Source organism: Micromys minutus (genome assembly GCF_963924665.1).
Source record: "Micromys minutus genome assembly, chromosome: 20".
In the NCBI taxonomy this organism is placed as follows: Eukaryota; Metazoa; Chordata; class Mammalia; order Rodentia; family Muridae; genus Micromys; species Micromys minutus.
Genome location: NC_137955.1, coordinates 19,724,894 through 19,869,072, shown reverse-complemented (window position 1 = coordinate 19,869,072; position 144,179 = coordinate 19,724,894). Strand labels below are relative to the sequence as shown.

At 37.2% G+C, this 144,179-nt stretch overlaps 1 protein-coding gene across 1 annotated transcript; it reads right to left on the bottom strand.

The window, feature by feature from the left end:
* Positions 1-53,444: 53,444 nt before the first annotated feature.
* FGF10 (fibroblast growth factor 10) lies at positions 53,445-122,835 on the bottom strand (the record flags this gene model as incomplete). The annotated part of the gene is made up of 3 exons (XM_080933809.1): positions 53,445-53,642; positions 57,682-57,785; positions 122,484-122,835. 3 exons carry the CDS (start codon positions 122,833-122,835, stop codon positions 53,445-53,447), a joined length of 654 nt encoding a protein of 217 aa, XP_080789935.1.
* Positions 122,836-144,179: the final 21,344 nt, after the last annotated feature.

Here is a 144,179-nt window from a genome sequence, read left to right as displayed (position 1 = left end):
GCATCTTTGTGATGTTTCACTTACAGAAGGAATTCAAGACTCATCAAGCTTTGAAGTTCATCATAGTGGACCATCATACTTTTAGAGACATATTAATACATCTTGACAGTGTTTTCTACAAATGGCACTCTTCCAATTTTGAAGTCTAAGTTCGATCACTTTAATTTTTTTGATATTATAATATAGCCACATATTTTTCCTTTTCTCCCTTCAAACACTCACATATTCACTCCTTGTTCTTTCAACATAATGTCCCTTTTCACACTAATTATTATCATATGTATACATATACACAATATTGTGCCTGGTATATACATAATCTTTCTAAATATTTCCTGTGTGATTTGCATAATGCAACCTTGGAGCCAAGTCTCGATAGATACATTTATAAAACTCCTGCACCTAAGGTTTAGAAAACATTGTTGAAGAAGTGGTAGAAATTTAATAAATACAGGAGAATAGAAAAGTTTGCTGTGAAATTGTGTTTCCTAGTAACATTAGAAGCTCTGCCCATAAGGCCTCACCAATAATGGCTTAGTATGCGATCAAGAAGGACAATAGGCATGCCAAGTACAGGGGGAAAGCCATGAGGACTCAACTATTCTCAAGGAGCTACAGACAACTAAGGTTGTGGAGAGGGGAAAATGGAGTCTTCCCTGAGGAAGAACATACCACTTTGCAACTTTTACTTTTAAAATAAAGAAATCAAATATCACAATAATAAAGAGACCTGTCTCAATGGTAAGTAGCTACAGTTTTCATTAGCAGGGTCGAGAAATTTGAGTATTGGACTTCAAGTTTTGGAGTTAGAATCATGGTACACAAATTGGCACAAAGGACCAATATATTTTGTCCAAAAAGCATGCTACTTTTCACTGAATCTCATTACGTATTTATTTATTTATTCATTCATTCATTCATCCCAGGTGCTGGGAATTGAACCAAGGCCCTCAGTCAAGCTAGCTGAGTCTCTCACCACTGAGCTGCGTCCTAAAGCCCCATCACAACATATACCCATGGAAGATGGTTTCATGGTAAAAACAGAAGTATTTAGGTATTTGTCTCATCCATTCATAATTTAGAATATTATTGTGCTCAACAGGCAGTAAACTGTGATGCTTTAAGTCATGCAAGTAATTGGAAATAGTCACTTAATGAGTGAGATTGTGGGTTCAGGAAGTATTCTGAAAAAAGATACTGTGACTCTAAGAACATCATAAAGAAGAAAACAATACAAATCTCTGTTGTGACGATATTGTGTTTTTATACTAAAGGCATTAACATGAGAAAAACAGACTTGAATTAAGCTAGTAGAGAGAAAGAACTCCTAACCCCTTAGAATTCTCCACCTTCTAGCCACCATCTTTGCTTTTATTTGAAGAGTGCATCCAGGCAATATTAGAGAGGGAACAATATCTAGTTTAGCAGTGTGGAAGTCTGGTTCTTTCTTGTTAAAGCAAAATAGACAAGAAGAATCTTGTTGAGTGTGGTTCAGAGTATGCCCAAGTTAGTTTACTTGCTGTAATGTTGATAATAACCATCTTATAATTTTCAGTTATTAAAAGTATAGCTGGTGCTAATACTCTCGGGAAAGGAAAAAGAAAAGAAGGGGCTTCATTACTGCTCTTAACCTACTCCTCAGGTCAGGAAGGGGAAAATTCAGGAGATAATTTACTGCATTATCAAACTCCTGCAGACCCACTGCAAGATAAGCATAGCCCGGCGTCCCTAACACCTTCTGTCAATGTGTTATCTTAGCCCTCTCGAAGTACTCACTGAGAAGCTTAACTCTTGCATGATGTGGCCATCTCCTTAACCGTCATTCTGGTGTTTGAGTTTTTTACTTCTTTAAAAGTCTAATTCTTAAAACAATTTTTATATCATGAACACTTACCCTTATCTCTGTGTAGACATTCAAAAGGTGTCTGTTAAAGAAAGCTACACCTGACAATAAATTCTTTAAGAAACGTGGATATCAAGAAAGATCAAAGACAATAGAGACTGAAATTTGTAAGTGATGTTATTTTAAACAAATATGGGTGCAACTGATATCCTGTGACATTATGGAGTGCTATGATATTTTATACCTTAGGAACAAGAGAGGAAAAAGTCTGAAGATCAAAAGATGAAGAACAGAAATTTGAAAAAAAAAATCAATGTTGTTTAAACTGTTCTCTTATTATACGTTAGAGTGGAAATAAAGCCAATCTAAATTCAATTAAAAAAAACTCACATTAACTTTTTAAAAAACCTGCAGTATAGGTGCTATGGCCCCTCTGTCCATTAATTTATTTATCCACTTTACATCACAATCATTATTCTGAATGGCTGGTGCTCAAGTGTCCAGTGCACTGATCTAGGAGAGACTGATGTCTATCTGAGATACAAGCTATTTCTGTGATAACTTTCTGTTACTCCCACAAGTCTTGGGTCTTCCTTGAGTCTCTTTCTCTAGAGAAATATATCTATCTAACTTATTCTAGGAAAACTGCTTTAAAAGTTGGAGATGGATCTGGGGAAATATGTGGAAGTATTTTGAAAGATTAAAAATGCCCTGTTTATGTAAGCTGCTCTTCTATTGTGGTCAACATGGCCACAGATGGGGAGAGCTTCTTGGCTCTAAGCATATTCCACCTCTAAATTTTGAACCACATCCTTGATTGTTGTCTATTAACCCCTTTACACATTCACAATCATTTACCTTCTGCCCAGAGGTAGCACCAAACTGCTTTTTATCTTGTAACCTTTAAATTGCAGGCCAGCAAGAAATACAAGAAGGCAACTTAGAATCCACAAAGGATTCAGCAATATACTACACATGCAAACTTAACTTCATATTTGGATCTTTTGGAGTTGCAATAAACATGACCTTGTGACTCCCATATACTCTCATCTTGGCTCATTAATATGTACTTCATGTTCTATCAATTAGCCAATGATCTGATAATGAGCTGATATGTGCTACTTGGTAACAAAGCTTTGCCATTGTTATATGAAAAGCAGGCAAAATTTCAAGGGTATGATCTTCATAGCTCTTCTGCATTGTCTTCTTCCACTGTCTTAACTATATTGCTAACACTTGATGTGATTTGCTTCTTCCTTGTTTGTGTTATGTTTTGCCCCAGCTCCCTGTATACTTATGTTAAAGCGATATATGATTAGACAGGAGAGAGATAGGTGGAGAAACGTCTAGGAGCAGAAGAGAAGGCAGGAGGCAGAGATTGAGAGAGGAGAATTCCTGGAGGAACAAAGATGGAGGCAGGTGTGTATGTTTCTCTTGGCACATCTCTAGCTTGATGATGGTGTTATTATTATTTCTAAGGGTTTCTGTGGGTCTATTTATCTCATATAGAAAGGCAGTTTATATTCTTGTTCATGGGTTGTAAGCTTATTGCATAGAGAGTTTGTGGATTTCGACTTTAATATATAACCTGTTTGATAAGTTACCGGGCTGTAGAGCCAGCTGGTGGAGGAAAGGGATATGCCAGGGGGTGGGGGAGTCATCATATCCATCCAGGACAGAAGCAGCAGGGGTAGTAGAGTGAAACGTGTCAGAGTTCATAGAGGTGGCCTGGAGCACCAAGTGGTGTGGGGACCACATAGTGTGTGCTCTGCTCCACACTAGAGTGGTGTCTGCAGAGTGAGACCACAGGGGCCAATAAAAGCTTAAGCCATCCATTTGATATTTACTGCAACATCTTCCTTTGCACCTTCTACCTATACCCACCCCAATGCCTACAAAATACCCTCTGAAAAGGCTCATCATGTCTGATAAAATACTAGACTCACTTCCAGCTCTATTCACCATTTCTGACTCCTAGGCCAACTATAAAAGCACAAGGGTCTGTTCCTTCTGTGATGTCCCTCCAGTAAAGAATGTGTCTGCATGCACTGAGTACTCTGTCATGTGCTTCTCAGCATCCTGCTACCTGAGGAAAATGTCCTTGTAACTCTTTTGCTTGTTTTGTTTCTTTTTCTGTACTTGAATCTTCTTCTCATCCATCACAAAGTAGTACACTGAGTGCTTGTGACATTCCTGCTGTGTTCTTTCACACAGTAAGCCCATTCTCCTCTCTGTGTTCTGGACTTATTTTCCATTTTGAAAATGTATGTATGCATGTGGAGGCCTACAGTTGCTGTCAGGTATATTTATTGGCTTATTGAGTCAGAGTCTCTCATCAAACGTGGAGTTGATCAATTCTAGCTAGTTCAGATAGCCAGCTTCCCCTGGCCATTGATCCTTTTTTTCCTGCTACTGTGTGCTAGGATTATAGGTTGCCTGAGATGCCTGCCAGTTCTCTGTGTTTGCTCTGGGGATCTGAATTCAGATCTTCACACGTGTGTGGTGAGCCCTTTATTCGCTAAGCCATGTCCTCTACCCTGATTTATCTCTTTTTCAGTTTTTAAATGATTTCCACTGTGTAAAATGATTTAGTGTGTGTGTGTGTGTGTGTGTGTGTGTGTGTGTGTGTGTGTGTGTGTGTGCTGGCCAACAACTATGAGGGCTTTTTCTCAGGTGCTGTCCAACTTTCTCTTGAGAAATGGTGCTTCACTGCTTTGGAGTTCACTGCTTGATCTAGACTAACTGACCTGAGAGCTAACCAGAGAAATCTCTTCACCCCCACCCTCCAGTGCTGGGATGATAAGCATGTGTAATTACACTCAACTCCTAAATCTGAACACTAAGGCTCAGACTCGAGTCCTCCTGTTTGTGCAACAGGCACTTTTTACACTTTGATGACTACACCACAATCCCAGGGCCCACTTTAATTTAATTTCTGTTAAAAATTTCACAATACTCATTTTACATAATGCTACATTTGTCATGTTTACAGGGAAACTTAATAATTAATGATGATGAAGGATCTGTTATTGAAAGAACTCTAAGAGAAATTAAGTGTAATAAAATACATGCAGACAAGTTGATGTCTTTGGATCACACATGAGAATCATCATTTGCCTTTGGGCTTCTTATTAAAGTAAGGGGAGTGGATTCCTTTCATAGACTGTGATTTGAGTGAGAAAGTATGTGTTCTGGCTCAACTTTACAAGTGTCAGTCCACTGGGGAGCAGCGACAGGACAGACAACAGTTCAAGCTGTGACAGTTAGGAGGCCTGGACAAAGCAAGCTACAAGAGTGAGACAGTATGTATTCCTCAAAGACTTTCTCGAAGTGACCTAATTCTTCCAACTGGGTCCTACTTCTTCATGATCCTCTCATTTTCTCAAGTACCAACTCATTCACTAGTTGGAATTCTTATGCTCTGGTCACAGATACACTAGAGGTGTATTTCCTTCAACCTCCTTGGCATTCTTAAATACAACCAGTTGATAAACTGCTTGGCTACTCCGTAAACATTTCTCAGCAGTTGTTCAATGCTGACAGTGGTGCTGACTATTTCTACTCTAAAATTCTGGTTGACACTGACCTTGGCCTTACTGTCACAGAATTATTTCTGCTTCTATGGGTCTTCCTCTTCATCCTCAGACTAGAAAATTGTAGATGATCCCAGTGATCTCTGTGTTGGTATATACTTATATTGGCATAGTTACCACTCATTCAGAAGAGTGGTAACTAGTGTAACCTGCAGAGTATTGCAAAAATAATGGAATGTGGTTTCAGAAAATGCAGCTTCCCTTTTCTTTGTTAAATCACTGGACTTGGGGAAATCCAGCTGTCACATTGTGTAGACAATCAAAAGGCTGTGTGGAGAGGTTTGTGTGGCAAGGGCTTCCTGACCAAGTAGGGACTGAAGCCTTGAAATAATGAATGAGAGTGAACAATGCCTCATACATACACACACACACACACACACACACACACACACACACACACACACACACACACACCAACAAAACAAAACAACAACAAAATCAAGAACCAGACCAAAAAACCTGCATCATTGGTTAGCTTTTGATGTCTGCCTTGTGAGGACTTGAGGTAGAACCATTTAACGAAGCTGTCCATGAACTCTTGCCCCAAAGAATCTGAGACAATAACTCTGTTCTCTTCAACAGGTATGTTAGGTTATTTATGTATAGCTAAAGCACTGCTCCTCTGCCATCCATGGGCACATCTCAGATAGGAGTCATATTAAGCAAATAGAAGTCCTAAGTTGACCGACTAAAAATGTTAGGGTTACCCATGTTTATGTGACTTTGTACATGTCCATGATAGAATAATTTTTCTTTTATTTTGCATTTGAAAACAACTTAAGTTAAATACTTTAAAGATAAATCTATAAATGGAAGAGAGAATTTCCATTATAGTACACGAGTTATCATTTGAACATATTTAATAGACATAGAAATAGCTATTTTTATCCCCCAATAACAATGCTTATTAGTAATCTCTAATAAGGTTATCGATTTTTGAGTTACAGAAAGGAAACTAAGATAACACCGTTTTAAATGCCACTTGTTGATATTTTCAAGTTTTGTGTAAACTTAACTAAATGCATAAAACATATTTTCTCCTGCTGTTGATTTTTTATTGTTCTGAGACTGTAGTAAACACGAGGCTGCTGCGCTCAAGGCTATAATTTTGTGCAGGAAACCACAGTTTGGTCTGGGAGTAATTGCCACAAGGGCCATGATTGAAAGATAAAGCTAGTGAAACTCTTGTGACATTCCTGTTAAAGTCTATCCTCTGTAAGAAATGTCTAATTATTTCTTCAACAATGAACTTAATATTGGAGGAAACACGATAGATTTCATTTTGTAGCACAACCACACAGTATTCTTACCTTCATATATGTGCTTACTTCATGCAAGAAAAAAAAAATAGTTGTAGATCTTTTCTTTGAGTCAGACTATTTTGACTTAAGAACAAAGTAGTTCTCTCTCCAATAGAGGAACTTTTAAAAGTTCTTCTTTGCTTTGGCTTCACCTATCTCTAGTACGCTCCTCATCCCCACCCACAATGTCAATCATTTTATGAACCATCACTTCAATTTTATTTATGAAATTATAAAAAGTAAAATAAAATTGGAACAAATTATGTATGCTTTATTATTGTGGAAGTAGTCTAGTGGTTCCCTCGGGCACCAAACAGAGTCTCTGAAAGTCATTTGGGTATGGTTTATCTCACCCTTGGTATTGTAGGTTGGAATTCTCACATTAGCTTTTTTTGTGATTTAGAAATTTGATATGAGTGCCTTTTGTTCCTTCTGCACCTTTGTCCCAGAGATACTCCTAAGTTAGATGGAGGGGTGTGCATTGTCGTCGCTGTTTCTGAGAGCTTGCTTCTCATCATGTCTCAAATCTGGAATTTCAGTTATTCACAATCCCATATGTGTTTTTACCTGGAGATATTAGTGAGGTGAACTCAGATGGCTCAAGTGACAGCTAATTTTCTGTCAGGAATGTCTCCTGAATATAGCAAAACTCACTGAAAGAAAGAAAGAAAGAAAGAAAGAAAGAAAGAAAGAAAGAAAGAAAGAAAGAAAAGGAAATCCATGTAAACCTTGATTTCTCCCAAATGTCACTGGCATCATAGACGTACTCATCCACATGCCATGAAGATGCTTTCAAGATTTATTTTACCTTTTACTTTATACTGCTTTTGAAATGGTGCCTCGTGTAAATCAGGATCATTATCTTCAACCCTCTGTGAAGCTGAGAATGACTTTGGACTTCTGGTCCTCCTAATGTGCCTTCTGAGTGTTGGGGGGTCATAAGTAAACACATCCATAACCATTTTTATGGGGTGCAGTGGCTCAGATTCAGGGCTCTGTGAATACTAAGCAAGTACTCTAACAACCTAACCACACCCATAGCCATAGATGTATTTTAAACAGAAGCTTTAATTATCTGAATTTGCACACACACACACACACACACACACACATATATATATATATATGGAAAATATGAAAGCATAATGTTAAGGGATATTTTATTTTTCTAAATAAAACTTTATATTCTATTGTTAAAATATTTCCGGAAGGATATTATGCTCAAATTCAATGACAAGCCTCAAAACTGATAGAAAGAATTAATTCATGCTGACTTCAACATATGAGTCCTTAGCTGTTTCAATGGGACTGCAAGTAAAGGCTGATTTGTCCATCCATTTGAAAATGTTCTTTCTTTTTGGCATTTGTGTATAAGAACATTAGTATTAAACAGAAAACTAGTGAATAGTAACCTCAGCTGGTTCAAGTCCAAAGCTCTGTTTTCCACAGACACATAAAATTAGCTGCAAGTAGCCAATATTCTAGGCTGCAGTGAGGTCTGGGTGTGCTTCCTCAGGCTCCATTACTGCGTCCTGTCTGCAAACCAGGTGCACACAAAGTTGCAAGGAAGTAAAGTCTGGTCACCAATAATTAATGGGGTTGTTTAGTGAATGAAAGTCAAAGCAGTGGCAATATATTCTCCTGGAGAGTGTTAGAAAATTTTCCTGAAGCTAAAACAAGGACTTGCAAAGGAAAGCTTATAATTCCAGTAAACAAGAATAGTTTTTCACTCATTAAACCTCAAGTTTAACCATCAACCCCTACTTAAAGAATGGAGTGGGGAATTCTTTTTTTTTTAACGGAGTGGATAAAATGTTCCTTATAAAGAAGGCAAGGCCAAGCTAGTCATGCTGATGAGCTGTGAAAATAATGGCCCACTAAACATCTTCCTGTGTTTAACTGCTGAAAGTAAGACTATGTTACAGCCTTACACACTGGATACGTGTCCTATGAATAAATCCAGCTTACCATTGGTGGTAGAATCTATACTTTCTGCTCTGAGGTATTTTAAATAATTTTATCCAAGAACAACGATGTTTGAGTTACATTTAATGATGATGTGAGGAATTATTTGGCAAAAGAAAGAAAGAAAGAAAGGAAGAGAGAAAGAAGAAAGAAAAAAAGAAAATGGAAAAAAGTTCTTCAGTCACTTGCTTATAGATTACCTGATACATATGCTGACTGTATCCTTTGTTATTGTGTATAACCTTCTGTTACAATGAATGCCGTGAATTTCATTAATTCAACCAATTTATTTTAGTTAGTTCCCAACTCAAATAGCTTTATAACTGAGAATGGATTTTATTTTTTCATACAGAATATTCTTTCTCATAACCAACTCAAATTATTAAATAAGAAATTAGGGCAAAAGTAAAATATCAGCCTTTTTCAGATTTAGACTTTGTAAGCTACAATATTGACTTACCATACGAGATGTGTCTTTAGGTAACAGTGGTACAGATGTTATGGGTTATGATTGGATGTGAGTTCATACCCAGTTCATGTGCTTTGAACATGGATCGGTGAGTGGGAAGGTCACAGACAACAGAAGTCAACCTATTACTTTGCTGCTGAATGAACATATTATCAGCCCGTCTTCTAAATATTTCTGTTTAATGCCGATAAACTAGTGTTGCTCTTAGCACTGATCAAAGAAGTTTCTCTCTGCAGAAAATGATAATTAAGCAGAGACTTGTGACTGGTAAATGTGATTCAAAAAAGTGAATGCTGAAGGTTCTGCCTTAAACTGGACTCATATCTCATGCTTTCTAAGGTTTAGAGAACATTGTAGAAGAGGAGGCAGAAATAATATGGAAATTAGATGACAGACTAAATATTCTCAATAGATTCTCTTATGAGCATGTCAAGGGCATGACATTCATGAATTCATAGAGGCTGCAATTCTTTACATGGTTTCTGTCCAGAACCAAGTCTCTGAACATTAATTCATAGATCTGTGAAAAATTCAAGGGGCCATGACCCACCCGAGGGAGTTAATGGCAACTGAATATTACTACCGAGTTGCCCGTTTCCTAGTGGATAGCCTCATATCCATACCCTGGTTAAGCCTAATAGTTTACAAAGGAAAGACAATCACAGGACAAAAATACATGAAAATATACTGGGGTTGAGAGAGAGGGAGTTAATGAAGATGGAAAGAAGATTTATAGAAGGATAAGGAGTGGGTATGACCACAATGTATGTTATAGATGAATGAAACTCTTAAGCTCTAAAATTTCCTTTCCAGAGTGATTGTACCAGTTTGTAATCCTACAAGCAATGGTGGAGAGTTCCACTTTCTCCACATCCTCACTAGCATGTATTGTCACTTGAGTTTTTGATCTTAGCCATTCTGATTGGTGTAAGGCAGAATCTCGGAGTCATTTTGATTTTCATTTTTCTGATTATTCAGGATGTTGAACAATTTTGACCCAGAATTGTTCCTGACTAAAAGAAATTCAGGGACAAAAATGAGCAGAGATGGAAGGAATGGCTATCCAGTAACCAGACTAACTTGTGATCCATCCCTTGGGCAGACACTAAACCCTGACAGTATTACTGATGCCATGTTGTGCTTGAATACCAGAGCCTAGAATAGCTGTCCTCTGAGAGGCTCTATGAGCATCTGACTGACACAGATACACATACTCACAGTCAACCACTAGATGAAGGTCAGGGACTCCTATGAAAGAGTTAGGGGAAGAATTGAAGGAGACAAAGGGGATGATAATCTCACTCGAAGAACAACAGTATCAACCAACCTAACCTGGACTTCTCAGAGCTCACAGGGACTAAGCCATCAATCAAAGAGCATATTTGTGTTTATCTATGGCTTCCAGAACATTGTGTGACCTCAGTGGGAGAGGAGGAAGAGTCTAATTCTGTAGAGATTTGATGCCCTGGGGAAGGTGGGTGCTGAGAGTGTAGGGTGTGGTGGGAATGAGTAGACCAGCACCTCTCAGAGGCGAAGGGGAGGGGCTGAAGAACTCTGGATGGGAGGAAGGGGGATGGGGCCAAACTATGAAATGTATATAAATAAATAATTTAAAAAGAAAAACGAGAGATGTTAGAAAAGAATTTTGTCACCTTTTGAAATTTGTCACCTTTTCATGTGAACTCATTATGAAGTGAAATTTCTAGGTAGTTTAGATGAGAAAGCTTAACCAATTCACAAGTGGCTATCAATGCCTGTGGGACATTTTACATCGAGTTTTCCCCCCAACATATTGGTTTCATTAATAAGTTGAGTTTTGCTCCAATTTATCTTATTTTTAAATATTTTTAATAAAAATAGAATGGCATTACTTTATCCCTTCCCTTTCCTCCCTCCAGCTCTTCCAAGGAACGTTTTATTTAATCACTCCCATATTTCCTTACTATCAAATTTATAACCTCTTTTATTATTATTATATGTATATATATATACACACACACACATTTGTAGAGAATCATCTGGGCCACTTGCAAATGCAGGTGTCTGTACTAAGTTATCACAATTCAATGTAAAACAGCTTCAGGTTTATTGCTCTGGAGAGATTGATCATGAAGAGGTAAAACTTCAAATTAAATATCTGAGAGTTAGTGAAAAAAATGAAACTGATAGCAATTTTAAAGAATTTACAAAATTACAAAGATAAAATTGTAACAATTAATGACATCTTTTCTTCTGACTATAAATGTTACTTCCTGTTTTTTTCACATTAGAAGAGAAAATTGTCTATTAACATTCCGTTGAACACTGCCCCATCCAGGGATCCATTACGTCTACAGAAACCAAACCCAACACTATTGCAGGGGTCAAGATGTGCTTGCTGACAGGAACCTAGTGTGGTGGGTCTTGCGGAAGTCCACCCAGCAACTGACCAAGGCAGATGTGGATGCTTGGAGCCAACCATCAGATGAAGCTAAGGAAACCTGGTAGGGAGCTGGCAGAGAGACTGGAGAAGAGGAGGGGGATTGCAACCTCATTGGAAGAACAACATAGGCTGGCCTGATCACCCAGTTCTCCCAGAGTCTACACCACCAACCAAGGAGTGCACCTGGAGGGAATCCATGGCTCCAGATACATATGTAGCCTGGGAGGCTTGATACCCCAGAGTAGGGAGATGCTGGAGCACGGGGAAGGAGAGTGTGTGTCGGTGGTGAAGCACTCTCATACAAGCAAAGGGAATGGGAGAGGGCAGATGTGGGATGGGAGTAACTAGGAAGTAGGATATCATTTGAGATGTAAATGAATGAAATGATTAATTTTAAAAAATGAACAAAAATAAAAGCATTCATTCAAACAACAAGACATGTTGCATGGCTTGCTTTTGCCGGTTTATGCTTAATATTTTCTTGCTGGTAGTATCCTATCTTCATTTGGGTTTTACTGCTGTGAAGAGACATCATGACAACTCTTAAAAGGGACAAAATTTACTTGGAACTGGTTAACAGATTTAGAAGTTCAGTCCATTAACATCTTGCAGGAAGCATGGCAGCATCTAGACAGTGTTAAAGAAGGTGCTGAGAATTCTGCATCATGATCTGAAGGTAGCCAGGAAGAAGAGTGTCTTCAGGCAGCTAGGAGGAGGGTCTCAAAATCCACCACCACTTCCTCTAATAAGGCCACACCTACTCCAGGTAGACCACACACTCCCTGGTACAAGCATATTTAAACCACCACACTCTCTAGTGAATGCTATCAAATCTCTTCTCAAAATGCATATAAAATAATTGTAATGTACATTTAAAACATAGCAACCAAACCACACTAAATCATGTCACAGCTATAATGTATAGTACGGATTGTAGAAGACTGTTCTGAATTATCCTTTGATAAAAATGAAGGTTGGGGAAGAAAAGAAAAAGAAAGTTGAGAGAATATTTTCAGTCTGATGTCTGGAGGATGACTCAGATAAGAATTGATGATGATGAGAAGTGGTCAAAGCAGAAAGACTCATGGAGAACTCAGGATCTGATAGGTGAGATTGTCTCTGATGGTTTTATTTTACTAGAGATAGTGGAGCTGTGCACAGGTGGCAGAGTTAGAGAAAGGCTGGGTGGGTGGAGCGTTCATCAAGAGTGTGGCACAATGATAGATTGAAAAAAACACAAATTTGGTTGCTTTTTTTCATTTCTTCTTACAAAAAATTAAGTCATGCATTATAATATCAACTGGACATTACAAAGAACACATGCATGCATAAGCCATAAACATCATAAAGTCACATCACCAAACTAAAGGATTTATTTAAAGAAAGGCATAATTAGGTGAGCTTATCATTGTGGGGATATCATAGACCATACATACACATTAAACTTCAAAGGATCAATCACTTGTTGTGACAACATCATGTTATAACATGAGATATTTAATGATATGTCATAGCACTGTAATGTTAACCATTGCTATAAGTAGAAAGAATACAACATAAAATAAAAAATTAAAGTGTATTATCATGGACTGAGTGATAATTTAGTGATTAACAGCAATTGATTTACTATAAAGACCAGAGTTTAAATTCTAGTGGCCAGATTAGCAACTCTAGCTCTAAGGGATCCAATATTCTCATTTGACCTCCTTAGGCATTCACACACATGTGCACATACACTCATGGAGACATTGTATACCTAGATAATGAACATATATCTTTAACATTTATATTGTGTATGTATGTTTTCAGTGTTGGCATTGGATAACAAATGGTATGGTCTTCTATTTCTCCCACTCTCCGAATTCCTTAGTAACTTGTACTTCTTTGTGTAGGATTAGAGCCTTGTGAGCCTTCTATCATCCATGCTAGCTGTCTGCTGGTATCATCCTGGTTCAGGTCATGTTTAGGCACAGCACCAATAATCGAACAAAAACCAGCTATCATTTAAAAGTAATGATCGGGTCCCCAGTGGAAGAGTTAGAAAAAGGACTGAAGGAGCTGAAGGGGTTTTCAACCCCATAGGACAAACAACAATATCAACCAACCAGACCCTCCCCCCAGAGCTCCCAGGGACTAAACCACCAACCAAGGAGTACCACGACTCCAGCTGCATATGTGTTAAAGAAAGGCCTAATTGGGCATCAGTGGGAGTAAAGGCCTTTGGCCCTGTGAAGGCTCAATGTCCCAGTGTAGGGGAATTCCAGGGCAGGGAGGAGATAGTGGGTGTGTGGGGGGACACTCATAGAGGCAGGGGGAAGAAGGATGGAATAGAGGCATTCCAGAGGGGAAACTGGGAAATGGGATAACATTTGAAATATAAGTTATATATATATATATATATATATATATATATTCAATAAAACATTTATTTTCAGTTTAAAAAAAACTGGGTAGGTTTACCCCAAACAAGGTCTGAGCACTGAGTTTGAGTTTGAGAAGGGTGAACACAGGGCCCCACCCTAAAGATCTTCAGTTGATATACACTGGTCACAGGGGAAACATTTCAGTTTTCTTCAAAGAAGTTTCACTGGCTATGGAAATCACACTACAGGGCTCGTCCCATGCCCAGAAGTTGGTTGGTCATCATCAAACAAGCCCAGTAGTATTTAGAGCTTTTAATTTCATTTGTGCTTTGTTTAGCCTTTTTATCTTGTTGAGCTTTTGCTAGTTTGTTTTTCATTTTGTAAGTTTTTTTGTTTGTTGGTTTTGTTGTTGTTGTTTTTGTTTCTTGAGGGTAGTTTTTCTTTGGTTTTTGAAAGATAAAAACACATAAAATTGAGTGGGTAAAAAGTGAAAACCATATGGGAGAATTGTGGGAGGGGAGCTATTTTTACAATAAAACTTTTCAATGAAAAAGATAAAAAAGGTAATTAGCATAATATATAATCACAAAACATTTGAATTGAGCCCTTCTAAGTGTGAGAAGGAAGAAGATTCACTCTTAGCAACTCCCTTAACATCAATCTCAGGGTCTTATTACAGTGCAATAAATCAGATAATTAAAAAAAGATAGTTTTATTTATTCTCACAAATCAGAGAGAAAGCGAGTAGATGCTCTCTACAGATGAGTATAATCCTAACTGATTTTGAGGAGTCTAGAACTTGGAAATGAATTCAGCAGAATACCAGAAATAAAATAAAATATCAAAGCAGTTATAGTAGTGACTCCAAGAAACCTAGAATTAATTGTAGACTGTCTACTCATTAATTCAAATAAATTACTTTTCTTTGTATTGGGGTATGATTTAAAAAGTTGTTCAGCACTGCACTTGAATTTTCAACGATCGCTAAAGAAAATAGTGTGTCAACAGAGTAAGGGCATTATCAGATTAGTTCATCTTTGCTTCAATCTCATTCAAAGCTCACAATGCAATGAAAGTCCTTCAGCTACTGTACGCTACACAAATTGATAAGAACTCTCACCTTCTACAGTGGCTTCAAATAGCTTTGTTGGACTTAACAAAATTTATGGACAAAGACTATATCTGATCTACATCATAGCATCTCATCACTCAATAACACATAGCTAATGAGTTATATGGAAGCAAAGAAAATTAAAGATGTTCCTAATAGAGTTTTTAGCGTGACAGTTAAAAAGACCTTCAGATCTTTTAGCACCTAACATGTCAACCTACATTTGACAAAAGTCCTTATCAATTTTTGATGAGGTAACTTACAACTAGGTAACAATTTATAAACAAAGTAAGTATTTATGTAGTCTGGGTGTAATTTGGCTTTTTAAAAAATTTAACCTAAATGTAATTTTTAAACTACCAACTTGAAACATTTTATATGTAAGTCCTTAAGAGATCAGTATATATTTCACAAGGTTCACTGTACTATTTGTTATGGCCACAATCATAAGCTGTTAAGGTATTTTTCACAACCTGCTTTCATGATAACCTCCCCTCTTCTCTCTCTCCTCTCTTCTCTCACCACCATCTATGCCTATGTTCTATCTTTATCTATCATTTATTTATGCATCAGTTTAATCTTTGTTAGAGCTATGAGACATTGAAATCATTTCTAGGCTCACACAAGTCCTTAAGACCCTTAAAAAGGAAGTAATTATTTTCAAATCACCACAATGAGCTAAGTGAAAACACATGCTACTCCTATTCCCACTATTAGAGTAGAAATAAAGACTATCTGACTGCTGTTAAAATGGTCATTCTATAGGACCAGTATTGTACAATGATATTATCTTGTTTATTTCTTTTAAGTTTCCCAGTATATATTATATTATTGATTTTTCTCAAGTACATAAAGATTTTATATATTTCAAAGAATAAACCAAGATGTGTACATAATTAGGAAGGAAATGGTTTGAAAATTTCATTAAAATATTTTCTGAGTAGAAAACACAGAGGAAATACAAGATTCAAAGCCACTGGCGATGAAGAACTTAGCAGTCTCAGATTCATTTCCTGAATCGACATTGACGGTTTCCTTGTTCTGCTCTCTGATGGAGTACAGTGGAAAACCAGGTGCTTCATGGCTCAAAACTTCTTTGTGGTTTCAGAGAAAAATTACAATTCAAATTAAAGAAAAAATGAATATAAATTGATCCTAAGCAGGTAAAAGGAACTGCAGCTTTCTGTTGCGTCTATCAATAAAGTTTGAAACTATAGCTGAGATGGAGGAAACTGGCTTTGTAGAGGATATGAGATTATTGGTTTCTCTCCCAGAGAAGTTTTAGCTCAGCAACAGGGAGAAAGGGGGTTCCATAGGCCAAGCCTATCAACTGTCAGAAATAGTTGATATTCATGTCTTGCAATTCTGTTTACACCCCCTCCCTCAAAATACAAGGTCAAGTAGCCCAGAAACATTTCTTGAGCAGCTTGTCTAGTTCAAAACCAGTTTATTTGTTCTGATGGCTAACTCTTTTTTAAGCAGAATCTTCTGTTTTTTCAGCCACAGTAGCCACAGCATTGTTCGGAGTACTATGCTTTCAGTTTTATAATATTAATAAATAAGAGTGAATAATTACCACACATGTGGGAAAGAGAAGCAAAAGAAAGAAAACAAGCACATTTCTTTTGTATGAATGATGCCATTGGAAAAAGAATTTCATAAAACTAGGGGCTGGACAGTACACAAAAACTGCATCTATTAGGCTTTACAAGGTTGTTTTAAACTTACAGTTGAAGTTTTGGGATCTAGTTAGCAGAAATCATTGTGAAAGGCCTTCTATCCAGTGATCTCTATTCAGATAAATCCAACTGAAACACAAATGAATCACTGAGAGGATTTGAGGGTTGAATTTAGAGATTTAAACAATCATAGTAGATGTGAAGAATAAAACATCTCTTTGATACTGTTAACAGTGAAGCCTCTTATGTAGCCAACAGAGATGAATTTAAACTGCAAGAAGTTTTTCATATTCAGTAAAAACACTATTTAAATTAGCTTGAGTTGTGACCTATACCTCTCACAGTACAGTAGGAATTCTATATTTGTTAAACACGTGAGTTCATGATATCAAATTATAGATTTGGTTGGCTGTAAGAAAGATTGGAGATGTTAGAAAAATAAAAGCATCCATATTGAAATTTGGGGAATTAGACATTTCTGATTCTCAGGAGTTGGAGGTAGAGGGAAGAGAAAAACTGCTGACTGATAGACAAGAGAGCACCTTGTGCCACAGTAAGTCTAATGGAGTCTGAGTTACAGAAATACATGTAATATCAGGTAATCAGATTTTGAACTATGGAATGCTTCAGTACAAGTTCTTGCTTTGAGGAGACCCAGTGCCTCTGTAAATACAGAATACATAGGTTTAAAGTTAGTAATTATACAATCCATTTTGTAACATATGGAGAACATCACCATGATGCTTAATTCTCAGCCTGGACTGCAATAGGCCATAGATGTGAACTGTTTAATGAAGTGTGGTCTTCTAAGATTAATGCATTAATAGGTTGATTGGATAATTGCTTAGCTTTGTTGGAGAAAGGTAAGTAGCAGGGGAGGGATGAAAGCTAGTCTGTGCTTGGAAATAGTTTCATTGTCCTATTGCCACTTGCTCTCTCTGTCTCTGTGTCTCTGTCTGTGCCTCTGTCCCTTCTCTGTGTTTCTCTCTGTTTTTCTTTTTAACAACTTTATTTTAAAAAACAGAGATTAATGTACAGATCTTAAAAGCACTTTTACATAAAACTATATGAATATATTTTTTCAGCACTTGATATTTTTTTCAAGGTTTGATAGTATTAATTGAAAACTTGATAGTTACAATGAGCTTAAAGTACACATAAAACAAAAAGTAACATGGAAATAGTCAAAGTTCTCTTGGTGTGTAAAGATTAAACATAATTATTTATAATACCAAGGATTGTCACAAGACTGCATTCTTAGCTTTTGTATTATTAATGAATTAAACTCTGGTTGTACCATGCACTGAGAAGGCGCTATACACTTATTTTTTATTCTAAGAAGGACTGAGGTTTCCAGACTTTGGCCTTCCTTCCTTTTGTACTTCATATGGTCTGTGAGAAGTTTCTTGGGTATTCAGAGCTTTCTGGGGCTAGTATCCAATTATCAGTGATGCATATCATGTGTGTTCTTTTGTGACTGGGTTACCTCACTCAGGATGATGTTCTCTATATGCATTCATTTTCTTAGGAATTTCATAAAGTCATTGTTGTTAGTAGCTGAGTAGTACTCCGTTGTGTAAATGTGCCACACTTTCTGCTTCCATTCATGTACTAAAAGACATCTAGGTTCTTTCCAGCTTCTGGCTAAATAAATAGGGTTGCTGTGAAGATGGAGTTTGTTTATATGGGTTACACTGATGGATTTCCGTATATTGAACCATCCCTGTATTTCAGGGTTGAAGCCTACTTGATCATGGTGAATAATCGTATTGATGTGTTCTTGGATTCGGTTTGAAAAAATTTTATTGAGTATTTTTTCGTTAATGTTCATGAGAGAGATTGGTCTAAAGTTTTATTTCTTTGTAGGGTCTTTGTGTGGTTTAGGAATGAGAGCAATTGTGGCTTCATAGAATGAGTTGAGTAGTGTTCCCTCTGTGTCTATTCTGTGGAATAATTTGGAGAATATTGGTATTTGGTCTTCTGTGAAGATCTGATAGAATTCTCCACTGAACCCATCTGGTCCTGGACTTTTTTTGTTTGGGAGGCTTTGGATGACTGCTTTTATGCCCTTAGGTGTTATGGGATTGTTTTATATGATCCTGATTTAACTTTGATACCTGGTATCTGTCTAGAAATCTTTCTACTTCTTCCAGATTTTCCAGTTTTGTTGAGTATAGGCTTTTTTAGTAGTATCTGATGATTTCTTGAATTTCCTCAGTTTCTGTTGTCATATCTCTCTTTTATTTTTCATTTTGTTAATTTGGATCCTCTCTCTGTGCCCTCTATTTAGTCTGGGTAAGGGTTTATTGATATTGTTGATTTTCTCAAAGAATCAGCTCTTGGTTTTGTTGATCCTTTGTATAGTTTTTTTTTTTTCTATTTGGTTGATTTCTTCTCTGAGTTTGATTATTTCCTGCTGTCTACTCTTCTTGAGTATATCTACTTTTGTTGTTGTTGTTGTTGTTCTAGAACTTTCAGCTGGGCTGTATATACTTCTAGTATATGCTCTCTCCTGTTTCTTTTTGGAGGCATTCAGAGCTATGAGTTTTCTTATGAGTACTGCTTTCATTGAGTCCCTTAGGTTTGGGTATGTAGTACTTTCATTTTCATTAAATTCTAAAATATCCTTAATTTCTTTTTTATTTCTTTCTTGACTATGTTATCACTGAGTAGCGCATTGTTCACCTTCCAAGTGGGCTTTTTGTTGTCTTTGTTGTTATTAAAGACTAGCCTTAGTCCATGGTGATCTGATAGGATGCATGGGAATGTTTCAATCTTATATTTGTTGAGGCTTGATTTGAGATTGACTATATGGTCAATTTTGAAATAGGTACCATGAAGTCCTGAGAAGAAGGTATATTCTTGTGTTTTAGGATGAAATGTTCTGTAGATATCTGTTAATTCCAATTGGTTCATAACTTTTGCTAGTTTCACTGTGTCTCTGTTCAGTTTCTCCTTCCATGATCTATCCATTGATGAGAGGAGGGTTTCAAAGTCTTCCACCATTATTGTGTGTGTGGTGTAATATATGCTTTGAGCTTTAGTGGGATTTCTTTTATGAATGTGGCTGCACTTGTATAGATGTTCAGGATTGAGAATTCATCTTAATAGATCTTTCGGTTATTGTGTAAAAAGTGTCTTTCCTTATCTTTTTGGATAACATTTGGTTGAAAAAATATTTTATTTGATATTAGATTAGCTACTCCAGCTTTTTTCTTGGGACCATTCGCTTGGAGAGCTCCCCCCACCCCCAGCCTTTTACTCTGAGGTAGTGTCTGTCTTTGTCTCTGAGATGAGTTTCCTGTATGCAGAAAAATGCTGGGTCTTGTTTACACATCCAGTCTGATAATCTATGTCTCCTCATTGGGGATTTGAGTCCATTTATGTTAACAGATATTAAGGAACAGTAATTGTTGTTTCCTGTTATTTTTGTTGTTGAGGTAGAATTATGTTTATGTATCTTTCTTCTTTTGGTTTTCTGGCATATTTATTTTCTTGCTTTTTCTAGGGTGTAGTTTTTTTTCTTGTGTTGGTTTTCCATCTATTATCCTTTGTAGGGCTGGATTTGTGGTCAGATACTGTGTAAATTTGGTTTAGTCCTGGAATATCTTGGTCTCTCCATCTATGGTAATTGAGAGGTTTTGCTGGATATAGTAACCTGGGCTGGCCTATGTGTTCTCTTAGAGCCTGTATGATGTCTGTCCAGGATCTTCTAGCTTTAGTAGTCTCTATTGAGAAGTCAGGTGTAATTCTGATTGGTCTGCATTTATATGTTACAGGTCCTTTTTCCCTTACTGCTTTTAGTATTCTTTCTTTGTTTTGAACATTTGGTGTTCTTACTAATATGTGTCATGAAAAATTTCTTTTCTGGTCCAATTATTTGGAGTTATGTAGGCTTCTTGTATGTTTATGGTCATCTCGTTCTTAAGGGTAGGGAAGTTCTCTTCTATGATTTTGTTGAAGATATTTGCTGTGCCTTTTAGTTGATATTCTTTGCCCTCTTCTATACCTATTATCCTTAGGTTTGGTCTTCTCATTGTGTCCTGGCTATTTTGGACATTTTGTGTTAGGAGCTTTTTGAGTTTTGCATCTTTTCTGACTGTTTTGTCTGTTTTCTATGTTGTCTTCGACCCCTGAGATCCTCTCCTCCATCTCTAGGAGTTTATTGGTGATGCTTGCATCTGTGACTCCTAATTTCTTTTTTAGGTTTTGTATCTCCAAGGTTCTTTTTTGTGTTTTCTTTATTCTTTCTACTTTTGCTTTCAATTAATTTATCTGTGTGATTGTGTTTTCCTGTAGTACTTTGAGTGATTTCTCCTGGTTCTCCTATAATTGTTTAAGGGAGTTATTTACATGCTTCTTGAAAATCTTCATCATCCTCATAAACTATGATTTCAATTCTATGTTTTGCCTTTATGGAGTGTTTGGCAATCCATTACTTGCTGTGGTGGGAGAGCTGGGCTCTATGCTGCCAGGTTGTCTTGGTTTCCATTGCTTTAAGTTGTTTCAGTTTCCTCTTGCCATCTTGTTATCTGTGATTATAGGTGATCTTGTTGTCTCTGATTGGCACCAGTCTCTCCTGTGGATCTGAGGGCCTGTGGGCTCAGGAAAAAAATTGCTTCTGGGTGTTCAGCTCTTTGTGGGAAAGCAGTGAGTGTCTCAGTTCTCTCTTCATGGGCTCAGGTGCGGGTGTTCGAGAGCTCAGTCCTCTGCCCCCAGGTCCTGAGTCCTAATGGCAGAGACCATCCTCTTTCTTTAGACCAATAAGGACCTTTTTCCAGAGAGCACCACACTCCCTGCATTCCCAGAACTCTTTATGTTCCCTCAGTGGACACTCGGGGGGGCCTATGTGTCAGGCTCACTCTTTGTCCAGGTGTAAAAGTGCCTGTTCCTGTGTGATCCTAAGGGAAGATCCCGAGTCCTGATGACAAATATCAGGCCATGAGTAGAATTTTTGTTGTCATGGCCTCTGTCTTAGTTTGGGTTTTATTTCTGTGAACAGATACCATGACTAATGCAAGTCTTTTAAAGACAACATTTTATTGGGGCTGGCTTGCAGATCAGAGGTTCAGTCTATTATCATCATGCAGAAGCATGGCAGCATATAGGCAGGCATGGTACAGGCAGAGCTGAGAGATTTACAGCTACATCTGAAGACTAGCTTCTAGGAAGCTAAAATGTGGGTCTTAAAGCCCACACCCACAGGGACACACCTACTTTAACAAGGACACACCTCTTAATAGTGCTACTCCCTGGGCCAAGCATATAGAAAGCATCTTATTCCACTCCCTGGCCCTTCATAAACTTGATGAATCAAATGAGTCTATGGGGACTGTAGTGGCTATTCCTAGTTGTCAACTTGACTATATCTGGAATGTACCACATCCAGAAGTGGAAGGCTCACCTGTGGTCCTGATCTTGAGGCATAGTGGCTATAAATCTTAGGACACTAAGGCAAGGGGATTTCTGAGCTCAAGGTCATCTGGGACAAAGCAATTCCCAGATCCAGATGTGGTGGTACACATCTTTAATCTGGGACACACCTTCTGCTGGAGACCTACATAAGGACATCAGAAAAAGGAAGGCTCTCTGGCTTAGCCTGCTTGCCTTGTGGGACTGAGCATTTGCTAGATCCTTGGACTTCCACTCACAGCTGCTGCTGAACATTGTTTGGGAGTTGGACTACAGACTGTAAGTCACCAACAAATTCCCTTACTATGTAGAGACTACCCATAAATTCTTTGACTCTAGAGAATCATAACTAATACAGAAGCCATATCAAACCATGGCATAATAAAAAAAAGTACATTTAGTCCAGTTTCCAAGGTCCCCATAGTCTATAGCAGCATCAAAAATGTTAAAAGTTCAAAGTCTCTTCTGAGATCCATCTAATCTCTTAACTGTAATCCCTTAATCAAGACAAGAAACTGGCAAACTCCAAACTCTGCATCTCCATGTCTAAAGTTAAAGCAGTTTTCTAATCTCAACTCCTTTTTCATCCTTGTAGACTACAACAAATTTCTTTCCCTGGTCTAGTTCCACTCCCTGTTAGCAACATTCCTCAGGAGATATCCTATGACTCTGACATCTTGAAAATCTTGGGGTCTTCAAGGCAATTTCAGTGTTACAATTTCCTCTTTCAATGTCTGAGATTGACACATGATCTTCTGAGATCCTCCAATGGGCTGGCATCATTTTTCCAGTTCTGCCCTCTGTAGTTCAGGTTGATCCACTCCACTGCTGCTGCTGTTCTTGGTGATCATCCCATGGTACTGACATCTCCAATACACTGAGGTCTTCTGCTGCAACCAGGCTTCACCAATAACCTCTCATAGGCTCTTTTCATGATTGCAAGACTCAAATACTTTTCATGACACCTTCTGTCTTGGGTAGTCAACTACAGCTGCATCATCACCAATGGTTTTCCATGGCTTCTCACAGTGTCAAGCACAACTGCTCCTCCTAACCCCTTCATACTTTCAAAACAAGTAAACTTATGAGGTGCAAAGTCTTAAAGGAAGACTTCTAATGTGTTCAAGAACTGTACACAGACACACAGATACATACATGTACACACACACACACACATACACACACTGACACATACACACTGATACACACACACACATACATACATGCACACACACACACACATAGACATACAAACACAGATACACACAGAAAGACACAGACAGATACACACATATATGTACACACCAAGAGAGACAGAAAGAGAAAAAGAGAGAGAGAGACAGTAAGACAGAGAGATAGAGACAAAGAGACAGACAGACAGGGAGAGAAATATCACATACTTATTCCTTGAAATTATTTCTTGCTAATAGTTAAACAAACAAACAAAAAGTTCAGTGCCCTGGATGGATTTCAGTTTGTGATTTCAGCCTTACCACATAGTGTTAGCCCAAAGAACGCTGATTTTAGGAAGTTCAAGTAAGTTAGATAGACATAAGCCCCAATAGGAGTGGCTGGAGACATGCTCAAGGGAGAAGGTGGCTAGTAAGAATAAGAATATCATACAGTTCCATGTGCCCATAGCTTACATCACTTTTGTACCCATCCAAATGATGTGCTTGCCACATTTTTGGCCATACATATTTTTACATATCACAATGTGAGAAAATGACACCCTGGAGAGTAACGAGCCAATGAAACGGGTTTAGTAAAGTTCAAATGGCACAAGAATCCCTCATTCTTCCTCTAGCTAGTGAGATGCAGCTGAATGCCTCACCCTCAGACACATGGCTTAATATTATGGTGGGTTGATTTATTTTAGAGAGATCTCAGATCCACTCACTAGGCTTTTGCTTCATGATAAATGACCCAAAATGTGTTTGCTAACTGGACACAGTTGTTGGTTGCTTAACAAAATAAAATTGATAAAATTCCTTAATAGAATACAAAACTGAAAATAAAATATGAGAAGGTAATAAAACTCTGAGAAATAATTAGGGCCATTTATAAATAAAACTTATTTAAAGGAAATCATGTGATTTAACATGGTTAACATGAAGATTATGTTTTTTCTCTGAATAGTAGTATTTATGAGCAGTGATTTACATATTTAAGGATCAAATGATGAAATAACAAAACTCAATTTCTAGTATCTTGTACTAATATAATAAAAATAAAATGATACGACTACTTTACCTATGCACTATCTCTATTCTATGTCCCCTTCTGAGGAAGATTCATGCATCCTGCCTTGAGTGATTCTTGTTAACTAGATTATTTGGGTCTGTAGATTACAGTATGGTTATCCTTTACTTTACAGCTAATATCCAATTATAAGTGAGTACATACCACGCTTGTCTTTCTGGGTCTGAGTTACGTCAATCAGGAAGACCTTTTCCTTTTGTTCCTGATAACATACTTGTGTTGATTTTAATTGTCTATGTTTCTAGTGCTCAAAACAAAGTTTTGACATGGAAATACATAGTAAAATTATTACATGCAACAAAATTTACATATTAATAACATACTATATTTGTTGTATTACAAAAAAAAACTTTGATATTTTTACATTTTTTAAATTTTATTTTTACACTCAAGATTTTATTCCCCTCTTGGTCTACCCTCCTACTGTTCCACATCTCATAACTCCTCCCAGCCTCTTGAGGGTTAGGTGCATCTTCTCTGATTGAACCCTAACCCTAACCCTAACCCAAGACTCCTCTGCTGTATATGTGTTGGGGACCTTATATCAGCGGGTGTATGCTGCCTGATTGGTAGTCTACTGTCCAAGAGATCTCAGGAGTTCAGGTTAATTGAGACTGCTGGTCTTCTTACAAGGTCACCCTCCTCCTCAGCTTCCTCCAGCTTTCCTCTAATTCAACCACAGGCATGAGCAGCTGCTATTGGTTGGATGTAAATATCTGCATCTGACTCTTTCTGCTTGTTGGGTCTTTCAGAGGACGTCATGATAGGTCACTTTTGGTGAGTGCTCCATAGCCTCAGTAATGGTGTCAGGCCTTAGGGCATTCTCTTTAGCTGGATATGTTTTAGGGTATTTCCATGGACTTCACAAAGACTGAAACAGCAAATATGGGACATTTAAGGATTTGGACCAGGTCTTATGTGTATATACTATGACTATTAGCTTATTGTTTTTGTAGTTTCCTAACTGGGAGCAGGTGTATCTCTGACTCTTTGGCCTGCTTATGGGATTTTTTCCCCCCTGTTAGGTTAATTGTCCAGCTTCAGAGTGAGAGCTCTTGCCTAGCCTTATTGTATTATATTTTGTTTTGTTAGATTTGGTTGTTGTCTCTTAAAAGCCTGCTGTTTTCCAATGGGAGACAAGGTGGAGTGGATCTGAGGGAGGGGGATGTAGAGGGCAGGGCTTGGGGGAGTGGAGGGTGATAAAACTGTGGTCAGGACTTGTATTAGAGGAGTTAATTTTTAAAAGTATCTTTTACTAAAGAATGCTAGAATTAGATCAAAACTGTTGCTTAACTTAAACAAACCTGAAGACAATTTGAATATTTTCACAGAGAGGAGCATGATTGTCTTACAAAACCTGTCATTGTACCTCACATTTGAGAGCTGTGTTTCTACTGAGTTTTATGAAGAAAAGGAGCTCATTTGCCAAGAAAATTCCTTTGGCCTTAGAAGGGAAGAATAGTTTGTTTGTAAAGTATGATGTGATCATACTTGGACTAATAAAAATACTGAAGTTGGTGTTGTATAATTGTACTGACTTGATTTTTGAATTATTTTCTGAAAGTTACTGTGTGTCACCTGCATTGAAACAATGTAACAAAACCCATTCTTCTCTTTGATATAAAATATATATTTAGTAATATATAAATTTTTATAAAACAGGCTTTTTATTCAATTATAAAGCTGCACTGGCAAGAATATTTCTTTCCACATGTTAAAGGTGTCAAGAACAAACAAAAGAACTGGATGAACCCACTAATGAGATGATTATAATCTTCCATGAATAACAGAAATATTCACAAGTGTATCAGCCTTTGGGAAAATGTTAAAATGTGAATGATGGTCATGTTTAAATCTTAGTTTCAAGTTTTATCAGGACTGACTGCCTAAGCACAGGGGTGAGTCCATATTCTTTCCTCCCCACTGTCTATCTCTGGAGAGGCCCCCTGGAACTCTCAGGGTGCAGGAGGCAGTACTGCCTGGAAGTACACATTTCCCATCCAAGGTCAAACCCAGCACAGCTGCATCAGGACTCGGCACTGCCAGCAGAACTCACAGCCTCCCCGAAGAGCCAAACACCCAGAAACAATCTTGCTCTGCAGACCAAGAGCCCACAGACCCACAGGAGAGACAAGCTCAAATAAGAGACAACAAGATCACTTACCATCACCAATAACAAGATGGCAAGAGGCAAGCAGAAGAATCTAAGAAATGGACACCAAGACAACCTGGCAATGTCAGAACCCAGTTCTCCCAAAATGGTAAACAGTGGGTATCCTAACTCACCAGAAAAGCAAGATTTAGACTTAAAAATCATACTTCATGATGATGATAGAGATCCCCAAGAAGCACATAAATAACACACATAAAGATATACAGGAAAGCCAGGAGAACACACGCAAATATGTTGAAGCCCTTAAAGAGGAAATGCAAAAATCACTTAAAGAGCTAAAGGAAAGCACAAATTAACAAGTGGAGGAACTGAGAACAGAAATAGAAACAATGAGGAAATCACAAAAGGAGACAACCCTGAAGTTGGAAAACCTAGGAAAGACATCCAGAGTCATAGATACAAGCATCACCAACAGAATACAAGAGATAGTAGAGAGTCTCAGAAGCAGAAGATACCATAGAAATCATTAAGACAACAGTCAGAGAAAATGCAAAAAATCAAAAAGATTCTAAACCAAAGCATCCAGGAAATCCAGAACAATGAGAAGACCAAACCTAAGAATTGTAGGTGTAGAAGAGAGTGAAGTCTCCCAACTAAAAGGTCCAGTAAATATTTTCAACAAAATTACAGAAGAAAATTTCCCTAACCTAAAGAAAGAGATGACCACGAACATAAATGAAGCCTAAAGAACCCCAAATAGATTGGACCAGAAGAGAAATTCATCCCGACACTTAATAGTCAAAACAACAAATATTCCAAACAAAAGAAGAATACAAAAAACAGTAAGGGGAAAAGGACAGGTAGCAAATAAAGGCAGACTGATCAGAATTACACCAAACATTTAAACAGAGACTATGAAAGCTAGAAAAACCAGGACTGACATCATAGAGGTCCTAAGAGAACACAAATGCCTGCCGAGGTTACTCTATCCAGCAAAAACTCTCAATTACCATAGATGGAGAAACCGAGATATTCTCAGAAAAAAAATTTACACAGTATATGTTCACAAATACAGCCCTACAAAGAATAATAGATGGAAAACTCTATCACAAAAAGGAAAACTTCCTCCTAGGTAAAGCAAAAAATAAAATAAAATAAATAATATTATTCTTGCTACAAACCCAAAAGAAGAAAAGCACACAAACATAATCCTACAGCTAACAACAAAAATAGCAAGAAACAATAATCAATATTCCTTAATATCACTTAACATCAATGGAATCAACAATATAAAGACATAGACTATCAGACTGGATATGTAAACAGGATCCAACATTTTGTTGCATACAGGAAATTCATCTCAGCAACAAAGACAGGCACAGCCTCAGAGTAAAAGGTTGGGAAAAAGACTTTACAACCTAATGTTCAACCAAAAGTCAACAAAAAGGACAAGTCATGACACTTTATTCATAAAAGAAATCTATCAAGATCAACTCTCAATTATGAATATCTATGCTCCAAATACAGGGTACCCACATTCATAAAAGAAACCCCAATAAAGTTCAAGGCATATTGTACCACACAGTAATAGTAAAAGACTTCAACACCCCACTCTCATCAATGGACAGATCTTGGAAGCAGAAACTGAACAGACATACAATGAAACTAACACAAGTTATAAACCAAACAGTTTTAACAGACATCTATAGAATATTTCATTCTAAAACAAAAGAATATACTTTCTTCTCAGCACCTCATGGCAACTTCTCCAAAATTGACCATATAGTCAGTCACAAAACAAGCCTCAAGAGATACTGAATAATCAAAATAGTTCCATGCATCCTATCAGATCACCATGGACTAAGACTGGTTTTCAATAACAACAAAAACAACAAAAAAACAACATACACATGGAAGTTAAACAATGCTCTACTCAATGAGAGCTTGGTCAAGGAAGAAATAAATAAAGAAATGAAAGACGTTTTAGAATTTAATGAAAGTGAAAGCACACCATACCCAAACATGGGATACAACCAAAGCAGTGCTAAGTGGAAGACTCATAGCTCTCAGTGACTCCAAAAAGAAACTGGAGGGAGCATCCACTAACAATATGACAACATACCTGAAAGCTCAAGAACAAAAGGAAGCAGATACACCAAAGAGGAGTAAATGGCAGGAAATAATCAAACTCAGAGCAGAAATCAACCAAGTAGAAACAAGAAGAACCATACAAAGAATCAACAAATCCACGAGCTGGTTTTTGGAGAAATTCAACAAGAACAATAAGCCCTTAGCCAGACTAACTAGAGGGCAAAAAGAGAGTATCCAAATTAACAAAATCAGAAATGAAAGTGGAGACAAAACAACAGAAACTGAGGAAATTCAAGAAATCACCAGATCCTATTACAAAAGCCTATACTGAACAAAACTGGAAAATCTGGAGAAAATGGATAAATATGTAGACAGACACTAGATACCAAAGTTAAACGAGAATCAGATAAAGCATCTAAACAGCCCCATAACACTTAAAGAAATAGAAGCAGTCATCAAAAGCCTCTCAACCAAAAAAAAAAAAAAAAAAAAAAAAAAAAAAAAAAAAAAAAATCCCAGGATCAGATGGGTTTAGTGGAGAGGTCTATCAGACTTTTATAGAAGACCTAATACCTATACTCTCCAAAAATAGAAATTCATTTTTTGAAGCAACATTTAGGCTTATTCCTAAACCACACCAAATCCCTACAAGGAAAGAACACGTTAGAGCAATTTCCCTCATGAACACTGATGCTAAAATACTCAAAAAAATTCTTGCAAGCAGAATCCAAGAACACATCAAAACAATCATTCACCATGTTCATGTAGGCTTCATCCCAGGAATGCAAGGATTGTTCAATATATGGAAATTCACCAATGTAATCCACTATATAAACAAACTTAAAGAAAAAAAAAACACTTGATTATCTCTCTAGATGCTGAGAAAACATTTGACAAAATTCAACACCTCTTTATGTTAAAAGTCTTGGAAAAATCAGGAATTCAAGGCTCAGACTTATACATAGTAAAAGAAATATACAGCAAACCAGTAGCCAACATCAAACTAAATGGTGAGAAACTTGAAACAATCTACTAAAATCAGGGAATAGACAGGCTGCCCACTCTCTTTTTACTTATTCAATATAGTACTGAAAGTGCTAGCCAGATCAACCAGACAGCAAAAAGAGGCCAAAGTGATACAAACTGGAAAGGAAGTAGTCAAAATATCATGATTTTCAGATGATATGATAGTATACATGAGTGACCCCAAAAAGTCCACTAGAGAACTTTCACAGCTGAAAAACATGTTCAGCAAAGTGGCTGGATACAAAATTAACACAAACAAATCAGCAGCACCATTACTCTACTTGAATGACAAACAGGCTGAGAAAGAAATTAGAGAATCAACACCCTTCACAATAGTCACAAAGAATATAAAATACCTTGGTATGACCCTTACCAAGTAAGCGAAGTATTGGTATGACAAGAATTTTAAGTCTCTGAAGAAGGAAATTGAAGAAAACCTCAGAAGAGTGAATCAACCATGCTCATGGATTGGAAGGATCAACATAGTAAAAATGACCATCTTGCCTAAGGCAATCTACAGATTTAAAGCAATCCCCATCAAAATTTCAACTAAATTTCTCAGAGAGTTAGAAAGAGCAATTTTCAAATTCATTTAGAATAATAAAACAACCCAGGATAGCAAAAACCATTCTTAAAAATAAAAAAGCTTCCAGGAGAAATCACTATTTCAAACATCAAACTGTATTACACATCAATTTGTATAAAAACTGCATGGTGTTGATACAGAAACAGGCAGGTAGATCAATGGAATAGAATCAAAGACCCAGAAATGACCTCACATAACAAAGGTAGGTTGATCTATGGCAAACGAGCTAGAAACATTCAATGAAAAAAAGGACAGGCTTTTCAGCACATGGTACTGGTTTAACTGGCAGTCAGCATGCAGAAGAATGCAGATCAGTCCTTTATTATCTCCTTGTACAAAGCTCAAGTGGGTCAAAGATCTCCACATAAAACCGGGTACACTGAAACTAGTAGAACAGAAAATGGGGAAGAGCTTAGAACACATAGGTACAGGGGAAAGTTTCCTGTCCAGAAAACCAATGGCTTATGTTCTAAGATCAAGAATCTACAAAAGGGAGCTCATGAAATTGCAAAGCTTCTGTAAAGCAAAGGACACTGTCAAAAGGACAAAACAGCAACTAACTGACTGGGAAAACATCTTTACCAATTCTACATCTGATAGAGGGTTAGAGAAGTTAGACTCTAGAGAATCAAATAATCCTATTAAAAATGGTGTACAGAGATAAAGAATTCTCAACTGAGGAATATCGAATGTCTGAGAAGCACCTAAAGAAATGCTCACTGTCCCTAGTCATTAGGGAAATGAAAATCTAAACAATCATAAGATTCTACCTCACACCACTCAGAATGGCTAAGATAAAAAGTCAGGTAACAGAAGATGCTGGCATGGATATAGAAAAAGAGAAACGTTCCTCCACTGTTGGGGGGATTGTAAACTGGTACAACCACTGTGGAAATCAGCCTCAGAAAATTGGACATTGTACTACTCATGGAGCTACCCAAAAGTAGCTCCGACATCTAACAAGAACGCATGCTGAACCATGTTCATAACAGCCTTATTTACAATAGCCAGAAGCTGGAAAGAACCCATATGTCCTTCAACAGAGGAATGGATACAGAAATTGTGGTCCATATACACAATGGATTACTACTCAGCTATCAAAAACAATGATTTCATGAAATTTCTAGGCAAATGGATGGAACTTGAAGCTATCATCCTCAGTGAAGTAACCCAGTTTCAAAAGAACATTAATGAAATGTACTCACTTATAAGTGAATACTAGCCCAAAAAGCTCAGAATACTCAATGAATCATCCACAGAATTTATGAACCTCAAAGGGAAGGAAGGTCAGAAAGTGTGTGCTTCAGGCTTTCTTGGAAGGAAGAACAAAACGTTCATGGAAGAAAATAAAGGAACAAATAGAGGAGCAGGGATTGGAGAAAAGATAATTCAGAGACTGCTTCACCTGGGGACGCACTCCATATGTGCAATAAACCCAAGCACTATTTCTGATGCCAAGTAGTGCTGATTGGCAAGAACCTGATATAGATACCTCCTCAGAGGCTCTGCCAGAACCATACTGATACAGAGGAAGATAATTGCAGTTATGGAACTGAAGACAGGGACCTCAATGAAGGAGGTAGAGAAAGGAGCGAAGGAGCTGAAAGAGTCTGCAACCTTATGGGAAGAACAAAATTAACTAACCAAACCCACCTCCTGTGTTTGAACATTTAGTTTTGAATTGGTGCTATTTTGAGAGATTATGCACTCCTGGGGGCAGGTTTTGAGATTTTATAAATTAGACCCTCTTCATATTCTCTGTCTCTGCTTTCAGTATAATAATGAAATGTGATCAGCTATTTCTATGCCTACCCACTATAATGTACTCTATCCTACAAGTACATAAGATAAGTGAATGCTTTCTTCTCTTAGCTGCTTTTTGTCAAAGTGTTTTATCACAATAACAAGTAAACTAGAAGATAAATTGGAACCAGGAGTGAGGTTTCTTAGGTAAAGTGAACATGTGCCTTTTTTGTGTTTGGAGTACTTTGTGGAAGAACTTGGAAGTGTAAGTGCAAAAGCCATTAAATGTTGAAACAGGTTAATGGGCCTCTCTATGAAAACTTGGAAGATAAGAATGTTGAGAGAAAGAAAAACTGTAGAAGCCCAGCTCACAAAACATCAGAGGGGAGTAAAACTCTGTCTGCAACCAGGCTAGACATGATTTATAAAATATTTTGGTAAGAAATGGCATTATTCTTCCATTGTCCTTGGAATTTAAATGAGGCAGAATTAAAAGTAATGAACTAATTTCTTTGGTGGAGAAAATTTCAAGACAATAATACACTGAGTTTATAAAATGATTACTCTTAGGAAAGTCTACATAGAAAAATAGCAGCAAATGTGACAAATTGAAAATATCTTAAGATTAAAGTTAAAGAGTCTATATTGAAAGGAGGGTATAGTTGCTTAAAGATAATAGGGATATTAAATAGAAATATCTATTGGCACTGGAATAATAGGAAAGGTGTACTGGGGGCAAATCTTTGTACTCCTGAGTCTTGAATTCAGGAAAGGTCAAAGTGGTTTATATATAAATTACAAATGTCAATGTACAGAAGATACTGTAACTACAGCTAATGAAGACAAGCTTTCTCCTAAATTGGCAATTAAACTATGTAGTGCTATTCATATAATAATGGATTTAGAGACAGAAAGATGTAAGGTTGAGGAGTCATGATTTTGTCCTCTGTATTTTTGGAGAACCACCAAGATCAGAAAATATGTGAAAAGGTTGGAGTCCTTGCAAGGAGGCTCTGAGAGGCCTTGTGGGAAGCTATGATGGTAAAGCCTAGGATGTTCTTAGACCTCAAGACGTGGGATCCCAGAACTGGTGACATATGCCAATGAACTCTTCATAAAGTGAGTAGAATCCCCATAAAAGATAAATTGAGGTTTAGGCAACAAAGATGGAGGGATAGAGCAAATTTAGTCCTTCAAAACTGAATTCGCAGGCAACGGATAGCAACCTTCAGAATTTGGTGGTTGCCTACTGGGCTTCAGTCTAATACTTCCTCACTGTGCCTTCAAGCCTTCCTTCTTGAATAAGATAATATATAATTTTAGAATCATCAATCAAAATAAACTCTTTTAATCTTATCTGCTACTTTTTATTTTTAAAAGATGAATTATATAGTGTGACTATTTCAACCACTGAAATGATAGCTCTTAAACTTTTGCAACCTCACAAAATTATCAATACATTTAGAATATAAAAACTGTACCATGTTTTAAAACTTACATTTTAACTAAGCGACGGTTCTCTTAATGTGCTTTTACTGTAGATAAATACTTTATATTTTCAAATAGTGACCCAAATATAAAGTAAGGAAATCGATAGAGATCAATCAGTGACAATTTAATAAAGCATTCAGCATATACATACACATGTATACACAGGCCTTTGACACTTGCAAATGTCACATCAAGTAATTATTTTGATTGTATTTTCCTTGACCACCAATGATTTAATATGCTAATAATAAATTCATGTTAGTGGCCATGGGAAATGGCTTGGTGCTTGTTGCAGAAGCATAAAGACTGGTTTTGGATCACCAGCAATCAAGTAAAAACCTAGATGTAATAACGCACATCTGAAGTCCCAGGACTGGGGCAGCAAATGTGTGTGGATCCCTAATGTTAGCCTAGCCTGGTCTATGAGCTCCAGATTCAATGGCACACCCTCCTTAAGAAGGATTACTTTTGAGATCATTCTAATTTTTTACTGGGAAAAGACAGTTTATCATTTTCAAGGATGTGTTTCCCTTGTTATGGACCCTATTGTGTAGTTCTCTGTTCTTGCTTCATTAACTAACAGCTTCATTTCTGAATATTTACAAAAATAAACTTGCTTACCAATTAGGGTTAGTCTATCTGTAATTAGATAGTATAAACCTGTGAGTCTACTAAATTGGTTCTGCTAACTCCATTGTACACTAATATGAAATCAGCAAATGTAGAAGGCTATGTACCTCATTTTCCCCTTGCCACAAAGCACCTCACCACATGATTCCTTATGACCATCAGACATAGCTAATTTTCCCTGTCTGAGTGATGTCAGGTCAGGCTGACTTCTGATAGATTTGGTGGATGTCTGTTTTGTTGTTAATATGCGTGAGAAATTTTTGATCCAGCATGTTATCTGGTACTTCTGTAGAACCTCCTTTCAATTAGCTATGAAGCGGATCTAGTTATTGTCAAAGAACAATCAGAACATAAAGAATTACAAAGAAATGTCTGTGTTGTTGTAAATGTATTATCCCCCATTGGCTACCCTGGTTAAGTAAAGGATCACTTACCTTAGGCAATAAGTGATATTTTATGCTGATGTAAAGAAAGATAAAATTCATAAACATGGGCTTCAATGAAAAAAAACTTGAGGGTCCACAACTTTAGACTATCAAACAACAGGATTTTATAAATAGGATCTCCCCATTTTTCTCACTTCCTTTAATTCTATTTCTTCTCCCTTTACTCTATGAGGCATAATAAGGTGCACAGAGATGAAAGCTACATGATCAGAGCAGCAAGAGCAGAACATCACAGAATTAGAAATCTGGAACTTTTTGAGACCATCAGCAGACTTAATGTGTCTGACTAGCTTCTCATTTATATCAGCTCGTCTGTTGTATTGCTCCTAAAGTGAGTCACTTGATCCAGTTGAATTCTTGGACCTCTTATAACCTGAACATCATATAATTGACATATACTGTCGTAAATTTTGGAGGGGGAGAGGCTAATTTTTCAGTTGAAAATAGAATTTTTTGAATAATTGTTTTATTCTATTTATTCTCCCTATGTCCTGCTTTGCATTCGTTGTGAATTCTATGTCCCTCGAATTGTGATGGAAACATTACATATGTTTTAAATATTTACAGAACCCTTTAAGAGCAAATAATAATTACAGTCATAGAATTATATTGTGTCAACTGAAGTTCACTTTAGTTACAAAATGGCTAAAGAACCTGACTGAATGTAGAAACATGACTCCGGCATCTGTATTTTCTTCTAGTAAGGACTGTGAAGTAAATTATGGGAGTGTCCCCTAACCAGGGCAAAGGTTAATAATTTTAGGAGGTAAAAGACGTTTGTGATTTTCATTATTTTCTCAGACTCCTGGCCCTGGCTGTGTGACAAATTAACATGTGAAACATTTCCTATAGGTCTTCATGTTTTGGTTACCTGGGTGTTTAAGACCCCTCTGTATGTGTGTAAACCATCATGTATATTTATTCCAAAATCTGCCATTCTATCTAGGTGGCAATAAATCTGTTACCTATTTTATGCTCAATTAAAAAGAAATCTTACAAGATTCCCATGTATTATGGAAAGATCACCATCTGTCCCCTCCTTAATTAGGACCATCCTGATTATGTTAAATGTGTCCTGGCTCCCGTTAAAATTCTCTAAATACACACGAAGGAGAAATTGCTAAGAATGAATTGTCAGCAAGAAACAGGAGAGATTTAAACAAAGAAAGCTAAACAAAGAGAAATATCTCAAACCTCAAGGCTTATATTGAATTGAATAATAACCCTTCCCCTTCGCTTCTCATGACTAATCCATACCAAGATGCAAATGCAATTTGAAACGAATCATTCTGGAAGCTTCAGGAGTTTGGTTAATTTTTTCTTCCTGTTCTTTTTTTTTTTTTTTTTTTTTTTTTTTTTTTTTTTTTGCCTGAAACACCTTTAGGCCTTGTGATCTGATTGGAGCCAGGAGGGGGAAATGCCGAAATCCTATAAGGAAAGTTAGCTCTTGGGGTAATTTAGAGCTGATTTCTCTATGCTTTATGTTGCAACATTTCTGCTTGTGAAATTCAGGCCGGCTTGAAAGCATAGGAGAATGTCAGATAACAACGGAAAATCTAGATAAGAGGAGAAGAAAGTGATGTTTGGTAAAGGGATGCGGTCAGCCTGGGTCCTTACCTTGTTTTGCTCTCAGCTATGTGGTTATTTTCACATGTTTTTCCTGGCCATTTCCGTGTTAAAATGTAGCACAGTGAGGTCTAACTGTGCACTAGGGAAATGCAAGCACTCTACCAAAGTGTAAAACACACCCCCATCGACTTGACTAAACAAATACTTATTCTGCAACATGTGTTCCAGGATAAGTCCTGACCACAAAACAATCAACAAAACGTACCTGCCTTTATGGACCTTACATGTCGCGTGTAAATGCAGACTGTGTTAGATCGTGTTAAGGGATGTATGGGAAAACAAATCCATGTGAGAATTTTTTTCAAACAGTAAATTTAGGACTGGCTTGCCTAAAGTGAATGTGTAGGCTATCCAGGGGGAAAGTCCCACAAGGCAGGAGCAGTTAGTGGCTCCTGATGGCCTATCTGTTAGGAGGGGAGAAAAGTAAAGGAAACTCTGACTGGAAGGGAATCAACCCAAAGACGACCTAAAAGTCATGAGCAGGAGATGATCCCAGCGCACATACAATTACCAGCCTCTGATTCATGCTCACATGTGAATACACAAGTAAATGCATGTTCCCTGAAAAGAAACTGCTATTCCACCATGACTGAAGAATACAACTGAGAAGATGTTGCCAACTGTGTTACAAATTTGCCCTTCACCTAATTCACCAAGGTGATCAGTAGACATAACCTTAGAAAAAGGAAATCCAGGCACAGAAGAAGAGATTCAAAAGCTTATTTAAATGAAAGGCAATAATTTGAAAACATAAACTTTTTTAATGCAGGCTTATGTGTTCAGTTCTCAATCCACAAACCCTCTACACCACAAGATTACATCAAATAGACAAAGATACAAATTGCCCTTCTATATGAGATACTAGACCTATAAAATCCTTAATGTTCATAGCTATTTAATGCCAATTAAGCCCACCTTATTCTAGTTTGTCTTTCTCTTCCATCCGTCTCCCTCCTCTGACCTCTCTTCTTTGAACATTGATTTTCTATTGACCAATGCATTTCAAATAAATCTATTAAAATGCTGAATGAGGAGGTGTATGCCTCATTCCCGTATTCTGCTTCCTGCCTTGACTCACCCTCCCTCTTTTTTCTTTTCTTTCTTTAAAACCTTTCCCTTCCTCTGCCTCTGTTCTCCAATCCTTCCTACAGGTTATATGCAGTGTGAATTCATTTGTATAATATTCTTTAAGTGACATGATTTTAGAAATGAATAAGTAATTTGGTTTTCAGCTGTAAAAAGTAAATTGGTCAGGGCCTGAGTTCAGTTGTGGTAGCAACAGAAGGGATTATTGTAACTATGAGACACTTTATAGCATGGTGGTGTTCTTCTGTTCTAGGATACTATACCATAGCTTTTAAAGATATCAGCACTGGACTATATCAGTTTGGGGTTACATGATGCCTCTTTACATCCATCCTTCCTTCCTTCCTTCCTTCCTTCCTTCCTTCCTTCCTTCCTTCCTTCCTTCCTTCATTCTTTCCTTCCTTCCCTTCCCTTCCCTTACTTTTACCCTTACCCTTATCCTTACCCTTATCCTTATTCTTATACTAATACTTTAATCTTTCTTTATAGTCTAGCTGCCACCCTTTCTGCTCCCCTTCCCATACATCTTCCCCATCTCCAGGAGGATGTGCCCACTCCCCTCATGCCCACCCCTCTAGACATCTCCACTCCCTGGGGCCTCCAGTTTCTTGAGAGTTAGGTGCATCACTGAGGCCAGTCCAGGAAGTCCTCTGCTATACATGTTCCAGGGGTCCCATATCAGTTGGTATATGCTTCCTGGTTGGTGGCTTAATTTTTGTGAAACCTCGAGGTCCAGGTTAGTGGAGACTGCTGGTCTTTCTATAGAGTCAGTCTCCTACTCAGCTTCTTCCAGCTTTCTCCTAATTCAACTTCAGGGGTCCCTGGCTTCTGTCTGCTGGTTGGGTGTAAGTATCTGCACCTGACTTTTTCAGCTGCTTATTGGGCCTCTCAGAGGAAGCCCTGCTAGGCTCCTGTCTGTAAGCACACCATATAATGAGTAACAGTGTTAGGACCTGCAACCTTTCCTTGAGCTGGATCTCAATTAGGGCCTACCACTGGACCTCCTCTCCCTCACGCTCTTATCCATTTTTGTCCTTACAGTTCTCCTAGATAGGAACAATTCTGGCCAGACTTCTTGACCGCGGGATGAAAACCCTTTCCCTTCACTTGAGGTCCTGTCTTTCCAGTGGAGAGGAACTCTACATGTTCTGTCTCCTCACTGTTGGGCATTTCATCTAAGGTCTCTCCCTTTGAGTCCTGAATGTCTCTTACCTCCCAGGTCTCTGGTACATTCTGGAGGGTCCCCCTACCTCCTACCTCCAGAGGTTGCCTGTTCCATTATTTCTGCTGGCCCTCAGGACTTCAGTCCTGTCCCCCCCCCCCCCCATTCCTGAACATGTTCTCTTTTAGCCTCCCTGTCCCCTTTCCCACCCAGGTCCCTCCCTCCCTCTGAACGCAGTGATTGCTTTCTTTTCCCTCCCAAGTGCCACTGAGGCTTCTTCACTTGGACAGAGGTCATACAGACTCTATATTATTTCTTAAACCAGCATTTGAGTTACACAGTACCTTAGAATAATGGTTTATTTGAAAATATTAAGCATATGACACCTTCCCTTGCAAAATAACTTTTTATCAGTATTGAGTTCTTTTTTATTGGATATTCTTTGTATTTATATTTCAAATGTTATCCCCTTTCCCCCCACTCCCATCCTTCCTCCCCTTTACTCACTTTCATGAAGGTGTTCACTTTCCCAACCACCCTCTCCACCTCAGTGCTTTGGCATTCTTTTACACTTGGAAAATGTACCTTCACTGGACCAAAGGCCTCTTCTCTCAAGGATGCCAGACAATGCTATTCTTTGATACATATGCAATGGGAGCCATGAGTCTCTCCATGTGTGCTCAATGGTTATTGTTTTAGTCCATGGGAGTTCTGGAGGGTTTGGTTTGTTGATAATATTGTTCTTCCAATGAAGTTGCAAACCCTTTCAGCTCTTTCAGACCTTTCTCTAGCTCCTTCATTAGGGTCCCCATGTTCAGTCTGATGGTTAGCTGCAAGCATCCTTCTTTGTATCTGTATGACTCTGGCAGAGCCTCTGAGGAGGCATCCATATCTGGCTCTTGCCAGTAAGCTTTTCTTGACATCAGCAATTGTACTTGGATTGGTGTCTGCATATGGGGTGGATCCCCAGGTGAGGCAGTTTCTGAATGATTTTTTTTTTCAGTTTCTGTGCCTCTATTTGTCCCTGTATTTCCTCGAGTGAGTGTTTTGTTCTCCCTTCTGAAAAGGATTGAGGCATCCACCCTCACAAAATACTTTACTTGTTTTATTTCATGGATGAGGTGATTTTTGATACCAAAGTGTATCTGGTATTCCTTGTATAATAAAGCATTATCACCAATAATGTAAACTCATGAGTTTCTTCTTAAACATTAAAATGCAATACTGTGATGTATTGAAGTTGGTGGCTTTAGCCACTTGAAAGCGAAGACCCTGGAGAACAGAAATCGTTTTCAGAGAGAATGCTGAGTTTACCTCAAAACTGGTACAAGAGAATGTCTAGAAGGAGGAGACAGAAGGGGGCAGTTATATAATTTTATTTTAAGTAAAATGCTTTAAAGATAAACAACTTATATTAAGAGGGATCATTTAGAATGATTTTGTAAGAAGGAAATGAAGTGAGGTTGGCAGTGATTATTAGTACTGATTGTCAGCATGATCGGAATTCGGTATTAACAAAGAGACATGCCCCTGAACGGGACAGATTGGGTATTTTTTGGAAGGATTAACTGAAGCATATATGTCCTTCCTTAAAATGCAGGGATTGCTATCTTCTGTTCAGCCATGAGGGAATCGAAACAGAAATAAACAATGCTTGCTATCTGCCTGCCTTACTCTTGCTTTCAAATGTATTTACTCTGGTGTTGCTGCTGCTGTTGCTGCCATAGTGACATCACCTTCTGCCTGGACCTGTGGCCCTCTCGGGATCCTGCTGCTCTTTCATTTCTAGGCGGGGACTGCTGAGATACTCAACCTCATGGTTCACATGGCTGCCATAGTCTCTGCCCCTCAGCTGTAAGACAGATGTTGTGGAATTATCATCACTCAAAATTTGCAAGCCAAACTGATAAAAAAAAAACTTAGGATCTCTTGTGTACTGTGTGGATGTGTGGAAGCATCACCTGTCCAAAAAATAAAAACAGAAGCTGATGGCCAGTAAGCTAAGGCAGGATTAGGATGTGGGGTGCTTGGCAGAAAGATTTGAACTGTGGGAGAAAATCAGTGCAGGAGATTCACCACAGAGACCCTGGGAAATCCTAAGTATGAAGCTGAAGAGAGGTAACCAGCCATATGGTAGAACTTAGATTAGTTTAAATGGGATAACTGAGTCAGAAGCTAGTGGGAACAAACTTAAGGCCTAGGCATTTTTATCAAATAATAAGCCTCCAAGTCTTGATTCAAGAACTGGGAAATAGGTGGAAAAGTCCCAGGGCTACAAAACAAAAACCAAAGACCAACTAAACAAAAGATCCTTCTTTGTTAAATGTATTTATTTTGTTGTTGTTTCCCCTCTGACTAATATTCTTTTGGATCTTTATGCCCAAAAACCTGAGAATTTACATTTTTACAAATTTTACAAATAGTAGTTGCTATTATAATTTCTAAATTTTCTCACCTGATAGGCATGCAGTAATTTGGCATCACTTTTCTTATTTTATGAGAATTTATAGGCCTTAGATTATTCTGTGAAGCCTTTATATTCCTGGAAATATACTTAAAATATAATTTCTTATTATAATAAGTGAGTTTCTATCACATACGGTTTATTTTAATTAAAATAAGTAAATATCTGGCATTTTCAGCAATAATATTGTGCTCACAGAAGTAGAAGCACCAGGAAGATTCAATGAAAGAGACAAAAACATTAAAACATAACATTGTGTGCATATATATCATACTTTAAAAAATGGTCTTCATTTTGTGGGGCAGGTCCTGTTTTCAAGCACAATTATTAGCAATATACACATTCAACATCAAAGGGTTTGTGTTAAGATGGAAAAACTCTGTATGTATTTATGTATTATACCTTATGTATTAGGAAATACACATTTCATTCATGTACTTATTAATAGAATTGAATGTAGAAACATAATATTTATAACCAAAGGAATAAAATCAGTCCCATAATCTGCACCATGTAAAAGTAAGTACATTTCTTATGAGTAGAAAGTCAGAACCTGAATATCATTTATTAAAGCCCAGAAGTAATTTCTAAAGAAAGATCTTACAACAATAAGACAAGAAGGTTTTATAATGATATAAAATCAGAAGGCATGTTAATGATTAACATTTCAAATTTGAGAGTACTTAGCAAATAAGTTTGATAGCATATAGAAGATATTTTAAAAGTGGAGATTTTGGCTTTTGACAGCTTAAACCCAGCCTGTGTTCTGGTTCTGTTCTTAGCCTCCTGGTGGCTGTCACCTTGTGGCAACTGCCTCATACTCTCACCTCTATGCCTTTCTTGACTGAAATCATTTAAAACTATCATCTCAAATACGTTGCTTCAATATAAGTTGTGTCTACCAGTCATGACCAGAAACATGCCTAATGCATCCCATCTACATACTGTATACTCTTAAGTCCTGAGCACGCTGAATGAGTGTGATTCGAGAAGAAATCCCCAGACACATTTTAGCTCTTAAAATACTTTAAACTGTTCTTTGATACTAATAAACCTGGGCATGTTACTTCAAAAGATTGTGAGTTTCCAGGAGCCGTAGACTCTCAGAAAAGAAAGCTTACACCTGTAAAGGGAAATAAGGCATATTATTTTTACTTTCTTCATAGCAAGCTACTACGTATTTCTTATAACCATCTATCTTCGACACTTTAATCTGAATTCTATTTCAACAGGATTTTTACTTATTTACTTCTTTGGGGGTTCTGGCTGCTAAAATGTGGGTTTTTTTTCCTTGTTTAACTAATATCTCACTCTGTCTCAATAAAGCTGAGGCATAATCATTGAGTGTGAAGAATATTTCTGCTTTTTAACTTTTTATTTCTTGCATGGCTTTACCGTTGTGTTTACATGGACATTAAATGTGAGGGGTAGATGCCTACTTACTAATACATCTTTGGCTCTCCCAAATTTCTATAGTGATTTTGATACTAAACAATCCATTCATGGACTAAAACCTGTGCTTTAAATGGATTCAGTGGGTTCTAAGTACATGTATGTATATGTTGTAACACGGATATATATGTTACAATGATAATTTTAAAAGAGATCACAGATTGGTTGGCAAAATATTTTGACTGGGGAGAAGCTGTTGGGAAAAGTATAGATGCAGTGTTCATAGATGCAGTTTTCAAAATTAAATTTAAATTTTAAATTATACAAACATAAAACAAAACATAGTGTCCAGAGTTCTGAGGGCAGATGGCACACTAGGTCTTTACTCTGTTTTGCATTTGGCTTTGTATTTTAGTTGATCCTCTCTCATGGTTCTGATTTCTCCTCTTGGGTGTTCATTTGTAAATTCAACAGTTGGAAGAGAGACTAGGTCGGTGAAAGCAGGTAGGACAGGGGGTGATGAAAGTGGATTAGACTAAACAGTCCTCGCTCCTTCTAGTCCATGTTTTAATGAAGAGCTGGAGTTGAGAGTTGATGATATGATATGGATTACTTTAGTCACCTCCTTTGATGATTCATTTATTTTATATTTTGTTGTATCTATCTATATTTTAGTGATAGGGCACTTGTCTAGTTTTCCAAAGATTTTAGGTTCAATCCCCAAACTGCAAAAACTATTATCTTTCATAGAAGCAACCATATTTAACAATTTCTTCTTGGTTTCTCCAGAGGCATCCAGGCTGTATTCATTAGAACAGAAACTGGCAAACATTAGCATACAAAATAACAGCACGGAGTGTCATTTGAGTTGTGAGAAGTGTGGCACTTCATTTGTTTGACTGGGTTTTGCTCCATAGAGAGGGTTAGGGAGCCATCTGGTTAATGTCACATACTTTAGTATCCGATCTCATTGCATGACATTTTGTTCTGTGACATTTAGTTCCCACTTGGGACTTGGAGTTGGAAACCTAAAACTAAGTTCCATTCCTAGCTTAATAATAGGGAATTGTCTTCAGTAATGATGTTTGGGGTTCTTGGTAAGACATTTCAACACTGCACATTGGAAAACAATAATGGGAAACTGTTATCAGCGACTTTCTTTACAAAAATGTGAGTACATGAACAAGACTCAGCAACTATTCTCAGGGATAAGAGGAGGCTTTTTCTCAGTTTGGATAATGTTACTCTTTCTGTTCGGTTCTCTCATTCTGAAGTTTATGTATCTCCTCCACATCTCTCCTTTTCCTTTTATAGCACGTACATGTTTTGCAAGGCTATGCTGGAGAATGTGGTTTTTGGAATGTCCAAGCATACAAATGGAAACTGGAGGTTTCTGCAACTCAACCGAGCTTATGACAGATCCTCTCTGACAGTTCCTCAATAAAATAAAGAAAGGAACTTGGAGGGACCTTAGTTTTCCTTTTCCAAACATTAACACATAAGCTTAGACATCCATGTGTCTTTTCTAGTTCATTGGGCAAATCATTTTATTCTTTATCTTTATGTTAATACCTATTTCCAATTTAACACTCACAACTATCTACCTCCCATTAATTATGGCTCCGAGGAAGCTTTGAGTGTCTTCAGTGTGCATATTAAACTCACAGGCTATGTAAGTCAAAGTGGACACTAGCATTCCAATGAGAGGGCAACTAGTTCTTTGATATGGTTTTCTCTAATAGTCCTTGGTGCAGTTTGAAATTGTCCATCCAAAGTTCATATGTCAGAAGTGTAGCACCCACTGTAACCATGCCATAAGTTTAGGCTGAATGGAAAGTGTTTGTGTCAGGAAAGGTCTGCCTTCATGAAAAACTTAAGTCAAATTATAATCAAGTCTGTCTTGACATTGTGGGTCGAAACTCAAGCTTCTGATATTCTCCCTTCTGCCTTCCCTCAGGGAATGGCTTAATAAGAAGGCGCTCACCTGGTACACACCCTTGACCTTGGCATTCCTACTCTTCTGGACAACACAAATTATTATTTATTTTATAAATTATCTAGCTTTAGTTATGTTCTTGTAACAACTCAAAACAGGCTCATTTCCCACTTTAAAAACAAACAATCTTTCCTATAGGATGTCTTAGAGCTGTTCTTATAGGGTACCAGTCTTCATGGAGAGACGCGTGTAAGAGGTTTGCAGGGAATACCTGTAAGGATGTGTGTGGCCAGGGGAAAGAAGCAATGTTGACATGTAGGGAAAGTTGACACGCTATCAAGAATCAGTCACTGTTTCTAATAACCCTGTCAAGTTATACTCAGTGGTGTGTATTTCACAGGGAGCCTTCACTGGATGTGGTTACCAGAGTGAACTTGTGAGGGGTCTCCAGCAGTTTTGCACAAATGGCCAGCATTCTGGCAAGAGTACAAGTGTGACTTTTGTAGAACCCTTCACACTTGCTCTGTATACCTTCTCTTAAGGAAATACTTAGGGCAGAATTCATCATAATTTTACCACACCAGGAAAATGTTCATAAATATTCTTCCTTCAGATAAGGTGGTATCATAGTCACAAAGAGATTTGGCTTAAAAACCAAAACTGTAGGGCACTACATGTACATTGAATGTCCACTGTTGGGCAACATCATACAAAACTCTTAACAAATATAATATTTTATGTTTTCTTTTTATTAAATATTTTATGTGTTTACATTTCCAATGTTATTCTCATTCCCGATTTCCCTCTGGTACCCTCCTATCTCATACCCCCTTTTTCTGCTTATATTAGGGTGCTACCCCACCTACCCACTCATCCCTACTTCACCACTCTGGCATTCCTCTACACTGGGATATCAAGTCTTCACAGGACAAAGGGTCTCTTCTCCTGTTGATACCTGACAATGCCATCCTCTGCTACATATGCTGCTGGAGCCATGGATCTCTCCATCTGTGCTCTTTGACTGTTAGTTTAGTCACACATAGGCGAGGAATTATTTATGCTTATCTTTAGGAAGTAGATGGCAGAATACTATTGCTGAATATGTTACATTCTTGAAGCAAAGGACATTGAAAAATTAAGCTGGTGCTTAACCCGTAAACTTTATTTCTACCACTTAGCATTCAGGGTGCTGGAAGATGCTATGTACATTGCTGAAGGAGAAAGCTTATTTTCAGTCTTAGTTTCCTGTAAACCCTGCAACAACTATCCTTAACAAACAGGCTGTAATTGTGGCCCAAATGTTATACGAGTAATCAACCACTTTCTGATTGTAGCTAAGGCTCACTTCATGAGATGGAACCCGTGGTTAGCACTGTTAAAAGGGATAAAAACTTATGACTAGATAGGTTACAGGCCCTAATTTATGTCCCAATACGATTATTTTGATAAATGGGCATACTGTTTTTTTTTTTAAATCTTCTAATGATGTACTACTACATTCATAGAACAGAACCTCTCTCAATTCTCACCAAGAAGCTTCTTTTTTTGCAGGAGATGACAACTAAGTCTCCCAACTGGCTAATGTGCATAGAATTAAAAACTGTGGAGTTCTCAGTTCTTAATGGAATATCCATGTCCTCCTCCTTCCTACAGGGCTCGGGAATCTTCAAGGAAGAAGGAAGAACGATTATAAGAGACAAAGGTGGTTGATGATGTCATTGAAACAATATTTTCCAGACACAGCAGGGCATTTGCACATAAGAACTCATATTAATTGTGATAACATGCATATGACCTGTACAAGACCTGGTCAGACAAAAATGCCAGCATAGAGGGAGGAGCGTAGACTCGAGATTCCACTACTGACTGAGGAACTAGCTAGCAGTGGTTTGATATCTTCTAGTGGAGAGAGAATTAGATGTATTTTTGTGAATGATCGCATATATAACCACATATGGTAGGCTTCACTCTAAAGACTAATTGGGAAACTCAAAAGAGGATCAATGAAAAAAAAAAAAAAGGTAAAACAGAAGAAATCTCAAAGTTTGACAGAAAGGAATCAAGGAATATAAAGTTGTCCTCCCACCCCCTCACCATGGGAGTAGTTTGAAGATGGGATGGATATGTTCAAATATATTGTAAAAAATTCCAAAATAATTAACAAATATATTGTTAAGAATAAATTAGGAAAGATGCTAGGCAGAGATGATTATTTACAAAAGGTTATCGTATTTGGGGGATACAAACACAGATAATTGTTTCATACACTGTTGTCTCGGGACATATTCAAAAAGATTTAGAAAAAAGGCATTATTATTACTAAGAAAGCAAGGAATTGTAATTATCAAATTATTTAAATTGAATTATGTAAAGCCATAGTATCTATCCATAGTTCAAAAAGCTGTAAATAAGATGTGAAATCACTTTTGAGGAGAGAAAATTTGAAGACATGTGTTGTGTAGCTGCTTCATTTAGACGGAAACATTTTCTTCCACAGGAAGTAGTAGGGTTCATGGTATTCAGGAAATTGATATGTACAAAGTTTAGGAAGTACTTGAAATTTACAGAATTCACAAGTCCAGACCCTAAGATCATATACGCAGTAAGTGGTTGCTGAGAGACAGGAGACTTTCTGGTGAAATTGTCTTCAGGTTGAACATGGTGCTCTTGGGTTTGCCAGTGACACTGCAGTCTCTGAAACATCATATCTTTTATAGAAAATTGTACACAAAAAAACCCTTGGTGGTTCATCAAGATGTACTTGGGTACAATGGTTGCTTTGGTTTGTCATTAGTTCCCTAGCTGGGATGAAAGGATGTTTCTTTACATCGCTCCAAGCAGTCATTCAACATCATCCAATTCCTATGATGTAGTCTATTAATGTAAAACCAATCTTCTGATGTATTTTACAAATGGTCAATACTCACTAGAGTACATAAGTTATATTAGAGAACTTAATTGTTTTTACAGTCATGTCTTTTCGAATGTCAACTTTCAAATATTTGTATGCAAAAAATGGTTATTAGAACATATATCCAATTCATTTCTCTTTAGACTCCACCACAGTAGGTTGTGGTGTTTTGTCAGAATAGCCTGAACAGACTAAGGTGCTGTTGTAAGTCTATGTCTAAATTGCTTTTATTCATTGTCCCTGAAATGACCTTGATTCTAACTCGGAACATATTTGAGGGACTTACTGCATATTAAGAAATTCATCGAGTAGTAGTCCCTGTGCTTAACAAATTTGTTTTGTTTTCTTATTAGGACTGAGTTAGAACTGAATTGTGTAAATGATTGAAAAGTATTACTTTAATAAGGTAAATAATTTAACAAACAAGAAATGTAATCATTGTGCTAAATTGCCACCAACAATCTCTATTAGCAGCCTTATTACTCATTGGAAGGAAGTGGAGTAGATTATTGGTTCCAATAAAAGTCATCATTTTTTTAGTGAGTCTAAAAGGGAAATGCATGGTGGAAAGCTACTTAAGATCATCTTGAATTAAAGCAGAGAAGTAGACAGGTGGATGCACTGTCCCTGTGCAAATCGGCTGGTTTGATTTTCTAGGGATATAAAGACAGAAATGTAGAGATATCCCAGGTGAGTGGAGAGAAATGACTGCAGACCTCCGTTTAAGACTTCAGTTTAGTTTCTCTTTATTTCTACATAAGTATAAACTCGATATGCATTTTGATTTCAGAACTCAATTTATCAGGAAATGTCCATAAGGTAGCATCTTTACTCACATCCAATGGCATCATCCTTCAGTGCTTCCCACTGGAAAAAGAACCGTTGATAACAATTATGTTTCTCACACAAATTTTATACATATTGGCTTAAATGCCATGGGTCTTTGAACATATTGATTTTTGTCACAGAAAAACAAATGTCTGTTAAGGATTCTGGTTTAAATACCATACATTAAAATATTTTAATGTTGAATTGAATTAATAATTGACCCCTAACCCTAATGCTTCCCATAACCATAAAACACAGTCCTTTCTAAATCTATAATACCTCATGGAAAACTGGTTTTAATTTACTTCTCCTTGAAAGACCCCTTTGAGAGTATTTGCATTGTCAGCAGCTTAAATTGACCACAGAAATGATAACTAAATAATTTAGAAAATTGTAAGATGATTTAGGCTTTTAAGATGTATATAAGGTAATTAAAACCAAACTCTGGGAGGGCTAAGGCCACACTGCAGTTGGTAATACTGCAGCTGGGGTCACTGCCTACATTGTACTATGGCATATGTTCAATTTACAGTTGTAATGAGGAACATGGGATGTTTTGATTCTTCATTTGCTGTGCTCATCTCTAGAGGATGCAATTGCCTACATGAAAAATATATGAATATAGGCTCTTTTGTGAAGGGTAATAAAATGTGTAAAATAATACATGTCACATGCATATGGCTTATTTCAGAGTTTGGGATTGTTGCCTTTAGCTGCTATCATTATGGACACTCATGGAAATGTCTGTTATTACCCACTTAGAAATAAGACCGGCTCCTTTGATCCTGCTAGTTGGGTCGTGACCATCCCATTTTAATTAATGCATGGTGTTTATAAATATGTTTCAGTAGACTGTTTACTAAGAAGGGACTTTTCTGATGTTTCCTCTAATCTACATAAGAAAAGAGGAATGCAGGTTGTAAAGTATTTTTTGTCTCCTATTAAAAATATGCAAAACATGTTCAAAGATGTAACACATTTCTTTTCATTTTTATTCTACAATTAAAAGAATAAGTCATACCTGTTTCCAATCTTTTGTATGTTGATTACTCAGAACATTATCACAGATTCGTGTGAGAAGTTTAAGTATTTGCGACATCTTTATGATACTAGTTGATATATACTCGAAAGGCCAGCCTCTTCTCACTGAAAACTTATGATTTGTTCAGCAATCTTTCTACAAGGTGTGCAAAGCCACAGAGAAACTGACTATATTCAGGGTCCCATTCTTGGCTTAAAACAAGACAAACATTATTTTCATTTAAAAACTGAAAAAAGATCTTTGCATCTTTCTCATTTGGAAAAAAATGACAGATGATTGGAGTTGATTAAGAATATACAGGAATAAGATAGTTTATTTTAAGCATATGCAACTAACAGCTATTCGGTTTTTATACCAGCATACCATTGTCACTTTTTATTATTGTATTTGTCACTTACTTTTTATTATTCCCTTTCTTTCTCCCCTCTTCCTCTTTCAAGTGTCTGATTCTCCACTTTTTTGTGAGAACTTCCAAAAGAAACTGTTTCTTGCCTCTTTGTGCTCACACAAATGAAGACGGGCCCTTCCCAATGCCTAGATCCCTTGCTAGCAGATTGCTCCTAACACTGACTGCTAAATTAGTCAACACAGGGGGAGGAGTCCATGAAATACCTATGGTGTTTCAGTTTTTCTCCCTGAGAAAAGCAAGTTCAGAGTTTCATAGTTAATGACTTGGAAGGAAGCAATGTGTAACCATCTTCAGTCATTGTGTCTTTAGAGGAAACGGAGGAGAAGAACAAGGGCTTCTTACTTGATTTTCCAACTCTGGAAGAATTTAGAGAGTCTACCAACTACCTCAGCATTCTTCCTAGGTAAATGCAGCTTAGTTTCAATAGCAAAGGTCCCATTTCTCAAAGTAGGCAAAGCTCCCATGTCCACATCTCTTAGAACCCATGTGTGCTGTTCTAAAGTACAGCTCATTGTCTCTTACATATTTTTAACTCCAGTATGTATGTATGTATGTATGTATGTATGTATATACATATATATATAAACAAACTTAGGGCTAGCTACTCATTGATATAAAATTATTAAGTTTACTTTATTGAATAATAAAACCAAGAATTCATACTTTAACTATTAGAACTTCGCCATAGAACACAGATGCACTCAACTATGTCCACAGACTTGCCTGGACCCTGGAATCAACTTGCATTACTACAGGTTTTTTTTTTTTTTTTTTTTTTCTTTTTTCCCCTGCCTACTTTTCAAATCAAATTCATTGGTCTTTTCCATCCCCTGGAAGTCAGATTTTGCAGCTCCTGGCTTTCCTCCAAAAGCCTTTCATTGTTGCACAAGCCATCCTTGTTTTCAATTCATTCTTCTTTATCCACTGTGTAAACTAGGTGGACCTGAATGGTTAGGAAAACCCGAGAGCATTTGGTTGTTATTAGAGTAAGGATAGCCGGCTCACACATGTAAAACATTAAAGAAACCTTACAAATGTTTGAGTAATTTTTTTTTCTGTTGTTGTTGTTTGGGGCTGTGGGGCATTTAACCACATCCTGCCCTGCACACAGACCTGGAGCTGCTCTCATTACCAGGGAGAGTTTTAGTCTAATAAAAAATAAAAACCCAAAAAACCAAAACAAAACAAAAAACAAGGACAGTACGATACTTTTCTTTTCCCAGCATTTTTATTGCCTTTATTTAAATGTAACATAATATACACTGTTCAGCTTTTGGGGGTTAGGAGGAGGGAAGCGATTCTGTATCTTTAAGGCGTCTCATGTTAACACTCACATGCTCTGCATCCGTTGCTAACACACTTCAGTATGGTGGACCAGTGCCCACACTTCCCACGGAGGCAGAACTCCCAAAATCTTGATGATTTTTTTTAAACACACAAAATTTAGGACTGAACTTCTTTCAGTAGTTGTAAGAAGGACCAGAATTTTCTATTAATATCAAACAAATATGCATTTATTAAATGCAGAAGAATCTCCTCTCTCCTTATCGAATTCTTTTTGTATTTATCTCTATTGGGATGTATACAGGGGGGAATGTAGGGTGGGAGAGAGGAAAGATGTTTTCTATTTTTGGACTCTGCAAGCTTTGATACATTTTGCTAGAAGCTGTTTAATGTCTTGAGTACTATAGTGAGGGCTGTTTACACATAGTCTCTTTAGTAATCTAAATGGCGATGTGAAATCAGAATCCAACGTCTGCCCTATTTGCTGTTACTCTGGTCACTGAATACTATAGTTTGTCTCCTCAACGATTTAATTTGGTTGTGGGTGGTCCATGTTCATGTGACAGGTATAATTATTATTTTAAAATAAAAGCAAAAAAGATACCTAGTTTTTCTAGAGATGCATTACATTAGACCTTTCAGACTCGGTTACCAATTAAACTCTCACATACAGAATCCAACCACAAGAAGTATACATTTTTAAAATCCCATTTGTCACAAAGCAAGTTGAAAGAAGAACACCACAAAATTGTAACCTATACCCATAAACCAAAGTATTGTGCCTCTGTGCAGTTCTCTTGAAATACCAGCTTTGCAAAGAAATTATAACCTGTGTTGAATTACTCTGTGGGAACATTCTGAAGAAAAAAGTTGATTTCTAAATAACTGATTAACCTTTAATAATAATATTTTAGAGAACTGATTTGCACTGGCCAAATATGAGCACAAAGAAGCTAGAAGAGGATCAGAAATCACCAACCTTTCTAGAGGTTCAATTTTAGTAAAAAGCCACATTTGGTGAGTCTTTCTGTTGGTATCAAAATATTGTATCCAAACAATAAAAATAAACAGACTTTTCCAAACAAAAAATAAGACTTCAGCATCAATATAATTTTAGAATTATCCTTTAAAAATTAATTAGACAAATAGTCTTTTCTACATTTTTTAGAATCACTACAGACACGGCAAATAAGGCTTACAAGTTTATTTAGTGAACTATACAATGAGGGTGCATGGTACACTCACGTACTGCTTTCTATTCCTTCTCTAAGAAAACGAATTTCAGTGTGGTTATATTATGGGACCTTTTAGAACACATTGAATTTACAGAAAACAAGGTTTATTTGGTTCTGTAAAGACTAGACCGTACAGCTTGGACAGGTGTGAGGGTAGAGGGTATGGTTGCACACACTAGGATATGTTTGCTTAGATTAAGCCCCAGGGAGAGTTGCACTTCATACCAAATTTCCTGTTTGGTTTCCTTGAGGGAGAAGGAGTCTGTGGGACTTACAAAGGGCTTGTGTATATGCAGATAACCTTTTCATCACTAGCCATTGTGACCTGTGGCAAGCCATTATCAGTAGAAAAGAACAAAACAAAACCAAAAAAATATATATATATCAAGGTTAGTCTAAAATCTAACAATTCATTTTTCTTCTTTTAGTATATTCTTGGAGATGAAATAAGACAATGAAAGAGAACTTGGCCTTCTACATTTTAAGGTAAGGGCCCCTCAGGACTGATACACATTGAAAAACAGATATCTCTTACGTAAGCTATAGCAGAACTCTGCCACAGTCATCACTGATGGTTTTTATTGCAGAAGTGCAAATTAAGTCAACTGAGAGCACATGGGGCATTCATACCGCTTCCTTGATCTCATCTCCTATTTCTGAAGTGTTTGCCAAGGTCTTAAAACACTTTGTCATGAACGTGAGTATGGTGCGAGAGAGAGAGAGAGAGAGAGAGAGAGAGAGAGAGAGAGAGAGAGAGAGAGAGAGAGAGAGAGAGAGAGAGAAGGTAAATTAGAGGGCAGCACTGAGGATACTCTTTTAAACCCCAAAAGATATTTAACATCCTATTAAATAAATAACTTAGAAGGAAATAGAAAAGGATGGAGGCAGAATGCACAAGCATACCATACTATTTATATTGTTAGGACAGTTTCACACTACTATGTTTATATTTGTAAATCTGATCCAATTCTTCCATGGTGCCACACCCAAAGCTCCTTTGGTTGTGCATATGATATGACCCAAGTGCTTTCCAGTAAATGCTTGCGTGTCTTACTGCTCATTGAATCATCAGGCTTGAATGAGCAATGAAAGTCTTTGATATGTGTTCATATTCCATAAATAACTTTCCCAAAGATCATTCAACAGAGTGTTTCATGTTCTTTAAGTCCTATCCCAGAAGTTCAAAAACAAAACAAAACAAAACAAAAAAAACCTTAAAATCAAAACAAAACAAAAACACAGCCCCAGCCCCAGTATTGTTCACTCGAGGATAACTTCCACCAAACTTGCTTTGCCTCCATCTTGGTTATAAGGCTTGACACAATGAATGACACAGAGCTAGTGAAAAGAACTTCGTTTCTCAGCAGTGAGTACAAACACATCCAAAGCCTTCCTTCCTTTAAACAAGCTGAACTCAGTGCTATGTCTGTGCCTTTTAAGCTACAGTCTTCAGTGAGGATACTATCTCTTTCTGGCCAAAGAGTCACTGGTTGTACCGCATCCACCAATGGTGCCTTCTTCTATGATTTGACCACCATGGGAAGGAAGTGAGCGGAGGTGTTTTTCCTTCTTGTTTTTTGTCCTCTCCTGGGAGCTCCTTTTCCATTCAATGCCACATACATTTGCCTGCCATTATGCTGCCAGTTAAAAGATGCATAGGTGTTGTATCCATTTTCCTCTATCCTCTCTTTCAGCTTACAGTCATTGTTAAATTCTTTCTGCAAAGGAAACACACAGTAATTTATTCGGATGGTCATGATACTTGATTGTACATGATACAAATCATCTAATGATCTACCCTCCATTGCCTTGTCTATAGTTGCCATTTTTTAAGCATATATTTCTCACTTCCTATACAATGCCAACAACAGAAGAGTCAAAAAATCCTAACCACAAAGCAGATTCTGTGTTTGAAAATGCATGAGTCATCTTTGATTAATCACCACCAGCCATGCCATGTCTTCTGGCCCTTTAAAAAGTTGGCATGTTTTGAATATAATATAGTTTATGTGCCTAGAATGATAATCAGAAAGAAATGATCATCAGGAAGTAGACATCACAATACAATAGCAATATTTATGATGATTGTGCCATAGAGAAGAGTGTTAAAATATTGTTTTCCATAGTGCTAGCTATAGATCCTGTAAGAAAAATGGAATTACCAGAAATGTGGGCTTACCACATTTGTAAACATTATCTACTTACAAATCAACTGAAGGAATGATTAAAACTAAGATATGGAAAATGTATTGTTTGGCTACTAGGAATGTCACTCACTTGGTAGAGTTCATACACAGGCAGTTTTCTGTAATTGACAGAAATCTTTTTGGGAATAATAATAATCGTAAAAATTAAAAATCTCAAAGTGTCGTCTTCTGGCATGTCAAGCTCGATTATATCCTCTGTAGATACTTAGCTCTTATACGAGCTAGGAGCAAAGAACAGGTTTTCCAATGGAGCTACTGGGGAGGTAGATAAGTTTGTGCATTATAATGCTCTGGAAACTGAGTTCATCTAGATGTTGTGTGCATAGAGAGAGAGATGGCTAAGCTGGCCTTCTTGAAGGTCACAACCTGTTAGTAGAAGGTTGGCATCAAACACACCAGTGATAGAAATACCAGATGACAGTCATTTCAGACAGGGAGCCTATCTAGGTAATATCTAAGTAAGATGGTCATATGATAGAGAACCCAGGCAACAAGTTCAAACAAACAGGTTGAATGAAGAGAATTATAGAGAATACAGCTCATGAAGAGGCAGCCACAAATCACAGGAGGTGTGTCAGCATAAAAGGAAAAGGGTAACTGATAAGAAAATGTCATTTTTTTTATGCTACAGTTAATTTGAGGGTGGGTTATTACTCTCTTGATACCACACAGTAAAATAGCAATGCTTTATCATTAAAATTGGTTTCATCTTTTCTCACAATTTAAATTGTGTACTTTTACTTTCTTAAGATAACTTACATTAGGTGGATCTGGATTATGCTGACTTTGGCTATGTGTATATTTAAGTACCTCTTTAAAGAGCATATGAATACACTCCCGTGTACTGACCCTGATAAAGTGGAACAAGAAGAAACCTTTAGCTTAGGTGATAGTTATAAAAAAAACAACACCTTTTGCTTTGTTGATTACAACAGCTTTGAGCTCATGGGCTTAAGTTATTCTTCTGCCTCAGCCTTAAGTAGCTGAAAATGAATGTGCAGACCACTGCCTGGATTCAGACATATTTTGTCTTTATTTGTTTGGTTGTTTTTTTTTTAACTTTAGAAGTGATTTATTTTATGTGTATGATGTTCAGGATGTGTATTTTTCTGTGTACTACCTGTGTGTCTGGCACCTAAGTAAGATGGTTAGCGGAGTATTTTGTGGCCTGGAAGAGGAGTTGCCTATGGTTGTAAGCCATCATGTCATTACTGAGAACTGAATTTGCGTCCTCTGCAAGAGCAGCAAATGTTCTCAGCCTTTGAGCTACCATCGCTCCATGCCTATGACATTTTTGGAAGAAAAATTATTCACAAATTTGCTTATTTTGGTGTGTGTGGGGGGGAAGCATGCATATATGTGTAAGCACAGAGACAGCTGTGGGAGTCATCATTTTCCTACCATATGAGTTCTGGAGACCGAACCCAGGTTGTTAGATTTAGGAGAATGCACATTTACTTGCTGGGCCATCTGGCAAAGCCCTAAACATGCTTAATAAAAACAAAAGCAAAAACACTATTTTCTCAAACGTGGTAAGAATTTAAAGCCCTAAATAGAGCTGTTATAAAAAATGTTTTATTGCCTTTTTAGGCTTCTTGGTGGAATAATATGCAATGAAGAAATTGAATTAAAATTCCCGTGGCCCTCACACCAGGATTTGTCCTGGTGTGACTGGCTTGTCATTTAACAGTGGAAGTGATATGAATAAAAGACAAAGCCAGACCATTTCTAGGCTTATGGTTCTCAACTCACAACCAACAACACAGACAGCAGCTGGTTCCTCATTGAATGTATAAACCCTTAGTCCTGAATCAGACATAAGGCCTTAGACTCTGAATCAGACAGAAGGGGCCTGACTGGGTCCCATCATTACGTTGTGTGACAAAGCTTCACATTGGTTTTGAAGCTTACCCAAGTTTAAGAATTACTGACCACCCTTTTGCTAGTTAAGAAAATAAATTGACACATTTAAAGTTAATTTTTTGATAACTATGAAAAATGTAAAAGTGCACAATATCTGGCTAGAAAAAGATGAGCTCATTAAATACCTTTGTCAGATGTTGCTATGTATTCTCTAAAATATAATTAAAAGTTATATATCTACACTCCATGTTCTCCCCTATAGTAGAATTCAGAAAAAAATTTAAATTCATGTAGTCATTTTTGCTTTAGCTTTGCGATCAAATCTGCAAGACCTATTCACAGTCATTGATTGTCTGTGCTGCCTTTCAAATGTCGATTGAGCTCTGAAGTTATCATGATACTGTATGACTAACTATAGTTTTCTCTTACGATGAAAACTAGCTGTTCTGTAACTATTTCATATTGTTGATATTTTCCCCTGTGTATTATAAAAAAGTCATGGCTTGTGCTTTTTTCTCACTGTTCCTCTGACTCTGTCTCTCTCTCTGTCTCTGTCTGTCTCTGTCTCTCTCTCTCTCTCTCTCTCTCTCTCTCTCTCTCTTTCTCTCTCTCAGAATGTGTGAGTATGTGTGTATTCACATGAATGAAGGAGTTGTTTTACATTGTTTGGGAATAAGTTCTCCTATATATCCACCCTAATATGAAATATGTGATCTTCCTGCCTCAGTCTTCCAAGTGCTATATTCTCACAGATGTACACCACTCCACCCCGTGCCATTCTATACTTCTTCCTTATACATCCTTGGGGAGGAGTAGACCAAACAGTGACTGGCACACAGTAGCCAGTCATATGTTTAACTAAGACATTTCTTCTAAATTCTAAATAGCATATTAGGATACTGTGTATAATTCTGTTTCAATCATGACTGCAATTTTAATTCTAAATAATTATTATTTTACGTGAGATTTCAGTCAAAAAGACTTTTCCTAATTAATTGGATGTGAGTTTGAAGAGGTCACATTTAAAGTACTTAACACTGTGGAAAACACATGCTAGGTTACCCAAGGCTGCATGAGGATTCCACTAAAAGGAGTGTCCTTTTATTTATGACATGTATTTTTGGAGACTTAGACCCTACTGTGAAGACAGTACTTTACCCTTACATGATGTCTATGATGTTCATGCATCGTTAAAACTAATCACTATTTTTAGGTATGTGCAATTCTACGGTTCATAGAATAGCCTGGAAAATTATGAAGTTTTCGAATGGCTTCATTATGATTTTTAGCAAAGTACACATCATCTGGGCTGTGGTTTTCTCTTCAGCTATGGCAGATGCTCATAGTGCATGATGTCCATCCCATCCAAGTCCTTTGTCTTAAGGGATTCTTCTCCAAGTTGTCATCTCTTGTCCCTACACTATCCAGATGCTTCTGTGAAAGGCTGATTGGCTTGCAGTTCTGAACATTCACAACTGTCTGCAATGGCCTATGTAGTAGACTCATTGGCAAATAACTCAAGAGATTATAGAGCCGGACAAGCTGTTTGCCAGCCCCTGAGATGCTGAGAATCCTATTAGTAGCGATGAAATGACAGCAGAGTAATTCAGTGTCTTCTCTAGGAAGCCATCCAAATCTCTGGTACTAACACTACAATGTGTTTTGAAAACAAAATCAGTCTACTTACTGAGCCGTAGAGTTTCCCCTTCTTGTTCATGGCTAAGTAATAGTTGCTGTTAACGGCTTTGACGGCAACCACTCCGATTTCCACTGATGTTATCTCCAGGATGCCTAAAACACACAGTGACAAGGGTGAGCCTCAAAGAGTCATCATGTTTAGTTGGCTCAAGGTAAAACTGAAAGAAATGATAAAGCACATTCTATATTATCCTCAAGGCAAAAGACAAACAATGGGGTAGCCAAACTGAGCCAAAACTGTTGAATGTGTTGAAAACCCCAGCAAATATAGGAAACCTTAGGAGTGAGGCTTTGAGAGGATGGGCCCCTCCATTTGTACTCTGAGTATATACAGGCGAATGCTGTTTTAATTAAAATGCTTCCTTTGCAACCTCCGTATTTCAACCCCATAAATATTGAAACTACTCTACTCAGCTTAGATTTTTTATAAAAAGAAAAACTTATCAGAGCCTACATCTGTACTATGGTATTAAATTAAATCCATAGCATATGTCAATGATCTGTCAGATTTACCTCAATCTGTAAAAACAATGGTAAACTATTTTTTCTTTGTAGCACATTTAGATAAACTAAATCCTCTGGCTGCATTTAACTGATAAATTTATTTTTTTGACCAACGTGTTGACATTCTGAGGTACAGAAGGACATGTCTCAGCATCCGACCACCTCATAAAAGCATATACAAAACCCCAGGTTAAGCGATTATCTCTCTTTCTAGAAAGAAGGAAAAGTGGCCAGAAGTAGCAAACAGCAAACAGGACTACTTCTTCCAGTAAAAGGCTGAGTTTGATGTATGTAAACATGATATTCTTTGATAAGGTTGTAGGCATATGAGGGAAAAGTCATTTGATCCAGGATGCAAAATCCCACCTGTTTTGCCTAAGAAGATCTCAGAATAAAAATGACGTCATTACTTTTAATTGAGCTTGCTCAGGCTGGATGAGCAGCACAGTGGGTGAAGAGAAAGTGGCATGTGAAATGGGGGTAACACACATTTGACTCCTGGCTCTGCACTACTGGGAAATGCCCATGTCTAAGCATTATTTGAAAGGTACCCAACAGAACAATATTTTTTATAGAATCTTCTTGAGAAGACTGTACTCAAATAATGATTAGAATTTGTCTAGACCCCAGGGCTTCAGTAAGTATTAAAGGTAAGTTTTCTTCTAATAGTTATGAAGTTTGGAACTTCTTTTTGAAGCTATGAAATGTTCCATATATCAGAATAAACCCCTATTGGCTTAACCCGATCAGATGGAAGAAAATCATTAGTTCTCACATATTAGCTATCACTGTAGATAGAACAAGCTACGGACAGGTGAAGACAGAAGGAGAAAGAGAATGAGAAGAGCCAGAAGATTAGAAAAATTTGCTACAGTGTGTTTGAGGCCTAGCAGAGCAATTCAGAGGTGAGAAAAGAGCCAAATTGAGTAAGTCATCTGGGTGAGGACTTTGAGCCAGAACATCTGACTTGAACCAGCCAGCCAGAGTTTACAAAGAATAAGGAAGGGGGAGCTTGCTCGGCAACAAATCTCAGAGGCCGCAAACTTCTAAGCCTAAGCTAGATTGTATTGTATGGAGGCTAGAAGCTTCCAGAACTAGGCCTAACAGATGGAGGCAATAAGCCTCCCAGACAACAATTACATTGGGTAAACAAAATTGACTTTTACATTGCCTTATGCTAGTTGGTGCCCTCTAATATTCATTTGAATTATTTAAAAAGTGCTCTCTTGCATTTAGTTACTGTAGTATCTATAACTGTTCATCAATGAGATATTGCCATTTTTGCCATCAGTTGTAGATTGATATACACATAATATATATATGTATATATATATATATATATATATATACATATATATATATATATACATAATATAACTCACATACAAGGTCAAGACAAGCCCAGTCCTGTGGCTTCTTTTCTTTATATGTTTGATTATTTTCCTTTTTCCTTATCTTTCCCTTTCTACAGTGGGTTTCTATAAAAACCATTTAGCAACATAACTCATTATTAAATGACATGCTATTTTCCCAGTGATATTGGGGTACCACTTTCAAAAAATATCAGAGTTTCAGAGGGGAAAAATACCTTAATAAACTTGTGACAAAGAGAGGATACTAACTAGGCAGGAAATGGCATTCCAATGTGACGTAAAAATACTCTGCCTCCAAAAGAGGGGGTGCAAAGTGTCAGTAAACCATGAGATATTCCACATGTATTCTACGGAGACAGGAAATTGACAGAAGAGAGAGGCAGGAAGAATGGTTTTAAAAAACAATAAAGCAGACTTTCTGAAGGATCAGCAGTAGGCTGAAGCTATGGTAATTAGACCAAGCTGAACAGAGGAAGGAACATGGATGAATATCACCAAATCCCTTGCTGGCTGTTTGGAGACTCTCTGGTGTACAATGTGATAAGATTCCACTAAGATACACTTGGGGCTCTTTGTGCTTTACCTTAAAAGGAACTGAGTATTTAAAGACTGACACCTCTCCCTTTTTTTTTTTTTTTCTTTACAGCTAGTTTGGGCAAGCATATAAATATTTACTTTTAAGCATGTTAAAATTAAGATATTAAAATGTGAAGACTTAAGGGCCATCACATGATACTTTAGAATATATGTGTATTGCTTGATGGTTATATCAGAATAAATTTGCCTATATCTTCAAAGGAGGTTTACTATTCTTTTTAAATGGAAAGAGGAAAGACAGGTGATTTAATGGCCTTTTGAGTTCTGAAAGTCAGTCTGGGATGTACCACAGGTCACTGATTCATAATTTGAAAGCTTTGTAGGGTACAGACAGTGGCTGCATTTATTCCAAGCACCTGTGAATATGGACACTTCTTAGGGAACAACCAAGTCTGCAGGTGTCTCTGCTTGTACATATGTAAATCATACAGATCACTTTTGGAAGGGAACTCCAGAATCTTTTGAGGTTTGCTAAATCAGCTGTGATTATATTCAAATGTGTCTACTTAGACATAAAATGCAATTCCAGTTGAAAGAGCCTCCTTTTTAAGAGTGAGTGAAGGGCATATGGGACCTCTCTGCTGTTTTTGCAACAGTACAATTATTTCAGGTTTAAAATCTATTAAAAGCTTTGGAGATCCAGACAAACGGTTCAGTGGTAAGATAGATGTCTACTACCAAGCCTGAGGACAATTAACATACTAGATGCTTTAATAGTTTTAATCAATATCTTGAAATATGTCATGTTTAGTATAATGGTATCAGAATTTTAACCTTAGAAAGTTACATTTCTCCTTCCTTCCCATTAATTGTAGAGTCTCAAACTGATCTACTATATGCTAACATGGAACAACGTTTTGGTCACCACCCCTTTTCAATTGTGTACACAAGGGTTTGGGTAGCCACACAGAGTAGTGTGAAGCATGGCATACCTATCCATTTGGTCTCCTAAGAATCACATTGGGACTAATCTCCTCCTTAATTCATCTTCATTAAAGAACCGTAATAAACACACGTCGTTCAAAATATACACTTGATATATAGTCGCTGAATGCCAGAAGAGAAACAATGACTATGCATAGAAAGATGGGGGCATTTCTGAAATATAAAATTTTTGCTTTGGCTAGGAGCCATATTTTTGCAATTAAAAATCAATAAGTTCATTTCTTAATTAAACAAAAATTAAAAGTAAAACAAGACATCAAAATGAATTAAAGGAAAAATTAACTGTAAGATGGATTTGATATCAATTATAGGCAAATTATTGCAAATCTAAAGGGTTATAAATTTTAAATGTATGTTAAACTATTAGTTAATATTATTATAAGTAGAGATATTTTGAACAAAATGTTGAAAGGTAATTTTCATGTAAGATCTTTGACTTAAGCAATATTCATTTTTTGGTCAATAGAAGACAACAAAATAATATATTTGCATGTGACCATTGAACTTATCTCAAGTTCCCTTAAATTAATTTAAAAATAATACATAGAACAAATAAAGATGTTATAAAGGTCCCTCATGGACTCAAATCCACAATTAATTTAACAAAGTATATCAGAGTTAAACATTGTTCTATTTGCACACTGGACAAAGCTTTGGCAAAATTACATAAACTAGTCGACATATACCATTTTGAATTTAGTTGACTTAATGTTTTGATTGAAAGCCTTTACTCATTCTACATCCTACAGGCTTTATGGAATAAAACTGTTATTAGTAATATACCAAAGGCTTAGAGTTGTAAGGGTGTGGTAGGTTTCTGTGGTGGCATTCATGGGTACATACACAGAGAGACCTGAACTAATTTGTTCTTCTTCACCATGTGATGTTTCAAGGAGGCTTCAACAGATGTCCAAAGACATTGAACTTTCTGTTCTCTGGAATGGTGAGTTGAATAAACCTTTATTCTTTACATGCTACACAGTTTCTGGTACTTTGTCATAGCAACAGAAAAGATGCTAAGAAAGTCTCTATCCATTCTTCCTTTTAAAACCTCAGTTACCTTTGTCATAGGATTGATCGCAGTTCCCATGATGCTTGTCTCCCTTATTGTGACTGTCTGAACAGCTGGCCTATTGTCTGGAGTCAGTCTCTAGTGCTGTTTCATTTCCTTTGATACTCACATGATAATAAAAAAAATTGTTTGCAGCCAATAGAGTAATAAACTGTCACCAAAATCATGGATGTTATGTGTCAACAAAATATTCCATAAATATTTGATATAAAAAATAAAAAGGATTATTGCAGTCTACCTAAGAAGGGGGGAAACACATATCAGTGTCTGTTAATTTACTACCAGTTTAAAGCTGTCTGGGTCTTAAAATAAAATTGCATTTACCTTGGAGTCACATCTGTCATACTGGAGTGCAAGCAATCTAAAATTTATTTTGCATACAGTATCAATGACAACACATTTTTGACCTGTCTGAGATAGTTAGGGAAATTCAACAATTTAGCTTAATTTCTTTTGAAAAAATGTCTAAGTAATCACTATGTTGAGTGTAGCTAAAAATAGTATAATATATATTTTTGTCTTATTATTGTGATTATTTTAGTTAGCTTCTTCTTTGCTTAATTTATGTTTCTACATGCCACATGTTTTAAAGTCACATTTTAGGTCATGAAATTTGGAAAGGCACTTTGTTTGAAAGAGGTGAATTAAGTAATAGCTGAGCAAGAGCAGAAGAATGAGGCTTCCCATCTCTGATGATGGCCACCTAAACAATACAGCTAAGCCAGTCACACCGCTGGAGTCTTAGTTTTTATTTGTTAATTGGAACAAACTGCTTATAGCTCATAGGGCTGTTGGCATTCTAGGGAAAGGCTAGTAAATCTGTGTCCTGTCAGCTGAATCACTACGGTGTCAAGTTCACTAATTTACCACAGTGGTCCCCAAACTCAAACCTGCCTAGCAGTCATCTGGACAGCATGTCCAAGCACAGACTGGTAGGTTCTTCTACTCTGTCGATCTAGGCTGGGACCTTGGAATTAGATTTTCCAGCATGCTGATTTTCAAGCAGTGTTAGCTTTACTAGTGCAAGGACCACCCACTGCTCTATACATTACAACCCAGAGGCGGGGACAACTTTGATGTACAAAAGCAAAGGCAAAACCATGTGGAGAGAAGTAGAACCATCCCAGAAAGAGATCCAAATCATGGCAGCAGTTCACATCCCTGGAAAAAGCTTTTTGATAGTTGTCAATAGAAGAGGGTTATCTTCTGCAAAACAGGTGTGGGATTCTTGATAGCTACATAACTTTCAAAATATGACACTATATATGTATTGTTTCTCTGGTCATGTTTTCAAAGACCTGAAATAATCTTATGGTCATAGGGGTTAGATAACAGCTCAGTGGCTAAAGGCATTCACTGCTCTTGCAGAGAACTGGGGAAACCCAATCCCTTCTTCTGTCCTCCACTGATACCAGACGTGTACAGGATGCACTTCACATACATGTAGATAAACCACGCATACATATAAACTAAAAATAAACCTTGAGATTTCATTATCAGATTTGTTTCTTTACAAATATGACTGTATACATGTTAAAGGGAATTTAGGAGGCTTCAGCAACTTTTATGGACATTCTCAAGTGATGATTTGTATCGATAGTCTACGGAGTAAACATCTGTATGTTGTCCTTAATATTATGCTCAGGGTTGTGAAGTTTGTTCAGTGCAACTAGGATTTATTTTCTCACCAGCCTTTCAACCCAGGGTTGAAAGAGTATGCTTTTTCTAGAATGATCTTTTTATTTTTATTTTTTATTTTTGAAGGACAGCACAGTGGGCCAATGATTAGCCTAAGTCTATCTGGTAAATGTATAGACATGGGCTTCCTGCTCTGAGAAATGCTGGCCAGCTATTTAGTTTCTTTATCTGCTGCAGTGCCTTCCAAGACACTTGACACTTACTTATAATTACAAGCAAAAATGAGTCCCAAATGAGAAAAATCCTTACTAGTGTTCCATGAGGAGATATATATTTCTTACCTTGGAAAAGACCAAATGGCCTTTTACATTCTCACTTAGTAACTCAAGACATAGAAAACAACTGAGCAATCAGCTTGATCTTATAGATTAGAATGGAGGCCAATCCTAAAAGAGTTATAAATTCAAGACTGTATTTAATTAACTGATAATTTAAAGAAAAATTTAAGCATTTGGTCTTGGGGTATATAGCTCCATGACAGAGAATGTACCTAGTATGTTCAAGGTCTTTGTCCCATATACAGCATCAAACACACACGCATTAATTTTAAAATAGCCCACTGGTGCTGACCTAGTATTGAATAATGTCAGAAATATTACCATGAAATCTCAACACAATTCTTTAAAATTTTGCTGACTTGTTGATTTCTGTTTAAGACATTTCTTACAAATGGAACTTGACCCCATGTCGCTGGTGCCCATCAGTAGTCAACACACATGTGGACTTGGTGATCTAATGTGTCTTTCCACAGTCTCAGCTTGACATCTGTTAGCTTCTCTGTCTCATGGGTTATTCTGCCTTCCTTTCTGTTGCTGTGACAGATACTCAGATAGAAAGCGACTTTGGGAAAAGGGTTTTACTTGGTTTATGATTCCGGGTCAAAGGCTGTGGTTTCAGGGAGGTCAGGGCAAGAACTCAAACAATTAGTCACATCACACCCACAGTCAAGAGCAAAGAAATTACATAAATGTATTCTTGCTTGCTTTTTCTCTTCTCTCATTTCTTCTACTGTTCAGGAACCTCCTGTTTAGGGACTGGTGACCTTCCCGATAGCACAATAGAGTGGCTCTTTCTACATTAATTATCACTTAGACAATCTCCTATAGACTTGACCACAGGAGAGCATCATCTAAGTATTGCTTTATTGAGTCTCTTCCTAGTAAAGATCAAAAACAGCAACAAAACCAAGCAAGCAAGCAAACAAACAACCCTAAACTTACTCTAATCTGAGTATGTCAGGAATCACTCTTTATGAATTTTGCAAGTGTTATATTTTGAAACAATACCTCCCATTAGCCTATATTCCTAGAAAGACTGATATGGTGTGTTTCCAGGCCCAGGATTCACGGTGGGTTCTTTGTAATCATCCAAGTAAGTTTTAATAGAAGTTGACCTCACACACTAGAAAAGGATTGGGTGGCAAACTAGGGTAAAGTAAGTGCCTCGAAGTGCTGTGTATGATTAACATCTGGTCCCAGTTTAAATTGAGATCACGTGAGGTGTGGTGTGGTGGTGATAGTACAAAGTGCTGGTCACGTGTTTAGAGCTGCAGATACTTCCAGAAAGGTCCATTCAAGTGGTATCAGTCAAGGCTATGAACAGAGTTTCATTTGACTTTTTACAAAAAATGTTTTTGGATATTGAAGCAAATCTTTTCTATGAATAATATTGCCTACTTGCTTCACATTATGGGGAAGACCCTGAGTGAATTCATATATAAGTTAGGTCTTTATCAAATATGGAAGGAAAGAAAAGTCTGCTACCCTATACAGGAAGTATTTTCCTAAATATCAATTATTCCTTCCAGAGAAATCAATAAGTAATTCATGATATTATAGCTGTGTTCTGCATTAGAAGAAGCCAAAGAGCTTCTTAAGTTAGATCTACTGCAGGAAAGAGGCAGTGGCAAATATTAATTCTTATGTATTTTTTATGTCATAAAACTAAAGCTATAAATTATTTTCAGAAGTATATATGGAACCAAATCTGTGATAACTCTAACTTAAAGCACTACTTTCACAGCCTTAAAATGAATAATATCACGAAATAAAAAATACTATGTTTTGTTTTTAAGTGAGAGGAATGGAAGGTATTTAAATCTCACAGAAGGCTACACTTTGGCACATTGTAAAATCAGAGAAGAGCTTGAAGAAATGTGGAGAATGTCTGCTTCACATCCCTTCTCTTGTCCAAGAGATGACATCAGGGGATCCAGAGAGATTGAAGAGCTTATCCAAGCACCTGTAGGAAGGTCACTTAGGACCAGAAGTAAATCCTGAGTCTATATTCTTCCTGAGGCTCCTGTAAACATTTATAAACTCTTGGCAGCCAGGCAAAACCTTTATATCGACTTTATGTTTTATAGACTAATTCATCTTGTTCATTACACAGAAACAGTTCAGTCTATTTGACTCTGACCATTGCTTTTTATTTATAAATGGAGAAAGAAAATTAAAGTTAACACAGAGGATTAGATGAACTACTGCATGGAAAAGTCTAATAAATTATCATTATGTTAATACAGATATTTATCTTAAAGATAGCCTAATAAAGTGTCTAACATATTTATTACTTTTAAAGTAAATTTCCCTAATGTGCCTAATTACAATGTAGTATTTTTTTCTCTTCTTGCCTTAACTAAAAGAAAAATGAGTCAGTAGAGCACATATTGATTTCTTTCCACACAAGAAAGTTTTATTTTTTGTGTTGAAGATTTCATAAGTCAGGTAAACATGGATGCATCTAAGTAGTAATATACTCAATATGAAACAAGTTTTAGGGGTTCAAACTCATGGCTCACATACATGTGTTATGAGTTTGACAGAGTCTCACAAAACTATAAATTAGCCCTAAATTCTTCCTACAGCTACATAGAAATGTGAGTTTTGATTTGACTGTGCAATGTATTAACAGATTGTTTTTCAAATTGTAACTGTAACTCGACAAACTATATTCTTTCTAATTTATAATTAAATACTGTAGCCGGAGTGATTAGACCAATGTAGAAGTGATATTCCCAAAGTCCATGGAAACACTTTGTGTTTGTCCAACCCACATGACAATGAAGACAGTGCTCTCTGGACAGAACCATGCACTCACGTCTTATAACTGCTAAGATGCAGGCATTGCTTTGCAGTGCCGGCTGGAGTGGGGTTTTTCTTAAATTAATGTAATTATTACTTGGTGCAATAGTTTGAAATCATATCAAGATGAAAGTAAAGTAGTATGAGTCACACATTCTCGTCTAGACAGAGCAAGAGTAGTGCTGGGCTGGGTAAAGTTGTAGGAATCAACCTTTTCCTTTTTCCACACAGGAGGAAAGAGATCTGCTCCTTCTTCAAGCAACTAGGTACCAAAGTACAGATTTATGACTCAGTTCGGTAATCTTATATGGACATAGAGAGTTAGTAAAAGCGTTATGATCCCAGCTGAGCACACTTTTGTTGATGCTGTTAAATCTTGGGTTAACCATCTGTAAAGAAATTCTTAGAAAGAGTGAATTCTACCTGACACATATGAGCTCTTTATGTGGACAAGAAAAATAAATTATCTTAGTGTAACATTTTATCAGAAAAATCAATCCTGATATTGGTTGGAATCTGTATGTTCGCAAGAAACAAGGCTGCCCATTCAGAAAAATCCAATATTTCAAATGAAAACTAATGGACAAAGGGACAGGTTTATGGCAAGTTGGGTACAAATAGTCAGCAGGAGTGTTTAGTAAGGAATTCAATAAGCAAAGAAGCTAATAAATAGAATGAACATATTTGTACAGATGCTGTGCTTACAACACTGTGATTCACAATATTATAGTTTAAAGAAATGTTATATGCATACACAACACTTACATGAGAGAGAGGGGGGAGGGAGGGAGGGAGGGAGGGAGAGACAGAGACAGAGAGAGGGAGAGGGAGAGAGAGGGAGTGAGAGAGAGAGAGAGAGAGAGAGAGAGAGAGAGAGAGAGAGAGAGAGAGAGAGAGAGAGAGAGATTTTGGAGGAAGTTGGAGCAACATTATAAGTGAAATGAGTTGAAAGCAACATTTCATAGTATTTAGAACATTTAGCTTGCAATTATAATGTACTTCAGTTCCAGTTCCCACACACATAAAATATCACCATGATAAGGAGAGGACAAAAGAAAATAAGAAATCAAATTCTAAAAGCAATCAGAACAAAAGAGACCCTAAACAAAATAATCTAATCATTGGACTTACTGCAATTATATTTTTAGCATATATTTACATATTTACTTCATTTGTATTTTATTCAAGAACATTACAACTTAAAACAATCAGAAAATATACAAGCTAAAATCGTCTTAAATTTCATTTGGGTATATCTAACTCAGCTGTGTGTTCAATCACCTCCAGCAATGACTTGGGCTCTAACCCCACGGCCGAGTACCCACCTAGCATGTACAAGGTCCTGGGTTCAACTAGCATATAAGTGCACACAGGCATACATGCAAAGAAGAATATTATATCATGAAAAAATACCTTCAATGTGCAGTTAGTTGTAAAGATCTGTCTTCATCCTCAGAAACACTCTTTGTTACATAATGTACATACTATGTTACAATGAGGAATTTGAGCTGATTTGTTCAATCTTGACTGGCTAAAGTATTGTTAAGTAATTACACATTCAGTGAGAGGCACCAGTCTACTCTGATATGTATTATCATTAGTTATAATCACTAGTTCCATTACTAGCTGGGAAGACCAAAAATGTTCGAAAAATCTTATCAAATTTCCAGTCCTGGCTTTTTAGGTTAGGTTATAAAGTTTTGGAAACATCTACAATGAAGAAGTGGTTGCCCAGAGCCAAATGGACACCCTTGAAAACATGTATACAGTTAAGACAGCATTATACAGACTGATTTGTATTTAGGAATATATATATATATATATATATGTGTGTGTGTGTGTGTGTGTGTGTGTGTGTGTGTGTGTGTGTGTGTTTACATATACACATGTGTATGCAATGGTAATGTTTTTAGAGACCATGAATACGAAGGAGAGTGAGGAATGGTAAGTGTGTAAGTTTGGAGGAAGGAAAGGGAAGGGGAAACTCTTGTAATTATATTCCAATCTTGAAAATAATAATAAAGAATTCAAAATAAAATAAGAACTGGCAGGCACCAACAGCCTAGTAAATGCTTAATTTCTTTTTCTGTTGTTTGCACTTCTCTTTTTAATTCTAGATCAGAATAAAAACTGGTTGGAAACTCCTTATTTTAGTACAAACACTGAAGTATCCCAGTGAGAGTTGTTCTTGGATAAAAGTCAAGGTAATTTTTTTTACACATAATGAACTTACAAATGGTATTTCAATGGATGAAATTTCAGGGCCCTCATCTAAATGTTAGAAGGAGATATATGTATAGTTTTCGAATTTTATGTATGTAAGCTAAAGGATTTTCACAGTTGCTGTTATTCGATGGATGGATAGAAAGGTAGATGAATAGATACACGCGCATTTGTCTTACGGAAAAGAACAACCAGAAAACAACTTCAATTACAAATTAAGAAAAAAAACCCAATTAACCAAAACAACCAAATAAAAATTGAGCTTCCCTCTGAACATTCAAAACAAAAAAAAAAAAAAAAAAAAAAAAAAAAAGCACAATAGATAATAGAAACAGAGGCAAAAAAAAAAAAAAAAATCAATTGAACAATGTTTGCTATGGCTAGAATACGGTTGCTTAACTAAATGTCTTTCTGTTAGGCATAAGCTGACATGTACCATCATGAGAATGTTTTTAGTGTGTCTGTTTCAGGCTGTTTCACACCTCTGACCTTGGGCCACACAGCAGAGGTGAGAGCAGCAATGAAGAAAGAAGAGCAAGCTCCAGTGGAGGTAGGAGGAGAGGCAATTTGCTTGCCCTTTGCCTTCTTACTGGGTCTCATCTGTCACCATTATTTCATGCTGGCCTAGAAATGAGGGGTCATGAAACATACCCAAATATAGCCCTGGGACAACTTCATTGATCTGAAAAATGCTCATGGAAAATATGTTTCTCGAACTCGTTTTCTTTTAGACAGAAAAAGGAAGTAGGAGCTCCTGGTTTCTTCCCTCTATACAGTTCAATTCTGAGGTTCAGTGGTAACACTGTGTGAAAAAAACGGAAGCTGGCTTTTTCCTCTTTAATTGCCTGCAACTCTAAGCACAGTACTCAACAATGCTAAAACCTGAAGAAGCACAATTGCCTTCGACACGCAGCAGTCTTGAGTCTATAGAGGAAATCCTCAGATGGTGTTATATGTGTGTGTATTTTACTCAAAAACAACAAACTGGTACCTTGAAAGACTCATAACCCAGAGAAACCCTTAAAAAACTCAAAACCCAAACAAACAAACAAACTTGTTGAAACTCTGATGTTTAGTGCTTAAGACCCTTGTGGGAAACAAAAGAACCACTTGTCCACTTCGTGCTCTAGAAAGACAAAGGACATTTATAAAAAGAAGACTCAGTGAGATCATCTAAGCACAAAAGACTAGCAGTCTAGGACTAGCCCTGGATGTTCTTTGTCTGAGAAGCTTGGACAAAAATGTGAAGGTAAGGAGGTCGGTCAGCTGCAAATATCCAAATATAAACAATTGTTTGTTGACCCTAAAAGCCCGATGAGTGTTTTCTTCTTGAGTGCTTAACAGCTCTCTGACATGGTGGCAGATCCTGTCTTTCTTGCTACAGTGAACAAATAGCCTTCTTGTCTCTCTTTGCCTTCCCAATCATTCAACACTCTAACTCTAAAGAGGATGACAACATCTTTCCTTTAGGTAGACTTGAAAGACTGAGGAAGAACACAGCCGTTTAACACCCCTCTTCTTCATTATCACCATCTCCTGTCATTATTGTTTCTCCAACTCGCCAGTCCAAAAGGATAACCACTACTGCTTACATTTGTGGTCCTGGGCTCTGGGATCTAATTGCCTTGGCTTGTGCCGCATGTCTTGTCCAGCTACACAAACTTGATTTGCAGACAGAGAGCTTGAGAGACATTTCCTTAGATGTCTTCCAACTCAGACTTCAAGGATTGTGTATGCTATTGTTAGATTGTTCTCACCTTCAACTATCCTGAAAAATAGTGACCTCCATAGGGAGTGGAGTATCCAGCTTGTGGAATCTGAAAGTTTCTCCTTTTCCTTTCTCTCTGCAAGCTGACTACTACATAAGCACCCCCACAATGAAAAATCATAGATATACTGACACCAAAATTCATGTTTGCAAAATCTGCTAGCATAAGAGTAAAATATAAAATCAGTTATTTTCTAACAAGGTAACTTTCCCAGAAAGATTTTATACATTTTTCTTGGCCTTTACCACACTCCTATCTATAAGAACATTACCCTTAGAGGCAAAATTATTTGTGTACATAAAATATTTTTAAATCGAAGAATGGGGTGCCCATAAAGAAAAGTATTCAAATAGATTCCTATCTGAAATAACTGGTTTATGTATTTAAAGATTTATGGATGCAGACTTCTATTGATAAAACAACAAAAGTCATTGATTCCTCTTAGCTTTGTACAGTCTAGTTTTCTTTTTTGTATCTGTTAATATAGATTTGTCTCAAATTTGGTTGACATGTTTGATACTAGCCTTCTAAGTTTACACCATTTTTTTAAACCTCAACCAGAACCCATAATGACATGATAATCTAAATGAAAATATCACCAAATGATATGCTTCCAATGCCCAGAATATTGATTAAAAAATTATGGATTGGACTTAAGTGGTTCAGTAAAACTTACCAGTCTCCAATACAAAACATCTGGTTTAGTAGCATGCCAGGTAAAAGTTCCCAAGCCTTAAGGATTGTTAGACAGAAGAGCCTAGCTCCAATTCATCTCTAGATCCACTCAATCTGTGAGCTGGCATGGTTTCTTTTCCTACAATAGCCAGCTTGGCTTTACACTGAGACCCAGGGTTCTCGCTGCTTGTCTATAATAAGCCGGATTGATCTGGATTGATAGTAGGTTCCTCCTGTGTTTCCTAAGCTGGCCTTTTATATGTATGAACTCATCTATGACTCACTTTTTTAAATGTAGTTTTACTACTTCACCCTTCATCTGGTAGTCGTTCCCGATCTCTAAATTGTTTAATATGTCAGTAAATAACCTTTCAAAATTTCTAAAAGGGGTGCATTTTCAAAATCAAGTTAGTTACAGGAGTAATGTAAACAAGGTATTAGGAGACACAGGCAGGGATACTGGTCTCTCTCAGCAGTGGTCTTAAGTTACAACTGAGAAAGCCTCCTCCTTTTATCTCTGTGGCTTCCAGGACTCATAGGTCCTACTGTCTAATTAATCCTTACTTAAAATTCAACTAAGTAAGTTTAACATGAGTAGGAAATTGAGTTTTGTTTGCTATTCCACCTTTAACCCTACTGAACATCTGGGAGATATTCAGTTTTAAAGCAGGTCCAAGCCTTTTGGCATTAACTACCTTTAAACATTAAGATATCACCAGGAATTTGCCTCTGTTTCAGAAAATGAAAAGCATACTCGAAATATAAACACGAGTGTGCCACTAACATTGCTGGCAGTGATTGCAAGACACATTCCTTTATTCGTAAGAGGGTGGGAGAAATGAAACTCTTAGATGAAACTTGTAGAATCAGCCTGTTTTTTTTTTCCTGAAATATCTGCATATGTGCATATTCATCAGGTAACACACAGTAAATGATACTGCTTGGCTCCAAGATTATTGTACTTTTATTAAAAGAAATATATAATCCTTATAGAATGGTATAAAATCTTATCTTACTCTTGGGAAAATGTTTAAATTATAATCTAAATGCTAAGATTTTGTAAGCTGTTAAAAATTACACATTAGACATTATTAACTCAACCGATCAAACAGTTTTTATTTTTGTAAAGGTTCTCATCGGTTTAGATCCTTATTTGGCTGTTTTCTTTAGTCTCCAATCAAGCATAGTGAGTAGGTTTTGCATTCCTGTTGTTGATAATTAGAAATGAGCTGGAGGGGAAACACATTGTATAACTGCTTCTTGGTCAAATTATGGCACCATAAGGTCAGTCAAATGTTCCAATGGGAGAAGGAGAAGGGAACCAAAGGCAAGTGTGTCTGTGGTTTGTATCTTAAAGATGTATCTGGGCGCTGAATCTACATTTTAGTCAGACCTCATCCCTTTGTAAGGATAGAAACTCAGGTAGACCAGATAGACCTTCAGATGTATTTGAAAAGTTGATCTGTTGCTAGGATCATTCTGGAAATACTTTTCTCCACTACAGTTTTCATTTTGGAGCCTTACTCAAAAATCGACATTCTTAGAAAATGTTTGTAAAGTGCCTACTAACACCCAAGTGACTATGCTCATGTGTATCTAACATGATACACATTCACTAAAAAGCTGCTTTGGTAAAAAATAAATAAATAAAACAAAACAACAAATACACTAAACAAAAGAAAGAAAGCGTTAAGATGTGCCTCTGTGTACTTTTAACCCAGAAATATTTTTTTCAAGCAGTTTTCATTTTCTGTTCTTTTTTTTTTCTAAAAACTACTGACATTTTTTTTAAAAAGGTCTTTTTAAAGATCATTTTAAAGACACATACGTTGTACTGAGTGTGTTGCATGTGCAATTTTAGGGCTCTTTTAGGTGAAAAGCCTCCCCGGTTTCTCAGATGAATGAACATCTCCTAGCCCAGTTTTCAACACATTTTTTATCTCTGTGTTAGAAACAATGTTATTCATCCCCTCATGCTTCCAAAGCCATGTGGAACTCAGGAGGAGAAGTGGTGGCTAGCCAAGCTACACAGAACCAAGGACCATCAAGGGTCACAGTCAAGCAAGCATCATGCTCAAAGAACTGCACATGAGCGCCATGTCATGGTCACTCAAGGCTTACTAACTGGTTAATATTTACAAGTGGACACTTTGGGGCTTGATCTGGAACCATCCAAGCTGTTTTCTTAATGCAGGTGCAGATGGATATAAATAGTGAAAAAAGAAGAAAGAAAAGAAAGAAAGAGAAGGAGAAGCTCTTACACATTCATTTGTAGCTTTACGGCCCTCAAAAAACAGCTACCAGAATTATGTCTGGGGCATGTGTCCATTGTCAGCATAAACCACATCTTACCAATGGATTAATAATTAAAAAAAAAAAAACTCAGAATATTTTTAAATCCTTCTTTTTCTTTTGGTTGGAACTCAATTGACAATAGCTTCAGCCTTGTCTTAGGAAACTGTAAAACTAGTTTTGGAAACACTAGTTAACTTCTCATGGTCTGCTTTCTCATCTGTAAAATGAGAAGGTTGCCCCAAAGGTGAGTATCAAAGTTTTCCCCAGCTTTATAGCTGTGATCTAGAAATAAGAGCCAACGTTACAGTTTAGGGTTTGGCATCTGATTTCTCTGGCTAGTGCCTTGTGCTGCCCATTTCATTAAACTCACATGTTGAATTTCCCCATGCTAACTTAGTATGACTTTGTTGTTTCTCTTTTCAAGGAACTATGCTTACCCCCTTTGGCAACAAGAGGTGATTTTACAAGAACTTTTAACCCTACTTTGGAAATTAAGTCACCACGGAGTGCTACATATGTCCCACTGCCCTCTAGTGGGTGAAACCACATAAGGCTTAGATGGTTAAAGAGCTTGGTTGGGTAGTTTCTCTGAAATATTTTCACAGATCGCCTGAAATAAAGCGCCAAATTCTTCATTCCATGCTCCCAGATGACTTAATAATCACCAAAAGATGTTCAAATGATCAGACATTTTGTCTTAATGACACTGGGCAATGACTAAAAGTCAATATAGATTGTAACAGCCCTTTAGACTTTCTATTAGATTTCCCTTCAAATGTAACAGTGTTTCCAGTCCTGTTCATAACTAGTGTCCTACTTAGCACCAGTCTGAGAGTCACATCTTAGAAAACATTCTTTTAACAAGGATGGTTTAAAGAAGGTAAAGGAAATTTTACATTTAAGTTTTCCTGGGAATTGTATGATCGCCAAACTACATGCCAAATGTAATTACATCATTCTAAAGTGTTTACTGATTCATAACTAGGACATTGTTTATGAGGACCAACTAAGTTCTGTATAGTAAGGTTATTATGGTAAGTTGTGTTGTCTATTATTTTTACTACAATAAACCATTTACGGAAAATAAGCTATCTGACACCAAGCTGTGTTATATATATTTGCTTGTCTGGCTTTAATTTACTATTTTCCCTATTAACCATGTATGTTGTTAAAAAAAAGATTATTAAGGAAAGTATTCTGTAAATTTAGTAGACAATACTATTTAATATGAGCATACTCATCTTAATAATCCATATAATTGTTCATACTCTTGAATATGTAAACACCAGAATATAATTTGTGACTGCTAATTATAAATATTGCTTTATCGGAGATTGGGAAAACAAGAACAGCTCTATAACTTCATATCTTACTAACTGGAGGATGCAAATAAAATAATAAAATATGAGTCATTTCTCTGTAAATATTGGGTACATTTGTAGAAGACTTATCTTTTCATGACTTACCCATATGCTTTCCAACAATTTTAAAATCATTTTTGTCAGCATTTCATTATGTCCTCAAAAAGCTCTGATCCTGTTGCTACTGATTGAGTTCCTTATACTTTATACCTTCCATTTATTTGTGCTAAACATTGAAATCCCCCCCCCTCTCGTTCTCTCTCCATATATGTATGTATGTATGTATGTATGTGTGTGTATTTTATTTGTGTGCATACATATATATGAGTACATATAGATATGCACACATATTTGCACATATGTATTTGTACATGTATAGTTGTATAATGTATATAAATGTACTCATACTTTATACTTCAGTATTTCTCATACACATTGTCTAAAGGTTATTTTATATATTATTTTTGGTACACCTATACTTGAGAGAATTCTGTTACTTGAAATCAAGGATGAAGTTCTTTATTTCTGGTATTATATTAGTATCTGAGACTTTACATTTTGCAACATATTGTGTTTCTGATCTTCTCATTAGGTATGCTCAAGTTAAATTTCTTTTATTTATTTTGATTCAGTAATATTAAAAATAAGTAGTCCAAAATATTTAATGGGATAAAAACAGCACAGACTTCTAGATTCCCTCATTCGTTTTAACCATACTACTCTGTCTTCCCAGACTCTCTCCCTCTAGAGAAAGATGCCAGACGAGCTCCTTCTGAGGTAGGTAATTGAGAAAGAATTTATGAAGTAAATGAATCTTGGCTTTGAGAGTTTCCAACTGGTTTGAGTTAAATTCTGCTATTCCTGTGCATTGTCTCTGTGACTTTTGTGGATTGTGTAATTTTGATAAATCTGTGGCTTCCAACCATAATCTGAGATAGTAAGGGGACTTAGAACTCTGCCAAAAATTAAATGGCATGATCTATTCAAAGCCTGGTGATCAGTGATGATACTTATGTGGTGTCTGTTTTACTTATTTCTGAAGACAAGGTTTTCATTTAAGTCATGGTTTGTCCAATCTGAATAAAAAATTGAGATTTTGCTCATATATATTATTAAAGCTTCTAGAACTGGTAAGTCCATGCTCTTTCAGTGATCTCAACTGCTGTAAAAATATCATACTGCTCTGGTACTGAAATGTAATAAAGTTAATAAATAACCTAAGAAAAGCTATTGTTGAATCTTAGGTAAAACTGTAATCTATTGAACTGAACAACATTGTGGAGGAGAAAGATTTAGGTCTCTTAAATTACAACAGAGTTGACAACTTACACATACAGTTTTTAAACTGAAGCAACAAGTTCAGGCCTGAGCAATATCACAGCCGACACAATTGCGGAGGGCCAGGGCCAAGGAGGGGAAGCCACACATTAGGAAAGAGACGGGTCAACCTGAAAAACATGGTGTAACCTACTGAAATCATTAAGAGTTCTTGAAGTTTGTTCAGCACAAGTTCTTTTAAACCAGGAATATTATTCTAGGTGCCAAAAACTATTGGAAAATAAGTAATAGATGATTAAAATGATAGAATCACTTCCGATGTAATGTCGAGATAATTATGAACGCTGGTGACAAAATGAGACAATCTGAGTGTCCCTCCAACCAAGGGCATGTGTTGCATAAGTTGTTCCACCAGATGACTCGGGCATTCTGACTCATAGGCACAAACGGAGGGAAGGATAGTGGATAGCATTAGTGATTTCAACAACTGCTCATATCGTAAACTTTAAATATAAATGATTCTATCAAACATAGAATCCAACTTATGTGACATGTGTAGTTTTCATAGACTAGAAAGGAGGAAGGTGATCCAAAATAAAAGAGACTCTTCTGAGGGATGATATTGTGTCTGCTTTCTCTCTCTCTCTCTCTCTCTCTCTCTCTCTCTCTCTCTCTCTCTCTCTCTCTCTCTCTCTCTCTCTCTGTCTCCCCCCCTCTCTCTCCTTCTTTCCTTTATTTTTTCTTTCTTTTATTTTTTTTTGTATTATTTAGGATCTTTCTAGAGCTGATATTTGTAACCTTTTTTTTTTTTACCCATAATACAAAATTGATTTTGAGCACAAGATGACTTCATGAGCAAGTTTGAAAATACAAAAACAAAGAAAAGTTTTGCCCCTTGTAGATCTTCTGGTGATCCCTAGTAGTGACCAGAGTACCTTTCTGTTATTAAGAGATAAATGGGTGTCTACCCTGAAAGATGCCTCCCAGCTCCCATTCAGGCTGATAAAACCATTCTTCTAGTCTCTAGTGCTTTGATGTGTTTTAAAGATAGCGCTTTCCCCTGTTTTTCCCTCTCAGCAGCATAAGCTTAAAGAAACATTTATTATGAAGGTGTGAAACTGTAACTAAGGCCTCTTTGTTTTGATTTGTGATGTAATGTTTCTCTATAACTTTATCAAATATTCACCAATTTAATTAAAGTCCTCTGTCAATTTACATTGGCTGTTGTGATTAATGCCTTCTGATTCTAGTATCAAAGACAGAAAAATAAAGACACAGTTATTCCATGAAAGGATTCGTATAGGAAATCAAGTACTAGCCATGTGGAGTTTATTCAACAAGGTACTTAATAATGAATTTGAAGCATGTTAAAAATTTCATTCAGAATGTGGATCGATGTTACTGCAAAGCCAAAACAATGAATCTAATTTCCTGTTTATTTAGAATGAACACTGTTTTATTATTTTTCTTTCTAAAAGTGATCTAAGCACATAATGAGTATCATTTAAAGAAAGACAGCTATGAATATATTCAAAGTATCTAATCTCTTTAAAGAACATTTCTAATTGGATTCAATAATTTTAATTTGTCTATCTTAGGTTCTCAGTGTTATAAAATTATTACCAAACGATTTTAGAATTCATTATACTAATTTTAAGTGATCTTAATGTTTAATATATTGATACAAATAAAATTCATCTTCCAACCAAAGATACTACCCATATTATAATTTATTTATTTTAAGTATTACCTTAAAAAGTTTTCAGAACTAAATTTTCAGACTTAAAATAAAGAGTTTAAAATCTGGATAGTAAGGCAGTCATTCTATCAGAGAAATTTTCTTTCTTTGATTGAGTCAGCTTTGTTCTTTTATGCCAAGGCAACTTTGTTGTGTGTTTGCAAATTATCTGAACCACAGTGACAACCTCCCACTAACACTCTGTATGTGAGAACAGTAACCTATTAGGCCCATGCTGAGAACTGTCCACTCACTTCTTTCTCCACTTGGAGATTCTTTGACTGGTGTCTCCTTATCTCACAGGTTTCCTCTGGACATTTGACCCCTATCTGTAATGTCAGGCTTCCTTCTTTGCTCTTCGGCTCCTCACCTCACCACTCTGGGCTATATTCTTCCTCCCTTTCAGGCTCCTTGTTATCTCAAACAAAGGGTCATCACTTTGGGCCATCTGCCTTCATTCTTTTTATGTCCTATCAACACCAATCTGTCACATTGGAAGACATAGGTCTTCCAATTTATGCATTTCTTTCAAATAAAGTACTGTTTGTATTGTTTATACGTTCCTCTTGCTTTTTCATTTACTTTTTCTACTGTTTGTTGAGTGGGAGAGAAAATGGGAGACCAAGAAGGAGAAATTTGAGGATGCAGTTGTATCTTTTGTTCTCACACTAACTACTAAGACTATTCCACTGTATGTATGGGTACATCTCCAATTGTGGACAGTTAGTGAAGGGTGATATTAAAAGGAAGAGGAATATATTAAAAGGGCTAAGGAAACAGGGAAGACAAAAATAGTGAGTGTAGATAGAAATGCAAATATTTGTATTATTAGAATTTGGAAGGTGAAATGAAGAAGGGTAACAGTGTTCTTTTGGGCTTGTTTTTTTCTCAGTCTCCACAAATACTTGAATTGCCAAGGTACGGTGAAACATTTCTGTAGTCAGTACTTCACAGGATGAGGTAAGAGAATGGCCATGAGTTCAAGGACTGTCTTGGTTATAAAGTCACCCTGAAGTGTACCTGGGCTATATCATTTTTAAAAAGCCAATCTGGACAACATAATAGGACTCTGTCTTCAGAAAAAAAAAAGCAAAGCAAGAACAAAACAGAACAAACAAAAGAATTATAAAAAAAAAAACAAAGAATGTGAGAGTTATAAACTCAAGTGAGAATCAAAAACCTTTGCATCTATTCTCTATCCATAAGGTGACAGCTCTTGGATCTTTGGTGTTCTTCTTTATTTAACTTTTTTATATCACATAACATTGACTTATTAGACAATCATACACTTCATAATAAAAGCATAGAAGTCTAAAAAGTAGGATATAGACATATGCATTTCTACATTAAAATAAGTTTCTTCAAGGTCAAAGTATAGTTCCAGGCTTTCTTGTCATAATGCAAAATATTACTTTTCATGTGGACATGATGAATTTATAGCTCATATCTCTCACTTTAGACTATACAGCATATACTGTGATGTAAACTTCTAATAGAAACTGCCTTTTAAGAATTTAGGCTATAACACAAAACAAACTTGGGTGGTTTTGAAGATTTTTCCCCCTCATGCTGCTCTATTTAGGTATTTATTACCTTACTGGTTTCTTCTTTGTTTGATTTTTGTTTATATCATGGTGTCTGATTTGGGGCTTTTATGGGGTGCATGGGTATGAATGTGTTCTTTGCTTTGTTTGTTTATTTTGTTTCATTATAATGTTTTTTCTTTTTATATAGAGATATATAGATATCTGAGAAATTAATGTGAAAAATACTGTAAGCATTAGTTAATGTTCTGACTTCAACTAAATACTTCAACTAATCAGAAAAATACTCTAACCAAGTCTTCCTTTGTTGCTATTTTTTGAAGGCTGTGGGTATATCTGATCTTAAGCTCTAAAATAAAAGTTTACATGGAAGTTCAAGGAAAAATAAACAGCAAGAGATGCTTGTTGACCAAGCAACTTTATGCTGTAGCAGCCCATAAAGAATTTTGTTTCTTTACATTTACACTGTACAGATTTAGTCACTATGCTTTCTTGGATAGTTAAAATATGAAATATATAATCCATTTAATGAAAGTATTAAATTCATCATAGTGAAGAGCAATAATTACAATATAAATGTAAAATGACACTCTTCGGTTTTACTTTGTTGACACATGGGATTGGATGTAGTTGATGCAATGAGGACAAGTAGAATATAGCTTGTTATTTTACATATTTCTGTAGATAGATAAAAACATGAACACAGAGGTGATCGGAGACGTTGATGTTAGTGTTATGGATAGAATGTAAACATTTTCAAATAGGAGAAAACCTATTCTTTGGGGAAGAACAATAAAAGGTATGTGCTTTTCTTACTCAGCCCGTATTATTATATAGAAATCATGGTTAGACTTTGCATCCATTATAGGAAGACCTACTATCAGGGCCTCTCAACGTTGCTCTTAGGGTGAACTGGGAGAAGCATCCATGAATATGACCTGAGGTGACTGAGAAACTGTCTGTGATTCAAGATTAATAATGGAATTTACAATCAGAAGCCAGGTCTGATTTACATTATTTAGATGGCATTGAATAACTTCAGATTATAGACTAAAACTAAGGAATAAACTAGCATATGGAAAGCTTTTAAAATTGGTATCCTTACCTTCATATTGCAACTATTCTAGTAGGTTTTACAAAATCTAGTTGGCTTTACATTTGGTAGTGATGGAAAAGGAAGACAAGGCATGAGGGTATTGTTATATATTTTATAACTTTTAAAAATTTACCTACATATCTCTTAATAATTCTATTATAGTATGAATATTTGGGAATGTAAACCTATTTGGAAGTTAATGAGTGTATTTTGAGTTCTGTCTGTCTCTTACTATATATTAAAAATATAGCTGTTACTACAATTATATCATTTAATCCTAAATTTGGTTTTATGACAAATCAACAACTATGGAACTGATTATTAATTTATGTGTATGATAATAATTGATGGAAGATTTACATACTTTTTCTTACAGAATACAGGAAACAGCAACTAAACTTTACCTCTAAGTCAAGCACTAATATTACTAAATATTATATATATATATATATATATATATATACATATATATATATTCATTTTATCAAGAGCTGAAACAGTTTTCTAAAAGTTTGAAAATAGATATCCAAGCATCAATATATGTGTCACAAAAATGAACATAAAAGAATGTTAGTGTAGATATTAGAAATTTATGCATATGAGTTGCCTAATAACTTGCTTGTATAAACAGCAACTTCAATAGCAGTTAAAAGGAGTTTTAGATAAGGAATTTGTGGAAGGTTTGGTGGGACAAACAGAATCCAATATTCTAAGTATTTACTGACTGTCTGTTCTAGACCTAGCCCCACAATACATCTCAAGGAAAAATCCTTACCACAATCAGATAATAAACAATACCATGAAGAAAACTCTTTTGTAGCGAAGAGGTGGGTTAACCCAGGTCTCACATACTGCAGACTGGACTAGAATTCCCTGTGTAGCTGATGAGGACCCTCGAACTCCTGACCTTCCTGCCTCCATCTCTCAAAAGCCTGAATGATATAGAACTGGGCTATCACACCTGGCTGCAGATTATTTACAACACTAAAGCCTGATACTAAAACCAAAGAGGTATTTGGTAGGTTGGGAGATGTAAAAAATGGTGGGGGATGAGAGAAAATTAGGATACATTGTATACATGTGTGAAATTGTCAAAGAACAAATTCAGTTAAATAAAATAACAAAAACTCGTTAATGATATGCTTTGGGATATTTCAGCAACTTAAGCAAAGGAGCTGAATGATGACTTTTCAAATTTCAGGATGTCAACTTCACTTTTAAATTGCAGGACGGAATCTGTAACACTGCAGTAGTGATAGTGGGAGCCCCCTGCACTACAGACTGGACTTGAAGCGTGATTCTTCGCTATTAAATCACAAAATTTGATAAGATGGTTTTTTTCATAACTTCACAAATGAATACTATGTTTACACCATTACAGTTCCTTTTGCCATCCCCCAGCTCCTCCTCTCATGTGCCTCCACCTCATCTCCATCTCATGACCTCTACTTCTATAATTATTACACACACACACACACACACACACACACACACACACACACACACACTTACTGACCCTGTTTAATGTTGCTCTCATCTACACGTGTTTAGGAATGACCATTTGGGGTAGGATAACTTACTAGGGGATGCACCTCTAGAGAAGACTGGTTCCTTATTTATCAGCAAACTTATGACCATCTTCTCACCATTCTGTCAATTGTAGGGATGAGAATGGTACAGGTGTGTGTGTGTGTGTGTGTGTGTGTGTGTGTGTGTGTGTACACGAGCACACACACACGTGTCAATGGTAGGGAGTGCATTCACATCAGCAAACACAATTTATGATTATTCACTCTCAAGCTTAGGATTATTCTACAAATCATACGATATAAAGCAGGTATAATATCAAAGTTCTCTATACTTAATCATTACTTCTTATTTGTGGCAGTAGTTACTGGCTCTCCATTATGTGAGTGTATGAATAATTTATTTTAAGAGGCACATTACTCACAGTAAATCAGCTTAAAGGAGAGGATTTAGTAAAGAAGAAGATAGGAGTCTAACAACAATGGCCAAGTTTGCAGCAGTAGCGTTTGGAATAGTTGTCGAAGCAACAAAGCTAATGAGCTAATGATGATGTGACAACATAGCAGTGGGTAGGTGACCGCGGTACCTTGGCACACAGCTAAGAAACCGGAGAAGATGGAGATGAAGTCGCCCATGGAGACTGAGAAGACGGACATGTTGAAGGCCAGAAATCTGCTCAGAAGCGTTAACCAGTGTATCCACTGGGACAAGGAGCCATTTCTGACTGAAATGACAGGACAGACATCAGCTTCAAGGCTGAAGCTCACTCTGTTCCCCACCCAGAGTCTGTGGACTCATTGCCATGGCAGGAATCCTGACTCCCATTGCACCACAGAACAAAGTCCAGGCGTAAGACGGTACCTAGCTTGCTTAGAGATAAGCAGTGAGGATGACTCATTGGTGTGCTTATATATTTAAGTATTACTGAAAAATAAAAATAAATATAATTTGGAAATGATTTACATATTACATGAGTGGTTGCTTTTCTTCTAAATGCAAGCAGTAAAAAAAAAAGTCAGCTTTTAGCTGAGTTGTAATTTAGAAAAAGTTTAAAATTGGGCTTTCCTGGCTTTTTTCCCCAGTTCCCTGGCTCAATTCTGCTTTCAGGGACAAATACTTTGTGTTTCCAGTACTTGAGATTGAGAGGGTGATGGTCCCTTCAAGAGGATTTTCCGTGGCCTAATGCTAATAATAACAGAGTTTCAACATTGTTCTGATTTTATGGTATTCACTGGGTCAGTGATCTCTCTGGGTCAGTAAAAGAAAGGAAGTTTTTGTACTTTCAAAGGATTTCACTTGAAAAAAATAACTTTGAATTTGGATAAAGCTCATTTGTCTATTCCTAGTAACATCTTCAGTTAGACTACATATAATAGATATTTCTTTAGGTTTTCTTTATTGTATATGGACCACTGAGTTTTAGCTTTGACTGTCAAAAGTTTAACTAATTTAATTCATAGTTACAATGTACATTGCTGTATGTGTATGTACTATATTTTTTTATTAAATTTGATGTTCTTAGCTAAAAAATAAAAGTTTATTTTAAAGGACAAAAACTATCATGAAACTTAGTAATTGCACAGAAATGGTGAAAAATGCCTTCATGTTAAAAGATACCTTTGCCAAGCACGGTGGGAGGTGATATGATGTCAGTGCTTGTGAAACAAAGACAGGGGTGTCAGGAAAGCATAGTATCAGGATGAGTTCCAGGCCTGAACTTGTTTTTTAAAATCGCCAAATACTAAAAACTGAGGACTGATGAGGACATTTTGTATTGTAAAGTAATGAAGGATACAATGAAAAAATGGAAAGATTCGATTTGAGCAAACTCTGGGGGAAAAATATAAAAGCTTAAAATCTAAAATGCTATTTCTAAAACGTGTCTGATTGTATCAAATTTGTTTTCTTCCATTTATAAGGATATTAATGTAATTGAGGTTTCCATTATTACCCAACTTCTACTCACTTTTAGCTACAAAAAAAATGAGTATTTGCATCATTAATATTGGTCTGTAGGAGACCATGACTCTCATGTTAAGAACAACCTTTCTTTGACTGACAAGGCATATTCTACACTTCTCTGCATTTGGTTCCATGTTTTCCTTTTCTTGGGATAACATGGGGGTTTCTGCAGATTAACATTTCATTGTTTTACTCTTGCCTTTCTGCCTCAACTCAGTGAAGTTGGGTCTCTACTTGCTCACATTCCCATCAATGGTACCTGTATTACTCCAGAGGTCTTATATCAAGGTTTCCATGGAAACAGTTTTCTCACCTGTCATCTTGGAGAATACTCTCACACATTTGGACATCCTTTGTCACCACTTCTCCTTTCTTTATCTTTTCCTATTGCTCTCCTCAACATGGAAATGCTATGCTGACTTTGGACTCAGTCCCAGATGCTCTACATTGTTTCCACAGAGATCTGTTTCATCAGTTTAAATCCCAAACACATGTTGATGGTGCCCAAACAGACATCTTTGACTGTGACATCTTTTGTTAAGTTCGAAAACCTCTACTTAGCAGCTCTTGATAGTTTAATGATCATCTTAATAGCTCTGAAATTAACTGAGTTGTCCTCCTGATGTTATTCTTTGACCCAAGGTATCTCTCCACACAAATGAGCACAGATTGACTCCTCACAATGCCTGCCTGCCCCACCCCCATTTACACTGAAGCCGAAGACTGATGGGTTCTACCTCCAAGATCTATCTGAGTCATTGCTTTCCTACAGCTCTGCCCTTACCATCTAAGGCCATGTTCTCATTTACATAGGGCCTTTTCATTTTGCTCCTAGCTTCTCCTATCTAAAACTCCCATTAGTTCCTTCACTAGCTTCAAACCATCCAGCACTTTAATAGGCTTCCAGACTACAACCAACTTCTTCACATTGTTACTTTTCCTTTCAGCCAGTCTCAAGTCTTAATTTTGATTTTTCTTAAACTGGACGATTTTATTTTCTGAGACTCATTTCCCTGATGTTGATGTGGCACTGTGTTTGCTTCTTCGGTGCTGTGATAAAAATATGGACCAAAAATAAGTAAAAAAGGAAGGGGGTTATTTCCTTTAACGCTATTACCCGGTATAGTTTGTCATGATGGAAGCCAAGGCCTGGACTGAATGAAGAAGCAGGAGGCAGAAACTCGAAACAGAAATCACGAATAGCCTGCTTTCCAAGGCTTACTCGGCTTTGCTTTCTTATACAACCTGATGTTTTATTTAAAGATATTATAAAATATTATTGTGTGGATACTTGCCACACCCGTATTGATCTAGAAGATACCCAAAAGACTAATCTTACAGGGTGATTCTTCGGCTGAAGTTCTTTCTTCTCAGCTGCCCCTAGTTTGTGTCAAGTTGGCAAAGCTAATCAGCACAGACTTGCTGTCTCCCGTCACCCATCTCATTCCCTCGTATTATGGAAATGAATACAAATAATGCCTTCTGGGAGCTCTATCTAGATACTTCTACAATAATGCGTATTTTTGGTGACTTATGCCATCTGCTAAGTGACTTTTAAACATTTAAATTGTGTCTATTTGTATTGGTAAAATAAAATAGTTTTATTAAATGCCTGCTATTATGTTAATTAATTCAAAGTAAACTAACTACACGTGTCATCACTACCACTGAATAACATAGTTCTAGTTCATCAGCTGCTTCTATTTTAAAATCATTCATATGCATTTCATATTTTTTTGCCTAGTTTTGAAAACCTTTATTTATGGATGGTACACAGGAGAGGGCTTGATGGGGAAGAATGGAAGCCAACAAGACTGGTGACCTGGGTTCTAACTCTGAGAGAACACAAAACAAATAAAAGTATTGAAACTAAAAAGCTTGTTGGATTGGGTGATTTTTGTCACATCAAGTCTCGACTCTTGCTTAGGCTGCCACTAGCAATACTTCCCCTTGTATATGGGCAAGTTATAATAATCTTTCAGAAACCCCCAAGTCTGTCTTTGTGTACTTTCCTGCCAAGTCTTCAGCATCTTGCTAAGAATAACTTGTGCATTGAGGCTTGGCCATACTCTGATTGTTATGGGAGTAGATTGCATCTGATGCAGAGACTATATCTTGTTTAAGAAACTTAGCCTAGAAAGAAAGATCTGGATATAGCACATAGTAGGTGCTGCTGAATGAGTTGTTGTTCATTAAACACAGCTCATATTCCTACAGTAGAAGTCCATTGCTGTCTCTTAGTAATTCTGTATTGTATTATTACTACTATAACGTTTTTATCATTTGTTTTGCGATAGAATCTCACATTATAGCACAGGTTGGCCTACTATTTAATTCATAGTCCAGAATGCCATTGAATTATTAACATCGCTCATGTCTCAGTCTTTTAAAAGCTATGACTTCAGGCATGAACCAATCAATATGACTGGTCTTCCCCCTTTCTGTTATATAGGAAAAACACTTTTATTGTTTGGGTAGAACTTGGTTTATGTTTGGATAATGATACGTTTTTATTTAATTTAGAAGGCAAATATAGGATCTTTCCAGAAAAATCATTCTGCAGTATCATGTTTTTATTAAGAACATCATAATCTGGCATAAACATAAATGGAAACTGTTACAATAAAAATGTTTGACAAAGAAGAGAACGGTCCAAAGAAGCCCCACGAAGACTGTGCTTGCTTTCTAGCTATATGTACATAAAATGGGCAATGACAAAAACGCATCATCTCTTTAAAAAAGTAATGCATTGCAAGGAAAGCCAGCAGTGAGTTATGAAAAATCCATTTTTAAAACCATTGACAATAATAGAATAAAATCATCTATACGTATTAAACAAAGATAATGCTAATAAAACTCACTAATGGAATTGCCTAGCCATAAATGGAAGCAGAGCCAGGGACAGAAGAAAGGGCATGCTACTTGGGATCTGGATTTCATAATCATTTTGACACTAATTGTATGTATTTGTGCTCACTCAGCCCTCAGAGCTGCAACCAAAGTTCAGCACAATTTTCTATCACTCCCATTCCAGAAAAGATGCAACCTGTGACCCTTCTCATGATTTCTTCCCAGGAGCAGGTTGCCAGGACAACTGAACGAAAGCATGCACTATTCCATTAGAGCTCAACTGTATGTGAACATCATATGAACCTTTACTAAGTGTGTGTGCATTCCATGTGAGGTTTTGCACATGTCTATTCATAGGAAAAGTCCTTTGTTGTTTAATTGAAACCTTAGAGTGGAATATTCCCTTAAGGAAAGGTGAACACTCATGGAAACCCGGTCCTTCTGTGTGAGGAAGGTACCAGCAGGCAGTTTGTCAGCTTCTCCTCATTCTCTCTTTCATATCTATTTCTTTCCTTGGGCAGTGTGTCAGTTGCCTTGTGAAGCAGGACTCATTTTCTGTAGAGTTTCCCACAAACTCATTCAAGACATGAGGCTGACTTGGACAAGCATCTGAGAGAAGGGAGGGACATTGCATTATGCCAGTGTGAACAATAAGATGCTATGCTTTTTCCCACGCTTTGGTCCTCCTCATTGATCCTCCTTTCTTCCTACAATCCTTAATGTTTCACTGTCCACTTCCCTCTGCAGCAGTGGTTCTCAGCTTTCCCAATACCGCTAGACTTCAACACAGGTCCTCAGGTTGAGGTGACCCTAACCATAAAATCATTCCATTGCTATCTTATAACTGTAGTTTTCTAACTCTTATGACTATGAATAAATCACAGTGTATATTAATGGCTAGGTAAAATATGTACAGATCAAAATATTTCAAATGCGCCAAACTAATAAATGGGTATGTTAAGTATATAAAAAATTCCAGGAGCAAATTTAATTATAACTACTATATACTGTACTATGTACAGTATAATATGTATGCAGTATATGCACAATTACACAATTTTGTATATGTGAATGCTACATTGAGATTCTATCTCTAATAAGAATGGCTATAATTAAAAATAAACAATAGCAAATGTTGTTGAGGATACAGAAAAAATATGTGCACTGGTAATAATGTAAATTATCTTGGCCACTGTGAAAATCAGTAGCAACGTCACTCAAAACTAAAAAGAAAACTACCATATATGATTTAGGCACACTATTCCTAGAAATGTACCCGAAAAAAATTAAAGTCAATAATATACTACAGATATGCATACTAAGCCATCTTTACTTTAGTATTAGTTGTGACAGCCAAATTATGGAATCAGCTTTGGTATCTGTCAACAGATAACTTGGTAATAAATGTAATAAATACACGCAGGGAGACTTATTAAAGCATAAAATGACAAAATTGTTACCTGTAGGAAATTGGAGGAAATAGCTGATCATCTTACTGAGAAAATAATTCAAACCCAGAACCACAAATAGATAAATATTGTAAAATCATTCACATATACCACATGTAATATACATATACATATGGCATGACGTCAAGTAAAAGGCCATTTCGGAAGAGTAAGGAGACTAAAGGTTCAGGAAGTAGGGGACAAGGTTGGGTGTGAGGATTTAATCGAGTCATTACATGATATATTTAAATAAAGTACATCATGAAACTCTTCATTTGTACAATAGATACATGAGAGTAAAAACTATTAATTATAAAATTATAGATGCAGAGTAAAAAGTAAAGAGAATTTCAGAAAAATACAAAAGCAGGTATTTCTATGTGGTGAAATTCTGAGTAGCTACTATTGAACGACCTCTTTAAGTTACATATATAAAAAATAAACATAAATTAAAATTAGTAATAGAAAGTGCATATACATTCATGTAAAGTGCACATATACTACATATGGATATATGGACAATATATACTCTTCAGCTATGTAAAATATGTAATTTGTGTGTATAATTTAATAAATATATCCAGTTTATAGGAACTTTTAGAAATGAGATTTTTTTTTCTACCTGCAATTTATTTCGTGAAGAATGTGAGCAGCAACCTTATGTAATTACTGTGGTATATTATTGGGTTTTGTTCCATGTATTTAATCACACCAGTTTGGGTTCATTTTGCATTTTAGAACATGATTTTAAAAAACTTTTCATTGACTTTAAAAGTTGGAAAAGAAACCATATTTTGATTTGCATCATTTGCTATCTTCGTCAGGGAGTCCCAACAAAAGCCATTTTATTGTCATTATAACTACATCTAAGAAGTTTAAGAGTGCCTAAAATTAACCTTAAATCAGTTTGCTTATTCTGCAAGTGTGAAGAAAATTGGCTTATTCAGTTCAGCCCACAATGTAATTTAGTTGTTCATGGCTCGAAGAAGCTCATCTATTTCTTAGGGGAAATGATGACACCCGTTATACAAACTTCTATTTCTCTCATTCGAAGTAAAAAATCACGTGCACTTGATGCACATAAAGTGGGGGGTCTGCACATCTTCTCAGGGAAGGGAGGAACATTATCATCTCATGACAGACAGATCATTGGAATGTGTGTAAGTGATTCATTCTCAGAGTCCTCCTAAAGGTTACACCAAAATGCCTCATAGTTGATATAGGCCAGGCCACATTTTTTGATGTATTCTTTTGGAAAGGATCGAATGTCAATTTTATCTGAAAAATTTCTGAGAAAATAAGAACTCCATATGAAGCTTCATTTGAATGACTGTTCACTGTGGCTGGAGAGATACCGCAGCAGGTAAGAGCACTGGCTACTCTTCCAAAGGACCTGGGTTCAATTCCCAGCACCAATATGTCAACTCACAACTGTTTGTAACTCCCGTTCCAGAAAATCTGACACCCTCACACAGACATGCATATAGGCAAAACACCAATGAATTTAAAAGATTTACACAAATGACTGGTCACAAACTCTGTGTTTGTTTAATTAAATAAAAGCCAACCACAGGAGAAACTTTCCTTTTCAAAACAAGAGATGCTGGTCTCCCAAGAAAGCTTCAACGTTAGAATTTAAACTCTGCCAAGGAGGAACACTTTCAAGTTCTTAATTGATTTCTGAGAGAACATTTCTTTTTTCTGTTTACTGTTCTTACTAGTTTACCATTTGAAAGCATTGTAGCAAATCATGGAAATTTTCACCTTTGCACAATAAGTTTGAAGAATGAAGTCAATCATATGAGTTAAGGTAATAATTTTAATTAAAAGATGTGTGCCATAAGTATTCTTTTCTTCAAGTGAAATATACACATGTATATACAAAATCTAGAAGTGAATATTTGAACTTATTGTTGGAATTTGTTTGCAGTGTCTATATTTTTTAACCAACTGGAAAATGTTTAAGTTGAATATATTGGTAAAAGTTACTAATAGAATCATAAAATAACTTAGGTATTCTACTACTGGCGATTACATTGCAACAGACCAAAGTGAGCCAATGGTTAACTAGGAACTTAGTTCACAAAAGAGGGACACTTTAGGTATTATAAATAATACTGCCTCTCATACAGGATAGGTGAATGTATATTTATAACTAAAAGTGCTTTTTAAAATCATAAAATACACACAATAATTGCCTTGCATCTTCTCTGACTCTATATACCCCATAACCAAAAATAAAAGTTTTACAAAACAAATAATTAACTCTTAAATTTAAATATAAGCAGAGTTGTTGGAGAGACTAGTCTCAGCTTCTACATGCACAACACAATCCCTCCACCTAAGGCTTAGGTATCATTTGGGAATAGGAGATGTAATGACAGTAATAATCAAAGGAACAGGAAGTTTGCTGTGAGATTGTGTCTCCTAGAAAAGTTGCAGACACTAAACCCATGAAGTTATGTGGTGGCCTGAATGAGACCTGAACAAACACACTAATATGGAAAGAGGTTCGTGAGGCTTTCTTTAACCCTTCATGAAGAACTACAGGTAACTATGAGATGATGCGTGTGAGAAATGCTCTTCCCCACCAGAGTAGAGCATAGAACTGGTTAGATGGTCAGCTCTGAAAACTTACATGCAGGTAACATTAGACAGATTGAACAGGTTATGTTTGCACATACACATACACATACACACACACATGTTTATAAAGATGTAACAACAATTTAATAAAAAGGGGACATGATTTTGCAAGAAAGCAAGTATATATGCAGGAGGGATTATAAGGGGGGAAGGAAAGGAGAGATGATGTAATTATAATTTCAAGAAATAAAAAAAAACAATAAATTAGTTGCATATGAAGACCTTGTAACTCTCAAATTTTATTATTGTTGCAATGCAATTACAAATAGTATCATGATAGGTTCTAATTCCCAACCTATTAGAGAAAATGTCCTCGCAAATATGTTTTAAAAAAATCTCTGAATGTGGTATAACGTTAGGCTGAACAGGCAGGTTATGTGTAGGAATTTGGTCCATTAGAGATCTGTAAATCGGCTGGAGTTCTAATACTAAGTCTGTGATGGATAAAACCCAGGGCTACCAGTTCAGCTACTGCCTGCCCTGAGTCACACAATCTCCTCTCCAAAACATATGTAACATATTAACAATCCGATAATTAGTGTGCATTCCTGCCTGCTCCTTAAAACCTCACTCCCAGATGCTGCTTTGGTGGGATCTTGGTTTTATTAGCTTGCATGATTCACTACCATTCTAACACCAGTTTCTTTTCAACTCATTAGGCTTTCTATGGGACAGAGCAGTGTTGATGTAATCTCAGGCCTTTGTAAATCAGCCAATCATTTTCATCCTCTTTGCATGAAACCAGTCTCTAAACGGTGTGTTCCTACAATTAGAACTGAGATCCAAATGGCATCAATGGGGGAGAGAACATAAAACAATATTTATTTAACATGCATTTAGAGTTAGGAAAAAGTAGAAAAACAAACAATTCACTGGGTAAGGTCCATAATCTCCTGGCCTATTCAGAAAGTGTAAAAGCTTCATCTTACCATAGCCCTCTGATAAAGGTGGTCCCATCTAACATTACAGAGGCTATGTGAAATCCAAGTATATTATCTTTCTTTTATAGCATAATACTACTTTTGGCAACATAATAAAAGATAGTTAGAAGCAAAAGAAGAAGTTGCTTACAAAGTTCCGAAGTTCTGATATGAAAAGACTCAAGGGCATATTCAATATATATATATATATATATATAATATGCATATTCAGTCTATATTTAATGTAATTGTATTAGCTAAGAAGACAGAATGAACAACCACCTCAGATATCTTAGTGTAAAGTAAAGTACATGACATAGAAAAACAAGAAAACTAGAATGAGTGGCCCGTATTTCTCACAATCCTTTGGTAAAATAAATCACAATACTAAAGGCACACTGCAAAATAGAAAGTTCAGCTTCCTGACTGCTGGCTATGTTGAGAAAAAGACACATTATTTATACTTCAGGCATCGTGAATCATTTTTCCAATTCTGTTTATGATAAAGAGCATAAAGCTCAATCAATTATCTTAAGTGATACTTTGGGCCAAATTTTTGAAGTATATCACTGCCCTTCTCAAGAGACTTGACTCATTAATATTTGAACAATAGATACTGATTGTAAAACTCTCCATGTCAGGAAAGGGAGTAAGGTGAACTTGTTAACAAGAAATCCCCCTAGGAAATCAAAGATGGAAATTGAAGGATTTCATTTCAATTCCCTTCCTAATCTTCTACAAACCTCGTCCCAGCTCACAAGGCCATTGCTCGTCAAAAGGGACAAAATAGGGTATGCTTTGCCAACTATGTTCTAACAAATCTGGGAATCAAAATCAATAGGTGACCATTAGCAATACAGTTAATATTGGCTAACTTCTTCCATTGAAGGGGAGTGGTTCCCTCGGGCAAAATCTGGATAAAAGAGTTCATTCCCTATTAACAATGAAATGTTGGGTACATTTCAGTTTATCACAAAATCAACTCTCTGTGTCCCTGATGGTGAATTAAACCCAAAGTCTAAAGTAAGTAATTTTATTAGCTGGTCTACCTAACACTTTATTATACGATGAATTCAATGTCATAAACATGCTTTTTGGCAATCTGTTACTGTAGCTCAGGAACAAACTTGGAAAACCCTGGACAACATTTGGATGATGACAATCTCATCTTGTCTGCTTCACAGAATAATAACGTAAACAAAGTGAAGTCTGTACTGGCAGCCAAATGCAACAGACTTTATCGACATCCCGGGCTCTTTCGTGAGGATGTTTCTGGAGGAAGAAAGAGACTCCATGTCGTTCTTCAGGGATAGGATCCTATACTGCGCTATCAGCTGTTTTCCTCAGCGAGACCTTCTCTGTGAGGAGTGTTACCCAAGAAAGTCATTAATTCTCTACTAGTTTAAAAGCAATTCTAATGTTCTCTGAAGCTTTAATGGAGGGAGTGTACATGAAAAGGTGTCTAGGATGGCTTTGGTTGTTAGGAGGGGGTAAGGCAGCCTTATCAAACTGATACAGTGTTACCCAACTGCCATTGTGGAGGAGCAGGAATGAGGTGAGAGAGAAAAGAATTATACACTCCAGTCTAACCGGGTGACCCTGTATCCCCTTTCCTCCTAATATACTTTGCTCTTTAAAAAAAAAAAAAAGAATCTAATGTTTCAATTTTTTTCCTGTTTCAAGTGCCCAAACAGCTGGTAAATAAAAATTGTTACAAAGAAAATATATCACTGTGTAGGTAGGAGATGCCACTTAGATCACTGGTACTACCTGTGAAGTTTTCTGGGATTATAAAAAAGGAAAATCTGGACTTTCCACAAGTGGTTTTGGCCTGGACAGCACAAAGCCCTAAAGTTGGAGTAATTGGATGGTGTACTCAAAAGGAGCTGTTTGAGTCGTCTCTGCTCTGGGGAGACTTGATTCCTAAAAATTCAGGGAAATCACACAAAGCCTCCTATTACTAGTTCTGGGTTCAGGGCAAATTATTTTTTGTCTGGAAACATTTTTATTTCCCCATTACTTTGCAGATATAAAAGTTGTTGTACATAGATAACCTAGCCCTGAATGTGTTGTAAAAGGGTTGGTGGAACTGAGAATTCTCATTTGGGATGTTGTTTAATACTTGCTAGGTGACACTTTTGCAGTCCCTGTTGTGACCTTGAGTAGGATTCTACAGGCCTTTCCATTTCCTTGCGAGGTGACAGGCACATGATATTCAGTAACGAATTTTATAAGTGGTATAACTCTTAACTCGGGTACAAATTAATCATCAGCTCTCGAGTCCAATTCATGCCAAAATTCTCCTGTGATTAATTTTTCTTCAGTGTTTCAGTGAATTCTGTAGAGTTGGTAAGTGTATTTCAATAGCACAGTTAACGGGACCCTAATGTCTTCCTGAAGATGTTTGCCCTGGAAATCATGGGTTTCCTGCAGGAGCTGTATCTCCTTGTCTCCTGTAACATGGACTCCACTGCAAGACAGTGACACAGCCTTCATGAGGAAACTTAGAGCTGGTAGACACCTGGACTCACAGCATCAGCTCTGGGGGCTTGATGGAAGGGAATGTCATCCTAGTTTATCTGGCTTCAATCTTTATGTGTTTTTGTTTAAGAACAAAAATGGTGTTGCAGACATGGAGATCATGGTTTGTTGGGACTGAGACTTTACATGGCGGAAACTTTAATAGACACATGCAAGAGACGAGGTCTTTAATCTTATTGGGTAACTTCTTTATGCAACTTTTGCTGATCAGTCTGTTTTCTGAAGTTATATCACATAATTTGAAATTTGGAGTAAATAATGTCATACTTTCCTGAGGTGGAATGCACGAGAGGGGTGCTATACTGGCACACATCATCTCCAGCTAAGACCTAGTCCTACTCTTAGATGATTTAAATTCAAGATTTGGTCCTTTTTTTGTGCAATTCATTATTTGGTACAATAAGCATACATTTGGTTAGCTATACATCAAATAAGACAGAATGACTATCGGAGCCAGAAGCTCTGACAATAAAAGAACATTATAGAGCACAGACAGCTAGCTGCTCTCTCGCTCTGCTAATAAAGGTCTCCCTGCAGACTGTTTATGTAGAATGCACAGAGTGTCAACTGATGTAGATTGTACTGGAAACATTCAGACATAATTAACCTCAGTAGCCTTGTAATGCAGTTCCACCTATAACTGCAAGCTCAAACCCAGAAGAATCTAACAGCTAGCTCACCCTAGGATTGCGACACTTCATGTAGAATCTGTGATTAAACCCAGACATATGGACAGTAAGAAAGCATGTGGTGTGTATTCTCTCCTCACATCAGTTTTAATGATAGATGCTCTACCCATGACAACAAGAAAAGGCAGCATGTTGTATCTTAAATTGAGATATCTACTTTAAAGGCCATGAAAAGTGGGAATTATATAATTAATAAGATTAGCCTCCAAAATAGAAATCAAGGGATAACAGTCTTCAAGACCAGTTCTGTCACTGTTGTGTTTGTTTCCTGTGTGGTGCAAGACACACATGCATACTCAAATCCTTGTGGGTACAAATACTCAAAGCTTTCTGCAGTAGATTATGCATAGACTTCTATCCCTGTGCGATCCTCTCAACAGGAGTAAGCCCCACAGGATATGGAACCACCTTGTATTTTTTTTGTAACTATTCATAGTAGAGGGCTCGATGAGATAATGAATGTCCTGCCCTTGGGTACACTGAAACACACTGGATGAATACAGGATGCAAAAATTAGTGCATAGGCATATAATGAGAATATATAGCCCCCCAGAGAATATAACTGCTAATTTCTCTGCCTGCCATTAGTTGTGAATTAGTTAATTTAATTTTTATTATATGCTCTCTGTATTTACATTTCAAATGTTATGCCCTTTTCCTCCACTTCCCTCCCCCTCCCCCTCCCCTTGCTTCCATGAAGGTGCTCCCTCTCCCAATCACCCTCTCCAACTCAGTGCCTTGGCACTCCCCTACACTAGGAAAATGTGCCTTCACTGGATGAAAGGCCTCTTCTCCCACTGATGCCAGACAACGTTACTCCATATGCAGCCACCAAACCCAAGCACTATTGCTGATGCCAAGAAGTGAAATTTTTAAAGTGGCAATTACTGTAACGCAAAGCCATCCCCATTACCTGGGAGCCATCATTTGCAGGTCAGTTCTACAGACCGAATCAGTGAGACAGCATTATGTGTTAGGTTTTTCAGAGAAACTAGGTTGAAGGCTCAAGTGTATTAGTCTGGAGACTTCAGCAAACTGAGGGAGCATCCCAAAGTCATGGGTTTCTGACTGCAGAGTGGAGGTGATGATGGTGAGCTTTCCCAGCTGGTTTACTAGCTTACACACTTATACACAGACAGCTGTTCCCCTCCTGTACCTTGAGAGGTATAAGTGGTGGATACAACTTGGTCTAGATATTTTCAGTTCCCTACAAAAATATGTGATGCAGGCCCATAACCATGGTTGTTCAGAGAATATCCCATTCCTTGACTAAATCCCTTTCATAGAGGACCTTTTCTGAGCCTTGGAACTTCCCTTCACATGCATCTACTCATTACAGTCCAGAGAAAAAATGCAAAAATAAAATCAGACAATGGACTGATATGTCTGTAATACTTTGGTGCACAGTGATTTACCATAACTTCATGGATGACTTTTGCCAAGATTCATTTGGATAATTTCGAAAGCTAGATGATATCTAATCCCCCTGCAACCATCATAAAATTGAAAAAAAAGATAGCATTTAATTGTTTAAAATCTATTCCACCAAGGAAAAGTGATTTTTGAACTCTCCTGCTTGTTATGTGTTTGAGATATTAGGATGCCCTTCCAAATGTCTATCAAAATATGAGCTCACCAAGTATCTCCAACACTCTTTTCCCTCATGTCATTATTTTTTTTCAGCCACATGCTTTTGGTTTTTAATCTGGGAACATACAAACTACATTTCAAAATAGGACAGAGCTATTAGCATGAATTATCTTCAGTCTCTCCTCTAGAATATATTGTCCTTTCAAGAGCATCTCTGTGTGTCCATCCCAGGACCCCATGATACCCACTGCTGTGATGTCTATTCCATTTGCACTAAGAAATTCTAGGTCCTTATAGATACAATTATACTACCTTCTTTAGATTTTAAATTAGGTGGTTGTACAAGTTTGACATATAGGGTTAAAGTCTTCTGCTTTATTGTTACTACAAATATAGGCATTTCTGTGACAGACTCTTTCTATGTGGATTAAATGGGTCTGAAACTATTTATCCTTTTAATCCAGCATCCAAAATTATGTATTGAGATTCCAGAAACTACCAGAGTGACATCCATCTCTTTACTACACTAATGGCGATACATCAAAAATTTATACCATATGATGAAAGCCATCTCTATTCTCTATTAAGAGAAGGAAGACATTTTTAACAATAAAATTACCCACTGAATTACGGTCAACAGTAGTCATGTCATTGTGCTGTTAATAATAATATATTTCAAGAGTTGACTCTTTTAAGGAGGCTCTTCGGATCTTTCCTTTATTGAACTTTTAACATTTGTCAATGAATGTTTTCTTAATTATCTCTCTAAGTTCCATATAGAACAAAGCTAAATTATCCAAAATATCTATATTAAAAACAAATCTGGATTCTTAGAAACAATAAATATTTAATGAATAGTCAGTTGCAGAAGTAACTCTATGTCACGATCATGCTTCTGTATTGAAATCTTGACCAGAAGAGTGACAATTGGAGGGTTTGCTCATTCAGCTGCACACAGCTTCTGTTGCCCTACGGAAGCTCCCTGATTCTTTTTTTTTTTTTTTCTGCCGGTAGTTTATTGCCAATTTTTTAAAAAGCTGTAGAAATAACAGCTGAGAGTTTTCAGACAGTTGTGGGAGCCTGCTAGGCAGAGGCATGTGAAGGCCACTTCAAGGGTACTTTCGTCTTTTCCCCAGGGGCAATGACCCAGATTTTAGGGTCTGGCAGTTTGACCTGTAGGAACTACTCGGTGCCCGGGGATGACCCACCATGTTAATTAGAAGAGCAAACCTAGGTGCATCACTCTGAAATCTCAGTGGGGAGTCAGAGCTCCACTCCAGATGACTAATCATCAAATAAGAGTTTGGAAGGGGTCAGAACATCTGGAATTATCTCTCCAGATAAAAGCCTTATTTAGGACCTGAGCCAGAAAGGCAAGAGAAATCTGCCTCGTACAGTCTGGCAAGGCTTAGATGCACTGGACTTCTACAGACTTGTTGTCCCTGGCAAGCTCACTGTTGTACTGCACTCAATAAATCCGCATTTGGTATTGTGCATTGTGTATAGGTTACTTTGAGTTATTTTGTTTGTTTGTTTGTTAATACTGATTTTATTTTGTCTGCTGAGCATTTTTGCAGTCACAGTTTTCCACAGCACCAAACCAAGATTACCATAGCTTCTGCCATTTGTCTGCATCCGTAAAGTCCCTGAAACACACACATACCTAAAGCCACTGCCCATTTCTCCCCCTATTGCTACATTTATTGTAGAGGTGATCTTAATAATTTTGTTAAAAATACATCAGCCTAATTTTGTCTTTCTGCTTCAACACTAAGGATCTGTCTAAGGACCATGAACACTAGAAAACCTTACCAAGTTGATTAATCACATAGACGGGACACACTATTCTTCAAGGATTGGATTCAAGGAGTCCTAGCTTGATACCAGTCTTTGGCTAGTTACTGTACATGCCTCTTAGCTTAAGTTAGCCTTGGTTTTCCTGAAAACTGAAATCATCACTCCTTGCTCTATGATATCTTTGTTTGAATTGGTTAAGGCATGTGCACCGCTCTGACTCTCCAGCATGTGTTGCTTCACATTTTCCCACATTTGACAGGACTAATGCCCCTCACAATGATCCATGCGATTCATGTATGTACTGCAAGACTCTACCACATGCAGAGATCTCGTAAAGTCCAAATAGATGCTATCTGTCAAATAATCAACACTTGATGATAGATTTGTTTGAATTCTACTGTAATGTGTGCCTGCTGTTGGGTTTTCACCATCTCCCTGATGTTGTGAAGATGACCCACATATCCCTTAGTTCCTGATAAAAAGAAGCCCTCCTTGGAGAAACTTCATCTGGTATCATTTATCATCACCCCTTAGGCTTACAGTTTTACTCTCTTTTATCCTCTTCCTTCTCTATTATTTGGGAAATTATGCACCTGTGTGAATACATATGTATTTCTCTGCTACCTGTTTGTGAGCAGAATGTAAAAACAACAACTCATCTTACTGTCTTGAACTACTTCACAAAGCATAGTGAACACTTAGTGTGTGTTTGCTGAATGATGAACACACTTCTGAGTGAGAGGCAGTGGAACTTCCCCAATATTCCAAACACTATTTTTCTTTGTAGTTTAATTTGGACTGAACAACAGAAGAATCTAAATGATGTAATGCACTATGAATATTGTTTTCAACTTTTGATCAAAAGAAGAACAGCTCTTTGAGTGAATATCTACAGTTAAGGAATTGGAGAACCCCAATGATGCTCTCTTAATGATGGCTGAGAATGTTTCCTGGGCACTCTGGTAAACAGGAGTAATGAAAATGGAATTTTACAGCTTCGGAAGAGAATGATGATACCGGCAGGGAACGGGCCAAACTCAGATGTTGGATATTCTTGAAATCAGCAGCAATTTAAAAACTATAAATTGGAAAAATCTAAAAAGAAACATTCAGATGATGATGTTCGACTCTTCTAAGATATCTCTGAGTACTTTGAAGAAAGTGTCATAGTTTGTAGTTTTGCCTGAACTGCCTTATGTTGTCAAATGCATCTTGAAAAGTAGAGTCAAAGAATGAAATATTCAACCATTTTAAATAAAATATTTTAGTTATGTTATTGACAGTATCATTCCCCATTGAAAAATTCTCTTTACCATGTGAATAAGATATTCACAGTAACCCTGTACTTGTATTGTGTCATTAGAAGGTGTATGTTTAAGTTAGTGGGATCAAAGGACCATGTCCTGTACTTGAATTCTTTTATACTTTTATCTACAACTTTGGTCTATAGAGATCCCTATTCTTTCTTTTCTCTAATTATTTTCTTTTTTGGCTGAGAAACATTTTTCTTTAGACTTTATATAGCACAAGCTACCTGAATAAAATCACCCATGTAATAAGGCAGCAAATTAGCAACTGTAGTAAACATGACATTTTGTATTTAATGTCCATTGTATAATTCAAAATGTATTTCTGAACGTTATAACTCCGGGAAGTATAGAAAAAAGTAAAAAGATACAGATCCTAATTAGAGATCAAGGTTTACTGGCTCAGAGACTTTCAAAGATAACTAAGTTACATATTTTTTTTTGCAATTTTAATAGGGTGTATATGTGTGATTTATGCATGTGTTCACACGTATGTGTATGGGTATGCAAAGGTGAGTGTGTACTATGAAATCTAGTGGTTGACATTGGTTGTCTTTGTTGATTCCTTTCCATTTTACCTTTAGATATGTTTGTCACTGAACTCAGAGTTCACCAATTCCGCTGCACTGGGTGGCTAGGGACCTCAAGAGACCTGCCTTCTTCCACCCTGCCCACCCCATTCCTTCCCTGTTAAAACCTTGGAAATCTGAACTTGTATCATGTCTATATGCTATGGTAGACAAGGTCTTTGAGCCATCATCCCAGACTCCTCAATTCACATTACAGAACAACTTAGTCTATTACTGAAACTCATCATGTGTATGTGTGTGTGTGTGTGTGTGTGTGTGTGTGTGTGTGTGTGTGAGAGAGAGAGAGAGAGAGAGAGAGAGAGAGAGAGAGAGAGAGAGTTAGAGAGAGAAGTGGGGTATGCCTTATTTATCCCAAGAATGGGTATATTTAGATGTGCATGCTGAAAAGTTAAAAATAGATAATACACAAAATGTATATCTATAATGAATTTACTCATTAATTTATATTATTTATATTCAGATATTTAACCAAATGCTAGACCTGGCTATTAAGAAACACAGTTAAATCTCCAATTGTGATTAGCATCCTTAAGAGTCGGAAAGAGATGTCAAAGTGATGGGTATGGTTTCTGGAACAAGCATGGTGTGACCTAAGTGACCTCTGGAAGTCTCTTCTGTACCTCAGAACCTCCACTCTGACTTTATACTCTGAGATTAGCTGTCAGCACACTTTAGCAGGGTATCTTGTAGGATTCTAGACATTGTCACATTCACTTCTTTAATCAATGTCTCTTTCGTTCTCTTCATACCTCATTCCTGATGCTCAAAAAACATCCGTAAGTCACATGACAACAAAAACCTTTCTCTTTATGATTTTCCCTTCCTCCTAGATCCTGATTCTGAAATGTTTTTTTAAAAATACATTTGGAAGGAAATTCAATACCTTCCTTCCCCTCCCCCTTCTTACTCCATAAAATTCCTACACCACTCTGAGCCATGACTAACATGTACAGTATGCTTGCAATGAAAACTTTTTCCTCCTAAATGTCCTAACGGCAAATATTCATTTCTATGACTCTAAGCTTTGATTAAGACATACGTTGAAAGCACAAATTGGTTTTCATTCCAGTCCCCAGGTCTCTTCCTTTGTCATTAAGATACCTTTGAAGGTGACCTCACTCAACTATATTTAGTTGCCACAAATAGCCAATGTTACTACAAAGGAAAAACACACAAAGTCAAAATAAAGATCCAACTATGGCACAGTTAGCCACAAGTGTTAGAATATTTGGCATGTCTTTCAAAGTACAAAATTAAATGTATATATGAGAAGTATTAAATATGATATATCCTGGGCGCAATGCATGGAAATTAGATAATATCTGAGTGCAAACAATAAAGATAAGTGACTTCTCTTCCTTCTCTAGGATCATGCATTTTATCATCTAATCCCTTGAAACTTCTTATCGCCATGATTTTAAAACGCCTGGATTTCAGCTGAACCAATGTGGACGGTTTACTCCCTCGGCTTCACATTAATTAATTTCTATTTCGTGGCATTTTATTTTTCCCACCCTTTCCCTGATGGAAACTAATTAGAATAATGAGGCCAAAAGGTTATATATACATCTGGCCCTCGCATTTAACATCCTGATTTATCTTGTGTGCTTTTCGGAGAATGGTGAATGTAGGCAGAGAGACCCCTCTACTTATTTTTGACACAAGAAAAACATGAACTATTCCCTTTTTATTTCCACATACGTGACATCTTAAAGGACTCAGACATAGCAACATTAAGGAAATCACTGTGTCTTAATTCCATGTCTAATTGTCAGAGCCAGGAAGAAGGAGGTGAAGAGAGAAGGCGGTGCTTGCATGGGCTGATGCTTCTTGAGGGGCTGGGCATGGCTTTCATTATATGTAAGTGAATTAGTCTGTTTCCTTTAAACAGGGAGATTAACAAGCCACCAAGGGCCTGCTGCGGGTTTCTGACACTTTTAGTGGCTTGTGACTTATGATTTGTGAATATCAATTCTCCTTCAAAAGCTAAAGGCAACATTACCATTTTCATGAAGTATGTCAAATGCTGATTTTGAATTCACTTAGTTGAAATTTCTTAGAAAAGTCACTTTTTAAAATGGAGACTAAGTCTCTCCTTTAATCCAGAGTTGATAATTTGTCAATTATCCTTTGGAATTAAAAATGGCTATAAGTAGATTTGGGAATTTACTAAGAATAAATATTTTTGATAAGAAGAATGATTTGGGGTCTTGAACTAGAGAAGTATGGGGAACTTAAATTAAAGGGAGAATATCAGCACAACCAAAGGAATTTTAAATAATTGCTTTTTAAAAAAAACTGTGTTTGCATGTGTGTGTGTGTGCGCACGCATACATACACACACAAGGTTTTGTAGCTCTGACTGTCCTGGAACTCACTATGTAGACAAGGCTGGCCTCAAGCTGAGAGATCTGTCTGCCTCTGCCTCTCAAGCACTGCTTCTAAGAATAAAAATTTGATTTCTTAATGAAGAATATGTCTTAGGCAGTATAGTATCAGAATAAATATTTCATAATAAAAAATAACAAATAAACATTTTTCTCATACATAAATAAGTAAAGCGAATGTTGGTAGTGTGGAATTATATAAAAATTCAAGCTGAAAGAACTATTAAAAAGAATTTACAGTATAAATCTATTTTCTTTATAGAAAAATCATGTTTATCATGCTTTGAAAGGGATATTATAGGAGAAATACTGACTATATTTTCAACTCTATTTCCTGTTTTGCAAATACAAAGACAAAAACCAGAGCCAGATTTTTATAGCTGCAGGTAAAAGAGAAAATCAAAACAATATAAAACAAACAAACAAACAAAACAAAACCCTCTCAATAGCAAGAAGAGATATTGGGTCTTTATGTAAGAAAAAAATTGAATAAGAAAAATCTAGTACAGCCTAAGTTCCAATAGATACAGAGCTCGGTTTATGGATGTATGCGATGATGTGTAGATGCAGAATTTTAAAATACACTAGTTGAGAATATCAAAGTGTGTAAGAGAATAGAAACAAGAACCACACTAGCAGGGCTAGAACCCTAGGGCCTTCATTGATTGATATCTCAGCGACATTAATCAGTAGTCATGAATGTTTCCTCTATAAAATATCTATAAAAGTTTTTCCTGGTCTTTACACCAGTTTTTATTTATTTTCTGAAATGAGTGCAAAGGTGAATTAAAGGGAAGAGAATATCAAATACAATGCCTATGGTTATTTTTTTATAAGTTTGAAAACAGCGGAGGGACTGTTTCAAACTGGGAGACAGATAGGTATCCTTCAACCAGTTGGCATCAACTATTCCGAGCTGCCTAAGGAAAAGTGCACACACGTGTTCTCACCAGGGACCTGCTTGACACACTGATTCTGCAGATACCCACAAAGCTAACACAAGACATTGTGATGACACATTAATGCTACATGTGTGGATTCAAACTGGACTGGTAATTGGAGCCTGCACAGTGTTCCATGACAGACAGACAGAAGCCGGAATGTTCCATCAGATCTAAGTGAACACAGCTGGTTTCCTGAATTGTTTCTTTGTTTTTAGAGCAAAAATAAGAATTGAATAATTTATTATAAGTTCTGTTTTTTTTTTACTCCTATTCCACCTAACCAAAAAGTCACTATTTCATTATAATTCATATTTATTATTATTATTATTATTATTATTATTATTGTGTGTGTGTTTGTGTGTGTGTGTGTGTGTGTGTGTGTGTGTGTGTGTGTGTGTGTAAGATGTGGGAGGAGCACATTTGCCATAGCATATGCACAGGCCAGAGGATAACTTTTTGGAGTTGGTTTTCTTGGCGAGTCATCTTGCTGGCTACTTACCCCCTGCAAAATATAACTTAAGTTAAATTTATGATTATTGGGTATGTGTGTGTGAGTGTGTGTGTACCCTTGTAGAGGTCAGAGTCAGAGGACAACTTTCAAGAGTAGATTTTCTCCTTTCCACTAGGGGTTCCAGTGATCAATGTCAGGGCCCCAGGCTTGTGAACCACAGCACACAAGATGTTGAGCCATCTCTTTGGCTAAAACTAGTACCACTGGAGATCTAGTTTAGCCAGTATGGTGCTTGTCTACCATAAATGAAGCACTGGGTTTGATCACGAAGACCAAAGAGATATATGCATGTAATCCCTGCACTAGGAAACTAGAGACAAGAGCATCAGAAGTTCAAGGTCACACTTGGCTAATGGTGAGTTGGAAGCTAGTCTGGTCTACTTGAAACCCTGGCATATGCATGAAAAGTCACTCTCCTGGGAAAATGAAATTTTCAGAGTCAAGAAACAGAAGCGTATTCAGGTAAGAAGGTTTAGGACAAAGACAGCAGGGTTTTAGTCTATAGTTATTTCTTCCAAAAGATGAAGTATTATTCAACAGGTTGTGTTTTTCTGGTAATTAAAAAATTCAAATTATTGGTTGCAATCTTGATTTTTCTTTAACCAGAGAAACAATTTCTCCTTTGAATCACAAAAGTTGTGGTATAAATGCATTTGGCCAAGTGTCTCATAAGCTAACACCACAGGCTATAACAGATAATGAATCCCCCGTGTACACTGTGGGGATTGTGGAGAGCTCAAGCCTCTTACTTCAGATGTGAGACTAATGGATTCTGCTCAGTGTCCCAGATATTGTAAGGGGAGTTCAGCTGAAGAGTCTAAGTATCCTCATTGAATTATTTTAAAGCCAATAATAAAGAGAAAACATGTTTGTAAACACATAAAGAAAACTTAAAAGGTGCACCTTAGGTATGCTACATGTTGTTTATTCGCTATCTCAGATTCATATTTGTTGTGACTTTACCAAAGTTATTCCCATGAGGAACACTGGTCCACTGGTCTAAGTCTTGTATGAGGTTGTCTTTGTTGGTATAAAAGAAATGGCTGATATATTAAAAGTGAAGCTATTGTTGGTAGAAATAATCAAATCAAATCAAAACAAAACAAAATAAAAAACCAAGGTGGACTGGGTAACCTTTGTTTGTTCTTGTATGTATGTATGTATGCATGCATGCATGTATGTATGTATGTATGTATGTATGCATGCATGTATGTATGTATGTATGTATGTATGTATGTATGTATGTATGTATTTAAACCACATTACCAGTCCTATTTCTTTGAGGGGAAAAAATGTTGTGTTCAGGAAGTAACCCTCAATTCTCACAATGAAAAGAATTTCTCACAGCACAGAGGCATATTCCAAACAGCCTAAGGAATGACTAAGTTCCAAAGATAGCACACAAAGCAGCTCTCTCTCTGGTATTGCTTCTTAATAATACCAGCTTTGGAAGTTTTACTTTAGTCTCAGATGGTCATTTGGAGAGCTAAGGTGCTGGTAGAAGTTTTAGGGTAAGAGGCATATGCACTGAAATTCCTGTGGCTTCTACATCAATGTAGAGAAAAGCCCCAAAACTCTGAAGTGTGTTTACACAGTGTCATCTGGTGTAGCATCTCCGGCTCTCACTCATAAAGAGGAGCGGCAGAACACACCTACTTAGCGAGGAAACAGCCAGTTGGAGGACAGGATCAGATTTTCTTTTTCCTCCTCCCAGATTTAGCACGCATGCGCACTCAGAGAGCGAACTGAAAACTGACCCAATCTCGGCTCTATCAGAAAACCCCTGTCAGTAAGCAAGGGGCTGCGGAACGCAAGCATCTGTTTTAACTTACATTAAAAATGACTTCCCTTTTATAGACCATACTGGCACTTTCTCCCTTTCCAGAGTAGATGTAAAAATGGAAAACGGGCCAGCACGGGAAGTGTGCATGAAGATTTCCCTGCCAATGTTTTAAGTTATCCTAAACTCAAAACAACTTGGCCACTCCTGGTGTTACCTTTCTTAAAGACTGACTGACACAGTAAAATCAAATGAAGCTGTTTATCACAGTTCAGATTACTGTCTGTGAATCTGTCCTGTTCCCCTACCCCACTCCATAAATTATCTCTGGATTAAGAATCATAGATGGCATTTGAATAATCACACCAATACATCCTGGTCATGTGATCCAGTTTATAAACATAAGTCTGGGAAATACCAGTTATTGCCCCTATTATAACATAGTTCCAATCTGGTTTCCCTCTTCTGCTTTAAAGCTCTTTTGTTAAATGCTTATTGGGAGGAATGTTATATATTATTAAGAGTAATGAGTAGGAACTAGATTCAACTGACTCCTGTAGTCAGTTTTACCACTAAAAACAATTTAGAAAATACCCTAGAGACTTGAACTACCTCATGTTGTATGACTGGCTCCAGAAAATGAAAGTGAAATGTTCTGTTAAAAGTAATTCTGGATTGCATACCTTACCTAATTCTTTTGCACCATAATGTTGTTCATAATTGTACGCACCCAAGTATCTCTACCATGATCTTTTTTCAGATTCCTATGGGTCTAGCCCACCTTAAAATTGAGTGTTATTGGGAGCAGTAGGAGCTAAGGCAGTCAGCCACAGATTGGCAAAGTCTCGCTGTCTTAAGACTGGACAACGAAATGTTTCTCTTCTATCTGTAAGCTCTATAGCTTTTACTGTAGTGAGAGAAACCAGTATCTTTAAGAAGGAACATTAGTTGTAGAAACACCCTGCTTTTCTAGACTCTAAAATTCAAGCAATAACTATAGTACTATGAGAATGTCTTGAGGTAGGGCAGGTTAGAATGCAGCCTACCTTTATGCATTTTCTCATATAGAGGAGAGTTACTATAGTTCATTTTTAAAAAGAATAAATAATAACCTTTTAACATTGAAGACATCCTTTAAAGAGCAGTACTAATTAACTGAATCTATTAACTACCTTAAAATATCTTTATTTTATGTGCATGGGTATTTTTCTTGCCCATGTTCCTTGCCCTTGTGTCTGTGCACCGTGTATGAACCATGACCACAAGGAGGACATAAGATAGCTTCCGGTCCACTGGAACTGAAGTTAGAGGTGACTGTGTGCCACCATGCAAGGACTGGGAATTGAACCTGGCTCCTATAGTAGAGAAGCAACTAAGCTATTTCTATCACCTACTTTTATAATACAGTCTTCAGTCACCTCCAGTTACCAGGGGAACTTTTTCCAATAGGAAGGGTTTCCATGGAGTTAGCAAGAGTCTCAAGAGAGTTGATCTTGGAACCACACAAGGGAAACCTTTTAACCCAGCCAACGTGAGTTCACATCACCACAAAAACAGACCATCTGGTAGCCAAACTCTATATTGAAAAGCAATGCTTTTGAAAATTGGAGTAACATAAAGGCCACATGAGCACAAAAAGAAAGAAACAAAACAGTATTTTAAACAATGTCCTAGAAACAAGCAATCATTTAAATGTATCCACTTATATTTAGGCAAGTTTGGGGTACAACTCTGAGCCTTCAGATTTGACAAGCATTTTTGCATCTTTTATCCCATTGGACCCTTACAAAAGAGCTGAGAAAGCAGGTGCATTCCAGCATCTCACCCATCCAGTTAAGAAGTATATGATAACACTGCAATGTACATGTATCGGACTCTACATTTAGTGTTGTCTATCATAAAATATGACTTTATCTGTTCTTCATTTGGCCAGTATAAGGCTGCCATTATTGACTTTAACACTTCAAACAGCAACAATCTGTTATCTCACAGTTTTGCCATTGATACATTTAGTATCAGTTTTCCTGGGCTGAAATTAAAGTGTTAGGGGGCTATGTGCCCTGTCGGGGAGGTTCTAGTCCCTGGCCCTCCCAGCTGCTGAATCCACAACTGTATTTTCCTCCAGCAGCACATCATCTTCAGATCTCTGCACCCATCACTGAATCACACTCTGCCTCGCATGTACATCTAATCTTCTCTTGCTTTTTCATTTCAGGTTATTTCTGATGGCATTTAGGGCCTACCTGGATAATCATAATAATCTCATCTTAATATTTTAATCATGTCAACAAAACTTCATTATATCAAAACTATGACCTGTTATCATTGGCTGTCCATTGTTTTACCTTCTAAGATTTCTGGATGGCCCCAAATTTACATGCAGCCTATAGTATACTTGAAAAAAGATAAACACACCTCAACATCCTTCCAAAGTTTCCCTCAATTATGGCATCATATTTTCAAAATCAAATACCAGTAGCGTAATCTCTCGAATTTCATATTTTAAATAACACGATCTATCTGAAAACAATATTATTCTCCTCTAGTGTTTCTATTGAACCAGATTATAAGTAATTCAACCTCAAGAGTAGTGGCAAAAAGTGCACAGAATAGAAGCTGTAGATAGTACAATTCCCTCAAAGAAGCCAATTCATGCAGAAAAGTATCCTCCATAGTCCCAAACGATTTCAGACCCAACAGAGCACATAGTATTAGTTTGAGAACAGTTCTTTTTATCTGCAAGTCCAGCATCTGGCCACATAATTGGAAGATTTTTTTTTTTTTGGCCCCTCTAATCAAAGAGTTGAGTTTTTACACAAGACTCTGTGGTCACAGTGACCATTGCTTGTTTTGTTTCTGAAGATAGCATGTGTTTGTGGCTGAAACGTTTTACTCAGTTTATTCCCTGAGTATCCATAGAATTTGTGGGGCACTTGACAACTTATTTCATTTTGCCTATTTTTATTTTATTTTAATCCAAAGCATCATTTTTTTTTTCTGATTTAACCTTCTCACCATCCCTGTGGGTCATTTACATGCATCACACAGAATCCTCACCAATGTACCCTTGTCAGCTCATTGCTATTCCGAGCTACTATTAAAATGGCATGTCTCACTTCTATAGGGACAACCTAAGAATATTCTAAGACTGCCCGGCAGCTCCTTGGGCCTACTTTTTCTAAAAGAGTCTCCTAATTTAAAAATACTTGGCAACTGATTAAACTAAGATTTTTCCCCAAATCATCCTGTGCCTTCTCTTCATAACAGGTTTCTTTTTAATGTTTCCTTTCTCTTACAGAGAGAAGCAGGCTGTCTGTCAACATTCGCACTGGGGAGGTTTCTAGATTGTCACATTTACCACTTACAAGTTGAGCCTCCAACTCAACAATCACCTATTCTCTAGGTTCCAATAACACACCCGTCATTTACCCCCACACTTTTACCAGAAGCAATGCTAATAATTATATTTTCAGCAACACCAGTTTATTAAGGGATGGATATTCCTGGGTAACTTAGGCTTTACTATACCTAAGAGTCTTCCCTGTTCTAACCAGAGTATCTTTAATGCCCACCTTTCAACCAGATATTTGTTTCAGAAAAAAAAAATCTCAGCATCCTTAAATACATGTCTATAAACTCTTCTCTTTGATGCTCAGTGGCCAATTCCAAAGTCACTTTTGCATTTCTAGTTATTTCTTACAAGAGCCTTACTTTGTATGTCAGACAAACTATGGCTTCTGTGACAAAAGACTGCAAAGATGGCTATTTTAGCACTATCTCACTACCCTTATGAGGGAGCAGATGTCTAATATCAGCATCAGTTTCAGGGATCAAGGGACCAGACGGATCAAGCTCTTTTGTGGTTCTAGAAGGAAAACATGGTCTTCTCCTAGTCCAGCTACAGGATCCACACACCTTGCCTGTGACTCTTTCTGTCATACTTAGAACAAACACTGTTAGCATTGTGACTTTGCACTTCTCATCAAATCATCTTCTCCCTTCTCCTTTTCCTATTCCTCAGCATTTCATATTTAGAACATTAGCGAGAGCCTCTCAGGTCCACATAACTGAAGTGATATAATGTCCATCTTTTCGTAAAAATATCACAGAAAGTATACAGCTTGACATCACATCAACAGGACCAAAGGCCCTAATGTCCATGAACAACTTCTGTTCCGCAGTTTAGCATATTCTAGCTACTATTTCCTAGTAGAGGTATGTTTCTGAAACCCATTCCTTAATTCACTGGATGAGTTTAACCGAACTTGAACAGTTTTTGATGATTTAGCTAAATTCGGTGGCACTCATTTTGGAGATAAGTCTCTGAGGCCAAGATTAAGTAAATGATCTGTTTAAGATCTCACAGTAAATGTTTTGACAAAACCAAGACTACAAGCCACATCCCTTTACTCCCACTGTCTGCCATGCATCATTCTCCTCCTCTCGCATCCTATAAAGAAATTACTAAGAATTTCTAATTTCTCAACAGCCACCATATTGTCCAGGAATAAAAACAAATAACTCAGAGAAAAAAAAAAACAAAAAACAAAAAACAAAAAAAACAAAAATCAAAACAAAACAACAACAACAACAAAAAAAAAAAAAAACCTCTCATCAGAAGCATTAATTGTAAAGGAGAGGAAAGCCATTATTCATTTCCACATAATATAATAAAAAATAATCTTGTAAGAGGAGGAACTATGAAGGCACTATGAAAAATGATTGATTTCATGCTAACACAATTTTAATACAGAGGTGTAGGAGAACTTAAGTATTTCAGAACCATATAACTAACAGTGGGCCTTCTAAAGAATTTTCCCATTTCTCAGAATTGGAGAATAAAAACCGAATGGAATTTTATGAGATCATTTACTTCAATCCCTTCCCTACAAGCACACAGGGTATTAATCATACTTTTCAGAACATATGACTGACCCCAGAAAAGTCTCAATGCCTCGACCAAGGCTATGAAGTGAGGATGATTAATTTGTTTAATAATAATAGTGGAGAAAACAGATCACAAATGCCAAGTACTGAATTAAGTGCTTATATCAAAGCCCAGTGAGACACAGTGTACACCCATTCCAACTTTCTCAATTAGGATGAGGGTAGAAATAAGCAGTGACAAGTCAAATGTAAAATTGTACTGAGATACATAGGAGAGGGTTTAATAGGCCACAGATATTGACTCATAACTGTGTGGCTCCAATTTGGACACAACTTTCAAGCTTAATTTTCTCTTCTGGAAACAACATGGGGTAATGGCTACCTTAATTTTATACTATTATTCACATTTCATGTGAGTCAAGATCTGATGTCTCTAAAACCCGGTCCATGTATTATAGTACAATTTTACATTTGCCTAGGTCACTGTTTATTTCTAGCTTCGTGATGAAAATATTAAATGTTTTGTAAACTATAAAGCAAAGTTAGGTAGTGTATTATCAATGTTATGCCTACTTTAAAAATGTTCCCTAATCCAAGGCTCATCCTAGATAATAGGATAATTAGTGACAATTCAAGTTGGTCATAGCATCAAAGGCTGATGACAGCCAACACCTCTGGGTTCTGTAGAGTGTCTGATAGGTAAAACTTACATTTCCAGTCATAGTTGTAAATCTAGAAACATATCTTTGTGTCAATAATGAGGAAGATTATTAGTAACATATTTTTCCCAGGTGCAGAACAAAGCCTTGGATAGTAACTTGGCCAAGATCACACTGCATTGACATTTCAGAACTAAGACTGTTTTTTCTCCCCGAAAGCAAAGCACCCAGCATCATTGCTGAATATTATCATATACATGTTGTCAACACCACAGCCCTTGTTTGTTTAAAACATACCGAAGTATTTCATTTGCCAGATAATGAGCTGTAGCCAACTTTGTTATTTCCTATGAGCATCTATGTCAAGTAAGCCTAAGACGGAATGGGAGAAAATCAAGGGACAGCCTGGCAGTACAGTACAGCATCCCAATAGTGCTGCTGAGCATTTTTTCAAATATTTCTGTTTGCTTGCTTTCTGTATTTTTCTCTATTTCATAACCTAAATGAGGGGGCTGGAGAGATAGCTCAGAGTTTAGCATTACTTGTTGGTCTTTCAGATGATCTGGCTTCAGTTCTTAGCCCCCACATGTCGGATCATTATAACTTAAGTGCCAGGGAATCCAACACCTTCTTCTTACCTCTTTGGGGATCAGGCATGCACATGGTATACATATATAAATGCAAGAAAGACACACACACAATCTATCTATCTGTCTGTCTATCTGTCTGTCTGTCTGTCTATCTATCTATCTATCTATCTATCTATCTATCTATCTATCTATCTATCTATTTATCTATCTACCCAAAGGTAACTGGGGATAATGTTAAAAATAAAGAATGTAAGTTTTAAACCATGTCCAGGTGATACCATGACAGAGAAACAGAAGCCCTAAAGCAGATATACACAGTTGCTTCTTCTGTGACAGCAAGTTCTAGGGTTTTATTGTGTGCCCACTAGCTTGCAAGTATTCACTCTGGTGTTACACTTTCTCCTGAATGCTTTTTTTCTTTTTAACTGTGAGTTATGTTTAACTATGTGTTCTCTGGTGTCCTCTTCTGGGTATTCTCACTCTTGTCTGTTCTGTCCTGTCCTGTCCTGTCCTGCTCAAATCTCTTCCTACTCTGGTCTTACGTCATCAATCTCTCCTTGAGTTAGTATTTGCTCCTTACATAACTCTACCCTGCTTCTCCGCTCTGAGTGCAAATTGCATCCTATTACCTCTCAGCTCCATATGAAGAGTGAAGGCTTGTACAGGAATAGCCTGAAAGGTTGAATCAAAGGGACAGGAAATGAATGCAAAGAGCATAATATCTTAACAGTCCTAGTCAAAACCAGACCCTAATGACATATAACGTGACTTAAAATATTTAATTTTAGAATTACTTTTCTCTTCCTGCATTTCAGCCTGTAATCTGTCTTCATTTCTCTCTGCTACCTGTTCTTCATTACTCTTCGTTTTCTGTCTTAGCCAGCCCTCGATGTTCAATGTTCAAGTATCTATTACTAGTCTCTTGAAGAGCCTCTACTCTTTCTTCAAACTTAAGAAGACTATGAGCTTCATAATTTAAATCAAATTCCAGGTGATTTGTATGGTATCTCAAATTGTATTTCTTTAAGGTTAGTGTGGTTAATTTAACAAATAACAGTTGTCTGTCCTGGAAAAAAATGAAATGATTATATTCATTTAAAAATGCTATGTTGACTTGATGAAGATGTAATATATGGCACGTAATATTAAGTTGTCCATGTATTAAGTCCCATTGCAGTGAACTTTCCTCAAGCCTAACCTCAGGGCACATTTTCTTAGCTTCCTGAACTTCCCTTAGCCTCCAGGACCTTCAGTAGCCACAAGGAGCAGAATACTTGCTGTACTTCCAGTGCTAGTATTTACGTCTCCAATAACCTTCACGACAGCATTCTCAATATTGTCCTGTTTCTTTTAAGTGAGTTAATTAGTGAAGTATCTCTCTATTTTTATCTTTATTATATAGGAAAGAGAAAGAAAAATTAATATGCTTATTTTACTTATGACACCTTGCACAAAGCTATACACGCTTGTCTTGCAATTTCCAACCAAACTGATGACTTCTATGGTGACTTTCATTCTACAACCATATTTAATGACCTTGAATTAAAGCCTGTGCTTTCCTAAATTCCACTGACAAGGTATAGAGTTGCTTTAACAAGACTTGGGTCTGAGCTTTCCTTCTGCTGATACACAGGCTATTGGTGACCTCTGTGGGATTTCTCTTACATCACAGGATCTCATTTCAGTTAATTTAACATCCAATTGAATGCCAGGGGTTGGGTTATATTTTCTTGTCATGTCAGCCCTTTTAGAGCACAGAGCTTCTCATTGCCTGCACTCAATCCAGGGAGTTAAAATGCTGGTCTTCATCGCTCCAGTAAAACCCCTACCCTCTTCTTGGAGTATATGCTTGAATTCTTTAAGTTCTCTAGTTGGACTTTTCCCCCAGCAACTAGAATTTTTGTCACATGTTTTTCACCAGCTTTCTGGCTGGTTGGATGTCCCCTGCATCTTTGTTCATCAGTCATTTATATTGTCATCTGATTGGCATCATTGTCACTCTCCCTCTTCGTCTATGTGGTGAACCTTTCTAGTGACACATTCTAAAGTGCCCAGAAAAATCTGATGAGTATTGTTACTAATATTGTTGCAAAACTATCTCCCTTTAGCTGTAAATATGTCATGTGTTGTCACATTCACCATATTACGGAGTATTAATACCTATTTCTTTAAGTCTACTGGTAAATCAGAAACAATTTAGAAAGCTTAACTTTTAGTTACTATTACAATGACATATAAATTTAATGCATATAAATAGCTAGACTATGTTTATAGAACTAATAATTCCAATTTAGCAAGTAGTTCCCAAAGGTGCTTTCTTAGGAGAAGAATATGAATATAGATACATACGGCTGGAGATTCTAACTACTGTTCAGTGTTCCAAAATATTGCTAATAAAAATATACTTCTCTGTATTTGCTTAAACAGAAGTACATAGGAATATATATATGCATATACATATACATGTGTGTGTGTATTTTTCATCAATAACCAGAATTAATGAAGGTGTGAATTTATTATTTTTAAAGCCAATTACATTTGTTTGCCGAAGCTTTGCAAAGGTGTCTGATAGTCTTTTTGACGTTCAGGAGTATCATATAGCTCCAAACCAGCATTTATGTTCTCCTACATATGGAGAAAACACTCATTCCTAAATTGTCTTTTTTAAATGTAAATTTAGAGGAAGGTAGAAAGGTAAGAAATGTAGCAGAGGATTGAGAGAGTAGTGCAAGTGCAAAAAAAAATAAAAATAAAAAGTTAAAGGAATAGAAAACAAAGCAGTCAGAAATAAGTATTTGGTAAGGAGTTTCACTTGGAAATCAAACACAGAATGATGTTCAAGCAAGGGTCTCCTCCATTTGGTGTAGGTAGAGCTTAGAAGATCCTGCCCTGGTGGCTAAGGTAAGGAGGAATTAGCAGACAACTCAATGTAATAAAGCTACTGTTGACTATACAATCTAAGCTAATGGAGTTCTTATGCATTGAATATAAACTGTCTAATAGCCAAGTATCTGTCTGGGCTTCTGACGCTGGATATCACTTTGGGTGCTAAGTGTTGATTTGTTTGGCTTTGAAGATATATAGTAGGTTTAAGGACTTGGAAAAATATAAATTAAAAACAAACTAACAAACAAAATGGAAGAGAAGATAGTGGGAGAGGTGATAAATTAATCAGGGATTCCCAGTATTTCTAAAACAGAGTTGTCAAGAGATGCCTCAAAACAGGACTCCTAGCAAGTAATTGAGCCTTGAGTCAAGTTGCAATACCACAGATGGCAACTCAATCTCAACACAGAAAATAAAACAACAATTATGTTTATCAAGGAAGGGAGCATTCTAAAAGGTACCTGAAAGAAAAAGTACATTTTTTTTTGTAGCCTAATACAGCTTGTAGATAAGCCCTTATCTTTCGGTTAACTAACACTGCAGAATTAGGTAGAATTGTATTGGAATTATTAGGTTTGTCTAGTTAATTTAATTATTTAAAGTTTAGAGTACATCAGTTTAATCAAGACATTGCCTTCTATTAAGCTTAGTTAGGTAATAAATTCACATTTCTATCACATCATTCATTGCAGGAAGCATGCCAAACATCTGAAAGTTCCTCATTAATGATAATACACGTACTGACAGGTTAGGTATAGGTAAAGGTAGACAGAGTTAGGCAGAAGAATTATTAGGTGAGCTATACAATGAGGTAATGCTGCGCTGCCAGCACTATGAATCTATCAAATGGTAATTGGATGCACGTGTTAGCAGCAGTAAAAAGTCACTGTCCAGTTATCCACCTTACATGGGAATCTACTCTGAGTGTCTTCTCTGATTTATTGTTCCAATTAGAACACAATGTTCAAAGAAAGAACACAAGTGATCTGGTTGGAAGGCAAGAAACCCTGATGGCCATTATTTTGTAGGTTTTCTGACTCCCTGGTAGACATTGTGAATGTTTCTATTAATTAGAAAAAAGAGCAGTTAAAATTAAGGTCTCAGTATTAAAAAATATACTATGTAACATCAAAATTTTGTATCCTTCAATTCAGAATCGCAGTGTGACTGATGTATCATCAGACTCAGATATATTTCCTTTTTTTAACTTCAAAGGCACACTTTTATGATAATTTTGGTTGTACTCACTGCTGGTTCAAGTAAATGTAACATTGGGAGATGTGCTGATATTAGAAAATCAATACCTTAAATCTGAAAAAAAAGTTTAAAGTTTTGTGAAACAGTAAATAAAAAAGATCTTAAGTAACTGTAATATATCTTGTAATGTTTCTATACACTTGTAAAATAGTACTTGAAGCAAAATGAAGCTTGTTATATCTTTTAACTGTTAGAAAAAAGCTGTATTACAATGAAATAAATAGTGATTTGTAGTTCATCTCACGGTAAAATAACAAGAGGTTTATAACTTCTTCAAGGGAAATGCTAATATTTTACTTACTTATATTAAGCAAACATCAACTATTAATGTTGACAAATGTTGGAACAGTCATAGTAAAACTGTCACTTGAATTGCTATTCATTGAAAAGTTCAGAGAACTAATGTTAAAATAGATTAAAATCACCTTGAATACTCATGGATTCGCATCCTTTGGAAAGATAATAAATATAATTTGCACTATAATTTTTGATAAGCACGCAGACAGTAAGACTTGGGAAAGATGCAGATAGAGAGCCATAGGCAGCTCATAAATGTGAGGAGCATAGGTTCCGTTTTAAATGAGCCGCCAACTTTCTTCCCCTACATTTTAGTTTGTGGAAAGCTAGACATACATTTGGATAATAAATGGTTTTTTTTCCCTCTGAACATTAAAGTAATTGTATAGGAATTTAAAGTATCTATTCATGTTCATTGCAAGCTATTTAATTTCTAAGAAACACGGAAGAATAAGAGTTTATGTGTAAGCTGAACAGTGACAATATAGGAAAAATGTGCAGACAATGGGCTTTGATTTAATGGGACCCTTCTTTATCAAAGATTATTTGTTTAAATATCACTTTGGAAACATGTGCTTCTAAAGAATGCTCTGTACCTTTAGGTACCAGGTTACTGAACTTGCCAAGACCTCGGGATTGGTGGCTACATTCTCCTCCTCCAATACCAGCATGTTATTCCAGCCAACTGGTTTGTTAGGTTCTTCTAGTAGTGGTTATAAATCAGGTTTATGAAGAGGAATCTCTCAAGTTGTGCGTTTTAATGGATTTATGATAAAGGCATCAAAGTAGAGGCTCCACATGGTAAGAATGCATTAAAGGTAATAAGACAGTGTCATGTAGACATTTAATACAGTGTCTTCTACCTTCAGAAATCCTCCATGCTGATGATTAAATGTTTCTGGTTATAAATTTTGCAAGCAAATTCTAGAAAGGACCACAATTGTAAATAAGAAACCAGTGGAAGCCATAAATTGCTCATAGGATCCCCCTGCTCCCCCCCACTCCAGAAAACTCTTGAGTATTTCTTATGAGGCAATTCTGTAGTTCCTTCTTTCCTCAACACTTTTAAAACTTTATCCAATACTAAACTCCATTCCCGACTAAAAAGTAATAGCAGGAGCCTTTAAGGGATGTCTTTGACATCACAACCTACCATTTTTAAGCGGCAACATATCTGTTTGATTTGCTGATTCACTTTACAGCAGACTTACTACCTTCAGCTTTGTCCCTATAATGTGATTGTAGAGTCAGCCCTCTGTTAGAGGTTCCTGCAACAGCCTAAGTGCCCATAGGTATTTACAATCAAATCATTTTATTGCACATGGGAACAATTAAGCATTTGGCCCTCAGCTGTAAACAATTACTATATACAATGACATTCATGGGTTTTCTTAAATACTCATGTATTCCTAATGACCTCTGTTAGCATAAGTGAGATTGATGTATGTGCACTTTGTGTGTGTCCATGAGCAATTTTATTCTCAAACATAATATCAGAACAGAACCCTGAACTGAAGGATGCAATGAGAGTGTCTGTACCACGTGATAACCTGCAATGATTTTCTTTAACCTTCACCTTATCCCTATGGTAGTTCTACTTCTCTTCCAATGAAATTGGAAATAGGTTAGTGTTCACAGCTAAAGGCAATGTGAGTTTTAGATGATTCATTTGTAGGAGATATGGAGTGTCTTCATCTAATAAACTGAGAGCTACAGCATCCAAGGAGAGATGATTAGAAGGGGGTGGATTCCTGATATGCTTTCTTCAGTTTGTAGTTACATGATTTGAAAGTCCACTTATTCCAACCTAAGCTTTCAACTTTCCAATGTGGATAATTTTATCAAAGTTATGGACTATTGTAAATATTGAGTGTCATGAGAAGATGGATTGCATGCTATATATTGCTGGTCTCTCTTTTTCTCTTTCTCAGAAAGACCCATAAACTGTGGGACTCTGTATTGGGAATATCTATACAGTTGTCTCTAGTTTCGGGATATATTGTTTGTTCCTTTTGCTGGATTCTTCTTTTCTTCAAGTGACAACCATGGGAGAACCTCACAGCTGTTTGACTCGTGTTCAGAAATAAGTCAACCAGCCTCCTTTGCAAAGGGACCTAACAGCTGTATCCAGCCTTTCTAGGGGGTCGGAACTGGAGCTGAGTGGTAATGTTTCAAGGGCAAAGCTCTCCATGTAAGGAATGATAAAACAAAACCTAAATGAGCCTGCCCATATCCAGTGACAGACACACCATAGCTACCTCAATTATTCAAGCTTTCTCAGTCTTCCAGCAGGAGAAACATAATTCACCCTATGCACTTTATTCTACTTCCATACAATAGCAAAGAGCAAAGAAAATATACACCCCCACTGCCCTTCTAAAGGAAAAAAAAAACGCCATCGTCATCACTCATTTGAAGAAGAGTTTCTTTAACGTATGTCGAAACTTCAGAACTGTCCGAGACAGGGTGTTAGCTTTGGAGGAAGATATTTTAAAAGAAAACTCAGTTTTCGATACTTAGAAGTGAGTTCCTTTCTTTCTCTTTGTTAGCATTTTGCTGGCAATGAGCCAATGAAACAGCTGCTGAATTATCCAAGGCATCACAAACATATGAGCCCTTAGGTAAGCTGTGATGGTATTCTAGCAGGGGTCAAATGTAACAACAACAACAACAAAAATTTTAGTCTTAAAATAAGCAAACCTCAGAGAACAGCTTTGTCTGCTGACACTAATTAATATCTTGTTTAGGGAAATGGTACTGAAATGTGGTTTTAGACAAGGAACTAACACTCTTTAGAGATTAGATATCCTAATATTTAACAGGCTACCATTTGGTGGGCTGACTGGCTGGCTACCCCTGTGGGTGTGTCAAATGTTTCTTACGTGCAATTATGGAATATTTAAACAATATCTTACTGATACCATGGATTTCAGATGAATCAACCCAGCTCACGTGTGAAAGGAAGACCCCTTGAATATGTACTTTTCACTTGATACACATGTTCTTGGAAAGCTTAAATTAATTATGGTCTGACAATATTTAGCAACATAACCACCCTCCTTCCCCTTTAAACCATTAATTAAAACAGTCTTCTTATATTATATATTTAGCTTATAATTTCAAAAGAGAGCATTAGTAATTAGTATATGTTATCCCACAAGAAAAAAAAAAGATATGCCTCTTTTTTAAAATGTTAGAGTGGAAGTTTGCTGCCTTTGTTTATGCAATAAAAGTTGCATAATTTTCTCATTTGGGATAGTTCATATTGTAAAAATAAAACTCAATGTGTTCCCGGGAGTCATTTTGCTAAGTAGTTCATGGCACAGGAATCATTATTTTACAAAATAGTCATCTCAGTACCATGAACCAAAATAGCTGCAGGTTGATCATTACATCACATAAAAAAATCAAGCAGAGCAACAACAGGACTGAGTTATTTTCAAAATATCGAAAAAGAGGAAAGTAACTTAAAGATTAAAATTTAGAAATGTTATTCCATTTCTTCATGTTGTCCATATGAACTAAAGGGAATCAGCCCATGGGGATTATAAACAAACAAACAAACACCAAAAACAAAAAAACTAACCCTGCAACCCCAAGGTTAGTTCTTCCTTTAACTGGGTACCACCACCGGATTCAACTTTCAAAGTAGGCAAAATTATTAAATTAGGTAATCAAACCGTAAAAGCCATCTATAGGATCTAAAGCTCTCAGAGGTCAGTGGACTTTCAAGGAGAGGTAGCCATCCCCAGTAGTACCATTTCAAGCTACTTTCTAAGCATCAGAATGAGATGCATATGTGTGTGGAATAAGGTATTGAATATTTCCAATACTAAACATAGATTACTTGCAAATGCTTCTGCAAATGTATCGCTCATAAACACATTGGTAATTTTAACAGGCTATTAGGATGAAAGCAAGTGAAAACTAGCAAAAGTTAATGTTGGATGCTTGCTAGTCCTCCGAGGGAAAAAAAAAAAAAAAAAAAAAACTTAGGTTTTAGTTCCTGTGATCTTTATTGAAAAATGAAATGCTTAATTCCCGGTCATTTGTCTCGTTCATCAGGACCTGATACACTCTGAGTCAAAACAAGTGAAACGTGTGACTCACATATTTAAGTTTGCTGGCCAATATATGCTCAGAATTCCCAAAGAACCAACAAAAAGTTCCCCTTGAAAGGTGACTTGGAATTTACCAAAGAGATAAAGCCAAGTGGTCATTAAAGATGTTTAAATGTCATTGTCTACTGTCTTCAGTGCCATTACATAGCCTTGGGAGCCTTTCAAATAACAATCAATGGAGGATGAATAAGTCTCAGCACTTGAAAGTAACCAGGAAAGGAAGCCAACAAAATAATCTGGCTTGGCTGGCTTGGTTCAAGAAGAGACACAGCATCCACCCCTTCTCTGCCCATTCTTTCTCCCCTTTCAGCCCCCCAGCTCCCCACCCCCACAAGACAGAACCAAAAGAAAGACCAGAGAAAAAGGAAAAAGGAGAGAAAGAGATCCAAGGATCCCCTGCAGAATGTGCGCTGGGGAGACCAACCTCGCCCTATGGGATACAGCCTTGGAAACAGACTTGGGCTTTTACTTTGAAAATAAAAGGATGACAATGAAATTTGTGTGAGGTCTGCGTGAATCCAGTCCCAGATGTTTACAATGCTGTAGTACTATGCCTCTGCAATATGAGAGGTTTCAGAAGAAACAGTACAACAAGACACCACAAAGCAGCGCATATGCTATTGACAATGCAGACATGAGCATCATGTTACCAAGAGAAGGCAGGCAGAAGACAAATAGCGGTGCTGCCCGAAAAACTAACTTCACGGACTGCAATCACTCACACCGAAATGAAGGACCCAAAAGGGGGGGGGGGGATAAAAAAATCAAAACCAGGGAAAAATAAGCTCGTTGGCTTCTATCTAGAAGTGGTGGGGTTTTTGCTGGGGACCAGGGGACAGTGGAAGTGACTTTTTTTCCTTAAAGTTCCCATAAAGCTCCTATAATTGACACTGGATAATTATTTTCAGCTTGAGGAGTCTGTCCCAAAACTCTTAAGATTGCCAGCGAAAAGAAACAAAATGTGTTTACTTGAGCCATTTCCAGAAGGGAGGGAAAGGAGACCTCTGGGTGAGATTGGGGGGTGGGGGGGAGGTATTGGAGACAGAATGGAGCATCTCCTAGCAGCAACAATTCTAGAGCACCAGGAGTGATCCTGTGAGTGACAAACTAGAGAGACCAGGAATAGGTCTGCAAGGGATGTGGAGGAGGCTTGCACCGTGGAGGAAATGCTGTGCACAATGTATACTCGGGAGGGGGCTGATTTAGTGTGAAAGTATTCCACTTCATCATTTTACAGGGGTTGGGGACATAAATATTTAGCTGGCCACATCTGGAACAGATTCTGCCCCCCCCCTTCCCCGCGTGGGGTGGGGGTGGATAATTGGAAGGAGAGGAGCACGCATTTGTTACTTACTGTACGGACAGTTTTCCTTCTTGGTCCCGCTGACCTTGCCGTTCTTCTCAATCTTGAGAAAGTACTTGGTGAAGGAGAACAGCTTTCTCCAGCGGACATCTCCTTGGAGGTGATTGTAGCTCCGCACATGCCTCCCCGCACTGGAAGGAGAGGAGAAGGAAGAGGACGAGGAGGAGGAGGAAGAGGAGGAGGAAGAAGAGGAGTTGGTGGCCTCCGGTGACACCATGTCCTGACCAAGAGCTTGGCAGGTGACAGGGAAGGAAGACACCAAGAAGAGCAACAAGAAGCAGCAGCAGCAGCCCGGCAGGTGGGGAAAGGCTGAGGCGCAATGTGTCAGTACCCATTTCCACATTGTACTGAAACTCTCGGCACTGGAAATTGTCTCATCAGAAGGAACATACTGGAAGGGTAAGACCTGGTGCGAGGCAAAGAGACAGCTGCAGGTGATGGGTACTGGTTAGCTCCCTCCGGGTACGGATCTGGCCAGAAGCGAGTTCACCAACATCCATAACTCCTCGGAAGGGCCGGCTGCCTGTCCTCGCTCCGTTCTCGGATCCGCTGCCTGCGTCTCTCCAGTCACTGGGTGAACAGTTGGACGTGGGTGGCCGCGGCAGTAGGAACTGGTGGTGTAGGTCACCAGAGCTCTTCGATTCCCCCCCGGGGGTTACTTTGTTCTCTTCTTCACTCCTTTCTTCACCATGTTAGATGCAAAAGAGGTCTGAAAAACAGATGACAGGACGGTGAAAAAAACCCAAAGTGGGTGGGGTGGGGGTGCAGGAAGACATCTGCGCCCCTCTGCGGTTGGCACCTTCTGGTCCTTCTCTGCAGAGTCCCAGCCTGCTGGCCACTTAAAAAGTGTGTCTCTTTGGAGTTGTCAGAACTGGAGGCGGCTGCCCAGGCGCTGTTGTTTTCTTCTCCTTCCTTTCTCTTTTTGGTGGTGCCTGTTGATCTGAAGTCTCCCGAAAGCCACTTCTTGTTTGGGGGGCGGCTGGCGGCTGGTGTTTTGTTTGGCCCTTCCCTCCACCTCCAAGTCCCTTGGAAAGCCGCTTGTAAACAGGTTGAAGCCTGGAGTCTAAATGTCAGTGCTTTTCAGCCAGAGGTGGGCTCTGCCTCTGCTGGTCAAACCTCATTTGCAGGGGTGGAGAAGGGGGGAGGGGGTCAAACGGCGGTGGGACATCTGAAACCCTAAGCTGCTGGGAACGCCAGAGAAAAGGGAGGGGGAAGGGGCGGGGGGGAGGGGGGGCCTGGGCGAGAGAAGTGCGCGATGCCTTTGCTCTGAGCTGGGGGCTGCGGGTCCCTTCCTTGCCGCCTCCGTGGGCGCAGCCGCCCCGCAGCCTGCAGCTCCTGCTAATTGCGGCTCCGGCGTCCTGTGCTCGCAGCGCTGGCCACCAGCGCGAGCTGTCCGCGTGCTTTCCGAAGTTTGCTGCCCTCCGGCGGGAACCACTCCCCTCCCCTACAGGGAGCCCCTTGCTCACTTGTTTTCCAGTGTAGTTTCCTTCCTTCCTTCCTTCCTTCCTTCCTTCCTTCCTTCCTTCCTTCCTTCCTTTTTTCCTTTTTTCTTTTTTTCTTCTTTTTTTTTTTTTGGCAGTGGAAATAGAGTTTGGAGCTTGGCTTTTGTGTGTGGATGTGCTTCTGCCTTCCAGATCCTTGAAGCAAGGAAGAAGGTTGGGGAGAAGGCAGAAGAGGATGCTAAGGGCAAACTCTCTCAGAGAGCAGATTATAAACTGATAGGAGCTAAAGGCGAGAAGGGAGATATAATGAGCTAGCTTCCTTTCCTCCTCGCCTGCCAGCTTCCAAGGAGGTCTCGGGTTTTAATGAATCATTGATTTCTCGCTTCCGTTGCTGAAGTAAAAAGTTTACACTTTGGTCCTCTCTGTCTTTTTAAGCTCGGGAAGATTTATCGTCACCCTTAAACGTCGCCTCTCTCTCGGCGCAAATGAAATCAGGGACCCAAGTTACTGATTTCTAATTGGTAACACGAGCCCTTTACAGAATCACGCATGGACTTCAAAGCCTACGAACTTCCCCGCGATCACAGATTTTATCACACAGTTTGACCAAATCCCCCGCTGCCTCTTTTTTTTTTCCCTATGCAATTTCCTTTGCATTTTACCATAAAGAGAAGGTCCCCGCCCATCTTCAAACTTAATGTTTAAAGGGCTCTACTTTACAATGCAGTTTCACTACCTACCAGTTTTCCACAAACACTCTAGCACACCAACCCCCAACTCTACCTCTGCCCTCAGAAGCAAGCGTTCAACCCAGACACAGAAGTCAGCACAAGACCAGGACACTATTGCCCAGAACCAAAAGGCACAAAGGAGGAAATACTGTTATAACCCATTCCTACCTGAATATGATCTAATTCTGAGTCCCAGAAGATCATTCCCTTAAGAAAATATCTAACCTATCGAGCGACTGTCCGAAAGGGCTGCATGAACTTAGATCACTCCGTTGTGGGGGGCAGTTACACATCTGTGTTCTGGCTAAGCAAAACAAATGGTTAATATCACAAGGTGGCGATTTCACGTGATTCAACCTAAATGGCTGGGTAAGATGCAGACGTTTCAAGGTGAACTTGAGAGTTTGCAAATGGCACAGTGATTAAGAAAGAATTTACAAAAGGAACTTGCACATGCAAGCCAGGAACCCTTCCATGTGCACTGGGTTCCAGTCTTCACTGGGAACTAAAGGAAGACAATTAAAATTGAAAAGTTCTAGAAATAGACGCTGTTAATGATTTCCCCATATATGTTTTAGTAACTTGAAGACTGGCTTGAACGCAGAATCTTCCATCTTTCTATGTGTTCGCTGTCTTTGAAATAGAACTACTGAATACCAGAATCGGGATTCTTTAATTGCATTATTTATAACTCATTTCATTGCTCATTCAAAAGATTTCAGCAATGTGACGAACATCACAGCAGATTTCTAACTTTAATATGATTAGCTGATTTTTGTAGCTATTAATTGAAAAGTTAAGCAAACAAAGAGCATGCGTCAAACAAGTCTTGCTTCTTTAATTAAAGCATGGATATTGGGGGAAAAAAATGAGCCCACAGTGCTAATTTCAATTTCCTATTTCACAGTTATACCTGAGCAAGCAAACTAGTGAAGGAGCGTGCAGTTTCTAAGGGGTTTAAGTCGCATCCTCCAAGAAAGAAGAACTCAAATGTTTGAATTGACAACCCACTGAAATTACATTTAAAAATAATATGTTTGATGGAACCATACAATAAAGATTCTTTTGTGAAAAATTATGAAACACAGGAAGTAATTAGTTTGGGGTTTCTTTACACTGGACACCAACATTGCCGATGCCAACTTGAGTGTTTTTTTTTTTTTTTTTTTTAATTCACACCAGGCACTTCTTTAGCCCAACACCCTCACTCCTCCTCGCACCCACCCACCCCCACTAGCACCTTTCTTTTAAAGTCAAAGCTTTTCAGAATTTCTGGCTAAAAAATTGTCTTTGCTTCTACTTAAAAAAAAAATGAGGTAAAGGGCATTCTCCAAACTTTCATATTAAAAGTTGCTGGCAGCAGGTGCAATGGTTGAGAGTTCCAGCATCCTCTGGCCTCTCCTCCGTACAGCAGGATGCCAGGGAGGGGCATCTACTAAACTGCCCAAAAGAAAAGCTGACATAGCTTTTTAGATTATATCTCCTTCTTCTTTTTTCCTTCTCTGTACTGCCTTTCTTCCGCTGCACAGCAGAATCCCTAGATCCCCCAACACTTTGTATTGTTAAGTCACCTCTTAGCTTAGCCCCAAAAGCCTGAGAAAAGTTCCTCAGGAAAGATGCGCTATTTAACGGAATCCAATCTCTCCCAATAGATTTGAATCACTAACATAAATGTCTGAATGTAGATTATATCTCTGTAATGAGGCCCGAATCATTCTCAGTTACTTCAAAGAACTGAAATCCTACCTTCCTTTTTTTTTTTTTTTTTTTTTTTTTTTTTTTTTTTTTTTGCTGCAATAATCAGGTCTTAATGGGTCCCTTTATTAATTGTTTCTCTGTTAAGACTGAAAGGGCAGAACAAGCTTCAGATTAGAATGGTACCCACTATTCTAAAAGGCTGTCTGTCTCTTTCATTCGATCCTTGCAGGGAGCGCTCTGTTTCTATGGCCTGGGCATATCCAGTGATATTAGTCTAAATCTTTATTGAAAGAAAGACAGGTAAGCTGTTGTTAAATGCGATGATTTGGAGAGTTATAAACCTTTAAAAAGCAAGATTGTGAGAAGAAAGCATTAAAGACCTCTCAAATGTGGTGCTTCCGTGTAAAAGAGGCCCTAGGAGGGCCTTTTTCCAGATGTCTCAGTAGCTAGTCTCTCCGAGCAGTTTATACATGAGACATGTCTTTTCCTGGGCACTTTATGTGGTTCTGCACTGTCTGTGGTTCAGATACAAGATGTGTGTTCTGTTATACCAGCTGTCATTTACAGTGTCAGTAAGCTGCCCCAAGTAATGCTAAATCAGGTCAAAAGTCAGCCAGGCTGTTTGACAATTACGACATGCACAGGTCTCATCTTGTTTGTTTGTTTGTTTGTTTGTTTGTTGTGTTATTTTTTCTTCTTTTTCTAAGCCTCTGGTGCAGCCCTTTGGAGCATGCGCCTGTTTTCCTATCCACATATAGGAAATGTAAGTAGAAAGGCACTTTTTTTTACTGTTTGTTCTCTTCCAAAGTTACAGCTAGAAAGGACGGTGGCAATCCACCATGTTTGAGCTAAGTGCAGAAGCAGTAGTTTATAATTATTGCTTTCCAATTAAGAGCTTTGAGCGAAAGGAAATATGAGGTTTCTAGCTGACAGAGAGTAGGAATTCAACGCTTGCAAACCAATAGGAAGCCCAGCAACAGAAAATGAGCATCCCTCATTGAAATACCCAGGACCAGAACAGGACCAGAAGTGTTTTAGTTTTCAGAGTTCTTGATTTAAAAAAAAAAAAAAAAAAAAATTGCATATATACTGAGAGGTCACAAAGAGTCTGAATCCAAGTCTAAGCATGAAACTTATACTTCAAATATATATGCCATGCATATAGTCTTAAGGACTTAATTTTTGGTATTTTAGGAAATGGGGAGGTGGCTAAGAGGGTAAGAGCGCTTGCTTTGTACGAGTGTCTGAGTTTGAATCCCTGGCATTTATGCATAGGCAAAGAAAGGTATTGCTCCCAGCACCAGCAGTCCTGATGTTATGCGGTATCACTGGAACTTGCTGGTTAAGAGAATGAAGTAGAGATGGAAAAACAGGACAAGTCTTTCCCTGGCTTGTACAGCTCGCTATATACTGCATACTCACACATTTTTACATGAGCATACACAAGCCAGATTAATGACTTATTTTAGTACCTGTCTGCTTCAGTTTGAAACCTAGCTTTGAAGGTCAGATTTGGGATGTTCCTTTTGCAACATCATGGTAACTGTCATAAAGTTTGGATGGTTGAAATATCTTTTGGACTTTTCCTAAGTGAAAATGGTCAGCCTGAAACTGAATGCAACTCTTGCACTTTATAGAATGACTGGAGTCACTCAGAATAACAAACCAGTTAGGAGTGCCAGCCACAGGCCTTACATGTGACCCTGAGGCTCACCACACCCATCTACCTGTTTTCTTCTTTCTCCTTTCTCTGCTTTTCTCCTTATCATCGCCTACTCAGTCCAATAGGTCTGGGTTGCCGGAAGAGATAAGGAATCTTAGGAGACTTTAGTTATGGAAAAACCAGCATATCTTTGCTACAACTGATTAGCCAGAGGAAAAGTAATAAAATGGCTTTGTGTTGAATTATTAACTATCACTTGATTAGGCAAAATAAAATAAGAATTTTTGTGGTTTGGGTAAAGCAAACTCTTTTTATATATTCATAGGTTCTTTGGGATTGAATAAAAGTTTTTAAGTTGCTCCTTCAAGTTATTACTAATCCTATTTAGAAAGGCAATCTTTTAATTTGACTTAATTCTTTATACCATCATGTTAATTTTTCCCACAACAGAGTGATTCTTTGAAGCATATGCATTCATATAAACATTTATTTTTTAAGTTCAGAACTCAGGTGAGTTTTCTGTTCTCTTGTTTTCAAAAATTCAATCATCAACTCTTGAAATGGAAATGTGGTTAAGTAGAAAGGAATAGTATCTTTGCAAGAAAAGAATCGATGTTGGAGTATTGAAAATACACTCACACATGTCAGCACAATTCCAGAAAGCTGAGCTCTGTATCTTGAAACCATACATAGAAAACATATTTTCACAAAGCTGCCTTCACCTCTACAATGCTGACAGACAGACTTCCTATGACAAAGTTGTGAGATCTTTGAAGAACTTTGGTGCTTCCTGCTCTCCCTTTGCAGACCCATGTCTTCTACCAAATCAAGACCTCTAGTTCTTAGCTGTGACACTTGTAATTTTGGGGGGAAAATTATGTATATATATATGCATATACAAGTTTGGTTCATTGACATGAAAATATTTACAGTATGGTCATTTTTCATATTTTCTCAATTGTTTTTTAATTCAAGTGATATTTATTGAATACCTACTATGTGCTACTAGGCTATAGCAGGCTATTTTCAGTATTTTCGATCTAACGAAGAAGATACGGAAATGTAACTCTTAAAGAGTATGCATTTATCTATGCATGGCCGAACCTTTGATTTGTTTGTTTGTTTGTTTTTGACATTAAGTATGGGGAATCTAGAATTGTCTTAGTACCTAGAAAAAGATTTGTAGAGATTTGGATCCTGTCAATTTTCTTCTTCTCTTTTATTGGGTATTTTCTTTATTTACATTTCAAATGCTATCCTCTTTCCTGGCTTACCCTCCTGAAACCCCCTATCCAATCCCCCACCCCCTTGCTTCTATGAGGGTGCTCCCCTACTACTCACACAGTCCCTCCTGCCTCCCTGCCCTGGCATTCCCCTTCATAGTACCAAGGGCTTGTTCTGTCATTGATCCCTAACAAGGCCACCTCTGCTACACATACAGCCATGGGTCCATCTATGTCAACTCCTTGGTTGGTGGTTTAGTCCCTGGGAGCTCTGAGGAGTCTGGCTAGTTGATATTGTTGTTTTTCCTATGGAGTTGCAAACCCCTTCAGTTCTTTCATTCTTTTCTCTAACTCCTCCATTGGGGTCCCCATTCTCAGTCCAATGGTTGGCTGTGAGCATCTGCCTCTGTATTGGTCAGGCTCTGGCAGAGCCTCTCGGGAGACAGCTATAATAGGCTCCTGTCAGCATGTACTTCTTGGCATCTGCAATAGTGTCTGGGTTTAGTGCCTGTATATGGGATGGATCCCTTTTGCAGTCCTTGTCTAACGAGGATCTAAGAAAATCTGTCATGTCTACTCTCTGGCTTCATGAAGGATTAAGATTTGATAATCACCTCCCCTGTGATTATGGCACAATCCCTTGATCCAGACTTCTACAGATTTAGGGTTTGGGCAAAGTCTCTGGCAGGTAGCCCTGATCTCTCCTTTCTTTCTGCTTCCAGAGTCCTGGATAAATAGTATATGTGTTCTAAATAATTACATTAACAAATTCCCTAACCTGTATTCTAATTTCTTATGAGACTTATTCATTATTCTTCATTTGAGTATGTTGCATGGGAGAGAGACTGTCTGGAGTATGTACATACTACATGTGTGCAAGAAGCCCTGGAGGGCAGAAGAACACACCCTGGAAATGGAACTACCAGAAGTCGCGCGCTGCCATGGGAGTGCTGGGAAAAGAAAAGAATTTTCTATAAGAGCAATAGATGTTCTTAACAGCTGAGCCATCTGTCCAGGCCCATGTGCCTTGTGTAAAAACATGCATCTTATGAAATTAGTTTTGACCTAGTATCCTCTCTGAGTATGACAATTATTTTTCTATTCAACAGCATTGGGTACAGGAGATGTACTGTTCATTAATCGCTGATCACAGAAAAGTCACTGTGTTGTAGTAAATGCCCAGTTTACTTCCTTGTGCCCAGTTTTCTTGGACCGATAGGGACTCATTCTCTTCCTTTGCATGCCCAGCTCTGTGCTGGCATCTGTACTTCCCCCATCCCTGACTGATGACTTGTATTTGGCTTTATCAGTGGGTGGATCAGTGCATATGGAGAAAACTCATGGTGTTTCTTTCTATAATTGGTTTATTTCAGTGTCATGACTCTGATAGGGGGTGTGTTCTTCTAGATCTACACATCTCCTTAAGGACTCTTCCTCCAGGTCTCTAGCTATCCACTGGGCACCTAGGATAATATTTCTGTCTCTTGCTAGATAAACTCAAGAAATTCTGTGAATTCCTCTTCATTTCTGGTTTGTCACCTTTGTACCCTATTGTTCAATTGTATGAGAGCTCTGTGAATAGTAACTTGGTTTGAAATTCTCTTCCTGTGAATCATCTGAGATCAGTCTTGTCTTTGTTAGAACAGGGCAGATGTTAGACTGGAATACACATCTTCCACAGTAAGTAATCAGTCGGTGATAATGTGTTTTTGTGTTTATTCCAGATTATAAGGAAGTGCAATTTAACACAAAGCCCATTGTAAAACATCTACTGTTTGCTAGGGGGATGTGCTGGATTCCTTGATGGTAAAGAGATAATAATGGTAGGACATTTGCACTACTGAAATATATAGTCTAGATTTACATTTGGATTGAATACTACCAATCTTTTTATCCTGCTAATGAATTTAGAGGTCCGAAGATTCAAGTATTTGATTGTTACAGGCTTGATAAAAAACTTTCACAAATAATAAAAGGAACTTATTAAAGTTAAAATTATGTCTACAAATGAAATGCTTTTCTCAAAAGCTGTAATCAAAAACTTCATGTTAAAACTACCTTTAATAGTGATTAAAAGATTTATGATTCAGCCAATATATGTATGAAACTTTCCAAGAATAAAACTTAATTTAAAAATTAGTTTTCTTTCAAATTAAGTAGGAATCTTTTAACTATTTTCTAGAGTGAATCTTTGCTAATCTTTCAAATAATTGTTTTTGCAAATTAAAGTATTTTATTAACATATTTATAGTTTATTTTAGGAAATTAGGATAGAAATTAATTATGTCATTTTTTTCTGGGATATTACTAGTGCTACTGTTTGAATATTTTGTTTCCATCTAAAGACCATTATTTTAGAATGGAAAAGTAGTCACATATACATTTTAAGGATAAGCATAAGCCTGTTTCACATGGAAATATCTCAAAAAGAAATGTACATGATGATAATCATGAGAGTGGCCCTTGTCCTTCCATGAATTCCATAAGCCCTTTGACTTTCAGGACTTTTGTAGACACTGAACCAGCACAGAGCAAAGAATGCTTCTCCTTGGCTTTATCATCTGACTGTCCTAGGCAAAGATACAGCTGGAGGAGGCTGGACTTCCTGGTGCTCTCCGGTCCTCACTTTAAAAAAAAGAAAAAGGTGGGTCTGGGAAGGGTGAATGGAATTCAGAATGGTGACAGTCTTCTTTGTGTATTCCAGATAGGCAAACAAACGAAAAAGGATTCAGCCCTTCCACACACCAAGGACAGAATCACTTCCAGGAGAGCAGACGCCCCTTTCCTGGCTTTGAAACAATCAAGGAAAAAAAAAAAAAAAAGACACACGTCTTAATTCAATCTCGAGTGCTTCCCAGCACATACTGCCTTAGGTACCTTTGGAAGATGGTGTTGTGTGACTGGGAGTAAACTCCCTCTGTGTCAGTGAGGCCCTTGAATTCCACTTCAGTTCAGCAATTCACAACTGTGGCCTCTTAGAATCCATTTCTGCTGAAGCATCTTTCCAGTGGCTCCTTGGTGCTTCCAGTACCAGGTACAAGTCCTTGTTCAACGCCCTCCTTACAGTTAGTGGGGGCTAGGATATCCTGATAGTAAGTCTATAAATCTTGGCTTCTGTTTTCCCACTGCAGTTAGTAGAGGTCGGGATACTCCAATACCAAATTACTACAGCTGGAGGAAAAGCAGCCTTAGTCCCTTTGGCTAATCTTCGAGAAAGCAGCAGTCTGCCTTTAATTAGTAAAATCCTGCTCATTTCTAAGTGGATCGGTGCAGAATCGGTCTAGCTGTTATTTCTTTTTGCTACTTCAACTCTGTTTTCTGTAGCTAAAACAATGCAAGAGACCTATTTTATTTCTATGTTCATATTAAAAAAGCTTATTGTTGGAATTTCCCCTACTTATTACAGCTATTGAGACACACCCAGACACCCCCTACCCCCACCCACACCCACACCCACACCGTCTCCCAGTGATCTCTAACTAGGCATCTAGTCCTACAACACAAGACAGACAGAAACTGGCTGACAGACCACTAGGTCGTGATGGAGAGACAATAAGGGCTGAAGGGACGGTTCAGTGGTAGACTACGTCTCTAGAATGGGCAAAGTCCTCATTCAATCTTCAGCATCATCAGGAGGAGAAAATTTAAAGAAAAGCTGCTCAAGAATTAGACAGCTGTTACACTAGTAAGTATTAATATAAACCACCGATAACCAACTGGAAATGGCATGGACTTCTGACTCATGTGCTACACGGCCATGCCTCTTAATCTTTCTAAATATCTCCACCGCCTAAGGGCTAGATAGATTCAAATACAAAGGAACCAATGCCAAATCTTTTTTCAATTTTGTTGTTATTTGTGTATTTGGTTTGAGTCAGGGCCTCATGAGTACAGCTGTTCTTGAACTAATCTGCAGTCACGGATGACCTCGAACTTCTCACCCTGGTGCTGCTGCTGCCGGCCTGTGGCACCAAACAGTGAATGTGGTGGTCACAAGTTCTCCTTCAGCTGAGCTGTTTGCTCCCGGAATTCTTCAACAATACTGTTCTTATCCGCCCCCCCCCCCTGTACTTGGTCCCACCATCAGATGGGGTTACATCTGATCGCTAACTTCATACACTTCTCTCCTCTTATACAATTATCTAGTAATTAATTTTAGCAGCACCACATTGCGCAATTGCCGGGCCCACAATTCCTGCGTTAGTTTGTGTGAAAAGCATCTCCTGGAATTTTGCAATGCAGACGGGTCTGTAGCAGACACGATTGGCTGTCTGTCTCGGGCCCATTACTAGCTTTTTCCTTTGTGGTAGCGCCACTGACTTATTTGGAAAGCCCGCTCTGCTTCTCCTGCCATTAAACTCACTAAGCCAAACATAACACGCCATTGTCTTTACTGGTGATTGGTTTTAGGGTGGACATATGACACAGGTCTGGCATAAGGGAAGGTTTCTGGCAACCTCCCTGATAAATAAAAAGACATGTCTGTTTTCTTATGCCAGCCATTGTCATATGCAGATGTGGTCCCTGGATCTGGGGAGAGTTTATGGCTATAAAGGGAGAACCCTGAGGGCAAGCTACAGTTAGTGGCCATGTGGCATGGCAAATCTGTGAGGAAATACCACAGCTCTCTGGTCTAAAACCCACAATGACAGAATGACAAGACAGAACCCTAGAAAGGAAGGGGGGCTATGATACAAGAAGACAGCCAGAGAGTGAGCTCTCTGCATCACCCTTACATGCTAGACAGTTATCTGGCTAAGCACTGAGACATGTATGTGTGGAAATGACCTCAGCTGCAGAGGAGATGACTGAGCTGACAGAAAACTCTTCATGAGGACTAGCTCATGAAAAGTGGATGGTGTGAGTTCAGTCAAACTAAAGCGCTGTGGGAATGGGAGATAATACTTAACATGCCACTTAAGATGTCCAGAACGCAACTGAAAGTCTCCCAACATATTAATAATAGAAAACAAAACAAAAACTGTGAACCAGCATTGACATGGCCCTAAGATCACAGTGAACACTGAAAGACTTCAAGCTGTACTCATGGGGAAATATTAAGGTAAACGTTAAAGAATGTATTCATACTATCTATAGATGAAACTGTTAAAAAATTGATAAGCCTCTTAACATCTAAGGATAAAAATAAAAACTGTATTTTATTAGCAACTGATACTTTAAAATCATTAAGGATCTCTGAACATCAAAAGGATAATAAAGGAACATCAAGAGAATTCCTTAGTCATAAATTTGATAATCTATGTGAAATTAGTCAGTTTTTTAAATGACTTTCATGACCTGTCAAATCTCATGCAAAATCAACTAGAACAATGAGAACTGACCTATATCTATTGAAGAAGCATAATCAATAACTAATAACATTTCAAAACATAAAGTATAGGATCAGATTTTTTCAGTGATCAAATCTGTCAAGCTTTTAATTATAAAAATTATGTGAGTCTACACTCTCCTTCAAAAGATAAAAACATTAGATATGTTTCGTAACTCTACAGTGTCATCGCTGACCACATAACAATGCCAGGTATGGATGGATATTAGAAGCAATGGAAACTATAGACCAGTGTGTTTCATTAACATAGACATAAATATCCTTAATAAAGTTTGCAAATTGAAGCTATCAATGCACATGTGAATTTATGCTGAATGATTAGATGGGATCTACCCCATGTTTTCAGGGCAAGCCAATATTTTAAAGTCAATAAATACGATGTATCATATCAAGAAGCTAAGGAAGACAAAAAACCACATGATCGAACCAATAGATATAGAAAGTGTACAAGTTCTGGGCCCTTTCATGATGAATGAATTCTATAATAGAACAAGGGATAGAGATGAACTGTAAGCTTGAAAGAGACTAGTCTTGCACAAAACACTGCAGATAATATAATGTACCCTGGAACAATGTGAATTTTTCTATCAGAACCAGAAACAGGAAGTGTCATCTTCTCTCACCGGTGTTTGAAAATTCTGTGCAAAAGTCATAACTCAGACAAAAGTAAAATAAAGTTTCAAACATGCACACCCACTCAAACACAGCCCCACACACACCCCCACACACAAGCACACACAAACGCACACAAATCCAAGTAGAAAAGCCATCTTTGCAGATACTAAGGGACTAACAGCTTCTCTAACAAGTGATTGCAACCCGTACTGTAGGATATAATGTTAGCCTACAAAATTAATGGAATCCTTTCCTAGGAACAATAGACAAGGAACTCTTGAAGTTTAAAAGACAACCTGACTTACAGTATAACCCACACAAGTGAGAGATGTGGGCATGAATGTAACCAATTGCATCCAAGCTCCACCTGGAGAAAGGCAGGTATCGAAAGCTGTGGGTTCCCATCCAAGGCAGCAAAGCAAAGTCGAGGTGGAAAGTATACAAAAGTCAAGGATTTAATTCTGTCAATATATTTTATATTTCTCAGAGCAAGCCAATCAAAATGCCCTTCAAACTAACTGTTGGGATATTCTCATCTAGATTCTAAAGCCTTTATAGAGAAACAAAGCAACCAAGCCAAAAAATAATTGAGTCCCCAATAATGTTATAATTAAAACAGTATTGTATGGGAGGAAAGCTGACAAAAGCATCAGTGTAATAGAATAGAGAATCCAGAAATAGACTCACATCATTTTTTTTTAATTAACTATAAGTTCATGAGGAACAATAGTTTGTGGGGAGAAAAGATAGTTTTTTGCTCAGTGGTCAGAATAAATGATGAAAGAGTCACTTTGGTAGAGTTTGGCAGTTTCTTAACAAAAGTAAACATACTTCTAGCATATAATCCAGCAATCATTCCTTGGAATTTTCCCAAATCAACAAGAAAGCCATGCTCCCACAAAAGGTTCTGCATAAATATTTATAGCAACTTTATTCATAATTGCCCAAAACTTGGAAGCAACAAAGATACACTTCAGTAGGTGAGTAGATAAATAAACTGTTGTGTTCAAATAACATAGATGGAATACTATTCAATTTTAAAAAGGCATGAGCTAATAAACTATGTTGAGCATGGGAAACACATTGTGAATAGGCAGAGGAAGGCAGAGATTCTCTAAGTCCCAGGCCAACCATATCTACAAAACAAGTTTCAGGACAGCCCAGGCTGCATAGAGAAAGCCTGTCTCAATAAACCAAGGGTGTTCGGGGTGGGGGAAGAGTATAATGGTCATTACATGCCATTATTCATTTGTAAATACCCTAAGAATACAAAAAAAGGTAGCTATTCAGTAACTGTTGTGATTGACAGATGATACAGCAATCCCGGCTGATTATTATAGATGTGCTTCTCTGGTACATGATGATGCTATTTCTAAAAATAAAATTTGTCAATGAACAAAAGAAAATTTGGACCTTAAAACATGAATAGCCACAAAAAGCAAGTTTGATAACTTAGGCAAAATGGGGGAGTTTATCAAATAAAAAAAAATGCTATCACTTCTTCGGTAGATTAGAATATTTGAAAGTCCTTGTATTAAAAAGAAAGTCGCATTTCCAATTAACAAACCTTACTCGTTACAAAAACTGCAAGGCCAGTGTCCTCAATGGCGAGTCATTTCAAGTACTTTAAAAGATCTTCTGATAGTTCTTTACAGATTCTGCAAGACGTTAATCTACAAAGGAGCACATTTCAGCTCTGTAAAGATTTAACCCTTATCTGTCACTCTTCACACAAAGGGACAGGCAATGAGTCCTAGACTTAAATGCAGAAGCCCAAATCATTAAATGTTTCATAAGAAACACAGGAGGACTTCCTCAGGATGCTCAGAAAAGAAGTTGTTTCTTGGGCTCATACATAATAACTGTGAAAAAGAACGTTTCTGGTTTTTCAAAATTAAAACTTTAGGATTCTCGGGATACTCTAGTTAAAGACACAAAGAATCTGAACACAGCTATTGAGGAAAGATTCATAAGCCGTGCATCTGAAATAACTTAGCTATGGGAAGGAGCTCCACATCCTAATAGGCAAAAGACAGCATGAATAGAATCATTAAACTCCTGTGAAAATGTTAAAAGTGTATTAAAGGCTAGCAAACACATGTAAAGCTATATGGTATCATGAGACATTATGTAAATTACACCTGATATCTCCTGTCAGCAAACATAATGGTTTATTTGTTATTATTATTACCAGAAGAGTACTACCTGAAGACACAGCTACATCACTCCTGGGCATACACCAAAAGATGCTCCAACACATAACAAGAACATATGGTCCACTAAGTTCATAGCAGCCTTATTTATAATAGCCAAAAGCTGGAAAGAACCTAGATTTCCTTGAAAAGAGAAATGGATACAGAAAATGTGGTACATTTACACAATGGAGTACTACCCCCTCTTCTATAAGGGTACTTCCTCACCCCCACCCACTCCCCCCTCCCAGCCTGACATTCCCCTACACTTGTGGGAAATTGACCTTGGCAGGACCAAGGGCTTCTCCTCCTATCGATGCCAAACAAGGGCATCCTCTGCTATGTATGCAGCTGGAGCCATCCATGTGTAGTCTTTGGATATAGATTTAGTTCTTGGGAGCTCTGGTTGGTTGGTATTGTTTTTCTAATGGGGTTGCAAACCCCTTCAGCTCCTTCAATTCTTTCTCTAACTCCTTCATTGGGGACCCCTTCACTGGATCTCCAAGTGGGACAGTCTCTGGATGGCCTTTGTTTCAATCTCTGCTTCAAACTTTGTCTCCTCCTGTGAATGTTGTTGTTCCCCCTTCTAAGAAAGACTGAAGCATCTACACTTTGGTTTTCCCTTTCCTTGAGCTTCATGTGGTCTGTGAATTGTATTTTGGGTAATCTGAGCTTTTGTGCTAATATCCACTTATCAGTGAGTGCATACCATGCATGTTTTTTTGTGACTGGGTTACCTAACTCAGGATGATAGTCTCTAGCTCTATGCGTTTGCCTTAGAATTTCATGAAGCCATTGTTTTTAATAGCTGAGTAGTACTCCATTGTGCAAATGTACACACTTTCTGTATCCATTCCTATGCTGAAGGACCTCTGCCACCAATTCCCAATATGTATCAGTAAGTTTCTATTCTTTTCATCCTTATATAGTAAGGACACTCAGTGGCCATCCCAAATAATTTTTTATTGTTCTATTTCTCTTTCGCCATAGCTTTAATATGATGATGGTATTGGTTAAAATTAAGAAGCCAACTCTCTAATTTTTCATTTTTGTTGCGATTGACAATCATTTTCTCATAATACATTTTTTTCTAATTAAAATACATATATTGATTTTCTTATTTTTAATGGTTTTTTTTTTTTTTTCTGATATGTATGTGCCTCACACGTGTGCCTGGTACCTGTGGAGTTCCTAAGCTATGTCCCCTGGGATTGGAGTTACAGACAATTGTGAACCACCCTGTCAGTTCTGGGTTTCCAATCCAGCTCCCCTGCAGGAGCAACGAGTGCTCCTATCCACAGGGCCATCTCTCTTGAACCCTAGAATAGTTTTTCTACAGCATCATTTTCTTACAAGAAAACAATTTGGTTTCATTGAAAGATTTTACTTTAACAGATTAGAGTTCAGATAGTGAAGTTGGGATCTTTCCAAAGTTTGCATGTTGGTTTCTAAAGCCCATCGTTAATAGCATTTCAACGGCTTTTGAGCAAGTGCTTAAGCCAGGAATGTTCCACCCTCTCCAGTGAGATTAGAACCCTCATGAAGCTCAGGGAGACTCCTCTGGCCTTTTCTCCTTGCAAGTATGAAGCCAGCAGGGTCCATCCATGAGGCCAAGTGAATGTTTAGCAGGGATTTTACTGACAACTCAGTCTTGTACATCTCAGTGCATTGAAATGTGATCAGTATGTTTCTATTGCTTAGAAATTACCCACTTTAAAAAAATTTTTTTGTTGTAAAAGTCGAAATAAGTTTTTATATGCATAAATAATATTATCTCCAAATCTACCACAATTATTAATCTTCTTCCCAGATATCTAAAACACTTTCTGATTCAGGACACCCTCATCCAAGATCCACTGCGTTTTTGCCTTCCTTGACCTGCACGTCTGACTCCATGTCAAAGAGGACGACTTCTACCTCTCCGGAAAGAAGGCCAGGTGTTCTGTAGGTGACTCTTAATGATTCTCAGTACAATGCAGTCTTATGAAAGTCACGTTTCTTTTGCTGGGGCAGGATAACCCTAAGGAATGGCCCACTTTCTCAGGAACTAATGAAGTCACCTTGCACCAGGTTTAGAACAGATGGTCTTACCTGAAACCATGCTATCCTTGGTCCACTGCCCTTCACTCCCTGCTTCTTTCTCTAGTGCTGGTTTACCCTCCTATTGCTTTCTTAGGAAATGGTTTTCACATGGATTGTATAGGAAATTGTTTCAGGAAAACCCAATCTAAGAATGCTAGGTGTGAAAAAGCGTTCTTTACTTTGTTACTTTAAAATGTTACATTTAAAAATGTTACTTCCTTTCTAAAATTAGAAGCTGGCATGCATTTTGTTTTGGAGAAAGGTTTCTGACTGACAACCAAGCTAGTTCAAAAAGAAATTAACAAATTGGTGTCTTATTAAAGACCTAATTATATGTGTGTGTGAATTAAATTATTATTTTATTGGAAATATATTATTGGTCAAAACTCTATTTAGAAGCTGAATCATTAAAAATATGGTTGAAAAGAGCCAAGATCTGTCAGCATTCTCTGCTTAGGCTGTCACAGATTTTACATTACTAGAAATCTGCTCTGTTAGAATTAATTTCTACCAATGCTGTTTTAAAACAATGCTGTCTATCTTGTCCCAAGACCTTTTAAATAGCCCACTTTGTTTTATCTTCTGTTTCACGTAGGACAATGACAGCACCAGAAATGAACTCCTGCTCACTACCTCTCAAGTTGCAAGTTCAAACCCATTGTTTTCCCTGTGCTTTCCTGCATCAGGGTTATTTTGACTATGCATCTCAGGCTTCTTTGATTTGACAGCCTATTTGGACACATTTCTGCAAACTGACCCTTGGCACCTCTAATTGGAACACAGCTTGGTATTCAAACTTCACACTGCGCATTACAGATGCACACAAGAAATACTTCCACCTTGTAAGACAGCTCTTAAAGCTGGCCAGGGAAGCCAGATAATCCAGCCTTCCTGCAGAGTAGAGCACTGGAGAATGGCCTCTTACTGCTTCTCCCAAATGTCATTAGTAAGGGGTGTTCTAAAGACCATGTTTTAGAAACACAGATTCTTCCCTGTAATCACACTCTTTCTTTTTAGGATTAAATTTTTTATGCAATATATTTTGATCATGTTTTTTCCTCTCCCCATACTTTTGTACTTTTCAGGTGAGATTAAAATTTAAATCAATAGAACCTCATTAAACTCATAATGATGTGAATGAGATTCATCCAATTTGCTGAAGAATCTATGGGAAGAAAGAAGGAAGTCTCTTAGGAAGACAGAATTCTGCCTCTAGACAGACATTAGACTTAAAGTAAAACGTCATTCTTTTTCTAGATTTCTAGCCTGCTGGTCTGTCATGAAGCATTTAAACATGTCAGTTCTCACAGACACAAATCTCCCCTCTCTGAATACACACAGACACACACAGACACACACACACACACACACACACACACACACAAAGAATTCTGTTTTTAAAAAGAAACCTCTAATACATGTAGTTATAAATGTTATTTTCCTGCTTGCTTCAGCAGCACATATACTAAAAATAAATATTATTTTCTACTCTGAACTCATATCCCTAGTCCTTACCCTTTCTAAACAAATAAATGTGTGATCTGAACTAGTATAAACCTTTGAATAATAACTGAATAAATTGTCTTTGATATAAGTTTCCAAGTTAGTAGCCTGTTGCTGACCATTACTGATTAGCTTTTAAACGGGCAAACAAATCATTTGCATGTGATACACTCAAATGCATTTCTTTATATTAGAGCTTTTCAACTTTGGCGGCAATATTATGAAAAAAAAAAAAAAAAAAACTGCTTCAAAGATATGCATTCTACGAGAACTACCCTAAACCATTTTACCCAACTTTCTGGAGAGGAATCTGTATTTTGCACTTACTCATGCAGTCAGTCTCCATTCTAACTTGTGATCAGAAACAGTGATGGAGACCAAAAGGTGCAACTTAATAGTCCCTGAACCAAAGGAAGCTGGCTTGTCTGGTCCACACCTTACTGGTTCAGCTACAGCTTTGTTTTCAGTAAATTTGAGTAGGATTTAGGGTGGGTATCAACTATGAGTTCATCAGAGCTCACCATCCTTTCTATTTCGATACAGGCAACATTTTACAAATTAGCATCTTCCTATCAGTCTCTTGATAGTTCTTGAGATAACGGCCTCTGAATTCTAGACTATAAAGTACTATCATCAAGCATGCATTATGACCCTATGTGGAGGGGATAAGCGAAAAGATATGAAAGCTGGAGTCGGCATCCGAGGTACAGTACACCCCAGTCTGGAAAGTAAGAAAGCGCTCTTGTAAGAACTTCAGAAGAACATGAAACAGTTTTGCTGTTTTTCAAATAATGGCTTAACTGTGTTCAAATGTATGTGCTGAAAGAATATTCTTGCCAATGCTAATGTGCTGTGTTAGTTTATAATATCTTAGCTTTTTATTTGATGTATCATAAATTTCTGCAACCCTGTCCCCACTTCAAATATATCTATGCTCACCATTTTTCATATTGGAAGGGGAAAGAAGAGTTTTGGCTATAAGTCATGACACTTTATTTAAATGTTCTAGTAATAATGTCCAGAGAACTTAGGTAATTATTTGATTTGAGCAATGATGTCATATTTTATTGTTGAAGATTCTCTTTTCAAAAATAACTTTCAACTTTATCGCTTTTTGTTGAAATAGTGGAACTCTAAAAGATGCAAAATTCATCTCCAACCCAACAACTTCAAAAGAAGTACCACCAGGATACAGATTTGGACAGTGAGGTGCTACCTAAGTATTTCAGCAGCACTAAGCAATTGGCTCAGTTTTTTTTTCTAGGCTTAAATTAATCCAAGCAATAAAATTTGTTTTGGATCTATACTGAATGACTCAATCTCATTAGACTTTATCTCCTATCTCATTTGCCATCCATTTTTATCCAACTATCATCTCCCTTGCAGGGGAAAAAATAATCTATGATTTAGAAGAACATCATCTTATAAGTAAGTATATCAAGTGAACTTAATTAAAATATGAGATCAAATGTAAGTTAAGCTTATTCAAGGCAAATTTAAAAAAAACTTTTCAGTGTTGTTCTGCTTTGTTTTGTGTTTCATTGTTTGAGAATTTAATGCATGCACACAATGTATTTTGATCACATGTAATTCCCCACTCCCAAAATTAAATAAGTACGATAAAGGTCATGGTTTTAAGATGCTGAATTAGAAAGTAAAGGCTGCTCCGAAACAAGCCTCTGTCTGTTACTAGTTTATTCCCAAGCCCCTATGCAAATTAAGTCTAACGGAGTCACATTTTAAATAAATTACTTTTGTTAATTCCATTGTCTAAGCCCAAATACAATTTTTGTGCATATATAATTATAAGCCTTCCTGCTTAGATTTTAATGGGACTCAGGGACACTGATAAAATGGCATAATGCAAAAAATATAAAATCTTGGGTAATGAAAAATTTCAGGGTTTCTTCATTTGATTGTTTGTTGCCATTTAGCAGTAAATTCGATGAAAAGACCTTTTACTTTTCAAAGAGCCCTGGATTCCCTGCAGCTGGAGTTACAGGCAGTTGTGAGTCATCTGAGTGGAGTGATGGGAAAGGAACTTTGGTCCTCTGCAAGAGCAGCATGCTCTCTTAGCCCCTGAGACATGGCACTAGTCTCTAGATACACTAAACATTGTTTGCAGAAGATTTATGCATCCAAAGTAACTGTGAGACAGATTGATACATGTTTGTGACAATGTTTGTAATTTGGAGACAAGCTTGTAACTTGGTACTACCTTCTATCTCTCCAGCAACACTTTATTTTGATGAGAGTGGTGGTTATTCTTAGAGGCTCATCCTTGGTTGTGATTGTACTAGAAGTGTTTATCAACTTTTAGAAACATTTTGATGCTAACTTCAAATAATCCATGTTATACTGTGTTAAAATCTATGATATCTGCTGCATATGGCCCATTTAGTACAGGGAGATGGGCCAAATAGAACAGTCTTCAATCGGAAAGATTTTCATTGTCTTGGAATTTGATGAGCTAGTCATCTGAGCTCAATCAACAACAGTCGAAACTTTGCTTTGGGTTGCTAATGGTACCAAGTAAATGTTGTGGCTGCAATTCTTGGTATCAGGCTTGTTCCTAGATCTAACATTGGCAGAAGTCCTATCTACTGTGTTTCATTCCAAACAAAAAGCACATGGGAATTCTTCAAGGGTTTGTCTCTGCTATTGTTCGATAATCCATATAGAATGAGTCATTAAAATTCTGAGACACTTTGTGTTGGCTCTTCATTAAATGCATGCTGTTTTGTTTTCTAGCCAATGCCTCCCTTTCATGGTTAAGTGTCTCTCAAATGCTATCATCAGGTTCTGAAACTTCACCCTTGTCTTGGCCTCCACTGCTATTATACATTCAAAACAAACAAAAATACATAATTCATAAACTGGCAAATAGGTTCAGGCGTAATTTAATTCTTTACTTATGTTAGAATAGATACTAGGAATATGTATAACATATGACTCAGAGGTGAAGTCAGCTATTAGAGTTGGGGACTCAATGTCTATATAAAAAGATGTTCCCTTACTAAGAGTCTTCTGACAATTTGGCTCCAAAACTACACCAGACTTTATCTGTTTAATCATGATGCATTGGTTAGCGAATTTTCTGATCTTTATTAATATTAAAGTGGATAATTGAAGGCTTAAAAAGGGAGTATCTTCTGTCTAGCATTATTTAAAATGTATACAATCTGTTT